The sequence below is a fragment of the Alligator mississippiensis genome, chromosome 3, assembly GCF_030867095.1.
Source record: "Alligator mississippiensis isolate rAllMis1 chromosome 3, rAllMis1, whole genome shotgun sequence".
Taxonomy (NCBI): Eukaryota; Metazoa; Chordata; order Crocodylia; family Alligatoridae; genus Alligator; species Alligator mississippiensis.
Genome location: NC_081826.1, coordinates 217,860,156 through 218,004,334, shown reverse-complemented (window position 1 = coordinate 218,004,334; position 144,179 = coordinate 217,860,156). Strand labels below are relative to the sequence as shown.

At 42.1% G+C, this 144,179-nt stretch overlaps 3 long non-coding RNA genes across 3 annotated transcripts; 1 reads left to right on the top strand and 2 right to left on the bottom strand.

The window, feature by feature from the left end:
• Positions 1-25,586: 25,586 nt before the first annotated feature.
• Positions 25,587-35,339, bottom strand: LOC109280797 (uncharacterized). The gene is made up of 4 exons (XR_002087215.2): positions 34,916-35,339; positions 32,389-32,412; positions 30,429-30,562; positions 25,587-25,676 (listed from the first exon to the last, which is right to left on the bottom strand). It is a non-coding gene; the product is annotated as an uncharacterized LOC109280797 (long non-coding RNA).
• On the top strand, positions 25,668-66,815 carry LOC109280795 (uncharacterized). The gene is made up of 3 exons (XR_002087213.2): positions 25,668-25,963; positions 50,506-50,642; positions 66,644-66,815. It is a non-coding gene; the product is annotated as an uncharacterized LOC109280795 (long non-coding RNA).
• On the bottom strand, positions 46,042-58,390 carry LOC109280796 (uncharacterized). The gene is made up of 2 exons (XR_002087214.2): positions 58,077-58,390; positions 46,042-46,982 (listed from the first exon to the last, which is right to left on the bottom strand). It is a non-coding gene; the product is annotated as an uncharacterized LOC109280796 (long non-coding RNA).
• Positions 66,816-144,179: the final 77,364 nt, after the last annotated feature.

Sequence of the window (144,179 nt, the reverse complement as noted above, 5' to 3'; positions counted from 1 at the left end):
ATTAATAACATGGAAGGTGAACCATTACCTCAGGTACAGGTAATCTGAATCTGCTTCCTTCTGTATGGAAGAGAAATTCACTTGCTTCAGTGACTCTATCCATAGACATGCATTAAGGAAGTGCGCAGCATAAAGTCAACGGAATTGTTTCCACAGAAAATATGCAAATCTTTAGGCTTTTGTGTGAAACCCCTCTGTGCCGTGGATCTTAGGACACCTGCCTGTGTTTCCCAGCAGCTGCCAGGACACAGGAAAGGGGCTGGATCAACACAACTGGTGCATAGGCACATCATCTGTACAAATATTTCTGTGCCTCCTGACAGCCTTTTAGAACTTGGAACAATCCATCACATACAGAAACAAGAGAACCTGGTTCTTCGGCCATCCTCCTATAGAAATACCATCCCTTGAAAAGAAACACTTGGAAGAAATTCCACAGTGATCATTCTTATCGTGCCCTTACTGCTCGACTACAGGACAGCCTGGCCCTTATTTGCCAAGAGTGCTTAAACAGCTGATTCTCAAACGCTAATTAAATGACACAGACATTTTATGCCTTAATGAAAAAGGGGCCCAGTCCAGATGATAAAATAGGATTCTGCAAAATCTATTTCTAATATGCTGTTTCTCCTCCACATTTGAGAGACAGGAATACATTCATAAACAGATAGGTTTCTTATTCTACACTCTTATAATTTTAAAGGTTCCAGTTTTGGAGGGGAGAAAGGACTCTGTTTAAAAGAGTGAAAAGTGATCCTGTGAATTAAATCTCGCATAGCATTTTTGCCCAAAGTTTTATAACCTTTGATGTTGTTGGTTTTTATTTTTAATGGTGATATAAGAGACACCTTTAACTACAGCAGTATTAACTAAGTAACAATAAACTGTTTCCAGTTCAAGAAATGATTAAATACAATCCTGTGTGAAATATGTCTGGCTATAAATCTGATGTCCTTGCTTAATCTGTCCTTTTTCATCAACCATTTTACCAAACCATTAATTTTGCTTTATTTTGATGGTTAAAAAAAGTCCTAGGAGGTTAAAAGCCAGTTTGTAATCAATGCAGGTTGATATTTTCTTGTATTCCTGTTCAAAATAGTATGTTTTAACTATTTAAGGCAATGGCATTTTATTAATATAAATCAGGCATGTATTTGTATGTATGAGATAGAACAATTAGAGGGGAAAAGTGCTTTCTCAAGCGCTTTCAGAACTGATTTCTGTATTCACTATTCTTTCATTTCCTTTTTATTAAACCTAGATTGCAGGTCATCTCGTTTGAGATGACCTCTCTACCTATTGGTTTATAGGAATGCACTACAAGTCACTACACAGTGTAAATAAATGAATAGTGACCTTCTCAGTAAAGACTAGATTTTGATAGCTGTGCTCCTGTAGTGTAGTACCTTAGCTCTATCAGGAGCGAAAGTACTATGCCACAATTCCATTGATTTAGTGTGGCGGGGGACAGTAAAAGAATCTGGCCTTGTGGAAGAAAATAAAAGGAGCCAGATATTTTTTGCAGAATATTTACACATGTTCACACATTTCAGAGCAATTGCAACACTTCAAAGAAATATTATATATGAAAGCAAAATAATCGCACATTACATAAAAACAACCAGGACTGCAGAGAATTATTTCTAATTTTCATTTTCTAAAAGGCATTTATAAAAAGAGCTGGGAGGAAAACGTGATTGTATTCCTTTTATTTCTCCCTGTTTTAGCCTTATTAAAAGGAGAAACTATGCATCTGAAAAGAAAAACACGAAGAGGAGACCCCAGTGCCATTACTTTGGAGTGCTGAGAGGTGGAGAATGAAAAAGCCATTGGTTTCAGTTTTACTACCACAATGGCCTTTTATGAGAGGGATTAGATACGCCTAGAACTGGTGCAGCATTCATCGCTGCCCTGGACAACACTGGAAAAAAAGACAATAAAAATCAGTTTGTCATAAGGTTAAATCACCACAGACTTGCTAGATTGGCTTTTCAGATTGTTTTTTGTTTGAGAAGGGGGAAAAAAAGAAAGAAGGAAAGAAAGAAATATGGCTTAAAAGATGATCTCTCCCTCGTCTTCCCCCCTCCCACACCTTTTTTTTCCTGCAAGACGTAGCATTCAGAAAACATGTTGAGCGAGTTGAGGCATTAAAAAGATCAGTCTTTGGCTGCTGAATGAAAGACTGTTGTGTGTGTGACTCACATACTAAATGGAAATCTGCCTTCAAAGCCTATTTTACTGCCTAATTATATATACACAAAATGTAGCTGTCTGTTTCAATCAAATCATAGGAAAAGGAATAAAACTCCTCTTAAGATGCAATTTTCATGGTTTGTCATAACCTCAGAACACACACTGCTAACGAAAAAGGAGGAAGTACAGCTGCAAGGTCCAGATAAGGCTCCAGTAATTGTTTTTCTTTTAATTATTACTTTATAAAGACATTATACCTCCTGCTCAGAATATGGAAAATCAGTGTCCTTTCCAGGATGGTATGTTTGTTTGGGGGGGGGGAGGGGAGTTCAATTTTTTTACTTTTTCAGAGTAAGCTCAATATGCATTTTCAGGCATAGACAGCAGATAATCTAACTACTTTTAAGTAACCTCTGTAATAACAAGATTTCACCAGATCTCTGGGGATTCATGGTCTTCATACATCTATGTACTGAATTGAACAATCTTAGGCCTGGTACCAAACAGAGAAAGGAAAAATATATCTTCAAGTGTAAAGTAATTGTTTGCAATCATCTTGGGAACTTTTGAGCTGGACAACACATGGAAGCCTTTTCTTTAAACAGTGACAAAAAACATATTGCTAAATTTCCAGATTATTTCTTGGTTTCTACTTCATGTTTGAATGGGATGTGGTAGTATATTAAAAAAAAAGCCAATTATTTTTTTCAACTTTTAATATTCACAGATCTTTTTAGAATAACTTAAACTGTAAAGTTTAATAGGCCATTACTAATTTACATCCTCTTGCAGATACAAATCATTAAAATTAAATGATGTTTTAATAGCTTACTCAATGTACATCTAATTGCTTCTTAAAAGTTTCAGACTCAGGATGGCATTGGGTGTCTCACTGAACTTGCATACACTGGTGGAATAGTAGTGGAATTACTCATGGCAATCACAGGGGGGAATAGGATCAAACTTAGGCCCCAAGTTTTAGTTTTTTTAAAAAGTGCACTTCTATCCCCTGGCATTATTTATGTACAGAAGGAGCAATGTCCACTAATGCAGAATTAATGAAATAATGGGTCTGATATGTTATACCAGGTAATGTATGTACATTCATCTGGAAATAATCTCTTTGGCAAACCCTTCTTTCATACAGTAAGTGTAGCTTTGACTACAACATAATGCAGGGATTTGGGGAATATCTCCATGTCCAATTTATTAATTCTAATTTAGTAATTCATCCTTGATGTTACCCTTCCAAGGATCACAACCATGATGTGGTACTGTCAATGACCTTGAGAGTGATGCCGCCTGGAATTTTGTACCCCCACTAGGGTCTTTCACAGTGGAAGAGTTGAGAACGAGGTTTCCAAACTAATAGTGACCCAATATATACAAATAAAAATCCTCAATGACAGAGCAGACTGATGAAGAGAGAATACTTCACAAGGGGCATGTCTACAAATGGATTTATGGCGGCTTAAATTTACTGTGCAGTAAGTAGGAATAGGCCATCATCCTAATGTGCAGGCAATTTGGGACTAAATTTAGTCCCAGGTCAGAGCAGCCTGCCATGTGTCCCTGTGGTCACCTGGGGAGTTCCAGCCTCTGGCCCAAATGGCTGCCATCCCTTGGGACTAACTTTAGACTGAAATTGAAGAAAGAGCTGGATGCCAGCACCTGGGACTAACTTTATTCCCAAACTGAAGCCAGGAGAGGCAGCCAACCAGGAGCCCTGGGGCTGGGCTCAGGCCAGCCCCCTAGTAGCTGGGCAAACTCATCTACACATGCGTTATTGTGCAGTAACTAATTGGGTGTAAATTTGATACCTGCATGATACCAGGCTCCAATTTATAGGTATCAAATTTACATTCAAGTCGGCCTATGTCACCATAATTACAGTGCAGTACAGGCATGCATATGTAATCACGTGTCTGTACTGTGCAGTAATTTTGGTTACTGTGCAGTAAATGTGCATCTGTAGACATGCCCAATGGCTGCAAAGGTGGATGAAAGCTACAATGGAATAGAAACCTATTTTTCTTGCCATTGAATAAAGGCTTCCTTCCTGTGACGTATTCTGTGGTTGCTGATGTGCAATGGCAACCTCACGTTAAGGTTATGGAGTTATAGAGTTAAGAGAATTGGCATATTCTATTAATATGTACCACACTTTGCTGACCGAGGCTGTGGCATCTTTCCTTCAGACTCCATTAAGGATTTTTGAAAAAAATGACTATAGTCTAAGTAGACAAGAGTAGACAAGTATCCACTTCTGGATAAGCATGCATGTGTGGTTTGCGGTGCTGCAGACCCATCTGCAGTGTCACAGACCTCACGTGATACACATACAGGCATTCACTGCATTGCTAATTAGCAGCATGGCAGGTTTTTTTGACACTGGGAGATCCTGGTGTCAAAAAATCCTGCAACAGAGAAAAGGCGGGCAGAGCATGTGGTGGTAGTATGCACTGCCTGAAATTGGAGCCTGTCTGGCTAGAGCGACACTCTAGCTGTCAGCCAGGCTCCATGCACCCAGATCATCACTGCTGGAACCCCGGCAAGACCCCAGGATTCAAGGTTAAGCTGCTGAGGCCAGCCCAGGTGTGGCCCCCAGCCTCCCCTTTCCACATGCCATAGTACATGTGCAGGGGTGTTTCCCAGGGACAAGTAGCAGTAGCACAAATCCGTGCCACTGATATTTGTCCCCAGGGAAACACACGTGCAAGCTCGTTTGGATGTGTTTGAGGCACGCTTAGGAGGTTAGGTGAAACTATTTTCCCTAACTTTCTTTAGAAAGAAAGCCTGGAGAGTGGGGAGTTAGAAACAAAAATGGTTTGTCAATGTCTACCTAGAAGTACCATATACTAGATTTATCCACATTAGGAATTAGTACAGAGTAGCTAGTACACTGTAAATTCACACCCTAGATTACTTTGCAGTAACTTATTTCGTAGACATCCTGAAGAGGGCAAGATATGTGTGTGTGTGTGTGTGTGTGTGTGTGTGTGTGTGTGTGTGTGTGTGTGCGCGCACTTGTGCACATGCATGCAAAGGGACAGGTTTAGAGAGCTTCATAGAAACACAGAGGAAGTTTTGGGTAGAAAGAGGAAATAAATAATCACATCTCAAAGCAGAGGTAGGGTTGTTTAAACTGCAGGACCAGCAAGGGTTAGGGAAAATGAGCTGAAAGGAAGGATGAACTGGAAAGAACCATCCGTTTAGAGGGCAAACCATGAGTTGTAAAGAAGCATTTGGGGCCACCCTAGAAGAACTGGGTAATGTAGTGAGAAACCAGGCAAACTAGTGCAAGGTTTATTACTTTTGTCTTGATCAATTGTTGTTTCAGAAACTATGTGCAAAATGTATGTGTGCACGTGTCTGTGGGTCCCTTTAGACCAGGGGTGGGCAATTATTTGGGCCTTAAGGTCACATGGGGAGTTTTGATGAGCTGTCATGAGCTGGGTCAGCACTCCCCCCGCCCCTTCTGGCTGCAACAACTCACTAAAACTCCCTATGGGACTCTAGGTGGGCAGGGAGCAGTGTTCAGGACTGGGAGGGGTGGGTGAGGCTGTGATCGTGAGGCCAGGTTGCAGAGTGGTGACAGCTCTGGGCCAGGCCCTGAGGCCTGCTTCTTACACACATCTGCCCTCTGGGGCGGGTGGGGTGCATATGTGAGTGGGGGGGGTTGCTGTGGGTGAGGGGAGGGAGGTGGGGTGTGGGCTACATTACCATAGCTCACCAGGGCAGTACAGTCTGTGCTACCCCCATGGTGCTCCACATGGGGCTGAGTCCTATCCACTCAAACCAGGGTACCCTGCACTGCTTTCCCACCTGCAGCCCAGCCCGGTGCTATTCTGCTCCTCCTGCCTCCAGTGGCAGCTTCTAATCCTGTCTCTGCCATGCTGTGCCAAGCAGCTTCTGGAGGGGCTGGTGCAACTGCAGCCAGCTGGATCCTGCTCTGCTTCCCCCGCTTCCATTGGTGGCTCCTGCTCCCGATCTTGTCTTTGCTATGCTGTGCTGTGCTGATCTGGGTGGGCAGCCATGGGCCAGATCCAGTCACCTGGTGGACCAGGTCCAGCCTGCAGCCCATATTTTGCCCACCTCTGCTCTAGATGTGCAGGTAAACTTGCAAAAGTATCTGAAATGCAATCCACACAGTAATGCTTCGTGTCATGCCACATGTGCATGGCAGAAAGCATGACTGTGGAATCACAGATCCCATCATACCTTATTGTCGGTGCAGGGGGAGCCTGGGATCACAATTCTCAGCTTCCCCTGCACCAGCAAATAGAACCTCCTGTGGCTGAGAGCCCCTTCAGCTGTTTAAACGTGTGGCCAGGTGATCACTTAAGACACAATTAACTGGTTGTGGGCATGTCATGGGTAGGTGCCGGGGCCTGGATACTACCGCAACTAGGATTGCCCTGTAGGTGCCTGTCACCTCTTGCCTTTCTTGCCTGCCACAACTTGCTGTTGGGGTAAATTAATGCAACAGGAGGCAGTTCACCTTAATGCCATACCAAGTCCATTGCATAAAAGGCTTATCGTTTGGCAGCATCAGTCCGCTCTTTGGTTTCACCTTTAGGCTTTACAAGCCACTCAAGGAAATAGCTTGTCCCGTTGCAATCTCAGTCCATTTGTAAGGGCCTTCCTCTTTAAGGGCTGGAAATGCCCAACAAGCTCAGTTGCCCTGGGCATGTGAAGCCTGGCACCATTGGCTGGGAACTCCAACACCCCTACACTCCCTCCACATCCACCAGGGATTAACAGAAATATATAATAACAGAACATGCTGGGGCCATTTGCCGCTCTCTCCCGCATCTGGGAGCTCTGCAGATGGGAGCCTCCACTCGCTCTTACTTCCTTCTTCCGGCTGGCAAAAACTGCCTTTAATTCTCTGTCTGGATGTTAGACGACCACTCTACTTGCCTCTCAGCCCATAGGTGCTTCGTTGCACCCTCAGGTGGATTAATTGGTGAGAGGTTTTCCTGGGCCTCCTGCTCCTACTCAGGGCTGGGTTTTCTTCCCAACTGGCAACTGACAGTTGCCATATTCCCCACTGTGCCTTGGGGTGTGGACGAGGCTGAGGAGGGAGTGCAGAGTCCTACCCATTGCTCTGCTACACTGGTTAATCATGCCTTAAAAGCAATGTGTAGATGAGGCCTATAAATTACCAGCTTCCACTATCACACACCCCTGAAAAAGTTAAATTAGGGCCCCAGAATGTCCACATGGCTTGAGTTCTGGGAGAGGATTTTTTAAACTACAAAGAAGACTGAAGGTCAGTAATAGGTCTAGGGCCAGAGATCCCAGATTTCATGAGAAGCTACTTCCCAGAGCATCTGAGTGTCCCTAGAGACCCTCAACTCTCTAGAGAACCTCAAATCCCTAGAGTCCAGGCAGTTCCTGGACTGTGTTCATACTCCAGAAGCTTAAGATATATTAGGCCCAGTAGTTAAAGAACCATCAAAGGTGACTTGGAAGTGTCCTTACAGGGTGATCAATGAGATCCATGACACATACCAACTGGAAAATGACTGGGATTTTCAAATGACCTCCAATGGATCTTTATTTTTTGTTTCTTTCCACTCTTATTTCGCCTTCCCTAGCCATTCCTTTCCCTCCTCTTTATGGATTTTCTTTTTTTCTTTGTATCTTTCTCTAGAAATCTTAGGCTTAAAATGTTTTGCTAGCATAGTTAAGTTAGAGTTTATTTTAGCGGTATAGTCATGGAAAACAATATTGTTTAAATAGAGGAAAAATGACTGATTCTAGTAAGCAGCCACATTAGGATAATGTAATCATGCCTCAAGCTCCTTTGGCTCCTTACCCATTTCCTAAATAATGGGACAGAGCGTGATAGAAAAAAGCAGGTGGCTGCAACTCTCATTGATGTCAACATGATAAAAGGGGTTCCTGAGCAGAACTGGTCAGAGAAAATGAAAGGATGTTGTCAGAATTTTCTTATTTGTTCAAACAGAAATGTTCTGTGGAAACTACTTCAGTTTTGACAAAAAATATTCTGGAAATAAGGTTAGGTTCTGATTTCCAGCCAAATCACTACCCTAGGACGGCTGGCCCAGCCTTTCAGGATATAGTACTCTGGGGAACGGATGCTGGGCTTCCAGCATCCACAGCTCTGGGACCCCTATGCCTTACAAGTTGTCTAAGTGACACCCCCCCAACACACACACACACTCTCTCTCTCCCTCTCTCTCTCTCTCTCTCTGTCTTATAAGGCTTCAAGGCTCTATGGCAGTAGACTGCCTTGAAGCATGGGTTCCTTCCATTCCCTGTCAGGGAGAATTAAAATTTTTGTGGGTTTCATCCAGAATTGGAACAAAATCAAATTTCATAATAGCCAACTGAAATTCATTTTTTCCATTCAGGTCTATTGTTGAGCATCAAGAAATGCTGATAATAATAGAAAGTCCATTTCGGAGGACTGGTGTACAGTTAATATTGACTAATGTAGTGCCAGGATATTGTTGTCAGTCCAGGCAGTAACTTGTGTTTATCATGAAAATAAATGCAAGAAACAAATGTCAGCTTGCTACAATAATTCATCCAGTCCAATTCACCAAGGCCAGGGTTCTTACCTATCAATTTAATTCCTCAAAGTGCTGTATTTCCTTGGAGAAACAGGTCCAAAGAAAAATGACAAACCTTTAAAAAATGTTAATCACTTAACCATTTAATAAAAAACAAACCTGTCATTGCAACCCTCAGGTGACATTACCCACATCAAAGAATGCTGCAGAAATATCAAACAGAACCCAAAATACAATAAATATTTTAAAATAATGATCTAATAAAAACATATATATGTATTTACCCTTGTTAAATAGAAATAGCCTTTTCACCCTTGTTAAATAGAAATTCTGTCATTTTTTTGAAGTGTAGTGGCACTAACAACCCACCATAATATTGCTGTCCCACATTAGGCTCAGATTAGAGTTAGTACAGTAGCATAATATAGTTTAGTGTGGTTTCATTCAGCATGATGGTTTTCATGTAACAATTCTCCCATGCTCAGTAATAAAGCATGAGAGAAGAGAACTGAAAAAAAACTAATATGTGCTATGCATACAGAATTATTCTAATTTAAAACTACTGAAGTAATTGTGAAACATACCAGATTGGAAGCCTTGGAAATGGAAACATTTGAGTACTTTGTATTTATATTACTCTTTCCAGGAAGAGTCCAAACAATTAATTAGTCTTCCAAACACCCCTGTGAAGTACTCAGACTCCAAAGATGCCACAGGAATTGGTGTCTTTGAAGCTCCTTGAAGCTATTTCCAATTCACAAGTCATTTAGTATGGGGAATACTGGGAAAAACAAGTCACTGGATAGTGTTCTGGGGGCATGAACATATGGTGAGAAAATTTCTCTACCAAGCAAATTTCTTTACCTTACACACGTGAAGATCATAAGAATAAGAGGAATCCATATGCAGAGAAGCTACTCAGAAGCAGTTTAAAGAAAGAATTAGCACTTTTCTGCCTTCTCCAACACTGCTGTAGTTTACAGTAACAGGACTTCTCTCTGGTGAACTGTAGGAGGAATATTAGCTGCAAAAGCCAGGGAAGCAGGAGCCTCTTCCTTCTCCTGAGGCACTGAATTGTTCTTCACCTCTCCTAGTCACCAACCTCTTTACTCTTAAGTGTGACCTATCGAAAGCTCAGTGCACCCAAAAGTCCTTAATGGGCTCGTCTACATATTTCTGCATGGCAATGTTGCTAGAGAGCCATGTTTCCAAAAGAAAGTACTAAAGCACAGCACAGTATGGGCAGTTACTGCACTGTGCACATGGTGCATAGTTAGATTTCACTGCTATGTCACTGTAGCAGCCTGCTATACCAAGGGAGCATGCTGCTATGGCAACATAGCTGGCAATCATGTGTAGACCTGTGTGATCACTACGTTAATGTAGCACGTCACAATATCACCGCAGGGCGACACATAGATGCTAACTAATATAGTGGTGAATAGGACTTACAGTTGAGGGGGTTTCAAGTACAAGGGTCACTGAGCACTGGAGTAGTCTGTCATCGTGCCTTGAGTAGAAGTCATAGGTGGGGATGCTGACAACATGGGTGGATCTAGGATTTTGAAAAGGTGGGATGCAGATGGTGTGGTGCATTACTACATATAATGCAACACATTTTTCTCCCATTAAAAATAAATTAGAAGCTTTACTAATATGTTAGGGGTCTAGGGCTATATTATTCAGTTTCAGATCAAAGCAAAAACAAGTATATCCTTATTGGAATGTGAATTAATGTACTATATCATGTATAAAAACAACAAAATAGGCAAAAATAATCAAAAGATGCTGTCTCATTAGTCTTATAGTCATTATAATTACATGTACATCTCTTTTTCAGATTCATAAAACAAATTCTAGCCTTCTTGAGCATTTTGACACCACATCCAATGCTTCACTGAAAATTATATCCATATCTAAGTTAATGTTTTTAGCTAGAGTTAAAAACAGTCTGCAGGGCTATGAAATTGGAGCTACATTACCAGGAGCCCCTAACATTCAGCAGGATTGGAGACAACAGGCTAGCTTGATTAATGGAACATCAAGGCCATTAAAAAGTAAACGGGGAATTAGCACGTGTGGAATGAACAGTTTAGAAGGAATCAGGTAGATTATAATAAACTGTCAAGTCAATTGACTCCCTTACTGCTGCCTGAATAAAAAATGCTGCTGCCACTGCCAGGCAGCTGGTTTTAAACTTTGGGTGGACCAGGAATCAAATGGGGGGAAGGAGGGAGGTGCTGCTGCACAACTGCAGCCTCCCTGGTTCTGCCCCTGCCTGCCAAGGACTAGAAAGTTCATCAGGAGTCATTACAATTACCCAAAGACATGTGCTTCTTTCCTAAGTCCTTTTAGGAGGTGTTCGTTCATAATGAAGTTCCCTCTGCTATGCCTCAGAAAATGGACAATGTTTCACTCAGCATTTGAGTGCCCTTAATGAGGAATGACTCCAGTACTCTGTCTAGCTCATCAGGGATTTGTAAAGTTCTGATATATACTGCATGTTACAATATTGAGTGCACTGTAGTGATGGCACAGCAGGCCATAAAGCAGGGTAAACACTACACAGTTAAGATTAAAACAATAATATATGTTGAGGTTATTGATAAAGTGGAACAATTTCTAATTGGTGCAGAAGAGGATATGAGTAGCGGATTTTCTCAGGGCATTGCAAAGAGGCAGAATTAAACTAGTCTGACTACTTTAGTTACATTTCCATAATTTCAAACGTTCCATTTTCTTTTAATATTGTTCTGAATTTCTCATTTTTTTACATGTACTCTAGTGTTCTTTAAATTGTAATATATTCTCAAAGAAAAGATATGTACCTGTAAACTTAATGTCAGCTTAACAAAAATGTTCTGCATTTTTATGGGAATTATTTGTGATTCAATTACCTTTTTATGGTAACATAACACACTAAAAATATACAAACCTCTAATAGAAGTTTATGAGACTGGACACAAGAATAGTTACATTCTACCATGTACAACATAAATACATAGATTAAGTTGTATATTTTATACTTTAAGCATGTACCCACTCTGAATTATATCTGTTTGAAATGTGAAACGTTGCACTATATATATATATCTATATATATATATATAGATATGTAGAAAAAGAGTGTATAAGCAATAACTGATTTAAAATGTCTGTTGGATATGATCAGTTCTGATAGGTTTTAACATTTCATGGGATAGGTATCTAAAAATGCAGTAAAAGCAAGCAAAAGGAAGGAAAAAGATCCCCTACAACCTAACACTTTGTATACCCAGAAAGAATTGTTTTGGTTTTATTAAAGCCTCACAAAATGAGTTAAAATAAGAGAAACACTAACAAACCCTTAAATATAGATGAGCTGACACCAACACAGCAGAAAAATCCCAAATCACGTCAAATGCTTGCTGCAGCAGTCCTAGCATATTTTGTTACAGTGCCTGCTCAGTCTTTTACCAAATGTCTAATTTCAGATCCGTTTCACGTGCTTTCCTTGCAGGGTTTAATGTATGTGATTAATCTTGACTTGGCTTAATACTGGTAGGAATGTGGCAATGACCTCAGCTGAACACTGGCAAAGTGATTAATGTTACATGAACTGGGATATTTTTTACTCTGGATCCTGAATAAACACAGACATGCAGTATTCAGTTACAGACCTTTGCTCAATTGAAAATGTACCATGGTTTCAAAGAGTAATGTTTCAGATGCAATAAACAACGTTAGAGGAAACATGGCTCCTGTTAAAGAAAATGCTGTTTCAGGTTAAAGTCCCAGTGATCATAAAAGATATATGATGCAATAAACAAAATGAACCACAGGCAAGACAGGTCCATTCGATGACTAACCACTGATTGAATTTTCCAATACTCCTGGACATTCTGTGAGATAAACTATTCACAAAAGGTCCCTGTTAAATATAAGGTTGTCATTTCTATTTTATTTTTATAGTGAGGTCCAAGACTGTATGATTTTCTGTTATTGGCTGTTTGTGTTTTTGAATTTTTTATGATGTGGGAAGACAGGCAAACAGTTGCTATGAGTGTCAAATGTCTTAAATCAAGTAGAGAAAATGCAATAAAACACAGTTTCCATGGCAACGCATTGTAACCTAGTACCTCTGGATTATGAGCCAGCTCACATCTATGATCATTATTTGTTGACAGGCATAAATTGAGCCTAAAAGCATTAATTTCAGAGATAAAACTGGAATGTTGAGCTAAGTTATAATAATCTTTAAATATTTCTAAGGTAGCAGCAGCAAATCAATGCCAGTTATGCTGCCATTTAAATAATGTTAATAAACTAAATAAAAACACTATTTTATTTGCAAGCCTTTCAGGGAAGATGGTGTAACAAATATATACATCTCCCAGACTTCAAACAGTAATTGACATGTATTCTTTGTTGCTAAAAGAAATACAATAGGAGCAATTATACAGCATGATATATAAGACATTTTAATCAAATAATGCAATTCTGATTTGTGACTGTTTGACAAAAACCTAGAAGGAAGAACAGATATAAAGAACCCATTCACCAAGTGCACCTTCCTGTTTTGTGTTACATTCTTCACCATGCTTTTTGGACAAGAGCAATAAAAGAAAAAAAAAGGGTGATCTATTTCAACTTTGTTGAAATAGATCCTGTAGTACAGAAAACACACATGCACTGATGTCATCATTATATAAATTACAATGATAAAAGTGACTGATTTTGACAACTTGTTAAGCATTAAAGCAGTCAGCAGTGATAAGTATAGTTGTTCCTCATTACTACTACCACCACCACTACTACTACTGCTATAGATTCTAAGGACGTCTCTGGTGGAATCTTTTTATTTAAGCTTGGATCTGTCAACAATTCTAAGAGTCGTTTAGGGGGTTGTTTGTGGCTGATATTCATAAATACATATTAATCTTAGGCCATCCCAAATAAAAATCCACACAGAGAACAGCTTTACAGTTCTCAATGTTACCTGTTCCAATTCTGTAAATCTTGAGTATTGCCTTCACATTTCTGCCAGTTTACACAGGTTCAATGAATGGGAGTGTTAAGGTGACTTTTAAATAGAGGTCTCTCTATTCACAAGAACGTTTGGCCACACAGCTCCGGGGACTATTTTAAGGAAGTCAGATTGTTAGCTGTTTAGTTACGAAGAGTTAAGTTTGACCAGCTCCAACCACTGCAAAGACTCAATTTGATAAACAAATATAGCAGGCTCCTGCACCATGGAAGCTCACACAAAGCTTTTTAAAGTTTCAGCAGCTAGTGTGTGAATGGTAAACACTTCTTAAAACACAGATACAGTTTCTGGTTGGATAGCAATAGTTCTGCAGTAGTTCCTGCAATATATTATGAAAGAAACTTGTCTCACAGAAACACAGCATATGGACTATCCTGACCTTCACAAGATAGGAAAGACCTACTCAAAATCTTTTAAAACATGGGGTTTTTGTGTGTGTGTGTGTGTGTATATATATATATATATATATATATATATAATTTGGATTGTTAAAAAAGAAAGAAAAGAGGATTACTGATGTGATAGACTTTGTTGGCAGTAAATAAGGTATTAGGCGTTCTAGTTCTCATCACTGTTGCCCTGCGTATATACTGACTTTTCACATACATGGTGGGAGGAGACATGCAAGACTGTCTTTGTTCAAATGAGATGACATTGGAATTCAACTATGTGAAGTTCAGGCACATTTCCGGACATTTTCTGAGTGCTGGAAGGGAAGTATCTTTTACCTAAATAGTTTGGGGAAAGCTCAAATAAATGAGCAAGTGATTTACACCAGTTTCTGAGATTATGGAAAACTGCGTACTGGCTAAGGATATTCACTAATCCTTTCAATGATTCACTGAAGGATGTATTGTACTTGAACAATACTTCCAAAGAAATAGGTATACAATGGCATTTAATCATCAGTGGGTGCATCCACGTGTTCATTAATGTGCTTTTGCTAATGCGTATTAAATTTAATACCTCTAATGTGAGGTTTGAATTTAGTTTGAAACTGAACTCTTTTCTGAAACCATGTCTGAGGAACCCAGAATATGGGATGAAGACAGACACCATTATCATTTTCAAGACAATATGTGATTCTCAAACACTAAAATGATGGATAAAATATAAAAAACTAGATAGCTAGCTAGTTTGATAAACCTTTTAAATAAAGGGAGGTTAGAAATATGTTAGCATCGAACTCAGGCTTTTTTAAAATTGGAAAATACTGTAATCTTTTGGGTGACTTCTTTTGAAGCAGGCATTAGGGGAGGCAAGTTTTTTCTTTTTTGTTTTTTTTGGCCTTGATCAGTTATGATAGTCAGGATTCAGTTTCATCTGTAATAGGTGGGACCTTCCTACATGTCTTACTGCTTTTTTGGGAAGTGTTTCACCCAAATTTTGCCAAGACCAACAGATTGGACACTTCTCCTGGTTCAGGAAACCTGCCAGGAAGGCTCCTTTGGATTCTTCTGACTTTTGTCTAGAAAGAAGACACAGTCCTGATTCACCACTATTTTAGTTGTTTTTCAAAGTTCAGTTATATCAAAATCACTGGAGTTACACAGGTGTAAAACTGGAAGAACACAATCATGAATCAGGTAAACAGAAGAATGTTTCCTGCTCTTATTTGAAATGATCCCTAGGACTGCGCACACATGAGTGGAAATGTGTGGTCTGTGGTGCCTCAAAGCTTTTTGAGGTGCTGTGAAACACACATGATGCATGTGGATCCATTTGCCATGCTGCATATCTGGTGGCAAAATTAGATACCAGGAAATCCCAGTATCTAAAAAAAAAAGCGACAAAAAAGAAGCAGGGCGGCGCATGTGGCTGGAGCATGCACCACCAGAAACTGGAGCCTGACTAGCCAGAGCTATGTTCCAGCTCCCAACCAGGCTCTGAGTGCCTGGATTGCTGCCATGACAGCCCCGGGAGGCCCTTAGGACCACAAGTAAGGCTGATGGGGCCAGCCCTGGTGCTGGCTCCAGCCTTCCCTATCTGACCTGGGGCAATTTGCTGCGTACCAGAGCATGCATAAAGGGATGTGCCTGGGGACAAGTAGCAGAGGCACAAATATGTGCCACTGCTATTTGTCCTTAGGGAAATACTCATTCCTGCTTGTGGGACACACCCCAGGACAATGTCCAGACGAGCGTGGCTGTGCAGTATGTTGCACCGCAGACCCATCCGCAATACCACACACTGAACATTCAGGGATTCCCTGCACTGCAAGGTAGCAGCGCAGGAGGGGGCATGGGGTTTGACCCCAGGAAATCCTGGGGTCAAAAAAACCCATGAGAAGAAAAAGCAGAGTGGCACATGTGGGGGCAGCGCACACCACCCAAAACTGGGGCCTGGCTGGCAGAAGCCATGGTCCAGCTGCTAGTGAGACTCTGAGCAGCAGGATTGCCATGGCTGCAGCTCCCTGAGGCTCCCAGGACCCCAGGTAAGGCTGTTGGGACCAGCACAGTTGCTAGCCCCAGTCCCCCCTACCCCACTTGGGGTAACCTGCCACATGCCAGAAGGCACATGGCACAGGAGTTCCCCAATGACATCTAGTAGCAGCACAAGGTGTACTTCTGCTTCTTGTCCCCAGGGAAACAAACATCCATGCTTGTGTGGACGTGGCCCAGAAGTGCAAATCATTTACAGAAGCGAATGAAGGGCTATTATGAAAAAGGAGGAAAACACCTTTTTTCTCTTGCTGAAGAGAGTAGGACATGGACCAATGGACTGAAGTTGCAGCAAAGTATATTTAGATTAGATATCACGAAATATTTCTTCACTGTTAGAACATGAGGCAATGGAATAGACTGCCTAAGGAAGTTGTGGAATTTCCATCACTGGAGATGTTTAAGAAGAGGTTGGATAAGCATTGGTCAGGGATGACCTAGGTATTCTCTATGCTCTGCTATGGGTATTTCTGGGCTTTTCCGGTTGCCACATGGTACAGGGAAGGACTTTCCCTGCCATCCTGTTGCTAGATATGGAGACAAGGCTGGGGATTTTGACTGGGGTGTGCCAGTGTTCATGTTGGGACTTAAACTCAAAGGTTCCCGGCTACCAGGTCTTCTCCCTCCACTCAGGCTCAGACCACTTGCCATATTTGGGATTAGGAAGGAATTTTCCCTATGGTCAGATTGCCATGGATTGTGGTGTGGGGGTTGCCTTTCTCTGCAGCTGGGAGCATGGCCCCTTCCTTGGATCTCTCAAAGGTATTTTAACAAACCTTTGTAACAGCAGGACTTTGGCCACCATTGTCCCACTGCTGTGCCTATGGCAGGTTAGGGTATTAGGTGGGTATGTCAGAGTTGACTGTGTAGTTTTACCAACAGATTAGATAGTGGATTTTGTATTGGATAGTTTGTGTAGGGATATTTTAGCCTCTGGCGGGAGGTTTGGACTGGATGACCTCTGAAGGATCCTTCCAGCCCTACATATGCAAGTTGCATAGTTCATGTTAATTAAGGAGTATACTATACAGCTAACCTATTTGTCCTTTTGGGCAGATTATTTGCAGAAAGAAAATGTGTGCACACAACTTAAAAAAAGAGCAAATCCTGAGTAGAAGTGCTTTACAGTGAAGTGTTAAAATTTACCATTTCAATTATGTATTTATATGTTTGAATGTTGATTACAGACGCAAAATCTGTAACAGATCTATTAGTCTATCATGTAGATCATTCTTTTCCTGCAAATTATTTACACACTAGTAGAGATGTCAGTGTCTCTAACTGTTTTTTTAACATGACTCTGGAAATAGGCTCAAATGCTAAGCCCCTTTGCAAAATCTCATAGAATCATAGAATTGTAGAACCGGAAGGGACCTGTAAGATCATCAAGTCTAGTCCCCTGCCAGAAAGTTATTGGGCTCAGACGAGCTCAACAAGGTGCCTATCCAGCCTCTGCTTGAACACCTCCAAGGATGGTGACTGCACCACCTCTGCTGAGAGTGTGTTCCAGATTCTGGCAACCCTTACAGAGAAGAAATTCTTATAGCTAGCCTGAATTTATGCTCTATAAGTCCATTGGTCCTCATTCTCCCTTAAGGTGCCTTCCTGAAGAGTTGCCCACCTAGATCTTGGCGTTCATCCTTGATGTACTTGTAGGCAGCTATCAAGTCACCTCAGCCTTCCCTTACTCAGACTAAACAGGCCAAATTCTTGGAGTCTCTCCTCATAGGGCCTATTCTCCATGCCCTTGACCATGTGGGTGGCCCTTCTTTGTACCCCCTCGAGCTTATCCATGTCCTTGAAGTGCGGTGCCTAGAACTGGACCCAGTACTCCAGCTGAGGCTTTACCAGTGCTGACTAGAGAAAGAGGAGCACCTCCCTGGACCTATGGGACACACATCAACTGATGCAGGCCAGAGTTCTATTTGCTTTCCTAGCGACCTCATTCCACTGCTGGCTCATATCCATCTTCCGGTCAATTGTAACCCCCAGGTCTCATTCAGATGCTGTGCCAGCCAGTGGACCACCACCCATCGTGTAGTTGTGATGAGGGTTCTTCCTACCCAAATGAAGGACTTTGCACTTATCCCTGTTAAACCTCATCTGATTCTGTTTCGCCCATGAATCCAGTCTGTCAAGGTCATCCTGGATCCTGACCCCATAATTCCAGTGTGCCCGCTTTTCCCCACAGCTTGGTATCATCCACGAACTTAATAATTGAGCTTTCCACCCCCTCATCCAAGCCATTAATGAATATCTTAAAAAGCACAGGTCCAAGCACCGATCCCTGGGGGACACCACTGAAGATGGTCCTTCAGGATGAGGCCATCCCAACAATTACCACCCTGTGGGAATGGCCTCTAAGCCAATTGTCCACCCACTTCACTGTAGACTGGTCAAGTCCAGCACCCTTGAGTTTGTTTGAGAGAATCTCGTGGGAAACAGAATCAAAGGCTTTACTGAACTCTAAGTAAATCACATCTACCTCATGTCCCTTGTCCAGATGGCTAGTTACGTGGTCGTAGAAGGACACAAGGTTTGTCAGGCATGTTCTACTCTTGACAAAGCCATGCTGATTGCTTCTTAACACCCCGTCCATTTCCAGCTTGCAAATGATGGCCTCCTTAATAAATTTTTCAGAGATTTTACCCAGGACTGAGGTCAGACTGCGTAAAAGTCTATTTATGTCCTTAAATAGAAAATTTCTATTAGTACACATAAGAAATAACCACATTTCTAAACACATAACTTTGTTTAGTGTATCATTAGCCCCCCATTTATAGTGCTACTATCCGAGATGACTTTGTGCAGTAGCATAAAAGGTCCATCCAGGGTAGTAGCTCTGGACATTTTCTTTTGGGGGAGGCAGCGGGGGCGGTAACAAAAGCAGTGGGGGGAGGATACAAAAGCAGCTGTTGTACATTGCATTTGGCATGGCAGGAGCTGGCAATATACTAGGTACTATGTGGCTGCCACAGGCATGGAGCTGCTCTGCAACACCTCTGACTTTGTGCTCATGCAGGGCCAAATGAAAAACATATTGAAGTAATTGGTCATTAAGATTTTTCCTCTAATTAAAAAATGGCCTCATCTACTTCATGAGAAACTTCAGATTAAAGGGGTAATCTATGTGGAGTCACAGAAATAGAACCAGAATATATCAGCATTAAAGTTGTAGGGAGTTGATGTTTTTGGAATTATTTAAGATAACGCATAGAAGAAGCTAATGGATTGAAACATTTATTTGTTGTGTGACTTTCTAAACACGTTCATAATTTAGATGGCACTTATTTGCTCTTTATTATTTCCCCTGAGCTTGTGTTATAGTTGGTTGGTAGGGTTGGAAGGGACCTGAGCACATCATCAAGTCCGGCCCCCTGCCATGGGCAGGAAAGGATGCTAGGGGTCAAACGGCCCCGTCTTGGTGGTTGTCTAGCCTCCTTTTGAAGACCCCCAGCGTAGGGGCGAGCACCACTTCCCTTGAAAGTTGGTTCCAGCTCCTAGCTGCCCTGACTGTGAAGTAGAGCCTCCTGTAAGAACAGTAGGGGCTTTGTTAAACTGTTTTAGCATTGTCCCAAGTTGCCACTTACCTCTTGAAGTGGTGCTGTAACCTCAAAAAGAAAGTCAAGGCCCTACATTCTAAAGCCCAAGAAGTGCTGGAGCATGATTCAAGAACTGCTGCCTGCTACCAGTATCCAGAAGGCACACAATACCAACTGATAGTTATTAAGGACAGCGCAGATCTGCCTCATAAAAGGGTACAATGACTACTGTATTGCTATTATGACTACCAGCTATGCCACCTTGCCCTGCCTTCTTCCTAACAATATGTTATACTGTGAGTCAGAGGTATAGGTTGTAGCCATGTTGGTGTAAGGACAGGCAGATAAGGTTCTTTGGGTAAATCTGATATCTTTTATTAGACCAACTCAAATGGTCGGAAAAATTCTTCCAAATAAAAACTGAGTCATGTTTTTGATGTTTTTCTCAATACCTTGTGTAAAATGCTTTTCAATCTGATATAATTAATTGGATCTAGGTTTCAGTATATAAAGTGGTTACAGAACAGAATAGGTACAGAACAAAACTTGGTATAACCGTCAGATAGGGGATACAGCCCATCTGCCCAACTGTAAGGGAGTGCACTTTGTTCTTTAAATACAGCTTTGGATTAGTTAGTCCACGGTATTTAAAACTCCAGAATCAATTATGGAAAAAATACCCCTCCCACCACCTTGAAAAAGAACACAAGATGGTTGAAATGAAGATCTATTCAGATTCAGGTGGGAGAAGGAAAGCCTGCTTTACTGGCATGCCCTTGTTCCACCTCCTCTTATCATTAGTAATTCTATTCCATTCTTATCTGATTATGCAGGGACACATTAACTCACTGGCAAATGAATACACTATGGAAAAAACTCGCTCAAATGCAAATGGAGCAGGAGTTGCTGATATTGAACACAAGGAAGCTTCTTATACTCCTACCCCTCTACTGACAGGGAACGGCCCACTACAGTGACAAAGTCTGCACTTCCCACTAAAATAAGAGCCCTAATCCAACAAATATTAAGAAAACTGTGACTTTCTGTAAAAAAGACATCTGATATTCAGTAACCTCTTAACATTCAAATATATTACTCACCTGACATTACATTTTTAAATGCCACATTTCAACCTTTAAAATGAAGCAAAGAGCAAACCTAAATAGCACGTGCATTTGGGGCCCAATCCTTGGGCGTATGAATATGTTGGTCCCGATCCCATGAGATGAGAGATTAAATTCAGTGAGAGCAGCAAGGTCTCATCGTCCTTCAGAATTAGGTCCAATAAGAATCGAAGGCACTCAGCACCTCACAGGATCAGGCTGCACCTTAACAAAAACAAAGACTGCAGCATCTCTTAACATGGCTTTCTTAGAGCTTATTTTGTGATGATCTTTCATATACTAGCTATACAAAAAGATAAAAGCACTTTAAAGGTTTAAAGTACAGCTCGTGCTTAGCATGTGTGAATAAAGCTAATCAAAATGCAAAGAAAAAGAAAAAGGATTAAAGGAAAGGCTACAGATGATACGCCAAAATGTGTACATTGGAAAACTAGCTCACATTTTTTTCAATGTTTCCTTTATTCTAATCTGGTCTTTAAACTAAGCCGAAGTCCTGACAAAGGCTTAATAGACAGCAACTGCAATGCTGCATTCAGAATGAAGTTGAATCATTTCTGAGTAGCACTTTGTTTAACATACCACAGCTTTCCTGGAGATCTTTTTCATACTTTAGAAAGATGACCTTGAGTGGCACTTTTCAAAACAGAATAAAGGCCCTAAATGCACAGTAAAGCATAAAGCTAAGTATAATTTTTTTTAAAGTGAACATGCACTTTTACACACCCCCTACTTGTACCCTTATAAGCTGTGATTCATATGCTTGTAAATCAAGAATCAATCCTTTATGTACCTAAATCATTGCTCTCTGGGAAAACCTATATGCAGTGTTCATAAAAAGGTACAATGTTTGGGTTTGTATAGGCATATGCCTATTTGTGCACATAGCCCTTTTGTATGGTTTGGACACTTGTACTTTTTAAAATGTGCATGTCCATTTTCTGCACAGATACCATATGGGGAGAAAAAAAGTCTATATACAGCAGGAAGTATGCAAACACAATCCCACCCTATCACTTGACAACATAAGATTTAAAACAATAGGGTATAACAGAGATCAGGGAAGAAAAATCTCAGAGTGCAAATTGTACCCCTTTTCAAATATTTGCAGAATAAAACCTGTTTTATTGGTTTCCACCTACACAGCTTTCTTACAGAAAATGATTATTTGCTATTTTATATATGTTGTATCATATTTTTCATAAGGTTTTCTTTATCTGACAATGATTTAATTTACATCATCTTTTAGGTTAAGACAATTAAAACTAAGAACCCACACCATATGATCTTACAATTTATTTAATACTCTGACTTCAGAGAGCTCAAATACCTTTGATCTATTTGTTTCATGGTGTTAGTTGGCTTAACCTTTTTAGATTTCTCCAAACAAAATAACTTGAGCTGCAGCAAGCTGTTTGCCAGAGATCTGAACTCTGGAAAGAAAGAAAGAAAGAAAAATAAACCTCTGGGCTCCTTAGGTATATAGGAGAAAATGTATTTACTCTTCTGTTTGCTTGTTGGGCTCATGTTCTTGCTTTCTTTCTTATTGTGCCACTGTGCTGCGGCAATTCTACCCTTAGATTATGCTCCTATACCAATGCTACAGCTTTATTTATGGGGATATGGGGAAATAAAAATACTATTTTTAAATTAAAATATGTAAAAGGTTGGTTTCAGATCTAAATAGAGATTCCTGCCCATGCTTTGCATTTCATCTGTGGAGAAATTCCAACTGAAGTTAATAGTAGTTGTACAAAAGGATTTCCTGTATGCAGAACAACATGACTCTTTAGCCCAATCACCTTAAAATATTGCCTTTTCCACTTTGACACATCATTGATACTTACAAAATAGCAAGAAATGGAAAACCATCAGCCATTCTCTAGGTGATACATCTAGGGACAAAGAATATGTACCATACTTACAGGATAGAGGACTCCAGCCTTAGGAGCAGTGACGCGGGAAGGGACTTGGGGTCATGGTGAATAATCAATGAACATGAGCTCCCAGTATAATGCTGTGGCCAAAAAGGCTAATGTAATCTTTGGATGTATAAACAAGTGACTCTTCAGAAGCAGTTGAGAGGTTATATTCTTCTGTATTTGTCTCTGGTTCAACTCCTGCTAGGATATAATGTTCCAGCAAAGATACTGATAAATTGGAGAAGGTTTAGAGAGAAGAGCCACAAGAATGATTAAAAGATTGGAAAACAGGCTTTATAATGAGAGAAATAAGGGGCTCAATCAGTTTAGTTTAAGAATGGGAAGATTTGGGGAGAGGGGAAATTAATCAGGGTCTGTAAGTTGTAACATAAGGGGCATGTCTACAGGTATTATTAATGCAGGGAGCCCAGGGGGGTCAGCCTGCCAGGCCAGGGCTGCTCCAACCTGGCTCAACATGCTGAGGAGGGGCTGGCTGAGACACAAGAGTGCTCCAGTGTAGGTCTAGCTGGCAGGTAGGCAGGCCCTGCACTGAAGCACCCTTGTGCCCTAGCCAGATCTGTCTACATATCTACATGTGCGTTGCAATGCAATAAATAATGCCACTGCGGGATAGTATTTGTGTTTACAAGTACTAAACTGCGGTAGAGTTAATTAGTTTACCATGGCCTAATAGGGTCTCATGTGTAGATACTGAGACTTTACCGCAGAGCTGATTAGGTAACTCCGCAGTAAACATCCTGTGCAGATGCACCCAAGAAGTAGAAATCTGGTAACAGACATCCCTTCAAAAAATGATCCAATGGTTTTAAGTGGGAACTAGAGAATTTCAGGCTCTAAACAGTGTACATGCTTTTTAGCAGTGAGGGTAGTAAGCATTGTTACAATTTACCAAGGATTCTGATAGATTTTTCTTCACTTGACATTTTAAAAGTTTTTTGCTGAAAGATGTTCTCTAGTTCAAAGAAGAGTTAATTCAGGAAGATCCTATGGCCTGCAGTGTGCAGGAGGTCAGGCTGGATGATCACAATGTCCACTTTTTGCTTTATAGTCTATAAAGTGATAGGTCTAATTTCTCACTTCTCCCTGAAAAATGAATTTAGTGCCTGTGAAATCTAGCTGGTTGTCACCTTTGACTTAAGTACTGTATTTGTCTCTAGGTTGAACAAGTCCAGCATGACATAATTCCCTGCATAGTTGCCAAGTTTTATGCAGCTCCAGATGTCACATCTATACAAATTATGTGACAAACTCATTTGGAAATAGTTTACATATAACCAAATACTTTAGCTTTTGGTTCCATGCAGCGAGGGGGACAGAATGTGGAGCTACCCAAACCAGGCAGTTTTACTAGGAAGGGTAAGGGGAAAGGACTGTTCCATGGTAGGTGGTTGGATCTCTGTGCATAGCTGATTCTGGCTGAGGGATCCGGGGTCCATTTTAAGTACTCTCTTCTGACCCTGCCAGCCACTTACACTGCTGAGAACATGACTCCTTCCTTTCTAAGCCTGAGCAAATGAACCACCAAGAAGAAATGCAGTGGAGCTGCCTGCTTACTACTGCAGGCCATGACATTTGGGAAGAAAAACTACAAAACCTGCCTGCTGGCTAGCAAGAAATGTGAGTATCCGGTTGGGCTTGGGAATGCGTGAAAGAGCTACCAGATATGTGAGACACAATATGCGCAACACTTGTTGGCCTCATCCATGCCAATGTATGTTATGCTTGCCACTGTGTTAGGAGGTGTTCATCTTTAGGGGTGAGAAAGTAGTTTATTTTCCATGGGCCATACAGTCCTGGCTCTATTTGAGGACATTTATGACTGCTTATTTGGGCAAATTCTACTGATGGTTTTACTGGTGGATACTTGCCCAGTAAGAACTGGGTAAGGATCAATAACTCATTCCGCATGAATCACTAGATAGCCTTCAAAGTATAATGATATTCAGGCATTAGTGACCTGCATAAGAGAGGCTAAATTTCTAAACAAAATTTCTGTGTAATTTATATCTTTAATTTGATGGGTGAGTTTAAAAATGGAGGCATTTTGTACAATGAATGCCCTTCAATAAATTCTTCCAAGTCTCCATACTATCCTCAGGTCAAATAAGAAACCTCATTGGACTAGTCATTTTGGCTGGAAAAGAGCAAAAATGTTATAGTCCAAATAATAATAAATCACTTTCAATAGTATCTTCAATAGTATCTTCTGATGTCTGTGAATTCTGAGTCTCACACACACACACACACACACACACACACACACACACACACCCCCCTCACAGCTCCAGAAATGTTCTAACAAGATTCTGTCGTATGTTTCCAATTTAGCACAAATTATATATTACTGAATATTTGACCCATTTTCTCTTGGAAAAAAGTATATTCAATTGATAGTTATATCAGAGCACTTTCTCCATTATTTTGAAAACATCTTTTCCCCCTATTTTAATTACTGCACATTCCATTGCAAATTGGTTACTGTACTCTTCTTCCTCATGTGCTTCCCAGTTATTTTTCATTTCAGGTGTAAGATACAAAGCCTTATTAATGAAGCAGCAATCTGTGATCAGCATTTGAAAGCTCTTTATATTCTGTGCTAACAATGTTTTGATATACTTTTCCCCACGCCCCCCGCCCGCGTTTCCTTAGCTGCCTTAGCTGTTTGGCCATGTCTGACTTGCTGATGATGAAGCCTTTGCTGGCAGGTTGCCCAGATAGCAGCTCTCCTGTAGATTCCAGTCTCTCTCCAGGAGTTGCCTGCCTTCAGCATAATGGGCAACATTGAAAGCAGCAAGGCGTTTGGTCGACAAGGTCAGAGTGCCTTTCATTCCTGCAATAATCAACCAGTGTAGCTCTTCCTCAGACCTGGGGAGAGAGAAGATAGAGGTCAAAAGAGCAATTACATTTCACATTGACTCCAGGAAAGGCTTGGAACACAAAACTGAAAAGAAAAACAGCATAGAGCTTCACTCTTTCACATTCCTTTTCTGGTCATTATTATTAAAACAGTGCAGCAACCATGTCCATTATAAGCATTATAACATGAAGAACCATTTTCCTCCACTGGATGAGATCTTTCTTCCCAGACATTTAGCACTGTCAGCATATTCCAAAGGAATGTAAATGAGATACACCACATATAACCAGACACAGTAAGTAAAGGCTATTAATTATGTTAAAAAATGTTAACCCTAGCAGACTGTGGAACAAGCAATTGTGTTAATTTCATTCTGTAATCAGTCCCTGAATTAGCATAACTTTATTTATTTAGCATTAAGACAACAATTTAGAAAATATAATTTAGTTGGAAATGTCAGTAATTTTCTGCTGGTATATTGTTGTTACAAAGTTACCTTTATTTGACCTTACAGCTGCCAGGCCTAATTACTTTAATGGTATTAATTGTACTGACCAGTCTGGTGGTGTAGCTTGTAACTCCTATTACTCCCTAGTTGGTATCATTGCAAAATGTGTCATGTGTGTTTTGCAGTCATGTTCCATTGTTTACTGGTACATTTTAAAGCAGAGTCTCCCAATGTTTTATCAAAAGAAAAAAGAAAAGAAAAGAAAACAACTCCATGAAGCATACATCTGAATCAGCCCTTTAAGCAGGGCAATCTACAAAGTCTAATGTTAATACAGTAAGATATTAGAAGAATGTAACTGATCCCATTTATTCAATGCCCTTCCCTTCAGCTGTATGAAAGCTGAATTAGTTCAGTGTTGACAAAGGATTAAGAAACTTGGTAGTGACATTCTTCACAGTAAACAAAACCTCCCTCATTCCACATTTCACACTGAAGGCAGCCACTTGAAGAATATTCATTTCTTTGTTTCCGGCTATAGAATGCAAACATGGCTCTATTCCATGGTTTCCTATGAAACAAAATGTGAATACAATGTCTCTATCCCACAGAACACCTGGTATTATTCACTACCCTGTTGAAAACACTTGAACACTGAAGAACTGAAAAACATACTTATTTTATCAATCATGACAAGCAACAGGATATTTTTCTCCTTGCAGTGTTACTTCTTAAAGACAAGAGGAAAAAAATATATGGAATTTGGCTCACGCTCTTTTTTTTAGAAACTACCTAGGAACTCTGCAAATGCAGTAAGATTAATCACAAGTAAGCATGATACTACTCAAGGCCAAATACTAAATCATGTATTCCTTATGAAGGCAAAACCAAATGAAATTAAGGCTTCAGTAAGGACTGAGTCAAAACAGAGTAAGAAATTCAGGATTTGGCATAGAGGCCATATATACACTTGTACAATTTACCCCCATATTACTATCAGTTCTAACACTGATTTAGCCAGGTTAGCATTTACATTGGCAGAGGCTGTACTGAAGACTCAACTGTGGTCTGGCACCGTCTTCTCCACCAATTTAGTAAAGACTGCTGAGGAGAGATTGTAAGCAAATTGGTAGTACAGTGAATTTCTAGCCACTAGGGGTGTTCTTACACATGCTCCAGGGGTGGAGGGCGCACTTTAATTAGAGCGGCTCTCAGGAGCTGTTCTAATTAAAGTGCCCACAGTGTCTTGTGTATTCAGTGTCCTGTGCTTCAAAGTGGTGGCGGGGGCACTTTTACTAAAGCTTGTTCAATGAGCTTTAGTTAAAGAGCCCCTGCCACCATTTTGAAGTGTGGGGACACTGAATACACAAGATGCTAAGGCTGCTGGAATGTACTAATTACATGGTAATTACAGTGTGTTGGAGCAGGCATCCCACACATATACAGGCACCCTAGGGCTTTCTCACTGTGTTTATTGCTGATTCTAAGACCATCTGTTTGAATGGGTAAGACTTTTAAAGTATATTTTACTAGTGAAGGGACAGATTTAGTGCAATTGTTTGTTTTACAATGAAACTTTGATTCTTCTCACTATTTCTTTAAATAAAGGTGGACTTTACTGATATAAAGATAGCTAGATCACATGAAAGAAGACATGCAACAAAAATAGACCACAGGGAATAATCCTGCACTAACAGGCAGCTCAACGATATGACTCAAAGGCTAGGGACAGAAGTTACGCATAAACTGGTTTAAGTGATCAGAAACTGGTTTAAACCTATAACAAAACAGGTTCAAAATGGCTGAAACTGGTTTAAGATAAACGTGGTTGAATGTAGTATCAGACTTAACTGATTTGCGTCAAACTGGTTTATGAAACTGCTATCCCAGACCCCTTCCTGGTTCAAGTTAAATCAGAGTCCCCCAACATCCCAGCATACTTTCCAGTCCTGGGCTGGGCTGTGCTGCCTGCTTCAAGTAAATGACTTTACTTTTAGGTAAATGACTTTATCATATGCAAGGAGATAGGTAAATAATAGATAAAGGGATATATATTTAACTGGAGTAAATTAGTCTCAAGTCAGTATTACCTAGGCTTTTCCTCACCTTCTCTACTTTACACTTCTTTGCCAATAGCTGACAGAATTTGTATGTTATGCTAAATTAATATGATAAAAGAATGTACAGAGCCTAATCATATCAAACAAGAAAACTATGACAGGGTGCAGACAGAGGTGCAGCTCCCAGCTGTAACTCAGAACATTTTCTACAAAGTATTCTGAGTTACAACATTCCCCAGACCAAACAGAAGTTCACTGTTGGTTCCAGGGCAGAGGGGAATCTAGCTGTGGGCTGGGAGCCTGCAGCCAGGTTCCCACAGCAATGACCAGGGCTCTCTGCCAGTGTTTGCTGTTTTCAGAATGGGAGGGGAGAAAGGCAATGGAGGGAGCTCATTCTTGGGGCTCCCCAGCTGGTGCTGAAGGATATAATGAGTGAATTGGAGCCCCCACCCACGCAACCCTCTAGGAGGGGCTGAGAAAACCCCAAACTGCTCCTTTTCTTCTTCCTATTCTGAAAGGCATACCATGCTAACTGGTATGCATTGGAGCAGGCTTGATTAATCTGGTCCAGTCTCACTGCCATTTTGAAGCACAGGACGCTGAATACATGAGACACTGTGGGTGCTTTAATTAGAGTGGCTCCCGAGAGCAGCTCTAATGAAAGTGCCCCTCCCACCCTGAAGCCTGTGTAAAGAAGCCCATAAAGAGAAAGTTGCATATGTCTGATGCTGGAGAAGGACGGCCCTCCTACCTTTTAGCCCTAGAATACAAGTGTCAAACATCTGGTCAGTGGGCCAGATGCAGCTTGCAGAGGTAGGTCATCTGGCCAGCAGGCTTTGTTGTCACAGCTGCCAGAGTTGCCTCATTGGTTCAACTCCAGAACCCAGAGGGTTAATGCTGTGGCTGCTCACCTCTACCCCTTTATATGTCACTGAAATTTGGGTTTTCAGTTGCCATTGGTGAATAAAATTGGCAGCATGGGAAAAGGCCCCCTCCTCACTCCTCCTTCCCCTGGATTAGCAGTAATAGTGTTAACCCCCTTGGTTCTCTAGCTCTGATTACACAATGGCTCTGGCTGCTCTGGCACCAGGGGTAGCTCATCCCCATGGTCTAGATCTGCCCTGTGGGGACAAATTAATTTGATGTTCCTGCTTTACAACCTAGTGACTAGGGCATCCTCCTAGGAACAAGAAGATTATGGCCTGGTGGTAAGAGCATGCCGCTGCAAAATGGGAGATGAGTGAGGGGAGAGGCTAGAATCTAATGGTGCCTGTAGACATGCCAGGAGGCTGCTCTGATGTGCTGTAATTATAGCGCACTCCAGTCAGCCTCGATGTCTCTTGTATCAGCATCCCCATACTTCAAAACAGTGGCAGGGTACTTTAACTAAAGCTTGTTGAGCAAGCTTTAGTTAAAGTATCCCTGCCACCATTCTGAAGTGTGGGGATGCTGATACACAAGACTGTGGGCACTTTAATTAGTGTGGCTTTCAGAGCAAAGCTAATTAAAGTAGTCTGCCTATCCCCGGAACATGTTAAAATGCCCTAACTCTCCAGCTCCCTGGGCAAATGTCCTAACTACAAGGCAGTGGAGTTGAAATGTTGGAGGCTCTGCCATTTTACTTCTATCTGGCACTATGAGAAAGTGCCACTATTTGCCATCATGTGGGTATCTAAATTTAGGTGTATAAAGGCAAAATAGGATTTGGTCCATAGAGACCAACCAGAATTTTCTTTTATGAAAGAAAGAAATTTAATATTAATCTATGTAAAATAAGAATATTGAAGGGGTGTGATAAAGCTTTTGTAATTGTTACATAGATGTATTTACACCAAAATTTCAAAGGTGACTAGCAGTTGTGGATTTTTTTTAATATTTAAGTAGAGACACTTTAAAAAGTCTTGATTTTAAGAAAGGGCTGAATATGCAGTCTGTGAAAATCAGGCCTCTCTACAATGTCTGAAATGGGGTCCTAAAATATGAGATAGTCAAAATTGTTAATTAATTTTTAAAACCTTGACCTTGATGTATAAACAGTAATTAATGGCTACTAGAACAAGGTTCTAATGTAGAACAAATTCAGTGATCATTCTTCACAAAAGCAGTTCAAGAAGTTAAGCATTGTGAAGATTATACTGGGACACTATTTACAAATGACATCAGTAGACCGCAAGTGCTTTGCAAAGGAGGTCAGTGTCATTAATCCTATTTTACAAATTGGGTAAATGAAAAAAATAAGTGAAGTGACTTACCCACTGTCATCTAGCAGCCCAATGGGAAGAGCTGGAAAAAGAAGCTATGTCTTCCAAATTCTATCCAGTGCTCTAGCCGGACCACATTTCTGAACATTTCAGGAGCGTGGAGATATTGCCAGTGCAATAGATATCTGTAGTACAGGGATCACACAGGAAAAGTAGTTTCAGATAGGAAAATGTATCTCATGCATTAATTTCTATAGTATCTACACAATTAAATCTGTTGAAATGAACATCTTAGAAATTTATATACGTCCCAAACTGTACAGTTTATAGTAAGCCCTGTAAAAATAAAGGACCTGGTCCCACTGAAATCAAGGAGTAAACACCCATGAATTTAATTTACAGGCAGACCAAGATCAAGACTAATATATATATTACTATAAACTGTATTGTTTGGAATACACACACAGTAAAATCTTTGTTATCCGGCATTTAAGTAACCAGAAATTCTATTAACCAGAATTTCCAGCCGGACACAGAGAGGGAAAGGATGAAGCTTGCATGTGGTGATGTCCACCGCCACCCACCACCCTGTGCTGCCACCGCTCTGCGTACAACCACTGCCACCCTTCCTCCCCTCTCCCTCTCTCTCTCTCTCTTCCTCCCCCTCTCCTTGCTATCTGAAAACTCCCGCTGGGTTATTTCAGATAACTGGAATTTTTACATAACTGGCAACCCCCTTATACCAGGGATGCCAGATAACAAAGATTTTACTGTGTGTGTGTGTATATATCTATAGCTATATACTCTGTGTGTGTGTATATATATATACTCTGTGTGTGTATATGTGTGTGTGTGTGTGTGTGTGTGTGTGTGTGTATATATATTTATTTATTTATTCATAAGAAGTATATGGAAATGCTACGTAGAAATATTTCATGAGGGACTAAGTCTGGGAAGGAATGAGATGCTGATGGAATTCTTTAAAAAATGCTAACCATGTCAGCCTAAACATGCATTCATTTTGCAATTTCAGTTTTTATTGGGGAGTATTATCTGCTTCTTTCCTTTCTATTCCTTCTGGTACCTATTCAGAGTTCTGGGGATAATCAAAAATTCAAATCATACTATTAGGAAACCTAAGATTTTTAAAATTAAAATACCATTGAAATGCCATGATTCATTACATTATAAATTATACATTTTACCAGTTAGCAGACCCCACCCCCCAAAAACTCCAGGCTCACTGCTCAACAATACTATAAAATAAACCCTACCTAAGTCATAATTCAATCTCCAGCTCCTTTACAGATAAACCTCCAAACTCCCTAAATGCCTCCAAGATAAAAAGGACTTTGCAGCATGCCCAGAAGAATAATGAATATTATACAGAGGACCTAGTAAGAAGAAGGAGACTAAATTACACACAAACTGGCTGTTTTACTATGCAAAACTACTATTTAAGCCAAACCAAATTCCTTCGTGGCTGATTTTTATCAAGCTTCAACTAGCTATAGAATAGCTACCAAAAGAAATCCCCATTGAGAATAACTCCACAAATAGGGTCTAAAATCTCCATGTTAGTGATCCCTAAATTTCTACAGATATCTTTCCAAGAACCTCTTAATCTCTGCAAATTGCCAATAAGATCTGCTTTAAAACAGCTTGTCGTCAATCCCAGTTCCCACTGTTGTAATTCAAAGAAATTCACTACCTCTGATCACTTAGAAGGGGCTCTAACTTCTAAGAGCACACCTCAGGAAGCTTTATATTAAACAACATAATCTCACACTGATCTATCTCTGTCATCTTTAGCATACAGTATCAGTAGCCTGACTGCTATTAACAACATGCAGACTGAAGTAAAAATGAGTGGCTCAGAACCATGAATACTTCAAAAATTGCCAGACTATTATTACTAGGAAGTGCATCAGGACTGTTATTTCAGTGCCTCAGCTCACAGCTTCTCATCATCTCAGGAATCAAGAGGCAGGGATGGCAAAAGTCACTTTACCTTTTTGCACTTCAGTTCCTCCACCTGCAAGACAGATATAAAGATGCTTACCTTCATTGCAAAGTATTTTGAGATCTATTGATGAAAAGCACTGTATAAAATCTAGGTATTGCTAGTGGTACAAGAAGTTCTAGTAATAGCATGGGAGGAAATTTTCATGATATTCTCCACTGCAAATTTAGACTAGCATGTAGATAGATGAATCTACAAATCTTTATTAATATTAAAATTGCTAATATCATGAACGTTGTGGTTGTTAATGCTAATATAAAGGTTCTCCTACATACTATTACATTATAACACAGACATACCAAGGAATAGTAGAAATGCAAAAGCTTTAGCGTTGCTTAATTATATTAATAGATAGTAGCAAAGTTCTTTGATAGTGAATAAATAGCCATATTTTTTGTTTAAAAAAACAAACAGCATGTAGTTTCCTAAGCATTGTGTGATATTGTCTGACAAACCTACTAAATCAAAGGATATCCACCAGAGTAATGCTCCAATTCTTATATCATCAAGTATACATAGTGCAAGTAGCAAGACTTCAAAAAGTCCAAAAATACTGTTTTTTTCCAGCAGAATTTAAACTCTCCCTTTCTTAGCCATATTTATCAAAATCCTTTTAGCATGCATGAAAATGCTGAATAATGTATAAGCAATGATAAAGCTTGGGAATTCTAGGAAAAATGTTCCAATGCCTACTTTTGGAACAGTGCATTGGGAGCGCTGTTCCTGTAAAACTCCTGCCACAATAGTTCCTGAAAAATTAAAAGGGCCCACACTCCTTGGAAGTTAGGGAGCTAGGATCCTTCCTGTTCCTAATTAACAGTGCCCTACTGTGCTTAACAGGGAGATTTTCACAGGCCCAGTGGAAGTCAGGCACACAAATCCCATTGAAAGTCAGAAGAAAGTAAGATAATTCTGCTTTTCTGCATTTGTGAAAGCCCTTTTTGCCTTTGTAAAACCTCCCTCTGAAAGATAGGTAAGATCCTAGGCTCCTTGCCTTCCGTTGATTCTTCAGTGATATCTCTTAAGACTTCACCTCACAAAATGTGTTTTTTTCTTCTGGTTACATCTCACAGAGGGAAATATATACAATATTTTGCATTCAGGATTGCATATGAAGCTGTCTATGCACTGTGCCTGCAATAGTGAATAAATTTATCCACAACCTCCAACCCTCCTTTTCGTGCGTGAACCTAGCTATATTAGCCAATGGTATGCAAGTTTCTGCATCAGCCTCAGCCTGCTCATCTGGGGTAAGTGCAGGCAGTCAAAAAGCCTAAGACTGAATCAATTCAATCTTCGCAGGTTAATCGAAGCTCCATAGACTGAACTGATAAGCAGGAGAACAGACATTCACTTTTGATTCCGGAAATGCAGCCACATGCCTGCAGTGTCCAGGCCAGAAGCCAGAGGGTGCTAGAGCATGCTTCCCTGCTCTGCTGGAGCAGACCGCTTGGGCCAAGGCTAGCCTGCCCACCCTGTGAGTGGGGCTTGCTGGGCAGGTATCATACATCCTGGGATGGTGGCGAACTGTGAGTTAACTTGAATCAGGAAGGGATCTGGGACAGAAGTTCCATAAATCAAAGTAACTTAAATCAGTTAAGTCTGATACTGCATCCATCCAGGTTTATCTCTAAACTGGTTTTTAGCCATTTTGGAAGTGGTTTATGTGCACTGAACTTCTGTTGTGTTACAGATTTGAACCGGTTTTTGATCCCTTATACCAGTTGATGTCTAATTTCTGTCCCTAGCCCAGGTGCATATGCATGGAGATGGTTGCTGCTAAAATAATATCCAGTAGCATGACTCTATCACCACTAACACTGACTTCAATTACAGGTTTTTGTGCATTAGTTACTTAAGAATTATACTAATTTATATTTACTTTCCTACTTGAGAAGTCACCCAAAAGCCCAGAATGAAAACCTGTAGACATATTCTCATTTTTCAATTGAATACCTTCAGTATTTGGGGAATGTAAAGAAATATTAAGAAACTTAAAAGGCATTCGTTCAAATTTAAATAATTAAAAAAAATCTCCAATTTGAAATATATTTGTTCAATATCTTTCAAGGATTCAAACCTCATTTAAACTGTCACCACAGCTTCAACTGTGCAGTCACTACAGCACTAATGACTATCATTTTACATAAATCTTTTGCCTTTCACTGCTATTCTGTTCCCTTCAGCTGCTCTCTGGCTCTTTTTAGCCTCATGGACTTATTAGGCATTAATGACCTTTTTTTGGATCCCCTTAAGTTTTCTGCCTTGTCCCATTAGTCCTTTCTTCCTGAGAAAAATGTCTTTGGATGCTATCCTTGGCACTCTTGTGAGTTTACAATTAACTTTGATCCCTCACATTAATATCCTGTCAGTGCTTCCCTGTTTGTTAGTATTCTCACAATCTTCTAGTGTTCTTCCTACAGATGAATGTGACATACATTCAGATTACTGAGATTCACCCAATGTTTTGTCCCATTACGTTTTCATGTCATAAACAGATCAGAACCCAGCTCACCTTCCTTCCAGGTGACTACCTTAATCAGAGTCATACTCCTTCTTGTATTTTCCTTCTGGCTCCAATCATTAATTATTTCCTGCAGGGGCACAGATTTTGCAAGTGAGATTGAAAATGTCCACCCATCTCAGTACACTCTAATGGTTAGGGCCGTCTGAGGTGGGAGAAGTGGGTTTGAAGCCCTTCAGTCATAGGGCCTTTGCCTATCGCTGCCTGGATGAGCACTCTGACCTCTTGGTCTACTGTATAAAAGAAGGTAGCTCCTTCACTGGTTACCTTTTAAAAGAAAAAAAGTGACTTTTATTTAGTTCTTCAAAGAAAGGTTGTAAAAGCTTAACTTGAGGAGAGTACTTGGTAGCTGTGTTGGTCTGAGACAAAAAGACACAGAAAAAACTAGAACTCTTGGTTCCTTTTTGTCTTTTTGTCTCAGACCAACACGGCTACCAAGTACACCCCTGAAACATGGAAGATGATGAATTTTAGCCGATTTTGGATTTTAAACTTCATTGCAGAACAACAAGGAAGTTTTTTTACCTCCCTGCCTCCCATCTGACACCTTCAGGGAAGGAATTCTACCTGATCAACACATCAAAGAGCTACTCAACACAGCTCATAAAGACACTGTCATGGACCCAGAGGGACACCCTTCCATCTTCAGCTCCCTCTGTGCAAAAATGAAGTTTATTTCCTACCTATGGGGACTTTTTACCATCTTGTACCATCTACACTTTTCCCAGAGCCTGATGAAGGGACTTTGATCCTGAAAGCTTGCAGAAAAGGACAATTTTCTTGCCATTTTCCAGTTGGTCTAATAAAAGGTATAATTTTGGAACCAAGAGTTCAATTTTTTTATATGTCTAACTTGAGAGGGGTTTTGGTGGAAGGAAAACCCCCATGCACTTTTGTGTGAAAGAGTTTAAGACTCACTTCTATCTTCAGCATTTTCCTCTGGTCTAGCTGTAGGGGTACGTTGAGGTCGCTGTCTCTAAGCAGCTCTTTGATCAGCATACTGTCTGTTTTGGGTCTCATTCTGGGCCCTCTAAGGTATTTCTATACAGTAGAAGGTAGCACTACGTAGACTACCCTGACCTAACTCTGAATGAATTAGCTCCAGAACTGGAAGCAGCGTAGCTCTGTTGGCTTGGTGCTGCCAATAGACTAATTAGCCCTACAAAAAAAAACGGGTTTATTAGCCAGGTATAGTTCCTTGCTAATACAACTATATTGCTGGGAGTTCCAGAGCCTAGTATGCAGTGTCTGCTTTGGGGTATCTCTGCAGGGTGCTTTCTTGTACTTTAAAGGCAGACCCTAAATATCTGTATTCACTTTCCCCTTGCACAGGGATCTGAAGTACCTCGCTCAGTGTTTTTGAACTCCCTGTGGTGGCCAAGCTACTAAAAATTATGTGATAGAGCCTACATCATTTTTTGGATATGGGCCTTATGTGACATAAGAACGTATGTCCCATATTGTCTTAGATTGTTAGGACACTTCATATCATGGTCTTTTAATGAACTACTTTGCTGTTTTGAAATTTTACCCTTTGATTACAACTCCCTCCTACCCCCAAAAAACCCAACAAACAAACAAACAGACAAAAGCCAATTATCATAATTTATCAAAAAACAATTATCATCATAATTTATCAGCTTAGGACAACTGTGATAAATCCTACATCATTGCAGGATGTTACCTTCCTGAACTGACAGCAGCATCACTCTGCAAGTACAGAAAGAAGAGTCAATTTTCAGTGTAAACAAGCTTTCTCAATAATCAAAGTTGTGGGAAAAGAGACTGTCCCAGGGGAGCCAGGGTTACAGGAGGATCCCAGGCCAAAACTAAAGAAAGCCCCACTTACCTCCTGCAGGGGCCGAAAGGCGTGGGGAAATGCACGTGGCAAAACCGCCTGCGCAGTTCATCAGCCGCGCCCATATCCAGCTGGGGCCAGGTGACGTCAATGGGAGATGCCACCCGGCGGAGATAAAAGGCTGCCCTGAGGGCACAGGTAAGGAGCAGGGAAACGGAGGCTCCGCAGGGAAGCCCACGACCCGAAGGGCGCAACTGCAGCGTCCGGCCGGCCGAGAAGGTGGGGGCGGAGCCAGCACCAACAGAGAAGCCGGCACCAGCGCAGGAGCCAGCAGCGGAGCCGGTGAAGGCTCCAGCAGAGAAGCTGGCAGTGAGGCCGGCGAAGACTCTGGCAGAGGCACCATCAGGAGAGCCGGCGAAGGCACTGGCAGAGAGGCCGGCAGAGAGGCCGGCAGAAGAGCCAGCGAAGGCACCGGCAGAGAGGCCGGCAGAAGAGCCGGTGAAGGCACTGGTAGAGGCACCGACAGGGAAGCCAGCAACGGAGCCGGCATCAGCAGAGGAGCCGACAGCAGGATCAATTGGCAAGCCAGCAGAGAAGTTGGCAGGGAAGTCGACTGGCTAGCCAGCTAGGTGGCTGATAGGGAAAAAAGCTGTGAAGCTACCGTAGGGAGTAGCCCCAAGTGGGACCAGCCACTAGGTTCAGGGGAACTCCAGGTCCGCTGGTTCCCACTTTGCTCCAGCAGTCACGGTGGTGGGGAGTGCACAGTGAGTCATGGTGTGGGTAAGATAGGGAACTGGGCCAAGGGATAGACAAGGCTAGGACAGAGGGCCTCGGTGCCTACATACTTGAGCCGAGACCCAGGGCCACTGGATGCCCATGGCTGGGGTAGAGTCTGAGAAGAACCAGGGGCGCTAGAGGGCCAGAAGACCCACGATCAAAGGTGGTGAATTGCCAGGGTGTAGGGGAGGTCGGAGCCCCGTGAGTGCCTGCCACACAGCGTGACGGCCTTGAAGGCTACCTCAAGGGGGAACCCCTCCACTGAGGTTACATTCAAAGCCATGGCAGGCGAGATAAGGGGAACCCCAGACATCAGCCAGGGTAGCCTTTGGGGTCCACCCCCAGGCCTTGGACAGAAAAGATCACTGGTTCGGGCCAAGGCTGCAAGAGAGCATCTAATAGAACAGAGGCAGGCACAGAGACAAAAGTCTCTTTTGGTTCTTACTGAACTTTTCTGTCAGTTTACATCTAGACACTGTACATGTAATAGGTCCCAAATGCCAGGCAAGTTATTTCATTGATCAAATAGAAATATCAAGAACAATTTTCAGGAGTCAGCTCATTAGAGTGAATATAATGACAGAGGCATAGAATGACAATGGTCATATTATTTATGGACATTCATCTACTCTAGTTATGATTACCATGATTATAAGTGTAAATTGGGTCTTTATGTGCACAGTTGGCCAAGTAGATGCAGACTTCACCATTTGAATCTACTATATGTATTTTACATGCACAGTGCTTTTACTAGCATAGATACGTTTGTACTGGCAATTCTACAGAGCTAGAGAGGGCCTTTAAACACTAGTTGAGGTCCTGGCTTAGAGTATGGTAAAATAATAATTTTATACCTTTTGTACCCATTACAAAAATTTCAAATGTAAGTAGTAAAAACTGACAAAAGTTTTAGTCAGAAGGTAAGACCTTGTCTTTTTGAACTTGGAAACCAACAAGAAAAGCTTAAAGTAATTTTGAAGAAACTGAAATCTAGTACTTATTATCCAGAATCAATGAAGTTAGCTGTAGCCTTTCTGCATACCTTTTCTGTCTTTCCAGCTCATTATTAATCCAACCGTTTGTATGGTAAGCAAACAACAGCATTGTCCAGATGCCGTAGTGTTAAAGGCAAAAACAAGAAAGGATGATTCTTCTTGCATATACAAGCAGAGACGGAAAACTGCTGAAGAGATGGAGAGAGTAGCAAGAAAACAAATTAAAAGTCCTCCACAATGCAGAGCCTGGCCTAGGTTTCAAGAATTGTTCTAAAAATATTTTAAAGGAAATCTCTTTTATATAATATTTTTCTCCTAGCTATCTTGGGAGAAAATACTAGTCTTGAGTTATAGACTCCTTCTGAACTGTTGTCCTATTGCAATGGACTCATTGCATCTAATTTTGAGTTATGCAAAACCAAAAATGTGCAGGCTAAGCAAAACTAGGATGTGATACTGCAGCCAGCAGTTCCTTTGGAGTCTTGGGGTTAGCCACAGTGTAGTATAATAAAAACACAGAGTACTAGTAAAAACAGTTACAAAGCCAGAGCTGTATAACAAACAAAAAATGGTGTTCACTGACATTTCAGGCTTGAGTTTGAAAAGGTCAGATGTGCAATGGTGCATAAAAAATGTGCATGCAATTGCTTGCCTAATTTATTTCCCCAATTACTATGATTGTATGTGTAAATCAGGTTTTCTGTATGCATGTATTCAGCTAAATGCATACTTCACCATTTGCACCTGCAGATACCTAGCTGACATGCAGTCACTTTAACTGAATACATGGGTTTACAATGGTGTGCCTGACTCAAAAAAATCAGGGGCCTGAGAGCACTGGCATTAGACCTGTTCACACCAGCTGAGGATATGGCATATGTCAAAAAGAATAATAATGGGGTAATAATTGTTATTGGTTTACAAAGTGAAATGGTTTTGGAGCCTAGACTATGAAGAAGAGGCAGCAAGGGAGAAGTATGAACTGGAAAAAGTGATATTGCAGGAACTAGGGGCCAGAGACTCAACATGTTTTCCAATAACTGGTATGCAACATTCCACTGAAGTGGCTGTTTCATTAGTGCTGGAGTCTGGGTCTTCTCTCTCCTCACTTGTTACACCTTAGAACTCAAGTGCTACAAATATCAACGCACCTGGTAGTCAAAGATTACACACACTTGACAGTAAAATACCTTTACACACATAACAAAATGAGTTCTGCAGTTGTCTCAGCTCTTCTGCTCGAAGGATAATACTGCCTGAAACTACTGGCTGTGATGTATGGAAATAGTCTAATAAAATCTTAAAAGTAGCTTCTGCAAATAGAAGAAAAATCGTATTTTTCTCTAGCCACTCTTTGCAATTGAGGTTTCCCCACAGGTTTTGAAAGGAGAAAAAAACCCAGCTGTTTTAGTCTGGGAAAAAATATGGCTACTCTTTCTAAGCCCAAGCTGTGTTTAAACTTGAGATGTGTTTTGCATATGCCAAATATAGTTGCCTTCTCAGTTACAACTCCCAAACTTGCATTTGTGCACCTAGTTACACTGTCTCCAAATCCCTGTTTGCACAGGCACCTGTGAGCATTCACACATCATGAACATGCAGGTGTACTACTGAAGGCCTACAGAAAGTTTAGAGCCAAAGGCTAGGTTCTTCACAAGGCTAAGACTGCATTCTATACTGCAGGTAGTACAATGTGCATTCAATTGCTAAACTCACTGAGTAGCTAATAGCCTAAAGCTATTATCTGTGTCTGGTTGCATGCCACTTATACCAGCCCAGTCTCTTGTAATGCGGACATATTGGAGGCACGCTTGCAATTATAAAGGTCAAAACAAGACCATTTTCTGGTTCCAAGGAATTATTAATTATTTTCTGCAAAGGTACAGGTTTTGTAGGTGGATAGAAAATGTCCACCCATCTTGGTACACGCTAATAGTTAGGGCTCTCTGAGGTGGGAGATGTGGGTTTGAAGCCCTTTGGTCATAGGGCCTGTGTGATCACTGCCAACATGACAACTCAGCCAACCTGAGCTTCTGACAACCTCAAGGATCATGGTGAAGGGGAGGAAGGTTTAAACATGGCTCACAGCTACCTTTCTCTTCCTGTGGAGCTTATCTGGCCCCTAATGTCTAATAAAAAAGGAGCTATTTCCTTATTAATTTTTGAACCTCTTAAGTATTATTTTGATGTTATGCAAAATACTGTGTAAAACCCACAAAATCAGCTCTGGACTTGGGATTTTAATTCTGCTTTTGTAAAGTGAGTCTCACATGACATTCTGTAAGAAAGAGCTCAGTTCACAGCCATGTGATTAAAACAGCTTCCCACCCCCCCTAACAAAACATTGTATGGAGCTCAGTTTACAAAAGCAACATTAAAATCCTGGGTTTTGCTACAGTAGGTAAAAATCACTTAGTGTGATTAACCACTTACTGGATGACCAGCCAGAGCAGGAGAGTTGAGTAAATTAGAGGAAATCACTACAGTTATTTCCTTCCTAAATCGGAGGCCTGGTGTGGAAGTATTGAGGGAGCAGTTGCAGGTGGATCTAAGCCATAAAAATACAGTGCAGAACTCAGGAGACACTAGAAGAATGGGACAATAAGGCAAATTGGAAGCGTGTGCAAGAGAATAAACAGCTGTTCAAGAATTAATTTAATGTCTTTATAGCGATCTGCAGCATGGTGAAAATGGTCTCTCTGCTGGATTTGTGCAAACAGTTCAGTTTTTCTCTCTTTTATCAGTCATGAAGCACTCTCCGAATTTCACAGAGAAGGCCCAACGTTCAAGTACCCTTGCCACAATTTTAAGAACTCTGCAAGGAAGTTTATTCTTACCCTAAAACTGTGGTTTTCAGTCTGTGGTCTATGGACCCCTGGGGGTCTCCAGACTATATCTAAGGGGTCCACGAAAGATGACTATGATGAATCAAAAGTATGTGAATACTCACACTTACAATTCAAAGGTGTCTGCACATCCATTCAAAATTGTCAAAGGGGTCCACATCTCCATTCACATTTTTTAGGGGTCTGCAAATGAGAAAAGGTTGCAAACCACTGGCCTAGAACATTATGTCATTAGTGGCCTTCTTTGTAGTGCTGAGAGTACTCTCAGGGCTAATGAAAGCGCTGAACAGCAACTAGAACTGGATGAGCAGGGAAGTTTAAAAAATGCTTACTTAAAAATAGATATTGAACCAAAAAAGAGAAAAAAACCTGTAATGTATTTGCCAAATTAGAGCACATATGTGCAGGTTAGCCACTTTATCTTAGGCTTTAGCTTCCCTTTCATGTCATGACTGACTCCAAACTGTGCTTGGGTAGATTTGCCCACCACAGCACAGCCTGCTTCAGAGAACTAGAAGCCATTCTTTCACCCCAGCTTCATCTTTTACCATGCTGTGCCACTGTAAGTCATCAAGAGGTAACGATCCAATAAAGGCCATATTGCTAAAGGGAAAAAAAAGCTTAGTCTGAAAAACTGCATTTTAAACTTGCGGAGTTTCTCCCCAACCTTTCAAACTCTGCCTAGGCAGGATATTCCAGCTTTTCCTGTTCACTGAAGCCTCAGATGGGGTTTTTGGCACAGATATTAAGGATATAAGATGAAATGTCATCATTTAATAATTAATGCCATTCTAATCCCCATCCCCTAACTTCAGTGCAGAGAATATGACATAAACAACATGGAAGTCCTTAAAATGCAGTGCTTGCCATGGCACTGTATCATGGGATGAGAAAGGGTTCTGAATACCCCATATCAACTAATGAGGTATGGAAGCTCTTTTATAGCAAATAAACCAAACACAAATCACTTTAATCATTCTGTGCTTCCTGTTCAGTCCTTTCCTTCTAACCAAAATGTACTACCTGGCATAAACTGAGGTAATGTCATTAAACTCAATAAAGATATGCTGATTTACACCAGCTGAGGATATGGTCCATCTTTTGAAATGATAATAAATATGAGCCCCTTGATTTGGGTAGGTCCCTACTTATAGGTGAGCGAATGGTCTAATGTGACTTCTTGTTAAGTTGGGGTATGTTCATAGCAAAATGTGTGGTTGCCTACTTTGATATTCAGCATGTTTTTGGCTTGATGATTGTTCTCATGGAAGACCGATGATCGTGATTTATTGATGCTCCTCCCTGAACTCATGCATTTCAAACAACCTCCTCTCCAACCCCCATGCCACTGACCTGGAATGGAGCAGAGGGACTAGGGCTGGTACTCCCTACTGTTTTGGGGGGCTTACCAGTCTGTGTTACATTGAGTAGGGTCATAAATCTGGGTAATTGTCAACAGACTGGCCCATCCTTCAAGATCACATTGCTTTCCTGAGACAGGTCATCATGTTTACCTGGATCCACTCGATACAAACCCTAACCTAACCTGACCCCGATATACATGGAAAGGTTTTTTTGAGCCCCACAGCCAACATTTGTTGGTAACCAACCAACACATCTCCACATCTTTGCTGGTGATCTTCTTGGTACTGTTTGGCAGAGCATCTATGAATGAGCACCACTGCAGGTAAGGTGCAGAGAGAAATGGGCCATGACACTTAGGGTTCCCAGGCTTCCCAGGTGCCAGAGCAGGGGGACCTAGGCATCTGGGTTTTTTCCATTTGGGAGGCAGAACATTGACATTCTTTGCCATGGTCATTGCTAGGCTGTAAGCAGATGCGTAGGTTCTGACCCTGGGCAGAGGAAGGAGTCCAGGCAGGGGACATACCAGAGTTCCCTTGGTACCTCTCTTGTCTGTGGACTTCACTTTTCCAGGGCCAGGAACATGCTGTGAAGGTCCAAGAATGAGGTCTATGAATGGTCAACTACTCTTTGAGGGAGGTTGCATGTGCCACTACGGAGCTGAGAGAGACACCCCTGAATGACATCAGGTCCACCTGTCACAGGGAGACCAGCGTCCTCCCAGGTTGGAGTGGTGGGGCAGGCTGCTGCCCGCACCCTCGCACCATGGAGAGCCCCTCTCCAGGGACTCTTCCCTAAGGTGACACACCCAAGAGTCCCGTGGGGCAGGGGAGAGGGCCCTGGATAGTGGCCATGGAGGAATGCATCATACCACACATTGATTGGGGGTTGCTGGGGGTCAGGGAGGGGCCCAGAACAGGAGATTTGGCACATGGGAGCTGCCAACATGAGGCCTGAAGAGCCAGGAAAGCCTTTGGCAGGGTCCACTCTGGGGAGCAGCAATACAGAAGGGACAGGATACCAGGCTGCCCAAGACTTGATGACAGGGCTGGCATTGACTCAGCCCACCTTCCAAGGCTAACTTGTCACACCCAGTCACTGGAAGTTGCCATCACAGATGCAGGGCCCTGAAGAGAACAGGGGATAGGGAGAGCATCCCACCGGGCCAGGCCACTGTGGGCCCAGGTCCCACTGTGGGGAATGGCAGCCCCCTGGGTTCTGGTCCAAGTTCAGGAGTGGGCAATGTTTTACAGTTTTTCTTGATTATAACCCCAAAAAGTTTGGCAACTGCAACATTTAATTAAACCGAGGGGCATTAGTTTACCTCATGGCCATAAATAACTGGTGCCTCCCGAGACTGGGGCGGGGGGTACCATTTGTAGGTGGCAGTGTCGGCGGTGAGCAGAGACTGCCTGCAGACACCAGTGATGGCGTCGGCAGCTGGGGGGGAGTAGTAAGCAATGAGTGGGGACCGCTTGCAGATGCCAGCAGCAGCAAGCAGCAACTGTTCACAGATGCTGGTGGCGGTGGGGGGGGGGGGGGGGTGAGTGGGGACTGCCTGCAGATGCCAGCAGCAGTGGCAAGTGGCAACCGCCTGCAGATGCTGGCATTGACAGCGAGTGGCAGGGAGGACAGGTGACTGCCCACAGACACTGGCATCAGCAGCATCAGTGGCCAATCTCAGGGGGGCGCAAGTGCCTCCCATGCCCCCCATGCATCACCTATGTACATGGCATTCCCCTTGCTGGCTGAAGGTTTTGTGTTTGTTAAATTGAACCTCCCATGGCTGCCTATCCTCCTCCCCACTCAACGGCATAACCACCTGATGCAGGCAGAGGCGTTCCTCACTCTCTCCATGTTAACGGAAAAGAAGGTTCCAAGTTCGAGTGTGGGAAACATTGCACACTTTTTATTTAATAAATACACTAACAGTTTGGCAGCTTGAACATTTGATTAAAACAAGGCACATCTCTTCCTTGTGCCACATTCCTGAACACCCCAGTGTGTACCCCTTGGCAGTGTGTGCATGGAAAGGGGAAGAGGGATGGTGCTAGGACAGCCTACATTGTGGGCAGTGGTGCCTATAATGCAGGGCAAGAGGAGCCTGGGGCAGCAGACTAATGGCCTGGTGCTAGGGTGTCAGCTTGAAGCCCTCAGGCCCTACTCATCTGAGGAGGGCTCCTAGTTTATGTGAGGGAGAAAGCATCTGGCCAGGACTCTGGGCAGCCTGCTGTGGTGCAGGGCTGGGACCACACACATCGGTGCGGGACTTGCCTTCTCCCCTATCCCTGCACCACATGGGCTTACTGTGCCAGGCCCAGCCTGTAGTTGAAGTGCTCCTTTTGGCAGTCCAGCTATCCCCATAGGGCCTCATAAGCTTTCTCAGGACGGGGTAGGCCAGGCCCTGAACAAGGATTGTGGGGGACAATGATGAAATTGAGGACCCTGGGAGTATGCCTGCTCTCCATCATCCTAGGGACGGGAGTTGTGCAGGATGTGGACATCATCCTCATCAGCCGTGTAAAAGTTGGTGGCTCAGTCATGCCCTGGATGCCTGGGTTCTGTGTGCGTGTCCCCCAGACACCTGGAGTGTGTGTGTGTGTGTGTGTGTGTGAACACCTGTACCTAGCCCATGCATTTTCCTGTTCCATAGGACAGTATTTCAGTTTTGAGCATGACAATCATAATTGCTCCTCATCTTCCTGGGATCTTCTCTTTTTTTCTTATTCTACTACAGTCACAATGCACTACTCATCATGCTCCTTAGCCTCCCAGCCAGCTGAATTTCCTAACTTACCTATAAAATTTGTAACTATAACAAATCCATGGAGTTGTTCTCAGCAGGCCAGTTAGATTAAACATACTACGTATAAACATAAAATAGCAGAAATGTTTGTTGTGTAAGTAACAAGGTCACTGACCGTTCAGCTGTAGGAGCAAATACGATTAAGACTGGTGATAATCTTTAGAAAGATAGTAATTTATCTCCATTTGTAGAGTATTATCTTTGTTCTACAGCTATCATAGAGAGCAAGGTTAACAAATACTCAGCGATGAATTTTTGAAAGCTTTAGTCAGATCTCGGTTTCTTAAACTCTTCCAAAGGGCTGTCAAAGGCTGCGAAATAAAGTGTCAAATACGTACACAGACTTACTTAATGGCCTTTATCTGAGAAAGTGGTCTATGATTCATACAGTCACTACCTTTACTTAAGCAATTTCTCTTTGCTCCATAGTGAAGACAATCTTGTAGCATTGCACATGTGGGAGAGATTAGCCCCAAAGACTGATCTTACTGAAACAAGAAGTTATGAGATTCAAAACATTCAGAGAGATGATGTACAGCACACCGTGATTGTCTTTTATTACTAATTACCTGTGAATTTCCAATACATCATGTGTGTGTATAATTATAAAATCATGCTATGAAGAAAGGAATCCTGCTTACAAAACATATTTACAGTCATTACATTTTAAATAAATGGCCACCTTATAGGATCATTCATAAATTTAGTAAGAGTGTGTGTTTGCTGTTCAAAGATTGTTTGCACAGTGACTGCATGACAGCAAGTTCTCCACACAACATAATAATAATACACATGCTCATGAAGCTCAGAGTCCACAAAATCTATGGAAAGATTTTAAATCTTCTAAAGTATGTAGTCTGCTTTTCTGGAAGACTGATGCACCCAAAGCTTGTTTTAGGACATTATCATAGCCTTCTTATTTTTCTTATTTTTTGACGACATCACCCTAATTTAAGAAAAGCCCTAGCATGAAAAGAAGAACCAACTCACAAATACTGCACATTTCTTCAATCACATGCACATTACAGTGTCTACTTAACTGCCCTGTGATCAAATGTTCTTGAATCATATTAGAAGTATATCATGGATTTGGAGGAATGCAGTAAAAGTGGGTCAAAGCTTACTATGTAAAGAAACAATTTCACATGAAAAACCATGAAATTAAGCAGAAAGATTTAATTTGAAGCTGAACACAATTCCTCCTATCTCACTGCTACTTGCCTTTCGCATTTTGTTCCTCTTCCTTTACTTTCTTGAGGATCCAGATATCAGCCTATGGATGGCATTTTACTAGTGATGGCAACTGATCCATTGGCAGGCTTTGGATCCAGCTGCTGCAGCAGCTTTGCAGATGCCACTGGGTCCGAGGATTACAGTGTTGAGAGTCTGCCCAAGCCATTTTATACTCTGAGACAGCATTTTCCTCCAGCTCATTTTTGATTGACAATTCCATTACAGATATCTTGTGGAATTACTGGGAAAGGATTACAGACAGAAGGAAAAAAAAAAGGTTAACACACATGGTACATGTACACCCACACAGCAAGGATCAAGCCTGTGAAATGAAAGGTAGATGTAATAACACTGTATTTAATTTACATTGCCTGCAAGTCAGGGATCTAAGTCTGTAGAGAAGCTCAAAATAAAAAAAAGGCTCGCACTATGATAAAAATTACACACATATACACATATACATGCAGAGCGTACATATTGATAAATGCAGAAGAAATACATGTTACACATACCTACTGTATGTGTTGGCAAATGCAGAAATAAAGAGAAAAAAGAAGCTGTTAGGGCTAGACTTTCCATACTGGGTTTTTTTTGGGGTGGGGAGGGGGCTGGTTTTTGTTTTGTTTTGTTTTTTGTCTGTTACTGCTATGGTTTTTGGCAGGAAGAATGTGATTCCTTTCAAATATTTTGACCCAAGCCATAATAATAACAGCTAACAAATGAGACAACAGGAACAGAGGAAGATTACATTAGTGTTGTGCTTGACCTTACCTCCACCCTATTAGCTTTCCAAAATCCTGTTGACTGAAGTTCACGTTTAATACAAGGGAAGTCTTAAAATTATTGCAGCATGAGTTATCTCAGGCACTTTAGCCTTCCATGCGTAACAGCCATTTTTCTTTAAAAAGTAATAATATCACAAACAAAGCCATAAAACATTTTAATGCTATTTAAAACAACAGAGGAAAGGGGAGTGAGAGATAAGTACTAGGAGATAGAGTAACACACTTTCTTGTATACAACATGCCCTGAAAATAATATACACCTTATTTTTGAATGACAGAATGAAGAAAAAAAATCTCTTCTTGTAGTAAGCAACTAGCAGGGAGGTGAGCCTGTTCATTGTTCTGCTCCCTGTGGATCCCTGCAGATTTTACTTTTGGTTTCACCCAGTGAATGGCAGATGCTCTTACCATATTTCTTGCATAATAATTCACACTCCAATTTCTAGCAGCTGGTCATGGGGGAAAAGGTGGTTGTTATATGTGAGAAAATATGGTATTTCCCCTGAAGAGCAGGTTTCCAGTTCAAATCTAACTTCCATGAACAGTGACCAAAAGTTGCTACTATTTAAGAGCTCTTCATTCACCTATATGAAATGAACTGGTGGGTGTCACTCCAGTACTTATGGACACATTTGCACACAGTACAAAAACATTATTACATTGGCTTTGTCCAGCAGAGAGGACACAGGTTATAGAGGAATGCAAATTACTCTGTCCTTTAGGGCAGGGGTGTCAAACATATAGAGCACAGAGTCTCTCTACCTGGCGTACTGGGGTATTGGTGGGCATTGGAAACTGCGGGCATGGTCTGCCACAGACTCTAGGGCTCTTTAGCCCATCTGTGAATGGCCATCAGTGACTAGTCTGGATCACCACTACTGCCCCTGGAATACCCGAGACCTGTTGCAATTACCTCACCACAGCCAGACCCCTCACCACTGCCACTAGTGTTCATTGTGGCCACTGTGGCAGCCCTCATGCCTTGGCTGAATCTGGCCTACAAGAAGCCCTGTGGTCCAGATTTGGCTCGGGGGTCCAGGTGAGTTTGACACCCGCCTGCTTGAGTACTCCCAGACCAGGACCAGCTGAGAAAAGATGGGAAAGTTTGTATTTCCAAATACCGCATTATTCTAATTTCTTTAAACAGCTGATTAATTCTCTTGGAATGTCCTTGCACAAATGTTTGCAAATTAGGTTACTTAAAAGATGGATATTTGCAGTAAGATGTACTTGTAAATTGTGTGCAGATGTGCAAACATACATTTACTTTGACATGCAAATCTGAAAACTGCACATTCACAAGGGCGTCTTGCCTGTTCACACTGCCCATTTCTTTGCACAGTTAGTTGCACTTGTGAATGTGTAGTTAAAGATGTACAGTAACGTGTAAAAGATTTGCTAGTTAGCTTAGGTGCTGGTACCTTTAAAACTTGTCCAGGTGTTAATCCTGCTGGGCACTGAGACCTCAGTCATCAAAAAAGGAGGAATGGTTTCTACACTAGTACAGAATATGCTCTGAAAGCTGAAACATTTGCTTCTGACATTTTTTGCTGCTGAAAAGGGGCAAGTATAATTTTGGAGTCAGAGATAACAGATAACTCTCTGTTGTCCCTGTCTCTAAGCCACCTTGTCATCCAGCCAGTTCCAACCAATGCAGTCTTCCCTAAAGGAGAACAGAAAGTGGTACAGATCATACTGTGTGCTTTACAACTTATGCACTGTTCTAGACCCTGGAAGTTTTGCTTGCCCTTGTGGGAGAAGATTTATAGCCCAGCCCATGAGCCTTACTTTAATGCTGATGATGCAGCTCAAGTGGAGTTTCTCCTGTGGAATGCCAGTGTCCTTCTGACCCTAAGTGCCCATAAGGTTGGGAATAGACATCACCTTTATACCTCCATAAAAACATTTTTGGTGGCCCAAAGGCCAAGCAAACAGATGTCCAAACCACTTGTCGCACCACAAATAGTCACCACAACTAAGTCAGTATCATTTTGTGCCATTCTTAATGATGGACTTCTGTTTATGTTGTGGTGCAAGAGCAAAGGCCGCTCAGAGCTGCTTGCACTCTCCAGCTGCCCTGGGCAGGTGCTCTGTGGGCTTGGGAGACCCAATCTTGTGCATCCAGGGAATTCTTGGTGTGTGCCTCCAGAAGCAGGGGAAGTTGGGGTTTCCTTGCATACTGACATGAATCCCTAAGATCTATGGGGTGCATCTTGGTAAGCAGGGAAAGTCAAACAGGTACTCCAAGGGCTTGAGGATCCCAATACCACACAGGAATTCCCAGGGTGCACAGGACCAGTTCCCTCAAGCCCTGGGAGAACACGTTGCCCATGTTTCTCAGCATCAAAGGGTGTGACAATGGGCAATGTATGTTTTGCCCAATGAAGCAAATCAGCTGTGCCAGGACACATCCTTGCACAGCTGATCTGCTCCATTTGCCAACATCTATTTCTACCCCAAGCGACCCAACTGATCTGCATCTATGAGTACCTTGGGAGAGTGTCTTGCATATATTATCTGTTTAGTTTGCTAGATTTAGGGAGAGCTAAGGGAAGGATAATCTGCCTATTGGAGCATGTATAAAACTTAAACAGTTCAAGAGTTGGATAGTGCATTTCTTTATAAGAAGTATTCAATTTACTTTTAACCTTTGTTTTGAGACTCCTTATGCTGTTTATGACTATACTTTCCAATAATGCTCATCTGTCACCCTGGAGCCTTAAGAAAAGTTAAACTCTCTGAACTGCTGGCTGTGCATGCCCATTCTGGTAAGACCATCAGGGTGATATTTTGAGACTTCAGCAGCTGGGGAAAGGCCATCTGGAAACGTGAAAGTTATTGATTAGTTAGCTGATTTTCTCCCTGGCTTACAAATTATCACCGTAATTTATCTTTTGTCTCTTTTCCAACAACAACAAAAAATATCCCCTCTAATGTCATCCATTTAGAGTTCTAATGTTTGTATCCTTGCTTCCTTAGAGCACTGTGTGCAATTGTACTCAAGGACAGAATGCAGCCCTTTTGTGCACGTTCTTAGGAAATTGCAAAGCACCACTAATTGATCCAGTTTCCACTAAATTGACAATACAACAAGCCTGGACAATACTACAAATCAGGTCAGTGCTACTCCAAGCTAAAAACCTAGGCTGCTCAAAAACCTTGTGTAATGTTGCCTAGTGGAACAGACTTTGTAAGTTTGCAAGTTCTCCTCAGCTTCTTGAGTGCAGTAATTGCAAGATAAGCAAGGATCATTTGATAACCTCTCCTTCTCTTTTAAATAATATTATTATTGTTAGAGGGAAAGAAAGAGATGCTTTAGAGTATCAGATAGGGTTGAGTCCATCTCCCTTCATATATGCTTTCATTATATTTATTAGGTCTGTGCGAGTAGGCAGCTATTCGGTCTGGCTTCAGATCCAGCCACTTCAGATGTCAGCGATCTGATCCAGAGCTTTGGATCAGTTTCCCGCTTCGATCTGGCTGAAGCAGGTCTGAAGCTTTGGAGCCACCTTGGAGATCCGTCCATAGGGTATACTAGGGTATCAATGAACTATCTATAACTTTGTTGTTTTTACTGCAACATTGGAACTGCACCCCAAATTCTTGAAAGCAAAACTCATGTCATGTGTATGTGTTACACCACAGGGGGGTGAAAACTGCAGGGGTGGTAGCCCCTGCTGAGGCCGTGAAGCTTTCCAAGTTTCAAGAACATAGGTGGAGGGGTTTGGGGGAAACTGTACCTCAAGCTGCGGACAAGGAAAACTTGTGACATGGGTGACACTGTGTGTTAAGGTGCAGCAGGGTGAAAGCTGCAGGCCTGCTAGCCCCTGCTGAGGCCACGGGGCTTGCCAGCTTTCAAGGAGATAGGTGCAGGGTCTTCTGGGTTCTGGGGCCCTGCACCTCTAGCTGCTGACAGGCAAAACTTGTGACATGGGTGCTTGTGGGACTGACTGTGTCTGTCTTGGGGCACTTGATGGTCTGTATTGATTATTTCCTCTCTTTATTCTGTGGTTTTGTAGGTGTTAATCCTTTCTTGTTAACTGGTTACATTAGCTAGCTACTGTGTATTGAGCCGGTCCCTGAGTGAATCATCACTAATCACTTTTGATTAGTGACTGGTAACACAGTAAGTTAGCAGCCAGGCCTGCAGTAGTTCCCACCCCTGCCCACGCCCCAAGACAGAGACAGTCAGTTGCACTAGCACCCATGTCACAAGTTTTGCCTGTCAGCAGCTAGAGGTGCAGGGCCCCGGAACCCCTGTACCTATCTCCTTGACAGCTGGCAAGCTTCATGGTCTCAGCAGTGGCTACCATCCCTGCAGCTTTCACCCTGCTGCGCCTTAACACACACAGTGTCACCCATGTCACGAGTTTTCTTGTCCGCAGCTTGAGGTGCAGTTCCCCCCAAACCCCTGCACCTATCTTCTTGAAACTTGGCAGGCTTTGTGGCCCCAGCAGAGGCCACCATCCCGACAGTTTTTACCCCGTCGTGTAACATATACATGTGACATGAGTGACATGAGTTTTGCTTTCAAGAATTTGGGGTGCAGTTCCTCCCAAACCCCTGCATCTATCTTCTTGAAACATGGCAGGGTTCATGCTGTCAGCAGAGGCTACCACCCCTGCAAGTTTCATCCAAATCAGACAAAAAAACAACAAAGTTATAGATTTTTCATTGATTCCCCATTATACCCTATGGCCGGATCTCCAAAGTGGCTCCAAAGCTTTTCCAAAGCAGTTTGGAAGCTCTGAACCTCTTTGGGAAGCCTAAAGAAGCCAGCAGTTCAATCTGGACATGCTGCTTTGGACTCCAAAGCACCTGAATCTTCTCTGGATCCAAAGCATGGTCTGAAGCCTCGCACAGCCCTAGTATTTATGTGTTTTTCTATTGAACTCAGGTGCATGAGATTGTATTTTGGAGGCAGGGAGGATTACCTCCACTTTACAGGTAAGAAAACTAAGACCCAGAATGGGTTAGTGACTTTCTCAAGATCATGTAAGTAGCCTTGACAATAGGAACTGGACTCCAGATTTCTCACGTGCTAGTCTAATGTCCTCTATATAAACTACCTTTACTATGTACAAAGGAAGATGTTATTATTACATCTACCACCACTATGACCAACACCACCAGATGGGTCTATGTATTTGATGCATTTAATATTATCTGTGTAATAATAATATTGAATAGCAAAAAAGCAAAGCCTATATTAACAGAAAAGGAAAAAATAGAATGAAAACCAATGTAACTATGTGCTTTAAAACTTGTTCTAAAAGATAAGTGATCTTTTATCTCAAATGTCCAGAATTTCTCTCTCTACAGCTGGGGTATATTTTATTCAATATTTCTTCAATGTACTTTTGTTGTGCTTTCTTCCCATGGTGAGAAGAGAAAAATAATTTAAAACTGGGATGGACCCCGATTCAGTAGCCCCTATTCAGACAACATTACTTCTAGCTTATAAGATCTGTAGTTCCCCAACTATGGGAATAAAACTTACTGCAATTTTGCTGCATATTTACTACAAGATACAAGGGGAGAAAAAGAAAAAAAAGTTATACTGTTGTGTTAACAGTTTTGTTTGGGAAATGGAACTTTATACCTTCTCCTCTAACAAATACAGTAATTAGAGCAATTTTTTTATTAAGAATGAATCAATGCCATTGTTGAGTGGAAAGGTTTTAATGGGCATTTGGTTTAAAGAATCTCTGAAAAGAATTGGTCAACTGCCAGAAGCTGTTTGCAATGACAAATAGCTCACAATGAGTTGTTTAGAAAGAAAGCACCACTTTTTGTTTAGAAAACAAATCTGCATGCCTGCCAGACTAACTTGACTACTAAAAATGTTGTGATCTGAGATCATTAATACAATGTTAGTTTGTCTTCCTGAGTTTGCATCTTTCAGGTCTTGAAATAGTAGCCAAAGGCAATCTGAATGAAACTCCCCTAACTGGGTCCCATTTGTAGAGGAGCAAGCTATTTTGCCAAGTCTTTCATGTGTATTTCTTACTGTCATTATTTTCCCTCTACCTTTATTCAGGCTATAACCTGAAAGTATCTCTTTGTAATGATTTGCAGATGTTTTTGAGAACTGTAATGCATGTGCTTGATCATCTAAATTTGGAAAGCTATTGTTTGGAGCTGCAAAGCATCTTTATTGAATGTCTCTTTCAAACCATTCATGAACAAAAGAAACAGTCTGGTGGTCTCTATCCAGTCTCAACTGTTAGGAAACAACGGTTTAAAACATTATTTCAGTATTTCACACTGCACAGTCATTTAATGAGAAATACTATAAATGGGGATGGCTTCTAACTACCAGAGCTGGTTTGCGCAATGTTTGGTGAGTCCAATCAAACTGGTCTGGCACTTACAAAGGATTACAATCAACTTTCTCCACAGAGTAGAATAGGAGTCTCTGTCCAGTTATGTAACACTATGCAACACTTTTCGCATGTCTGAACAGGAACGATTTCCGAGAGGTCACGTTCCACGTTTAGTGCGTTTATCATTGGTCAGTCTAAAAATAACATATGTTTACTTATTCTTTAAAGACCAAATGCTTTCATACACATAATTGCTTCACTTCAACAAAGCTGCTGTTGAAATCAAAAGTTATATGTTGTTCACTGATGTGCATGTGTTGTGAGGAATTCCCTCTGATTCATTCTTTGTTATTTTAGGCTGCATTTCATGCAACAACTGCATAAATTGTGGCATTACACATTGAAGATTATGAAACACCAGGGATGTCAAATATATGGCCCCATGGAGCCTCTGTATCCAGCCCAACTGAGCTATTGATGTGCAATGGAAGTTGGGCCACTACCCCTGGACTCACTGTCTTGGACCCCTTGTAATTGCTGCTGGGCCTATTGCCACCACAGCTGCTAGGACCAAGCTAAGTTTGACACTGCTGTGATGGGGATGAGAAAATGAGGATGTTTTATATATATAATCATATTAATATCTCATTTTCATCACAGGGGAAAATGCTATTTTAACCAAATATCATTTTAACTTTTAAATAAATACCTTATTTCAAAGTCCTACACATCATGGTAAACATTAGACAACAGATTCACTGCTACAACTTGTTAGACAACCTATCCAGTAAAAGAAGAGAAAATTTGCTCATTCAGGCTGAAATGATTGCCATGTGAATCCGTCAGCTTTTGCTTTATGGGAGATGTAACGGGATAAGACAATAAAGCATCAAAATCCCTGCTTTTTTCTGGGTAGAAATGTGAATTTGATATTAGTTTCCAGACAGTAAATCTGTTTAAGGATAATAAAAGGGAAAAAAAATAGGGAACCAATGAGTATGATTAATTTGCCACAAAAGGAGGCCAGATGAGTCAGCCCTTAATTCATTGTTATCAGCAAATCAATGGCCTCAGTTATCATTTGCCCTTTAAATGTTTTCTTTGGGGTTTTTTAAATCTTCCTATTTAATTTTTTTATGTGCAACTCTACAGACAGTGGAATGTGTGTAACACATAGGCCAGTGAAATTCCCAAGCCAATGCAGGTCTAATTCTGCAGGTATTATAGTTCCTGGGGGGGCTTTGTCTGTGTGCCAAATACGGGACAATGACCTATTTTATTTCTTTTGTTCTCTCTTGCTCTTTTTAAACTTAAGACAGGAACACACATCAGATGGGACACATTTAAGTAACCATGTCAAGACTCTCCTCCCCTTTGTAGTGTTATGCTACATACAGCAGGCCCACTATGCTAGATATACTATTCCAATATGCAGTCTCCCTTTTTTTTCAAAGAAGTAGTACCAATAATTTGGGTACAGACTCGATTGTTTTCTTTATAGCGAATTTTTGTCTTTGGAAAGCCAAATGGGTCCCCATTTTTTTACCTTTCCTTTCCCAGCAGAAAATAAGTGCTTGTTTCCTATTTGCTCTGATATATTAGTTTCACTGATGATGAAGTTTATACTCTGAATGAGATTTAGACTGAATGAGATTTAGACCTGAACCTGTTCAGCCTCAGCAAGTAGAGGTTGAGGGGGGATTTGGTGACTGCCTACAAACTTGTTAGGGGAGATCAGCAGCAAATAGGAAGGGCCCTATTCCCCCCAGCACCACCTGGGGTGACGAGGAACAATGGCCAGAAGCTGCTGGAGAATAGGTTCAGGTTAAGAGATTAGGAGGCACTATTTCACTGTTAGGGTGGCTAGGATCTGGAACCAACTTCCTAGGGAAGTGGTCCTCACTCCCACCTTGGGTAAATTCAAAAAGAAGTTGGACGAACACCTGTCTGGGGTCGTGTGATCCCAGGGTGTGGCTCCTGCCAGTGGTGGGGGGTCAGACTAGATGATCTGTTCAGGTCCCTCCTGACCCCAAACTACTATGAAACTGAAGATGGTTTATTTTCCATTGAACTGTTACTTTTTCATGCTAGTATCCTTCTCTCTCTCTCTCTCTCTCTCTCTCTCCCCTCCCCCGCCAACATGCTTCATCTAGGAACACTTGCAACACATACAAAAGAAGTGGGAAGGGTTTCTTTTTCCTAGTCTTCTAATTAGTATAATGTTTCCTGAGCGATTTAGTTATCCAACTGACCACCCACAAATGGTGAAACTGTGGCCCGTGGGGCTGGTGTAGCTACTGGAGTTGCTTTGTCGTCATGGCTCCAGAACTGAAAGGATGAAACACCACCCCTGCACTTCCATTTCCACTGCTGAATTTGGCATGGTGGGTCACTGTTGGGTACTCAGATTGACAGAAGCAGCAGCATTTACCTCCTGGATTGCAAAGCCCTGCCAATACACTGACTCTGGAAGCCAAGCTGACAAGTCACTGCCCTGCCACTTTAAGGGCAGAAAACAGGCAGCAGCCAGGTGCCTGATTAGGACAGCTGTTTTGGCCCAGTGATATAAGCTAGGCTGCAGTTTGCAGCAGGAAGAAAGGAGATAACATAAGGCTGAGAGGAGGTAAGGGCAGGGGCCATGGGGTGGAGGTGACCCCTCTGTCCTGGGTAAGACATAAGACATAAAACTGCAGCCTGCCAGGGTAGGGTGATCTGGTGGGGCTCCTAGTGGCATGGGAGCCCCCAGGAAATGCCAGGCCAGTTACCTCCCTGGTGAAAGGCGGGTTGGGGTGCCTTGTAATCCCAGTCCAAGATCCCTGGTGACGTCTTAATGAGCAAGGAGAGCCCAGGGCTCATTAGGAGCCCTGAGGCAGACCCCAGGCCAAAGGAGGGACCTGGGGTCATTGTCAGGTGGCAGGTTAAACCTGGTGATGAGTAATGAGACCCTGAGAGAGAAGAGTGATGATTAGAGCAGCCCTGTGAATATGGGCAAGTGAGGAGGCCCAGTGGAGGCATGGTGGCCTGGCAAGGGGCCAGTAGCAAAATAGGCCTATCATTGTAGAATTGCTCAGTCAATGCTGAGGTGAGGGTAGCGGGAGACACCTAACAGACTGCACTGGGGCTGACTGAGGTGAGGAGAGGTAAGCCCGAAACCAGGTGAGACCAGGCGGGATGAGTGTGGCCCTGAGAGAGGGCAGTATGAAAGGCTGCATGAGAGCCAGTGGAGTAAATGGGATCCTGGTAAGAGAGGAGTGGCTTGTGTGTGGCCCTCCAGGGCTGTTGTGAAGAGCTACAACTGTATGACCAGTTTGCTTCAGCCATAGGCTGGAAAAGTAACACCAGAGTAACATCTGTGAGGCATGAGACCCGTGGAGGGGAGGTCGGAGCGAGTATTAGGCCCTTGTCAGCAGGGCAAATAATGGGTAGCCTCCCACCTTAGTAACAACTCTCATATTTTTCCATCAAGGTGTGGAGGGAAGCAAAGCGGGCAGTTACCCCAGGAACAGGATGGCTGGTGGACACCTGATGATGAGGCCACCCAGTTACACACCAGAGATGGGTTGTCTGGCCTGTGGGACCAAATGAGCTTTATATCTCTGATTTGGCATATTTATTCCTAGAGGTTCTGAAATATTGAAAATAAAAGAAAAAGTGAAAATGCATGACCTCTATTCAAAAAAACCCAAAAATGAACAAACCCAAGACAATTTCTGGACATGCATGCAGTGTTTAATTGATAGGACATACCAGTGAACGTACAAAGTGACTCTGCTACAAACTGAGACCAGAGCTGGCTCTATTTTATAACGTCAAAGAATGAATGTGTCACAAGACATGTAACTTTTATTTAGGATTTTTCTGTGTAGTAAAAGCAATTAAAATTAATATTTTTAGCAACAAGGAGATGCAGACTGACATGGATAGGCTATATATAAAGAACAGGTTCATATGGAAACCAGATATAGCAGAACTTATTGTGTTATAAGATGTATTAGTTATCATGATTTTTATATCTGAGTAAAATTTAGATTTTTCAGCAGAAATTACCCTTGTGGGGTAAAATCTACTTCCTTTATGGCTTTCACAGCCTTTGTCAGCCTGACAAAGAACCTGTGATTTCTTTGCTGGGGGAAAGGGCTTGGAGAATTGGAAAAGCATGAACATTCCTCAAAAAATGGGCAAGAATTCAGAAAGAAACCCATGAGTACATGAAACTTAACTTACCACCTTTTCTTGTCCGATGGAAGTATTAAGTTGACGAGAGAGGCAATTTAGGCCAGCTTCTTCTACTGCATTTTCCTCTCCTTTCTTTGAGTAATAATCTCCTTTCCTGCAGCTGAATATTGGCAAGGAGGTAGCAACAGTAAAACAGAGGGCTCTGGTCTATGTAAATATTATTTCCCTGCCTATTTTTTTTTTTACTAGCACTGACAGACACAGCTATAAACAGTTTTGTGCAAGCTTTCTAATTTGGTCCATCACAACTTCACAGCAAGTTAAACAGGTCTTTGTGACTAGGGTAGATAAGCATGACAGAGAAAGAGACTCTATAAACAGAGACAGAAAAAAAATACAAGTTCATATCTGGGTCAGTGAACAATTGCTGGTGTCTGGGAAACAATGTCAATGAACAGCCACGCTTAATGTTGCTTAAAAAAAAATAAAGTGCTAAAGGCCTGATCTAGCTCACACCGAAAGCAGGAGGAGTCATTTAAAGGGACTTGGATAGGACCCTACTCCAAATGATGACCTTCTAAATATATTCTGTAAATCTAGTTATTTATTAGTATGTTGGAACACTAGATAAATCATCATAACAAAGTATATTTGGAATAAAACTATAAAGAAATTAATTGACAGGGAAGTTAAGTGAACTTGCTATTTTCCCTGTTACTAGAGGCAGAATTTTTCTGTAGTGTATGCTGCTTATTCATTCTTAGCCTTCCATTGAAACAATTAGATGCAGAGAAAAAATAGAATATGTAGAGCTATGTTTTCAAAGCCCAGCAGGTGTTTCTGGAAAAAAAACCCAATGACAACATATGCATACTGTCACATACCAAAGCATTGAACTAGCAAATATAACATGTGAACATCTGAAAATTGCTCATACAAAATTTTGAACTTTTGTAGGTGGCTATGGATGCAGTATTTTTAGGATGCTGGACATTATATACATGGACTTAATCCAAACCCTTCTTCCTCAATCTTTCTCCAAGATGCATATAATCAGAAAGGTACTGCAAAAGTTGTGGTTCTACTGACCAAGGAAAGTAGACTGAGATCCTTTCCAGTGCTAAGACTGTGCTGCACAGTGGCTAAGAGAACATTTATACCAGGAGAGGGGCTTGTGGCTCAGCTGAGGACAGCAAGAAATTCAAATTCTCAGAAGCTACTGCAATTAGTGAAGGCAGATGCAATTAAGTAGGTTTGCTGGTGTTCCATGGCTTTTGTTTTGCCAATACAGAACTCCTAGCTACACTTTGTGATAAGATGGAGTACTTGTCCCTTAGTATCATTAATTGTTAAATATGATTCAGCACATAAAATGTTTATTAATGTCAACCCAGCACACACTATTTCCCTTAGATTTTCCAGAGTGTAAAGCTTCGTATTAAGGAAGACACAGTTCTAAAAATTGTATCTAAATAAATGTCTTGTGAACTGCCTGGGTATCCCTGACAACTCATTTACCTCCTTTGGTCCTGCATACACGGATTCACTCTTTGGATGCCTACACCAATAACTGTATTTTCTTCAGTGTTGTTTTCCTGACAAAGGCCAAAATAACATTACCAGTGAAAGTGTCATCAATACTATCACCAATGATCCATGTACTGCTGGTAAAACTTCAGCTGTTATGCCATTTATAACTCTATACTCTCCTTGTATATTTAGTACACTAATAACAATGAAACTAGTTATTATGCATTGATACTTCTGAAGTTTGATTACACTGAAGGAAAGATAAAAAATCACTATCTGGAAGAAAGTCAGTGATGGACATTGGCTCTTGCTCATTATTCTGATAAATACTTGGGATATTGGCCAATAAAAAACACGTTGTTCATGTCAATGCATAGCACCGTATTGATTGACATGTAAATTATTTGTCAGAATAGCAAACTAGAGCTGTCAATCAGCCTTAGATTTGTGTCTCCTCGTACTGCTTTCATGTGTCCCCATAGTCTATTGAGCAACATGGCAGATTACTAGAAGTTTATTGACAAACTGGAACATACTCTCAATTTCAAAATATATGCAAACACCCTTTCAGGAGCAGAAGTTTAAAATGGGTGATTGAGTTTGTTCTTATCTTATCGTTTGCAGAAAACCCTGCTCATATACCATTATGCAAATAGAATTGATGATTGTTGAGGTTTTTAACATGGTACAATTAAGGATAAGTCTATACAGCACAGTGCATATAGCTTGTTTAAAATTGGTTTGGATATTAGAAACAGCATAGTTGAATTAACATGGTGCCTTATCCGGCTAATTAACTCTGCTGAAAAGCAAGGTAAGTTAGACCAGGTGAAGTGCCACATTAACATGGCTAGATTTGCAATACTGAAGTTAGCTTTTTCAAAGAGCATTTTGGCAGTCTTATAAGAAAAAAGACAAAGGTCATTTATACACATGCTGGGCCGGGGGTCGGGGGGGTGGGAAGTACAGCTGCTCTAATTTAAGTGTCCAAAGCATCACATGTATCAGTATCCCTGCACTGAAAAATGGTGGCAGGGGTGCTTTAACTAAAGCTCATCCAATGAGCTTTAGTTAAAGCACCCCTGCCACCATTTTTCAGTGCAGGGATACTGATATACATGATGCTGGAGTCTACTGGAGCATGGTAATTACTACACTCCAGCAGACTTAATTAATTGAGTCTATAACTACAGAGTGTCAAAGTAGCCTCACTGCACATGTATAGGCGCCCAATGAGACTAAATTATCCTGCTGGTGATAGAGGTAGGCTGTCAATAATAGGACTGAGACACAGTAGAATGAGCTGCCCAGGCAGTAACCATCCCACCCTGGAGCCTCATTCACTCCAGCCTCTGCCCCTGCCTCTGCCACACTCCTTCCCAGGGGGCCTCAATCTGCCCCCTACCCCCCCATGCCCCTTCCCCTTCACAGATGTGCCTGCTGTGGTGGGCAGTGTTTCACATGCCACTGGGTTGTGATCTTGGCTGCTTGCAGGCTGTGGCAGCATGCCTGTGTCTGTTCACATCCCCTGCTGCACCTGCCAGAGCCTGTGCCTAGGCTTCCCTGTGGCCCTCTGTGCTGCCACCACTGTCTTTTGTTTGAGGGTGCTAAGGCCCATTAGCCCCAGCTTTCTGCCACCTATGGCTTCAGCCCCAGAAGTCCCCAAAGACCCCAGGTAAGTCTGTTGTGACCAGCCCAGGTTCTGACCCCAGCCTCCCTTACCCCACCTTGGGAAATTTGCTGTGCACCAGAGTACCTGTGTAGGACAGTTCCCTGCGGGCAAGCAGCAGCAGCACAACTATGTGCCCCTGCTCTTTGTCCCTGGAGAAATGCTTGTGTATGCTTGTCTGGACATGCCTTCTGTGTCTAGGCTCAAGGGCCTTCTCTTGGCTTTTGTGTGTTCCCAGAACCAATCCAGTTTTATTACCTAACTCCTGCCTAAGCTCTGTTGCAATATACTTGGTGCTTGAGAGATCCTTGAGAGACTCTTTCAAAGTTTAAATTTATTCTGTAATCAGATAATTGGAATTTGGGTGGAATTTAGTAACCTAAGTCCAAAAGATTGATTCAAATTTGCCCTGCACAGGCAGATACAGAATGCATTTGGTGCCTAAAATTATTAGGCACTCCAACTTCATACTGCAAAGTTCCCTAGGCATCTACCCAAGTCTTTTGGACATGATCAGAGAGAAAAAGTTACAACAAGAAGGTACCTGAAGGTTAAGCTTGCTTTTTGCTCAATATCCTAGTAGCTATAGCACTCATCCAGGAAGACAGAGGCCAGGCTTCTAGACAGAGACTAGGCTCACTCCGAAGAGATACGATGCCACTTCTTCTAGTTCCCAGGAGATTGCTTTTACTGGCTGTCATAACCCAATGATTTTAGTGCCTCGGCACAGTGGAATTTTCCTGCCACACTAGAGTTTCTTTGCACGGTGGAATTTTCTGCTGCAGAGAGGAAACCCTGGTGCAAAAAGGTTCCCGCCATTTGTATGTAAATTTGCACCTCATTATTGGCTGATTCTAAATTATTCCTACTTGACGGCTAGTAATTGGCTCGCTAGCCGTATAAAAATCCGCGCGACTTCCGCCCAAGTCGGAGAACTTTGAGCACGCTGCAGAGTGACTTAAAAGAATTCCTGACTTGTGGCAGAGCGAATCGATAGCCTGATCAACTATCGATTTTTCTCCCCATCGCCGAACGCTTATCCCCAATGTACCCTTTCCCTGCATGCCTGGTTTGTTTGTGGACTCACTGGCTCGGGTTTTTGCCAGTTGGAGCAACTCGTTGCAACTACGCAAGCAGCCTTTACAGCCTGCGTCGCGGCCACCAGCGGCGTAAGTAAAAGCTATTTTTCCAACCAATACGCTGTCTCGCCTCTCCATCCACCAGCCCGCCTGACGTTCGCTTAATTAACCAGCGTTTCCCTTGTTCGGTTCTTCCCGGTCGAGACACTGGCTACTAAATAATATGTTAGGGAAGGACACTTTCCATCCCTCTTGTTGAAGATGGGCACATTAGCAACCAAGAATGTGTCATGGGGAAGTAGAACAAAAAAAAAGGGAATATGTTTCTGTAGCTTAGTGGGTGTTGATCTCTTGGGAAGGTAGATTCCTGGATTCCATTCTTGGATCCTTTATGCATTTTACAGTAGATACTAGGAAGTGTGCTGTGCACGCTTGAATCCTTTTGGGCTAAGGAGAGTTTAGGACACTAGTCTTAGATTTCTGAGAAGAGCCATTACCACTAGCCTTTTGGGCAGATGCTAAGCACCACCATTAGTTCAATACCTCAGAAACAGGACTGCAAATGGAAAGGTACCCAAGCTAAGACACACCCCTATGCTCAGTGCTGTTACTTCTCGAAGCACTTCCTGACCTTCTCAATTTTCCATTGCAGTTGTCTGTCTTTCTCCATTCCCTGAATTAACCATTTACATACTTAAATCTCATTGCTCTTTGGGGCAGCCTAAGTTTCCCTTTGACCATAAAAATCCTAGGTCCCTAAATCCAGTTAAACTGGCTCACCCCCTAGAGATAAGACATATTGGCCCTTTATACACACCACAAAATTGGCCTTTAAAGTGACTTAATGCCCTTTTGCACCACTTTAATGGTGCAGCTGTTTATACATGTCGGTGGTGTAATATGTGTTAAATGACTTTGGGACACCACAAAATAAAACATGTCTGAGGTGTTTTAGTTTGCTACCTTACAGCCTCAGAGTGAAGCACCGGGCCCCGTGCAGCTTGGGCTGTGCAGGCAGCCTGGCAGCAGGCCATGCAGGCAGGCACCACCAAAGGAAAAAAAAAAAGCAGTGAGCATGATTTCCCCACCCCCAGACCTCCCCAGAGCCTGCCTGCCTGTCTGAGCTGCATAGGGGCCCAGTGCTTCCCTCTGCGGCTGCAGTGCCTCCCATGGCCACCTGGGCTGGGTGCCTGATGATGGCAGCCACCTGAGTGGTGCCATCACTGCCACAGAGATGCACCAGCACCCTGCCCCTCCTCAACTCAGGGACCACTCAGCCCGCTGGCAGCTTGCCTTCCCCTCCCTGTCTCTGGAGAGGCAGGTAATGATTGGGCCTGACCCCTGGGCACATGCCATGGGGGTTTACTTCACCCTAAATTGAAGCGGTGTTTTTAAAAACCCATCGCTTCAATTTAGGAAGAATTGAACTGAAGTAAACCCCCATGGTGTATACAAATGGCCTTAGATAATAGGTTTTGGGACTGAAATACAGGTACCTCTGGGACTAAACTGAAACTGATCCTTACTGGATTTTAAATATTAAAATACAAATGTTTTCAAAAGACTTACTTCCCAGGACCATTACTAGATCAATATCTTAGATTTAGTAAAATGCCTCAATGACTCTTTGCCCCCAACCAGTGGGACTTTTCCAAAATTTTTCAGGTATACTGAAACACAGAGAAACACAAGTCTTTATGAGTAGTCCATCATGAGTAAGAAATGAACTTAAATGATATTTGAATGCAAGTATCAATAATACATATTAATAATATAAAAATAATTGCCTAATATAATTTCCTTTCTTACACTGTATCAGGTGGTCTTTGTAGCACAGTTAGGACACTTCAAAACTATATTTTTCATTAAAGCTTCTTGGTGTAGTTAAAACTTAATTAAATTTTTGTGAAGTTGTAACATTCATGAGATCTTACAGGAGTGGAAGAACAGTGTATAAATAACATCTATCCTGCAATATACTATTAGGTATTTATTTTTCTGTGTAATGAACAGAGGGATAAAACCTCATAGAGACCTTTTTCATATACTGCATAGTAACATATTTCAGAGGTTTGTCAAAAATCAATCACAGTACTACCTTGCTAATTATATTACTGTTGAGAAATCAGCACTGTTGTACTACTAGGTTTTTTAAAGGTGAATTATAAAGCTAAAATTAAAATGTATATCTTCTCAGAATGATATGCCAAGTATGCGTGGGGGTTATTCACAACATGACTAATATTAAATTTGTCTTTATTTAAAATTATTTTCTCCTCCCTTTTAAACCAAGTCATAGTGATTTGCCAATGTTGTCCAAGAATTCATCATTTTTTGAGATTACTGATGCTACAGGTGATTTGACATCAATGGGAGTTTTGACATCAACTTTAGTGAAGTCTGTATTTTAATGTAACTCCTAATAATAGCAGAGGACTCTATCCTGCAAGGTTCTGACCCCCTCCAACTGACTTAGAAGTTTGTAATGATTCATTTGGGGACATTTTAGCTAAAAGGATAGTGCTGAGAGAGAAGGAAAATCTTTGGAGGGATACTTGTATATGCACGGAGCTAATTTATGCCGGGGAATTCACTTACTTCATTCATCCTCATATTGTGCTTTTCAAAAGTAAACCTTACTGAGCCTGTTATTCTCTTCATTATGAAAGCACTTAAACCTCAAGCAACATCAAGGTTTCTATAGGTTCTGTACAAACCTATAAGATTATAAGAGACAATCATTTTCTCATGGAACTTACCATCTATTTGATAAGAGAAAGAAACTAGGTAGGTCTGATATTTTTTGAAATGTTCCATTTTAATTACTTTTAGGTTGAAAAAAAATATTTGATTTGCATACTTTTTGGGGCAAACATTTTCATGAAGTTTTGTCATTTAAAAAAATCAACTATTCAAAATATGATATTTTCACAAATAATCATTTTTAACAGATTTTAATCAGTATTATTGCATAGATGATACACCAACATTCAGTAAAGATGAACAGCTTCCCAAGGTCAGCAGGAAATCTGCGCAGAGCAAGGAACAGAATCAAGAATACAGACATATGCTTCAACTGCAAGAACATCCATTTATAAATTATATTTTAAAATGTAACTACTAATACTTTGATACAAAAGGAGTTTGGGACCATTGCAAATTTTCCTTTGACTTTACTGCAAACTGTAGCTGTTCATGACTTACCAAGATCGCACTGTATTATGAAAACAAAAAAAAGCAGACAAAAATATAGTGATCTCACTAGTCAATCCATTTTCTCTTATTTTTTTTGAGAACAGTATTTTTATAAGGTAAAAATGAAATCAAGTGCTCGCAGCCTCTCAGCCTGCCTTTTGAATTTACCATTTCAAACTTCAAAACTAAATAGCCATTTTATGGCCAGGAAATAATAGCAGCTGGGTAAACTTTTAATGTTGATTATTCTATTTTACTAGTTTTTCCAAATCTTGGCTCATAGCTGACTGAATGTTATTGTGCAGTAATATTTAAAGCCACCTAGTTATGGAATAATCTTTGTAGCCCACAACATGTTGAGTTTCTACTATTGTTTGAAACAAGCAACTTGAGTTCAAGTAGGGCTTTGCAACCAGATGAAAATCTCAGAGCTAAAATGAACTCCGTCTAACCCAGGATACTTTTGCCTCTTTCTTTCTTGGTCTTTCTTTTTCTATCCACCAAATCCACAGCCAGATAACACTTTCCTGCTGTGAAATTTTTAAAATCACCGACAGCTCTGGCAAATGAGAGCTGTCATAGTTTTGGAATGAGAAAATCAACTGCAGCTCACACAGATCTATGAGCTGATAGGAGTTAATTGACAGCTTGCAGGATTTGGTCTCCAGGCAGAGTAAGAGGGAATGGGAGCCCTGTGGGTTTCATTTGGGCAGAGATAAAGCAGGTTTTTATTCAGTGCTCATGGAGAGAGCATAATTAACCTTTTAGAAGTTTAAGAATGATCAAATTGTTATTCATTTTTGCAAATGAGAAAAGAGAGCTTCCCTTTCTGCCAAGAAAATGCCAGTGCAGATTTCAAGGTCACTTGATGATCCTCTTTGACTAAAAAGATGGAAATAAAAAAAAAAAAAAAAAGAGGAAGATTGAGAAATGTCACCACAAAAACATTCATTCGTCAGGATATAAAATGAACAAATGCCCTTTTCTAACATAATATACTTAGTGAATGTTTAGAATACAGTCGCATTTGCCTGGTGGATTCTAAAGGTGATTATGGTTTTTCATTGTATTGTAAATATGAAATTTGTTGCCAGCTGCTGTCTTTTGTGTGCCTGATATCATGTTTTTTACTTTTTTTAAAGGATATAATGGACCATTATATAAGACAGATGAGGTTCTTCAAAGATGTGCAATATACATGAACACAAATGGATGAATGGTAACCATTTTGTTCAGTAATTTGAAAAAAAATGTATTTTAAGTACATTCCTTTTATTAACAGCGACCTAATAAAAATGCATTCTTAGTAAGTAACATCTGTAATAGTCTCTATGTTTTTGAGAGAAAAATAAAATCTCTCATTGTTCTCTCCACTTACTGGGTCTGACCAAAATTCCCGCTGACATCAGTAAGACATAGGCCAAAGTTGCTCTTCTCCTTTTCCTTCTTCCAAAACACTTGAGGAGAAGTGTTTCTTCCAAAACACTTCTCCTCAACAAGGAGAAATGCAATCAACAAGGAGAAATGCAATTCAACAAGGAGAAATGCAAAGTGCTGCACCTAGGGAGGAAAAATGTCCAGCATACCTACAGCCTAGGGAATGACCTGCTGGGTGGCACAGAGGTGGAAAGGGATCTTGGAGTCCTAGTGGACTCCAAGATGAACATGAGCCGGCAGTGTGACGAAGCCATCGGAAAAGCCAATGGCACTTTATCGTGCATCAGCAGATGCATGACGAATAGGTCCAGGGAGGTGATACTTCCCCTCTATAGGGCGCTGGTCAGACCGCAGTTGGAGTACTGCGTGCAGTTCTGGGCGCCACACTTCAAGAAGGATGCGGATAACCTGGAGAGGGTCCAGAGAAGGGCAACTCGTATGGCCAAGGGCCTGCAGATCAAGCCCTATGAGGAGAGACTAGAGAAACTGGACCTTTTCAGCCTCCGCAAGAGAAGGTTGAGAGGCGACCTTGTGGCTGCCTATAAGTTCATCACGAGGCACAGAAGGAAATTGGTGAGTATTTATTCACCAAGGCGACCCCGGGGGTCACAAGAAACAATGGCCACAAGCTAGCAGAGAGCAGATTTAGATTGGACATTAGGAAGAACTTCTTCACAGTTCGAGTGACCAAGGTCTGGAACGGGCTCCCAAGGGAGGTGGTGCTCTCCCCTACCCTGGGGGTCTTCAAGAGGAGGTTAGATGAGTATCTAGCTGGGATCATCTAGACCCAGCACTCTTTCCTGCTTATGCAGGGGGTCGGACTCGATGATCTATTGAGGTCCCTTCCGACCCTAACATCTATGAATCTATAAACCAAGCTCTTAATTTTCTGTTTTTAGCATGGTGATCATCCCTGGGTTTGTTTTGTTTGGGATTTTTTTTGTCCTGCTGTCAACAGGAAAACAGGGTATTTTATATTTGCTGTGTTTACTCTACTTGCCCTGGACATGATGAAGCAAAACTAATAATTCCCTTTCCTCTTGGGGTAATTCTTTCCCTATTTCTAGGATAAGGAAAGGAATAAAATGAAAAGTATCCAGCTCAACATATACCATTTACATGCTGCATAGAAGAATACAGTCTACTAGACACTCGAATTGCCAAAATAAACATAAAAGTAATTTGGCATTTAACACTGGAAAACTGAAAAGAGGAGTATGCAAAAAATTAACCCCCCTCCCATCCAAGGCCTATGCCCCTTTGGTACTTTCCTGTCACAACCCTCACTCCCGCATCTTCCCACTCAGTGAGGCAGAGCACTCTTGAAACCCTCAGAAACCACATTTCCCATGTTTCTTCAGATGGGATTACAACAGTACATCCATTTCATCACATTTTGACATCAGAGAAAAATTCACCCTCTCTTCTATGAAAGAATGGTTCTAAATGACCTCTTACAACTCAAAGGGCATGTCTACATGTGCATTAATGCGCCTTTTCTAATGCGCATTACATTTATTACTCAGAGTGCCTATACATGAGTTCCAATGTGCTGGAATTCCAGCAGCTTGGAGCAGACTCACACTCCAGCAGCCTCCTGAGTCTCATGTATCAACATCCCCACGCATAAAATTGGTGCTGGGGGCAGTTAAATTAAAGCTTATTGAATAAGCTTTAGTTCAAGTGCCCCTGCTGCCATTTTTAAGTACAGAGATGCTGATACAGGAGACTTGGTAGCACTTTAATTAGAGCAGCTCTAATTAAAGGGATTCCCTCCCACCCCTGCAGCACATGTAAAAGTGCCCTCCAATGTGAGGTTCTAAATCAATACGCGTTAGGCTGTGCTAATGTGCAGTAGCACATTTGCACACCTTTTTTAGTATGCTTAATGTGTAGTAAATTATTTTACTGCACATTAGTGTAATGTCATGGGTTTTTATGTAATACTTTAATACACAGTAAAATAGTCTACTGCGCATTAAAGTGCATGTGTAGATGCATCCAAACAGCAGCAGTTTTTCTAGTACAATAAACAGCTGAATTACAGAGTCCAAAAGCCTTCACATAGGTGCATGTCATCTGGGCTAGGTGCAGTGGATGGCTGTTGTACAAAGTAATTTTTGCCCTCTCTTCTATTCTACTATTTTGTTCTGAAAATAGATATTACAAATGTCAAAGCACTTTTCTGTCTGCTGCAGACAAGCCCTTTAACATGAACCTGGTAAAGAAATTCATTTGTTAAAGAAAGTTATTTTGGGAATGAGAAATATTTGCAGTGTGACTATTTCCCTTTCGTACACAAACATTTTCTTATCATGTTTTGCTTGAAGTAAATCTTTATTATTACAGTACCCGAGGGAAAAATTGTTCTGGCTTCCTGAAACCTACATGTACAGACTAGGCATTCTTGGCATGATTATTATTTAAGTTACCTGCTTTTTTTAAAACATATTTTTGCTCTGATAAACATCCTAGCCTCTTTGATTTAGGCAAGCATGATGATAAACTGATACCTTGCTAACTGTTAATAAAATGAAACTGCAGTCCGCTAAAACTTTTATCCCTAAATTATATTTAATAATGGTAGAATAAAGGATCATATGAAACATGAACACAGTTTTGCTGATACCCTCATTGGGTAATAGTCATTATTGTTCTATTTGTTCTTTTAATGGGTTGTTTTTAGGAGACAGTCTATCAAAAGCTGCTGCTTTAAAACTGAGATAATCCAGAATTCATGGTTCCATTCTTCAGGTAATGGGCATGCTACATCACCATACAGTGTGCTACAGTGACGTAGCAATCACGTGGGTCTACATGTGATCAGCAGCTATGTTGCTGCAGTGCCACGCTCCCTTAGCATAGTGTGCTTCTACGGCAACATAGCGGCAAAATCTAACCAGGTGCTACATGTATAGAGCAACGACATATAGACACGCCCAATGTGCACAAATGCAAGAGATCTCTGCATTAGAGCTGAAGGTATCTGCTGTCTTAATTTCAGAGAAGTATTAAAAAATAATTCAAGTCCTTGTGTTTGCATATTGACATAGTTCTTCAGCCACTTGTTAGTTATGGAAAGAAAACACAGTCAACCCTGAGAAAGCATGAGTAGCTTTTCAGTCTGAGTGCCAGTGGAACCAGGAATGAAGTATACCTGTGATGAGAGAGATGATGAGAGTCTGGAAGTCTCATTAGGTGCCTGCTTTTGTGGTGAATTATTCATTCTCAAATCATATGTGTGTAAATAGGAAGAATCTGCCTGACTACAATTGCCATCCAGTTAAATGTTCAATTGTAAATTTTGCAAAACAAGCCTAAAACATGCAAAGTTTTATAAAATGTATCTGTCATATCTGTTTCCAAAAAAGGTGATAATGAGCTAGCTTATATCTTCAGACTTGCAGCAGGCCTTTAGGTTTTTCATTCTAGAAAACTTATTTAGTTTTTACAATATGAAAATTATAGACACAATGACATTTAAACTTTTGCTTTTCATAGCATTTCACACTTACACTGTTTTAAAAGACAGCTATTAACATTTACAAAAATCTTTCAGAAACCAAATGTTCTAACATGCAGAATTCCAATTATGCTGTGTAAGAGGGTTATCAACCATTCTTCTACAAGAATACTTTGAAGTGCTTGGTATTAAACCAAGAGCTAAAATGTCAGTTGCACATAGACAATAAATTAGGGTTTATAAAACCATGTAAGATTTATTTAATATTACAATTTTGACCTTTACACTGCCTTAACTATAACTTGTTTAAGTTTTTCTCCCTCGTGCCTTCTTTCTTTATCTGGCTAATTTTACTTGAATGTTAAACAAAGGTTGTGTTGCATCTTATGCAAAGTAATATCAAGCCTTCATCATGTTAGTGCTAGCTTCCAATTGCATGAAGATAATACAGTAAGGTAAAACATTTTACATTTTCAGAAGAGATATATTCTGAATTGACTGACTGCACAGTTCGGTGGGTGGCGAATTGGCTAGAGGGTCGCACCCAAAGAGTCGTGGTAGATGGGTCGGTCTCGACCTGGAAGGGTGTGGGTAGTGGGGTCCCGCAGGGTTCGGTCCTTGGACCGATACTCTTTAATGTCTTCATCAGCGACTTGGACGTGGGAGTGAAATGTACTCTGTCCAAGTTTGCAGATGACACAAAGCTATGGGGAGAAGTGGACACGCCGGAGGGCAGGGAACAGCTGCAGGCAGACCTGGATAGGCTGGACAAGTGGGCAGAAAACAACAGGATGCAGTTCAACAAGGAGAAATGCAAAGTGCTGCACCTAGGGAGGAAAAATGTCCAGCACACCTACAGCCTAGGGAATGACCTGCTGGGTGGCACGGAGGTGGAAAGGGATCTTGGAGTCCTAGTGGACTCCAAGTTGAACATGAGCCGGCAGTGTGACGAAGCCATCAGAAAAGCCAATGGCACTTTATCGTGCATCAGCAGATGCATGACAAATAGGTCCAGGGAGGTGATACTTCCCCTCTATAGGGCGTTGGTCAGACCGCAGTTGGAGTACTGCGTGCAATTCTGGGCGCCGCACTTCAAGAAGGATGCGGATAACCTGGAGAGGGTACAGCGAAGGGCAACTCGTATGGTCAAGGGCCTGCAGACCAAGCCCTACGAGGAGAGACTAGTGAAACTGGACCTTTTCAGCCTCCGCAAGAGAAGGTTGAGAGGCGACCTTGTGGCTGCCTATAAGTTCATCACGGGGGCACAGAAGGGAATTGGTGAGGATTTATTCACCAAGGCGCCCCCGGGGGTTACAAGAAACAATGGCCACAAGCTAGCAGAGAGCAGATTTAGACTGGACATTAGGAAGAACTTCTTCACAGTTCAAGTGGCCAAGGTCTGGAACGGGCTCCCAAGGGAGGTGGTGCTCTCCCCTACCCTGGGGGTCTTCAAGAGGAGGTTAGACGAGTATCTAGCTGGGGTCATTTAGACCCAGCACTCTTTCCTGCTTATGCAGGGGGTCGGACTTGATGATCTATTGAGGTCCCTTCCGACCCTAACATCTATGAATCTATGAATCTATGATGAGCTCAACATTCTGGGGAATATGCTTCCAAAGTCCCCGAGCCACTGCAGTTTACTTCTTAATCTCTTTTTTTATTATAAACCTACAAAAAATAACTGTCCTTAGGCTTTTAATGAAGTGTGCAGCTCAAAGATGTGCAGGAACTCCTACTCTCCTTGCAGGTAAGTATAAGAGGATGTTATGGCCAAGATTTTCAAAATATGAGTGCCTGAAGTCAGGCTAATTCCATCCTTAGTTATCTAAATAAATGGTCTGATTTTCAAAATTGCTGAGGATCCAGGCTAGAATTGGCCTGAAGACATGCAGAATGATATTTATTGATTTTGATTTATAGAAGATCATATCTTAAAATGGCAATAGGTAACGCAAGTAGCTATAATGTGATGAAAAGATGAAAGGCTACTCATTTTTTCTTGACACACAAATAAATATTCCTCAACAAATACATTGGTGATAATAAACTCCTCAAACTTTCAGTTCACTCTTTTGCAAGTTTACTCTTTTTGCCTCATTCCTAGAAGTTTGAGAAATACAGGCTCTGACAAACAAAGATGGGAAGAAGTTTCCATTGACCAACAGTCAATATAGAGCTGGTGAAAGAACAGCTAGAGAGGCTGGATATCTCTATAAGTCAGTAGGACCAGATGAACTCCATCTAAGAGTGCTGAACGAACTAGCCAAAGTCATCACAGGACCACTGGTGAACTTCTTTGAGAATCTGTGGCACTCAGGAGAGGTCCCGGAAGACTGGAAGAGGGCCAATGTTGTGCCCATTTTCAAGAAGGGATGAGAAAGGACCCAGGGAACTACAGGTCGATCAGCTTGACCTCAATCCTAGGAAAAATCCTCAAAAAATTTCACAAAGAGTCCATATGGAATAAGCTAGTAGAAGGCAAAATTCTGAATGACAGCCAGCACAGTTTTGTCATGGGTAGGTCATGTCCGACTAACCTCATCTCCATCTATGACTGGGTTACTCACCACCTAGATAAGGGAGATGAGGTTGACATCATTTACTTGGACTTTAGATAGGCCTTTGAATTGGTGTCCCATGAGGCTGTCCAGGTAAAATGAGGGGACTATGGACTCAACAATACAATGGTCAGATGGGTGGGAAACTGGCTGCGGGGTTGGACCCAGAGAGTACTGATAGATGGATATGTGTTGACCTGGTGGAAGGTAGCCAGTGGGGTCCCCCAGGGTTCAGTACTTGGATCAGTACTTTTCAACATCTTCATCAGTGATTTGGATGTGGGGGTGAAGAGCATACTGGCAAAGTTTGCTGATGACACTAAGCTCTGGGGAAGTGCGGCCATGAATCAGGGCAGGCTGACGTTCCAGGTGGACCTAGACAGATTAATTAGATGGATGGACCAGAACCAGACACTGTTCAACACTGAGAAGTGTGAAGTGCTGTATCTGGGGAGGAAAAATCTGCAACAAACTTACAGGCTCAGTGGTGCTATGCTAGCTCTGCCACTACAGTTAGCAAAGCAAACAATATGCTGGCATGCATCAACTGATGCATCTCAAACAAAACTATGGAAGTTAGTTATTCCCTTGCTCTACCCGGCATTGGTGAGGCTGCACTTCAGTACTGTGTCCAGTTCTGGGCATCGCACTTCAAGCAGGTTGTAGAGAAGCTTGAGAGTGTCCAGAGAAGAGCCACTCATATGATTAGAGGCCTGAAGAGCAAGCCATGTGATGAAAGGCTGATAGATATGGGACTGTTCAGCCTAGAAAAAAGAAGACTTTGGGGGGATTTGGTGGCAGCTTACAAATATATCAAGGGTTAGCATCAGGGGTTAGATGAACAACTATTCATCAAAGCACCCCAGGGGAAAACCAGGAGCAATGGTCATAAACTCCTAGAAGAAGGTTTCAGACTGGATAAGGAAAAGCTTCTTCATGGTTCATGTGACCAGACTCTGGAATATACTCCCAGCAGGGCTGCTGCAGACACCTACCCTAGAGTTCTTCAAAAAGAGACTGGATGCACACCTTGCTGCAGTTATTTGACCCCATCTGTCTTTCCTGCCCAGAGCAGGGAGGCTGGACCTGATGATCTCACGAGGTCCCTTCCAGCCCTAAACTTCTATGAATCTGTGTGAATTATGCTGTCCTTGAGGACATCCTATCTGCATCTCCATGCCTTTTATAAAGAAGGCGCTCTACCTTAGATGATTCCATTGATCTTAATCATGGCATTGCATAGGGAAAGAGGTGATCTCTCACATCATTGGCTCCCAAGCTATTTACGACTTCATAGGCTAACATAAAAACCTTCATTTCCATCCTGAAGCTTATTGATAACCAGTGTTGATCCCTGACAGCTGATATAATAGCCCCTGTGGCATTGGACAAAACTTTTGTAGACTTCAATAAAAATGTCATCTGAATCTTGTAATGAATATATAGTGAACAAATAGTGAATGTGCTAAGACAGGGGTTGTCAGCTGGGGGTACACGTATCCCTGGGGGTACTTGGACCGGTGCTAGGGGGTACATGTGGGCAGGCAGGGATGGAATGCCGCTGCCTCCCAGGAGCCGGTCCGGGGTGAGTTGAGGGCAGCAGTGCCCCTCTGCAGGGTGGGGCTACCACCACCACACATCAGCCCAGTGAGCTTCCCTGCCCCATTCCTGGGAGGCGGCAGTGCTCCGTCTGCTTACCCACATGCCATCTCTGCCTCCCTGCTCCGTGTCTGGAAACAAGCTACCTCCCCCCCACCTCCCTAGTCAGCGTTTGGCCGTGTGCTACATCCCCCGCTCCTGCTCAGCGTCTGGCTGCTGGGGGTACTTAGACTAAAAAAAAGGTTGAAAACCCCTGTGCTAAGACAACTGCCTGTTCAACATGTAAACTTTGCAGAACACCTTTCTGAGCACAGGTGAGTAAACTTTTTGCAGGTTTAAGAGTTTTCTTCTACATCTTTTGTAGTTATTTCTAGGCAGAGAAGAAGGGACCATTTATTTATATCCGGACTAAAAATGGTTGCAGTAAGAAAGGAGGATGAGCAATGGTGGCATTCATTCCTGGGTTCCACAGCTATGCCAATGCAATGACTCTAGCAACCAAGCCATTAATCCTACCAGAGGAGGTGGGTCATCCAACCCTCAAGAAACCTCACAGGCCAGACCCGGCTCATCTCTTCAGCCTGGATCTCTTCGGCCTTCACAAGAGACATATGAGGGGAGACCTTGTAGCTGCCTATAAGTTTATCAAGGGAGGACAACAGGGAATTGGTGATACGCTATTTACCGGACCGCCCCAGGGAGTAACTAGGAATAATGGGTGCAAACTAGTGGAGAGCAGATTTAGGTTAGACATTAGGAAGAATTTTTTTACAGTAAGGGTGGCCAGAACCTGGAATGGGCTTCCAAGAGAAGTGGTCCTATCACCTAACTTGGAGGTCTTCAAGAGGAGGCTTGATAGTCACCTGACTGGGGTCGTCTGACCTCAGTCCTCTTTCCTGCCAGGGGCAGGGAGTCAGACACGATGATCCATTGTGGTCCCTTCTGACTCTACAAGCTATGAATCTATGAATCAATGGGGTCATATGAATTTGGCCACCCCTAACTTGTATTATCCCAATTGTTTATTAACCTGAGTTGTCACTTACACCATTGCCTCATAAAGTCTTCTCTTCAGCTGAGGTCCACTCATGAGTGAATGTCACAAGTGATGCCTGAACATTTCCCCACATCTTAAAATTAATCTTTAGAGAAACAGGAAAAAAACCCAATAACCAGAAAAGCAAAACCCCAGAAATCCTGATGAAAAAAAAAAGAAAAAAAATAATTTCATACCAGATAAGTAAGCAATAATTTGCTCCCTGGTGTCTCCAGCACAAAGGAATCAGGATTACTGATTATTACAGGAAGTCATAGGCTGCACTAGATGATGATCCATATTAAGTGATTTTTCTAAATGAGAAGCTTGAAGATGCACTGCCACCTTTCTTCTTTATTTTTGGGGTAGCACACGGAAGCTTCCATCAGGTCAGTGCCACATTCTTCCAGGCATTGTACTAACAAAATACAGCAGACTGACCCAACATGCCAAATCTAAATGACCAGATTAAACAGGAAGGAGAAACAAATGAGTAGGCAGGGTGGAAGCATGGGTGGCAGAAAGCAGGAGAGAGGAAGGGCTTAATCATTTCAAGTAGGAGAGGAAATCAGGAAAGACTATTCAGAATCTGATTCTCATTTACACTACAGGTCCCTTCACTGCTTTTAGAGTGTAAAGGTGCTGTATAATAGATAAAATGCACTGACCTCTGTGCATCTAATTCACCACAAGTTCTCATTTACTTTACTGCTAGAGTGGTTTAAATGGGCCTCATTGCAAATACATGGGATTTATTGCCTGGAAAGTAAGAAAGGGGCAATAAGGCTTTAGGAAGGAGTCAGATAGAAGTTGCTTGTCCAAAACTTGAGGGCACATGAATGAATTTTTAGTAAAGGGAATCAACATGGTGGCAACACTTGCAGCACAGCAGCAAGAATGTGCAAAGGGTCAGCCCGGGCAAACTGGGAGGCTTTGGCCAATGCTGAATCACAAGCAAAGACAGGAGCAACAGCCGAACAGGATTCAATGGGCCACATTAGTCCCTCATGGGCTGCACGTGGCCTGTGGCCTCCCAGTTGGACTGCCCTGGCATAAGATAAAGAACTGTAGATAATAATGGGTAACAATCTTTTACTAGATTCAGATTTAGCAGATGAAACATAAAATAAAAGACATTTCTGTTGGAATCCGATGCTAAAAGACCTAACTTACCTCTGGCTGAACTTCGAAGTTTCTGTGAAAACTCCCCAATCTAATAAGTAATTAGGGAAGGAAATTAGGAAAAGTCAAGTAATTAGGGAAGGAAATAAATGTTAAAAAAAACTAGAAACAATACATGAATCTATCTACCAATGCTGATGCAAGCTGTAATGTGTGATAAGCCTAGAAGGAATGAGATGTGCTTGGGACTTACACGGAGGTTAAACCTGTTCCAAGATATTGTGTCTTTTCAGAACAAGGTGGATGATCCTGAGAATAGTTTCCAATAAAAAATATGTTAAGATTGGAGACCTGCTTGGGAACGGAAGGAGCAGATGCAGAAAACGACATTGAAGTTCTACTCCAAATATTCTGCAGGGAGCTGAGCAGTTAAGACCCTGATGACTGAAAGGGCACACTGAATGCCAGCACAGAGTCATCACCTGGGAGCTTTCCCTAGACACTTTCCTTCAGATGTCTCAACTACAGAGCTAAGGTTAAAATGTTGAGATTTGCTGGACAAAGATCAGAAATTAAATTCAACTTCATGTTCATTTCATTTTACTCAGTCTGCAGTTTAGAGATCCAGGGAGGTCACTGTTATTTTCTGGAAGTGAAGAAAGTCCTGAGAGATCAAAATATTCACTGTGTCACAGCATGCTTCTTTCTGTGAAGTTGAGAGGTGAGACATATTAAATAGAAGCTCTCCGTTTTTCGTCCACCCAAGAGTAGCCTTAAATTTCAGCAACTAGCACCATACCCATAACAACATTTCTCCAAATGCACCATTACACAAAGACAGAGTGAACTTGAAAACAGAAAAACTGGGAATTGTAGCTATAGCCAAAGATGCTTATAATTTGAATGACTCCAGAGAGCAAGGCAATAGGCTTTCTCTCTGACCCAGGCAGCAACTTTAAAATGTAAACTTTTTTTTCCTTATAAGAATGATATGCTAAGTAATGCAGAATTAGATCCCTTCTTTTCCATCTCTCCACTCCATGCAGGGGAAGCAAAATTTGTAATATTTATCATTTGTTATTAACATGGTCTTGTTAATGTACTTGCAGAATAATTTAATGCATTGTCTGTAGGGCCTTGGTTTAAAATGAAAAATAAGAGGCAGATGCTGATAATACTCACTAAATGGACATAGCACATTTTACCATAAGTCATTTCATAAAGGGTAGCAAGATGCATAGTAGTAAATGTTTGCAGGACTGGCCACTCAGTGAGCATTTAGGCATAAAAATTTAAATGGGGGGTGGGAGCATGGTTTCCAGAGTTGTTAATGTAAGGAGAGGTAGTATTACAGGAGTGTGAAAGGAACATGAGAAAATGAAAAGCTTATATTACTCACTAAAGAAAAAGAAAAAGACAATGAGAAGCTTCTGTTAGATATCAATCACTTTGTTTTACTTAGAATATTAATCAACTGTTATATTTACCAACTCCTTTAATTGGTCAACGTCTGGCTGTAGTAAATTTAGCCTTTCAGTCATATCAAGAATTTCCACAAGATAGAATTCAGAAGCCCGACTTGCATCTTTATTATCTTTTATTATTAGTTTTTATGTTTCCTCTATCCCTCTCCTTTTTTTTCTTTCCCAACCGACACTATATGAAGGGGCTAGGGCACTCAATCAACTTTATTGAACCACAGCCATTTCCATACCTCTCAAGAGTCTGGGCTTTATTGAAAAGTCCTACACTTACACACATTTGAATTATGGGTTAACCATTTTTTTTTCATGTTTGGCGCTGCTTTTTACATGGTGGCTATTAAATTTGTAAGCAAATAATATTAAGTGTAAGAGAACCAATCAGATTTCAATACTTGTTACATTTTTGCGCTGACTCAATATCGTGCATTTTCCTCCCCTAATCTAGAACAATTACCAATAAAAAGCATGATTTTGCTTTAATTTGCAGGTTTGATGTTGTCAGTCCAGTGACAAGATTTTCTTTATATTGGGTTTGTAAGGATTTTCCAGTATACATTGAGAAAATAAAAAGTACAGTACTGTATCTAGTTCACCAGAGTCTGTTCACTTTATAAGACTCAGTTACTTTCTTAGTTTTTTTTCCAGTGCCTTTGGGAAATTGATTAAAGCTGGTGAGGGCTATGGGGCATGCGAATCTGAGGTTCTTAATGTCAATCTGGATTAACTGATTGCTAAAGATCTTTTTAAAAAGACCTAAGTAAAAAGAAAAAGTAATAATTTTGACTTCAAACTTAATATAGTTTCCGTTTAATATGTTGGAAATTATTATACTCTAAGGATACCATTGTTTCCTGGATGCCAGTTGTAATAGTCTTTGGTTCAAATGGTAAAATAACCAGGTACCCTTTCAGTTGTCATATGTCTAATATTTTCCTCAAATAATCACTGAAACTGGAGATCATGAAAACCAGCAGGTTGCTGTTCCTCTGTCTTTTCAGCCAAACAAAATTTGCATTGCTGTTGATTGGATATTGAGTCATACTTCAGAACCATAAATTACTCACACCATTTAATAATCGGGACTTTCATGCATTAAAAAAAAGAAAACTGGTAATGATTATAAGCTATTTTTTCAAATACTGTAATCCAGGTAAGTACCTTTTAATATATACTTTTCATGCTTTCCTGATGAAAATTAAGTTGTTCATTTTGTTTTATAGCTATACAGAGGGATTAGAACAAAAGGTTTAATAATTGGTTCAGTAAAAAGAAACAGAAAGTGGTATAAAAGAGAGAAATTAGTTCCTATCCATAGGCAAGTTTTTTATGTCTTGGTTGATCTTCATTAGCCTGGTACACAGATAAGCTAAATCTAAGCAACTGATTTTCACTTCGGTTGTTAGACATCTCACTAGTCAAACTATGTGAATAAATTAAGTACACAGTGGTACTCAGACTTGTGATACAGTCATTGGCTTCATATATTTTCAAAACCACAAGTGAAAACTACATATGCAAATTGTTTCACCCAGCCACTATGTATAGGGTAAAATGATGCATAACCATCTGGGGCCTAAACCTCAAAGGATTTATGAATATACCTAGGTCTCTGACTATTACATTTGGGGTCTTAGAACAGAAGACGAAGGACACTGATGAAGAAATGTTTGCATTTGAAAGCGTGCCTAACTTTATTCCAGCCATGTAGTTGGTCCAATAAAGGATATCACCCCTACAAAAAGATCCTTGTCTCTCACATAATTGCTGGACCATCATGACTACAACATTGCTCTAACACTAATACACACTCTCACACTAACATTAAAGAAATAATGGTGCATTTTGGTAGAGAATGTCTACACATGAATTTACATGTGCCTAAACTTAATGCACCTTAGCTTAAGGTGCACTAAGGTGATTTAGCTTGTGCGCGTCTACATATGCATACCTTAAGAGGCCTTAATATGGCTGTCACGGCGGGGTCCTCGCGGAGGGCCATGATCTCCTTGAGGCCCTCTCACCGCGCTACTCCGGCCCGAGGGCACCCTCCATTCTCGCCCGCCACGTCTTGATGTAATATGTAATAGGGAGGCTGCCTTGTGTTTCCTCGGGCCTGTCAGCTCCTGGACCCCTCGTGGGTCTCCCCGTACAATGGGCGCTACCCAAGCGCCCTAGCCTTATGGGCTATGCGTGGCTCCTACCAGCCCCTAATACCATGCCCCAAGCCTCGCAGATGTAAAGGACGTTGTTCGGTCTATACGCCCACTTCCCGGGCCTCCTCTCTAATGTGGCCCACTCTGGGCTCCCTGTCTCGTGCCCAGCCTCTTGCTGGGACTCCTGTCTAGCCCACTCTGGGCCTCCCCTGCCGGTGTGGTTCCGCTTCGAGACTTTCTAGTGGGCCTCCGGTCCTATGGGCCAACCGCACGGACACCCTTCCTGACTCTGGCTCCCTGCGCTGCTACTCCCTGTCCTCTCAGGGGCAACCGCAGCACACTGCCTTGGTCTGAGAGGTATTGCCGCACTAGCCTGCGGCCGGGCTCGCTATGCCCGTGCGCCCACACTGGGCTACTCAATAAAACCCAATGGCGTTCCCCCTCTCTGGGGCTCGCCGCGCCCGCACTGGGCTACTCAATAACGTACAAGGACGTTCCCCCTCTTTCTGGGGCTCGCCGCGCCCACACTGGGCTACTCAATAATGTACAAGGGCGTTCCCCCTCTCTGGGGCTCGCCGTGCCCACACTGGGCTACTCAATAATACACAAGGGCGTTCCCCCTCTCTGGGGGCTCGCCGCACCCCCACTGGGCTACTCAATAAAATACAATGGCGTTCCCCCTCTCTGGGGCTCGCCGCGCCCACACTGGGCTCCTCAGTAATACTGCCCCTTTCCTGGGGCCGGGGGCTATGTTCCCCCACACGCAATCCGGGGTCTCGGTCCCCGTCCGCAACCTACGGGTTGCGCCCGCGACCCACTGGCCGCGCTCCTCGCCACCAGCTGCTCGCGCAGTGGCGTGCGAGCTGCGCCTTCCCTGGTGCTATACAGGGGCTATGTCCCCCACACGCAATCCGGGGTCTAGGTCCCCGTCTGCAACCTACAGGTTGCGCCCGCGACCTACTGGCCGCGCTCCTCGCTGCCAGTTGCTCACGCACTGGCGTGCGAGTAATTGAGGCCTCCTCCAACCCCTACAGCCTCGCCCAAGCCTCTGGGTGTAATAACACAACGCAAAACCACAAGCCCCTAGGCTGTAACACAAATGCAAGCCGCCTGGCCATAACTCCTCATCATAGCTCAAGCCTCCAGGGCTATCATGAGCTGTACTTGCGACTTAGGCTCCTTCCCATATCTCGGCTGAGGGGGCTCCTGCCTCTCTGGCTGCTGGCAGCGAACTGCCAGCCTGGCCTCAGCCCTGAGCTTTATAAGGGCCAGGCCCTGCCCCCTACAGGCAGCTGGCTCTGCTTGGTTGCTCCGGCAACCCGCAGCTGTGCTCATTACCTGAGCAAGCCTCAGCTGGGCTCGTTATGTCAGGCCAGGGCGTGCTCACTCGCACCCTGGCAGTTTCTCCTCTATAGGAGCAGGGGCACCGAGGTGCCCTGCGACAATGGCACACTGGGCAAACGCATTTGCAATCTGCCCTGGGCAGTACCTTGGACACCCCCCTGAAGCCCATGGCTGCATAGCCAGGAGGTGCAGCCCAATGTTGGCTGAAGGGGTGGGTGTCTCCAGTCCCCCCTAGATGTGATCATCCCAGTCCCATCCCCGACCCTGGCTCTGGCTCTGGCTCTGGCCCCAGCCCCAGCCCCAGCTCTAACCCTCTCCTTCCTGGCCTCCTCTTGCCTCCCTGGCATTGGTCAAGAAAGGGCCGTAGTTGAGCCCATGGAGCCCTGCACTGCTGCTGAGTGCCACCAAGAAGAAGCAGTGGTGGGTGCTGTTCTCTAAGGTAGAGATACTGGAGTTGGAGCAGCAGTTCCAAGTGACAAATGTGCATAGGGGTGCACATCTGCCTCTGCCAGCATGGTATGGCATGGTTCCTCTGCTCACTGCACAACACAGGGAGCACATGAAGCTGCTGCTTCTCCCTGACCTGCTCTTGTGCGTACTGAGGCTTGGGTTGTGTTGGGTTTTTTTTGTGCCCTTGAGTTGTCAGTCGGCACACCAACAAGTACTGCTGCTGCCGGAATCACCACTCCAAATCCAGGGTCTGCACCTTGGAAAACAGCACCCATTGCTTCCTCTTGGCAGTGCCCAAAAGCAATGTGGGGCCCTGCAGGCTTGACTTCAGTCCACTTACACAATCAACATACACAGCATTAAGGTGCCTTAAGGCATCTACATATCCCTTTAGGTGCCTTAACTATTCATGCCTAAATTTGCTACCTGCTTTATGCAGGCATCAAATTTAGGTGGGATTAGCCTAAAATCACCATTTTAAGGGTGAATTAAGGGTGTGCACATGCAGACCTGTGCCCTTAGATGCACCCAAAATGTCATTACCCATTGTGACAGGCTCAGGTATTCACCCTCCTTGGAGTCCAGTGCCCCAGACTGGCCTGTTGTAACAGGTCGCCCTTCCCAGCGCCATCTTCCTAATACTCTGCGCCTTGCGTGGGGCACCCTTGGATCCTGCTTTAGGGTTCTTGTGTCCCCGCCCTGTACTCACCTGCCATGTCTTGATGGAAATTATGATGATGTTCTTGTGAGCGGGAGGCTGCCTATTGTACTGTCCTGGTGCCAGGGGGTGCTATCTGCGGCTTTGCTTCCTCCCCTACACCGCAGTCCATGCCTCACCGATGGAATAGACGTTGTCTGGTCTGGGTCTACACCCTCTCTGGCTTTTAGGCTCTCCGTGGCCCTGTCTCTCTCCGTGCCTTCTCTCTGACACTTCTCAAAGCACTGCCTTCTCACCAATGCCGCCCTCCTCTGGGGCCTTCTCACCAATGCTGCCCTCCTCTGGGGCCTTCTCAGTAAAGCCACCCTCCCTCAGGGCTCTTCTGTCCCCTCTCTGGGGCTCACTGCACCAACACTGGAGCTTCTCAGCAATGTCCCCTCTCTAGGGCTTCTCAACTGCCCCTCTCTGGGGCTGGGGTCTATGCACCCCCAATGTTGCGCCCTTGCTGGTGCTGGGGCTTCCACACTACTGTGGGTCCCCTATGAGGCCTCCTCCATCCCCTGATAGCCTCACCCAAACCACCGGTAACAAACAGTAAAACAAACACAAGCCCATAGGCTATAACATAAACAGAAGCCGCCCGGCTGTAATCACGTTCAGGCCTACCGGAGATTCCTCATCTCGTAGCCATGTCAGGCGTTGCTTCTTCATCAGGCTTCTCTTCTCTTCCACAGCAGAGAGCTCCTTCCTCCTGGGCTGCTGGCAGGGAACTGCCTCTGGTCTCAGCTCCTCGGGTTTATAAGGGAGTCAGGCCCTGCCCCTTTCAATTAGCTGACTGCCTGCAGGTGCGATCTCTTGCTGGCTCCAGTTGCCCTGGCAACCCACAGCTGGACTCCTTACTCGCTGCTAGGGCTCTTTCCCCAGCAGTCTCCCCTCTTTAGGAGCAGAACACTCCCGTGCTTTGCGACACCTGTCCATGTTCCCTGACCTCTTCTTCTTCCTATCTCTTTTATGCCATGACTTGCTGTTAAATATATAAATGGGAGTTTGCCTACAAAAGCCAGAGTTTGCCTACAAAAGCCACTACTTGGTGCCTTTTACTTTATCCCATAGGTGTACTCCCTCTTTAAGAGGACTTTAGTCACCTTAGGGTCTAGAATCATAACCTGCAGATGCCCCCATAGTCACACCCATATGTGACAGATAACTCTGAGTGGTCCTTTTATTGCAGTTCAAATCAATCCCGGGGCTCTTGGGCCTAAAACCCTTGTCTAGGCTTCCACCTACCTGGCTTCATCTCTTTTTATCTGACTGAGACCTGTCAGCCCAGGTCTACCACCTTGGACTCTAGCATTGTGGGTCATAGCCCCAGTGTTGGAGAATGTCTCTCAGTTATCCCTACCTGTGGCCTCCTCTACCCCTGCATCCACAATTCAGTCCTTCAGTTTTGAGCATGGTGAAAACAAACATAAGCAAACTATTTTCTAACTAAAAGTCACCCTACTTTGGCTCCTTGCCCCACTGAATGCCCTAAGCTCCTTGGCTTTCTCCATGAACTGCAATGTGCATTAATGTGCTATATTATATATCATGTATAAAATACACAACAAAATAGGCAAAAAAACCCCCAAAATATGTTCTTTCATTTAGTTAAATATACATATTTTATTCTGATTCATAAAAAAAAGTATAGTCTTTTTGAGCATCTTGATATTGTACCCAGAACTTCATTAACTGTTATTTCTACAACTGAGTTAATGTTCACTTAAGTTAATTTTCTACACCGGAGTTAATATTTAGTAAAAACAGTTTGCAGGCCTGTGAAATAAGAGCTACATTAACAGAGGCAGCTAACAGACAGCAGAATTCCAGAAAAAAGTATATCTTGATTAGTGGAACATCAAGACCATTAAAAAGGAGAGTGGGCAGTGGTGGAAGGCCAGGGCTAATGGGGCTTAGCACCAAAGTGTGAGAGGGAGTGGGGCAGTGGCAGGGGCAGGGGCTGGAGTGAATGGGGCCTGGGGCCCTGGGGCAGGTCATGAGACTATTGGAGTCCTGGGTACCTTGACCAGGGGCATGGGCAGGCTCCTGCCACTGTGTGTACCCCAGCTAAGGCCCGAGGGTCAAGTGCCCCCCTGATCTCTGTGTGGGATGGAAATGGGCTGCCACTGCAGGTTGGTGCTCTGCGCCCTGCTACCTTTGCCCTGAGAGCTGCATGATGCCATGTGCTGGCCACTGCCAGGTGGGCAGGGGATGAGGTGCAGCCAAGTGGCAGCAGGCATATCGCGTCATGCTGCTCCCGGGCAGCAGCAGTGGGGCACAGAGCCCCATCCTGCATCAGCAGCCTGCCCTCACTCTGCACACAGATTGGGGGGGCACAAGCCTCCTGGACCTCCTCTGGGGTGCACACAGTGGCAGCAGCCCCCCAGGCCCTTGGACAAGCCACCTAGGGCTCCAATAGTCCCACAACCTACCCTGGGGCCCCATTCATCACAGCCCCCACCCCTGCCTCTGCCCCACTTCCTCCCACATTGTGGGGGCCTCAATCTGCACCCCCATGCCCCTTTTTCATGAAAGACTTACCTGCTGGGGTGTGTATGCACTTAGACCCCCAAATAATATTTTCAACCTTCACCTATGAGAGTGGGTTATTAACAACTATGGAGTGAAGAGAGATAAGCAAGGGTCAAGTAGATTATAATGAGCCATGAAGTTAATTGACTCCCTCAGTGCTGCCTGAATAGAAACGCCACTGCTGTTGCTGGGCAATTGATTTTAAACTTTGGGTGTTGCAGGAATCAAAGGGGGAGGGGCATGACTGCACTACTGCATTTCACATAGATCCACCCTTTTGTGCATGCATATGTGTGCATATGAAGCTGCATTTTGAACCCAAAATAATGACACATATCTGGAGGATGGAGAAAGGACTTTCTCCAGAAAAGTCAACAATTAGATAACATATTTTTAAAAAAGAATAAACTTTTTTTTTATCATGATTTCAGAGACTTGACTGATTAATTTTAGAAATATAAATGTCAAAAAATAATTTTCAAACAAAGGGTCACAGTTGCCATACACAATCGTCTAGACCAGGAGTTGCCAACATAAGACTTGTGCAACTCTTGGATCCATTCCACAGAGCTAGAGGGCATTGCTGATGTTTGGTGGTAGAGAGCTTCAACCCTGGCATGGTTAGCTGGAGGGGAGAACAAATCGTAGCAGCCAGGTTCTAGACCCAGTCCACTTTGGACCTGAGCTGGGTCATTCTGCTCACCAATGGAAAACATTGCCAATTGCTGATCTAGACAGATTGAATTTGTTATGCTATACAGTCAATGCATAAAAATAGGGGTTGTTTTTAAATAACAAAGGAAAAGTGAAATGTACACTGAGCGGCCACTTGTTAGAACAGCTAAAATAGGAGCAGTCTTTCATGGCTATTAACAGTTTTCACTATACCTGACTTGGAATAAGGCCAGAACACTGAGGTTACCAGCTCTTATTTTCTGTGGGATTTTAATGGCCACAAATGGTCAGAACTTCAATTTTATATCTAATGTGAATGATGGTAGAGCACTTGGACTAGCAGGTAGAGGTGGGTGACAGACATGTGATAAATAAAACTTGACGTTAGATTTTTAATACAGTTTTGAAATACATTAACTGGTGATAATTGGAAGTAAAACCACTGTGAAACCTCCTCCTCATCTGACTTAATTCTGAAGTCCTTTATCTAAAAACATACCACTGTAAATACACGGAAGCTGCCATTGGTTTAGTTTAGTGTTTTATGAATAAATTGTAGTTGTATAGTGCTGTGCTGGAAAAGGCCAACAGAAAATAGGACACAGTGCAAAAATTAGATATTTTTTTTAAGGACTGAAAATCGTGTAAACAAGATGGAGTGAAATGGAGATTACAGTCTTGTGCTTTTTTGCTTTAGAAACAGTGCTTTCAGCTTATGTTTGTATTTATAGAATCACCAGTAGACCAATTCTTTTAATGAGCTGTAACTGAGAGCAGATTCACAGGGAACATCAATAACTTTTTAAGAATTCAGCCTAGTAACCAACAGCATTTGATCTTTTATTGGCAGGGTATGGTGGTTGTAAAAAGAAATGAAATGCACTGAGTATTCAGTGTTGAATAACTCTAGATGGCTTCAGCCTAAGTGATGTGCAAATATTCTTAGAGATGGTTCTGCATAATAATCAACTTCAGGTCAGACAGACACGTGTGTATGTGTGTTTGTGTTCATGATATTTTGCATTCTTCGTGGCTTTTCCTCTTAACAGGATCATTTTCATTTTTAACAGGAACACTGCAGATTAATGATCTCTTGTGCTGAAATAATCTTTTTCACAAACAGGTTATTTTTGGAGGATTCTTCAATTTTATATGCATGCAAACAAATAGTATGCAAATAATATACACAGATGTTTTCTGTCTGAAATGGAAGAATATATTTTCTTCTAAACCTGATTTAGTTTGATAAATGTAAAGATATGCTGGAACAAGATACTTTAGGCTATGCAAAATACAGTAGTGGAGCTATGTTTAGTCATGGCATGGCAAATCCACTTATGAGTCCCCTGAGACAACCCCATTGGGCTGGAATAACAGCTCCATTATTCCACATTCCTTGTCTATCACCCCACTTATTAGCATAGTTTTGAGGTTAAACAATGGTGTTAGTTTTCTCTGTGCATCCTTCTACTTATTCATTATCAAATTACTTTACAATGTTTATTTATACTACTATCACTTTTATCAAGCATACAGAGTTCTAAAAAAGCATAACTCTCAGAAACAATATTACCTTCACTAGACTGCTTTCAAATCTAACTTTAATGCTGAATTTAAATGGATTTAAAAAGGTGTTCAAAGTACTTAGCAGAAAGAAAATGTAGGGGCTCATCCAAAGCCTACAGAAGTCAATAGAAAGACACCATTTCAGTAGGTTTTGGACTAGAAATATAGGCATCTTTTAGAAAGCACTTAACGATGTGCAAGGGTTTACTTCTAGCAGTGGAAAAGTTCTAATGCTATAAATAATTCTGGGAGAAGGAATAGTGCAAACTTTCAGCCTGCAACTGCCCTTTCCCCCCTGCTCTTTATATCTTTCTGAGACTGAAGTGATTCTGGTTTGGGGAAAGCATGAGCTGCCCCAGTCCTCCCATTCTCATGAAGGAATTAAGCTGCAAGAAGTGTACAAAGGTCCATTCTACTTGGAGGAACTCCCATGATCATCTTCTATTCAGTTGGAGGCAGGTTATTTTTCTCCCAAAATGTCCATTTTGGCTTCAGGAGAAAGAACTGGAACACCTATATACTAGCAATTTCTACTGGGAGAGATGTAGTTCTTGCAGTAGAAACAGAACCCCCATACATGGCCTATGTCTGTCTCCAGTCAGGAAAGCATGTAACACATGTAAATTTTAAGCACATGTTAAGTGCCACTGAAGTCAATGGGACTTTGATACACACTATCTTGTGGTAGATATGTACATGCTTTTCTAAATAGAATACTATATACTACTTTGAACAAGTTAGTTTCTAATGCTAAGTATAGACAGTCAAACAGCCTGAAGCTGAATCGATTCAGTCTTTTCAGGTTAGTCAAACCTGCAGAGATTAAACTGAGAAACAACTGGACACATGTTTAGCAGTCCAGAATCACAGCAGCAGGACTCTGCAGGGTTGCTCATCACTTCCTGTTTCCAGGTACCTTTAGGATTTGTAGTCCACAGTCACACCCAGCAGTAAATTTCAGTAAGCTTAGCAGGGCAGGGCAGCTCTGTACTTGGGGGAAGGGGGTTTAACCAGTGGAAGTGGGGTTTAACCCCCCCCCCTCCCTGGCCCCAGACCCCAGTCAGGGTGTGCCTCTGTTTCTTGAACAGGGACCGGGATATCCTATCTACCAGAGGTAGGGACAATCTTGGGGATAATTCTGTCAGGCCTTCAGTCACTGCAGATGTAGTTAGGGATCTTCTGGAAGGGCTAGACATTTTAAAATCTGCAGGTCCAGATGTCCTCCACCCAAGGGTGTTGAGGGAACTGGCAGGGGTCATCGCGGAGCACTTGGCCCGGCTGTATGAGCATTCGTGGTCATCTGGCTAGGTGCCGGGGGATTGGAAACTGGCTAATGTGGTCCCAATTTTCAAGAAAAGGAGGAAAGAGGACCCAAGTAACTATAAGCCTGTAAGCCTCACCTCGGTGCTCGGGAAGATCTTGGAGAGAATCATCAAGGAGCACATCTGTGGGGGGCCTGCAGGGGAGATCATGCTCAGGGGCAATCAGCATGGGTTCATCAAAGGCAGGTCCTGCCTGACCAACCTGATTGCCTTTTATGACCAAGTGACTAAATCCTTGGATGATGGTGTCGCTGTGGATGTAGTCTTTCTAGACTTTAAAAAGTCCTTTGACACCATCTCTCACCCCATCCTTATCAATAAATTAAGCGACTACAGCATTGAGGCCTGCACAGTTGGATGGGTAAAAAATTGGCTGATGGGGCACACCCAGAGAGTAGTGGTGGATGGGTTGTACTCAGCTTGGTGAGATGTGAGCAGTGGGGTATCCCAGGGCTTGGTCCTCGGGCCTGGACTGTTTAACATCTTCATCAGTGACTTGGATGAGAAGGTGGAAAGCACGCTGTCCAAGTTTGCTGATGACACTAAGATGTGGGGCGAGGTGGACACACTTGAAGGGAGAGAGAGGCTGCAAATAGATTTAGACAGACTACAAAAGTAGGCAGATGAGAATAGGATGGGGTTCAACGTAGACAAATGTAGGGTGCTGCACCTTGGGAGAAGGAATCCACAGCATACATACAGGCTGAGGAGTTCCCTTCTTGAAAGCACAGAGGCGGAAAAGGATCTTGGAGTCATTATTGACTCCAAGATGAACATGAGCTGCCAATGCCAGATCACAGCCAGCAAGGCCAGCCATACCTTGTCATGCATCTAAAGGTGCATCTCAAGTTGGTCCAGAGAGGTGATACTCCCCCTCTATGCGACTTTGGTCAGGCCGCAGTTGGAGTACTGCGTCCAGTACTGGGCGCCACAATTCAAAAGCGATGTGGCCAGAGGGTTCAGAGGAGGGCCACCCGCTTGGTGAGAGGGCAGCAGGACAGGTCCTATGAGGAGAGACTGAGGGACCTGAACCTGTTCAGCCTCAGCAAGAGGAGGCTGAGGGAGGAACCTGGTGGCTGCCTACAAACTCATCAGGGGAGATCAACAGCAAATAGGTAGAGCCAAAATCTGGAACCAACTTCCCAGGGAAGTGGTCCTCGCCCCTACCTTGGGCCAATTCAAGAGGAGGTTGGATGATCACCTGTCTGGGGTCTTGTGAACCCAGCATTCATTCCTGCCTGTGGCAGGGGGTCAGGCTAGATGATCTGTTCAGGTCCCTCCTGACCCTAGCTACTATGAAACTATGAAACTATGAGTAGTCCCTGCCTCCCCCACCCAACCTTTCTCTGTTGGAACAAACAGCACAGCCCGGTCCAGCCCTGGAAAGCATGCTGGAATGCTGGGGGATTGTGATTTAACTTGAACAAGGAAGGGGTCTAGGACAGAAGTTTCATGAACTGGTTTGACTGAAATCAGTTAAATCTGACTCTACATTCAACCAGGTTTATCTTAAACCAGTTTCAGCCTTTTTGAAACTGGTTTATGTGCACTGAACTTCTGTTCTGTTACAGGTTTAAACCAGTTTCTGATGACTTAAACAGTTTTATATGTAATTTCTGTCCCTAGCCTAAGGGTGACTATACTCGTGCTCTGACGTGTTCTGATTAGAATGCCCCTACCCCACACCCTGAGCATGTATATTGGCACCCTAAAGTGCCACCCACTTTAAAGTGCCTCAAGATAGTCTCTGAAATACAGCTGGATACTTCCTTTTGTCAAGGTATCAGTGTTCCTTCATGTTTCTTTTTAGGAGTCCTTACCTATGTCCGACCACAAATATAAAATAAGGCTTAAAAAGATTCAGAGGCAATGCAATTTTATTCTTTCCTGTTTTCAGCTGAGCATTATCACAAACATCATTTGATGATACTCCAAAGCTCATGTGCAAAACTGCAGAAGGGGAAATTGCAGATCAGGATAAAACTACCATCAGTTGTCATTTTATACTGACATATTTTACTATAATTATTACTTTTTGAAAACTGGCATACATTGTAAATTGCAAGGTTATTTCAATTTCCAAAGGTATACCATATTCTAACTCTGAAGATTTGGAAACAAATATTTCTGTTTATGTGTGTACTCTAAAAATTAAATCTGCCAGGAAAAAAAACCAAACAAACTATACAATATTTTAAAGTGACTTTGGACTTAAATAAATCTATGTAATGCATTTAAATTTTTAACTTCTGGCATCCCTGCACATCTATTTGGAAGCTATATAGATATCTATATCTATATATATATCTATATATAGATATAGATATATATATATATATATATATAAACAGGATCTGTTTAGCACCAATATAATATTTTGGTAAGATAGATCACATCCCGAGCCACGCGGCGCTAACAGAGCGCGCAAACAGGCGCGCTCTGTAAGAACACGCCGGCGTTTGCGCAGGCGTTCGCACCGGAGGGCGGGCCGGGAGGGCCAGGAGTGGGACTCCTGTAGGGGTAGGGCGTAGACACCGCGCAGGGCTACAACCAGCAGCTTGCAGAATGGTGTCTACGAGGAGTACTGCTAGGTCCTCTGCCCAGGGGGACAAGGCTACCCGGGGCAGGTCTGAGGCCTCCACCCAGACCGAGCCCATGGGGGAGCCGGTGTCCCCCTACCTCCTGGCCTGTGGGGTATCCCCAGCAGGGCCGGGGAGGCAGAGTTTGGGGGCCCCCACACCTGTCCGGCAGGTGCCCGTCTTAGGGCTCTGGAGGCGCAGGTGAGGGAGCTCCGGGAGGAGGTTAGCAGGCTGAGGGGGATCAGGGAGGCGGAGGATGAAATTGATAGTTATTTCCTTTCCCTGCAGGCCCAGGCACCAAAGGAAGAAGCACCCCGGGGAACACCCTCCACAGCAGAGTGGCAGACGGTCACAGCCAGGACCGGAGCGGCACACAGCGAACTGGTACCAGCTTCTCCAGTCCGACTGGTGAACAGGTAAGAGGCCCTGGCGACCCTGCAGGAGATGGAAGGGGAGGAGGAAACACTTGGGCAAGAAGAAACACCACGTTCTTCACACTCCAAACAGATCAAGAGATCCACGATGACCCAGAGGAGGAGGCGACGAGTGCTTCTCATAGGAGACTCCATCCTGAGAGGTACGGAAGGACCCATCTGTCGCCAGGACCCCTCGGCACGAGAGGTATGCTGCCTCCCTGGAGCAAAGATTCAGGATGTGACGGAGGTCATCCAGGCCAGGATCAAGCCCACCGATTATTACCCCATGGTCCTAGTCCATGTGGGTACTAATGATGCGGCCAGGAGAACCCCCGATCACCTGATGGCGGACTACTGTGCTCTGGGTGGCGTGCTGAAGGAGTTCGGTGCCCAGGTGGTTTTCTCTTCCATCCTACCAGTGACCGGACGAGGAAGACGGCAGGAGAACTGCATCAGAGAGACCAACTGGCGGCTTCGGCAGTGGTGTCTCGAGGCAGGCTTCGGCTTCCTGGACAATGACCCGCACATCACGACGAGGGACATGCTCAGCTGGGATGGGCTTCACCTGTCCCCCAAAGGTAAGCGTGTGTTTTCTTCTAGGTTGGCGGATCTCCTCCGGCGGGCTTTAAACTAGGCTCGTCGGGGGGAGGGGAGTACGAGGGCAGGGGAAGCTGTGGACCACCAAACCATGTGGCACCCACAAGGACAGCCCAGCCTGAAGAAGGAGAACATTGGGAACCTGAAAGCCATGGGGAGGCCAGCACTACAGAACAGGTAAGAAACAAGAAGGTAAGAAACAATGGGCCCCATGGGACTTGGAGCGGGGGGGCAGCAAAGGCACCAGTCGCAGGGCTCAAGTGCCTATATACTAATGCTAGGAGCATGTGGAACAAGCAGGATGAACTAGCGCTCCTGCTTGCACTAAACACCTATGACTTAGTGGGGCTAACAGAGACCTGGTGGGATTCATCCCATGACTGGGCGGTACATATTGAGGGCTATAGATTGTATAGAAAGGACAGGTCGGGGAAGAAAGGGGGGGGGTTGCACTTTATGTCAGTGAGCAATACACATCAACCCTCATCAAGACAGAATCCGAGGTTGAGGAAGTAGAAGGATTGTAGGTTAGGCTACATGGGGGGCAAGGAGAAAGGAATTTGGTGGTAGGGGTCTGTTACAGACCCCCACACCAAGGGGAAGAAATAGATGCGGGGCTCCTGAGGCAACTCTCGGAGACCATAAAAGCTAAAGAGGCGGTAGTCATGGGGGACCTAAACTACCTGGACATCTGCTGGGAGACGCAGACAGCAAGGTCCCATTGCTCACGCAGGTTTCTAACATGTGTACAGGACCTCCACCTGACACAGGAGGTGCATGGTCCCACTAGGGGGAATGCCATACTGGATCTGGTATTGGCAACGGGAGATGACATGATAGGGGACCTCCAGATCGGTAGCTATCTGGGAGACAGTGATCACCTTATAATAGAATTCAACATAAGATGGCAAGTGGGTAAGGTAACTAGTAGGGTGAAAGTGCTAGACTTTAGGAAAGCTGATCTCAATGCACTCAGGCGCTTAGTCAAGGAAGCACTGCAGAGTAGGAGTTTTGATGGGATGGGTGCCCAAGAAGGGTGGCTGTGCCTAAAGGAAACGATCCTTCGGGCACAAAGCAAGACGATCCCCGAGCGAGGCAAAAGAGGGAAAGGGGCCAGGAGGCTTCCATGGCTGACCAGAGAAATCCAGGGCAGCCTAAGGGCCAAAAGAGGAGCACATAAAAAGTGGAAACAGGGTGAGATCACTAAAGATGAATATACCTCCTCTGCTTGTGCTTGTAGGGAGGCAGTTAGGTGGGCCAAAGCTACCATGGAGCTGAGGATGGCAACCCAAGTAAAGGACAACAAGAAATTGTTTTTTAGATATATTGGGAGTAAAAGGAAGGCCCAGGGAGGAATAGGACCGCTGCTAAATGGGCAGAAACAATTGGTGACAGATAGGGGGGACAAGGCTGAACTCCTCAACGAGTTCTTTGCCTCAGTGTTCCTAAGTGAGGGGCACGACAAGTCTCTCATTGGGGTTGTAGAGAGGCAGCAGCAAGGCGCCAGACTTCCATACGTAGATCCTGAGGTGGTGCAGACTCACTTGGAAGAACTGGATGCCTTTAAGTCGGCAGGCCCGGATGGGCTCCATCCGAGGGTGCTGAAGGCACTGGCCGACATCATTGCAGAGCCACTGGCGGGAATATTCGAATGCTCGTGGCGCACGGGCCAAGTCCCGGAGGACTGGAAAAGGGCTAACGTGGTCCCCATTTTCAGAAAGGGGAGGAAGGAGGACCCGGGCAACTATAGGCCGGTCAGTCTCACCTCCATCCTTGGTAAAGTATTTGAAAAAATTATCAAGGCTCACATTTGTGAGAGCCCAGCAGGGAAAATTATGCTGAGGGGAAACCAGCACGGGTTTGTGGCGGGCAGATCGTGCCTGACCAACCTAGTCTCCTTCTATGACCAGGTTACGAAACGCCTGGACACAGGAGGAGGGGTGGATGTCGTATACTTAGACTTCAGGAAGGCCTTCGATACGGTATCCCACCCCATACTGGTGAACAAGTTAAGAGGCTGTAATGTGGATGACTGCACAGTCCGGTGGGTGGCGAATTGGCTAGAGGGTCGCACCCGAAGAGTCGTGATAGATGGGTTGGTCTCGACCTGGAAGGGTGTGGGCAGTGGGGTCCCGCAGGGCTCGGTCCTTGGACCGATACTCTTTAATGTCTTCATCAGCGACTTGGACGTGGGAGTGAAATGTACTCTGTCCAAGTTTGCAGATGACACAAAGCTATGGAGAGAAGTGGACACGCCGGAGGGCAGGGAACAGCTGCAGGCAGACCTGGATAGGTTGCACAAGTGGGCAGAAAACAATAGGATGCAGTTCAACAAGGAGAAATGCAAAGTGCTGCACCTAGGGAGGAAAAATGTCCAGCACACCTACAGCCTAGGGAATGACCTGCTGGGTGGCACAGAGGTGGAAAGGGATCTTGGAGTCCTAGTGGACTCCAAGATGAACATGAGCCGGCAGTGTGACGAAGCCATCAGAAAAGCCAATGGCACTTTATCGTGCATCAGCAGATGCATGACAAATAGGTCCAGGGAGGTGATACTTCCCCTCTATAGGGCGTCGGTCAGACCGCAGTTGGAGTACTGCGTGCAATTCTGGGCGCCACACTTCAAGAAGGATGCGGATAAGCTGGAGAGGGTACAGCAAAGGGCAACTTGTATGGTCAAGGGCCTGCAGACCAAGTCCTACGAGGAGAGACTAGAGAAACTGGACCTTTTCAGCCTCCGCAAGAGAAGGTTGAGAGGCGACCTTGTAGCTGCCTATAAGTTCATCATGGGGGCACAGAAGGGAATTGGTGAGGATTTATTCACCAAGGCGCCCCCGGGGGTTTCAAGAAACAATGGCCACAAGCTAGTAGAGAGCAGATTTAGACTGGACATAAGGAAGAACTTCTTCACAGTTCGAGTGGCCAAGGTCTGGAACGGGCTCCCAAGAGAGGTGGTGCTCTCCCCTACCCTGGGGGTCTTCAAGAGGAGGTTAGACGAGTATCTAGCTGGGGTCATCTAGACCCAGGACTCTTTCCTGCTTATGCAGGGGGTCAGACTTGATGATCTATTGAGGTCCCTTCCGACCCTAACATCTATGAATCTATGAATCATACCCAGAATATATTATTGCATTTCTGCTTAACATGCGGCCTTAGCAGAAGTATAAATTTGGTACAATATACTTTTATAACTTTATGTTTACAGTACAGTACTATGCCTTCTTAGTACTGACTAGGAAATCAGATTGGATAAGTCTGGGAATACAGTTTCACATTGTGCATAATCCTGGTTCTGCAACTGAAGAAAATCAATGAGGGTGAAGCATTGATCTCCTTGCAGAGTGCAAATGGAGTTAGCTCTGAAACACTCTACTGGGAATTTTGTTATTCAAGTCATTCGATTGCACAACATGTTTACTAACCAAGTTCTTATCATGCAGCACCTCAGTAGCCTAAGCTTAGCTTCAGTTATGTATATATAGAAAAAGGTCCCTTTTGGAAGAAGAAAAAGGCTTTGCATATGCACAGTTCTTCTACTGCTTGTATGTTTGCTCAAGGCTAAAGCGAATTTTCTTTTCTTCAATGACATTTCACAATGTCACCAAATATATGAAAGTCTCACAGAGGGAAGTGTGAATATGAATCACTCCAGGAAAATATTAACTTCTGCTATGATGGATTTTATGTTATTCTGTGTTGGTTAGTCAATTTGTTTTCCTTTTTTATTAAAGAAGTAAATGTGGCCAAGTATTACCTGAAGGGCCCACTATATTTAGAGATGCACACGCGCACACACACACACACACACACACACACACGAGCTATATTTCATTCTTGTCAGTGAAAATATTTTTATAACATACAGCCTCCCAACTGCAGGAAATAAATCAAGTATTTTAAAAGTGATTGCAGATGATTCATTTAGTGCTGTCATAATATAGTGTTTTCTTTAATGAAAATTTATATCATTTCCCCTGGACTGAAACTCAGTGGAATAAATTTATATTGAAAGATGGAAGTGGACTGATACATTCTGACTGGTACTTGACAATAAACAGGACCCTGACCTAGTAAAGGAAAGTCTGACATCATTTAATCCATTCACTCTGAGTTAAGATTTTCCATGTTAAAACCATCATGTAAATATAGTGTAATTGAAGCAGGTGGCATTTGTATTAGAACATTACACTTTCATATGAACATTATGCTGAAACTGTATTAAGCTGTTTCTCAATATATTAATGTGGTTAATATAATGGTTTTGTTTTTAAAATGTTCTAAGAATAGGCAAAAGCTGTGGCAAAAAGAGGGAAAAATATTATTTGTAATTGTATTCATGGTTGAGGATGCAAAATTTAGAAGTGGTAAGGGCAATATTTCTGGACGTATGTAAGAAATGTATTAGATGGACAGAAAAAAAGCAATAAAAAGTGTTATTTGACACACTGATAAATACACATCATTATGTTTATTACCACCATAATTTTGTAGACTTGAAACACTATAGAGAAAAATCAAACAAAAGTGTTTCAGATGAAACACTTCCTCTGGGCAGTCAATGTTACCCCAAGGGAGGTAAGGTTCAGATGGCAGCAAGCCTTGTATATTCCAGCACAAGACTGCTCTGTATCAGATGCAATTATAATAAATCATCAATACAATCATGCAGGGCTTAACTGTTACAAACTCAGAAATAATACATCCAATGCCAGTTAGTTGGCAGTAAAAAAAGTAACAGCCCAGTTTTTTTAGCTTTCTTTTATATTAGTTGATTAAGCCCATGAAGCTGAAGAAGTGATTAAGACTAATTTTGGAACTTTTGTTTTGTTGTTAAAAAAGAAAGCAATTAACTAGGTTTTTGCAGAATGGAAATGTAAATATAATAAGTAATCTCTCCAAAAATAATGTCTTCTATTATACTAAATTGTTGGTATAATAAAGTGAATAACAAATACTGTTAATATTTAATAATAATGATGTTACTTTTATTCCTTTTTGGTATTTCTATAACATAGAAAATAAATGGTAAGAGGGACAATTTTTTAAAAGCATGTTTCCTTTTGAAATGAAAATACAGTTTTTCCTTTGTTTATATGTATCCAGTTTTTCAGTGTCTGAGTTTTCAGACCTTACAGTGACAGGGTACACACAAGTAAACTGAGGAACAGATAATACAGAATCACTTTCAGAGCTTTTCTCATTTAATACATTTGAAGAAATGTAACACGAGGCACCTATACTCTGGTCGATGAAATCCAGCCACATTGCTACCACCTCACAACCTCTTCAAATATCTCCACAACATCCTTGTCCCTACACTAAGTAAAACTTTCTCTTCATTCTTCTTTCTCTCTCCTTACTTCCAGTAGTTTGGCCATTCTCTATTATCCTCAAACAAGCTATATATTCTAAGTTTTTCTAAATACTGAACACAACAGCTTTTCTTCCATAGTTCCCTTTGGTCCACTCTAAAACCAAAAACACAAAGGGACACACTTTTTAAAATTATTTAATTTTCAAACCTAAGTGAGATTTTTGTTTTGTTCTCATTTAAATTTTTGTTAAAGTTCCTCAACATTATTATCACCTCTATGTCCATGTATGTATTTTATCTCTACCATCGTATGCTTTTCTCAAAATTAAAAGGACAGCATGCTTTTTTTTAAATGAGCAAAACAAAAAGCATACCACAATATCAACACTTAACACCATCCCTGCTAGAATTGGTTTAATTATTAATTGTGAATAAATTATCTGATGACTGTAGCTCTGTTTGTGAATCATTTGAAAACCAATCCTCATTTCTACAAAATGTTCTTTATGAATCTATGCTGAATAGTTTATGCAAACAAATATTAGCCCATGGCTTGTTTTCAAACTGTTCACTTAAATAATTCGCTGTTCATGTCATGTGACTGGTCATGAAGTTAACCCTCTATTAATTCAGTCTCTTGATAGTTTATGAACTGGAAATCACTACTATAATAAATGATTAATAATGAAAACCACATTTCCTGTACATATTTTCAGATGAGTACTCTTGTGCAGTGAAAATCATGAAGTTTCTGAAATTAAGGAATATTAATAAACTGGTGGCAAGCCAGATGGTCAAAAAAATGATTAATATGATGCTATAAATAACAATTGAGTTAGTTTACTTTGTAACCTTAACTGTGGATATATTCTCAAATTTATTTCATTCCATTTTCTGACCAGATTTATGATGTACCAATTTACTTTCAAGTTGGGGAGAAAAAGCTGTGAATCAGCCCTCCAAACCTTTATTCACTCATATAGCAATGGGAGAAACTGTGCATAAAAGTTTGCAGGCTCTGGCTCTCAATAATGAAACAAATGTTAGAAGGGATATTTAAAGAACACTAAGAAAAAATAATTAAATATTATGAAAGATGCCAGGAAGGTTTACTAATAGCAATAGAAAATAGCAATTTATTTTGAGCTGAAATTTCAAAATATTTTACAAGAGACACCAGGAAGAAAAAGTCACCTCTGAGTACTTTACTTCATTGCTAATGAAAACATAGAAAGGAAATTCAGAAATTAAATGGATTTTGCACAGTAATGATAACTTGGCATCCCTTTTTCCTTCTTTTGGTGGTAGACAGAACTGCAATTCCAGTTTTAACTTACTGTCATGTTACATTACAAGATCTTAGACAAAAACATCTCAGAACCTGGTCATATAGGGCACCTATACATATACACTGAGGCTGCCTCGATGTGCTGTAATTAATCGAGTCTGTTCGAGTGTGGTAATTTAACTAAAGCTTTAACTAAAGCTCGTTCAATGAGCTTTTGTTAAATTGCCCATGCCGCCATTTTTCAGCACAGGGATGCTAATACATGTGATGCTCCGGGCACTTTAATTAAAGTGCCTGCCCCGCAGAGCATGTGTATAAATGCCCATAGGGTGACACTTCTACATGTACTCCAGTGTCTTCCAGTTAGAATGAATTGGAACAGTCTCAATTGAATCTGCTGGAGCGTTCTAATAATGGTTGTGTCTCATGCATGCTGCAGTGTCTCATGTATTCAGCATTTCAAATGGTGACGGAAGTGCTTTAAGTAAAGCTTGCCAAATGAGCTTTAGTCAAAGTGCCCTGGCTGCCATTTTGAAATGTGGGACGCTGAATACAAGAGGTGCTGTGGGTGTTTTAATTAGTATGGCAGCCGAGAGTCACTCTAATTAAAATGTCCCATCCCCATCCACCCCCACCACCCCAGAGCACATGTATAGGTGCCCTTAGACTTTGTTATGTCTCAGCTCTGTGTTCTTGGGCAACCCTGGCACAGGATGCAGTCTGTCTGACTCACAAAGGACTCACCCCTTCCCTCCCTCCCCTCCTCTACCTAAATGAAACTGATTAAGATGCAGTGAGAGACGCACCTAAGACCCTCACCAGATAAGGGTGACAAGAGTGAATCAACTGCCCTAGGTCTCATTTACATCCGAGATGGAACCAGATGACCATTCATTTACATGAGAGATGGAAAACAGAAAGCCTGAAGCAGAGACTGCAGTGAATTCTGGGACCAGAGAAGCAGGAGAGCGCAGCATGATGGGGAATCTGTGCTTCCAATGTTAATCAACCCATGTTCACACACACCCAGCTCAGCATTTATCAGACCAGTTCTAATCTGGATTTGCTAAGGACTCCCCCCCCCCCCCCCAGACACACACACACAGCTCTAAGTTTAATAGGCATCTTGGGCCATACATTCCCCAGTCCCACTATGGGAGGCCTATTTAAACTCGATTGACTAAAACTCGGTTGCCGGGTTAGGGAATGCTGAGGCAAGAGACCGAGTCAGAGGGGGTATGGGCAACATTGGAACAATGGTTAAGGGTTCATCACAGCATCCAGCCTGCTGGAGCCCTAATCCCAGGTGTTGTCATATCTTTCCCGAGACGACTGGTGGAAGTCCTCTCCACAAAAGGTTATGAGCACCCCAATAATTTTCTTAAGTCTGTTAAAAGACTATAGTAAGATCTGGAAAAGTCATGCTAAGCTGGCTTGTGCACAACAAGTAAAAATCCAAAATCCTGATGCTGCAAGCTATCTATTGTTCCTGAAGAAACCATGAGATATCCCATCAGTATATCTGCCATCCATAGGAATTTCAAGCTGGCTCCCAAGTATTTGGGTTACTCCCTAATCTTAAGTGTTTCCTGATTATCAATCAGTTTCCTGAGATGGTCCAAACCAGATAACCCCTTGTCAATAGAAAAGACAATGATTTACACTACTGAGGGTGCTTCGAAGCAGCTGAACTGAGGGTATAAAAATCTGTAAGTGTGTGCGCTGCAAAAAGAGAAAAAGAAGAAGAAGCAGGAGGAAAGAAGGAGAAGAAGAAAGAAGAAGAAAACTCCTGTGCTGACACCATCCCCTGTCGTTCTTGGGACGCTGGAAGAACAGATCATCTCTCTCTTCAAGGATTGTGCTACAGACTGTGCCTGTCAGCTTTGCAGCCTGAGTACCTTGGACTAGGTGAGATCCCAGCGTTCTCTCTTCTTTCTAGGCATAAACTTCTGAACCTGAACTGTATCAGTTAAGCTTGAGCTAAGTTTCCCCAAATACTTAGTGAAACCAGGGTAGTATTGTCATTGTTTGTGTTTGTTTTTCTTTTGCATGTCTATTACTACTAGTACCATTATATATTTCATATGCTTAGCAATAAATAACTTTTATAGGCAAACTGGTAGTAATTGGGTATATTTTTCCTTCTCTGCTTCTCTTTCCTCCCGTGCTCTGCAGCAATGCTTCTTTTACCTATGCTAAAGATCCCTGTGAAGCCCAAAATTATTGTGGGGTCTGCTCATCAAGAGGCCAAAGATTGGGAAGTGCTGAGTTTGAAACACATAAGGGGATCAGCTTGTACAGGCTGATTGACCCAGTTTGACTCAGACGTGCCCTTATGAACTGAATGCTGGCCCATGAGGGTGTCAGCTGGACACCCAGCCGGATTCAGAGGGATTCTGTTTACCTGTGTGCTTGTGTCTGACTGCATTTTAGTGTGGCTCTTATGAACTGATTCTTGGCATATGAGGGTGTCAGCCTGTCCATACTGATCAGCCCGGCCAGGTCAGGCGTGTCACGTTAATTTGTGTGTGTTTGTGTGTATGACTGATTTGGTGACTGGAGGAACCCAGTCCCATTGAGATTGAGTCCTGCAAGATAGCTCCACTGGGGGTGAGGGCTTGCAGAAGGGAGAAATACAGCTCCGTATAGTAACACAAGCAGCACATGGACAGAATCACCAAGACCCTAGAAACTATCCTTTAATAAATGAGCACACCCCAAAGTAATGGGCAAATTTGGTAACAACTTTTCTGATGTAACAAGCAAGGACAACAAACTTGTATACGCAACATATTAATTAGATCCTTTTTTATACATATACAGTAGTGATACTCTCTTTACACATCCTTATTTCTTTTTGTTTGTCTGGTAGGTAATACCATAATGGAAACTTAACAGAAATCCTAGTTCTACCAACTTCTGTGTAGGAAACTCCCAAATGAAAGTAAATTGTGTGTGGAGTTCCAATCAGGCTGCAGTCCAACAAAGGCTAAACTTCCTATCATGCAAAGCACCATCATCAAAGCCAGAATTGTAACAGCTTACGTACAAGGGGTAAGGAGAACTACCGCACACACTCTAAGCTTGTGATGATGTCAAAGTATATGAGGTACAACATGTTTACAGACTACTAGTTCAATTTTAAATATTTATGTTACTCACTTAGGCTAGGTATAGACATTCAAAAAGCCTGAAGTGGAATTGATCAAAGCTACGCAGGTTTCTCTGAAGTGCATGGACTAGAATGGGAGCAAACAGAATACATGTTGGCCCTTTGATTGGGGGTGGGGAGCACAGAAATGCCTGCACTGGCTGAGGCCAGAAGGTAAAGGGCGCTCCTGCACACCTCCCAGTATGGCCTCTCTCCCCAGGCCTGCTGCCCATACAGCAGCTGGCTGTTGGTAGCAGTAGTGGGGGCAGGAAGATCGGTCCCCCAGCTGTGGTTGCTTGGATCTTGAATGGCCGGGGCCAGAACCATGCAGCCAGGGCCTCTGTTTCTCCCACCCCCACCACTTCCTGGCTCAGGTGACACAGGCAGGCAGGAGCCGGGACTGAGAGCCACATGGGGATATCAACCAGGCTGGGAAGCATGGGGACGGATGGGAATGAGGAGGCCCCCTGCTGCATAGCTTTCTCTCCAGCTGTGCCCGCTTGGGTCTGGAGAGGCTGGGGCTGGACCTCTACTCCCCCACCCTCCTGTCCTGCACTGCCTGGCTCAGCTGATAGCTCCATACAGGTATCAGCCCCAGCTCCTTCCTGCCCATGTCAGCTGAGCCAGGAAGTGGCATGGGGGAGCAGAGGACCTTACCCCATGGGCCCAGCCCCAGATTTCCCACACCTGAGCTCCCCACCCTGGTTGTGTCTGGCTTGGGTGACAGCCCCGCACAGCTCTCAGTCCCAGGTCTTGCCATCTCTGTGACAGCTGAGCCAGGTAGCAGAGGGGGAGGGAGAGAGCAGATGCCCCCACCCCATGACCTGGCCCCAAAGCTAGGGGTCTTGCAGGACAGAGGCCTCCACTCCCTGCATCATCGGTGCTTGGCTGGAGCAGATGAGCATAAGCAAGGCTAGTGTTCCACCCTGTGAGGGGAGAGAGGGGGGGGGGGGCACAAAAACACCTGGGATGTCAGCAGACCATGACCTAAGTTGAGTCTGAAGGGGATCTAGTACAGAAATTCAATGGACCGGTCTAACCTAAACCTATTAAATATGATACTACATCCATCTATCTTAGACTGGGTTCCACCATTTTTAAACCACTCTGTGTCTGCTAAACTTGTGTTCTGTTACAGGTTTAGACTGATTTCTGATCACTTATACTGTTTTTTGTGTCATGTTTGTACCTAGCCACAGTGTATATGCCATGCTAACTTATGGCCTGCATTTCTATTAGCCAAAAATATTTGTAGTATTTCTTTTTTTAGAGATCTTTGTGGTAAAGCACAGGTCGTCCTTGCTAGAAATCAGCCAATGTCATATACTTAATCTAAACTTGAACTTCATGACTGCGCAGTCACCTGGAGTAGATGTTTAAAGACATAACAGGATTATAGGTCTAAATCCTATATAGAGTAGTTTTTGTACCATCAAGGTGTTACAGAAATATAAATATGCTTCTTTGGATGAACTCTGCTGCAGCAGTCTCCCTCAGAACACAGAGTTTTGATCTGAGCCTGTGGTTCTTGCTGAGATATGCATTACATCATTGTCTATTTTCAGCTTGTTACATTAATCAAAACCTATCCCATTTATTAAACTGCTTCCTGCAGCTCAGGCATTTGAAATGCAGAGTGCCAGCAAGCAGCTGCTAGGCACCGTGAAGGAAAGAGGTGGGGTAGACTTGAGTAATGTACAAATTGAATTTCAAGTGACTGAGCAGCCTCTTTATCTCTTGGTGACACAACCAGTGATTGTGGCAGTATTCTTAAAGGAAATGAAACCCAGAGCCATGGTTCAATCACTGGGTAGTTACTATAGCCCTTCTCAGCAGTTTTTCTGGAACTGCTGATGAGTGTGACCTTTGCAAAAATGCACAAAGCCTTGATTTCTGCACAGTTAACCTTTACAAGCTGGAACCCTCCTGTGGAACCTAACCACAACAGAGGGATGCTTCAGAATAAACACACACACATGCGCACTCACACATACACACACACACCTTTTATGAAAGATCAAATTAAAAAAAAGACTTTGGATAAAGACATTTAACAGTTTCCAATTATTCCATTGCCTGTTTCTGTTTCAGGCACTATTTTGCATTCTTCTCCTTTTTTGCAGGTAACAATCAGTCCAGAAATCCAATATCAAAAAATAAAATTCCCAGAAACACCTCCCATATATTGGAAGCCATTCAATCAAGAAGTCAGCAAAAGAGAAGTTAAAATTTATCTAAAGATTGGGTCTTATCCTGACTCTGAGATCACAGTGAAGGTAATGACAGTATGTTAATAGCCTTGCCTATGCCAGAAGGCATTCTTCATGGCAGTGTCTCCCCACCCCTGTACCTGGACCTCCATGAATGGCTCTGCATGAATTCATGGAGAGCCATTCATGGAGGTTCAGGAACAAGGGTGGGGAGACACTTGGAGGATGAACCTGCTGTTTTATTTACCCACCTCTTTGTGCCATGATATTAAGTCTTCCAAATGGAAGATCCCCTTTTACTGAGAAATCTTGTGGGCAGAGGGTAATTTTTTCCCAAAAGTCCCTTCTCAGCTCAGTATGTTTTCTCCTTCCCTGTTGCAGATTTTGCAGAGAGGCTGACCAACAAATCCTCCAAATAGCCTTGAATCTGGCATGCATCATATGGCTCATCAGCAGCTTTGGGTCTCTCCTCCAGTTTTCCAGCATTTCCCCACCCCTGTACCTGAACCTAGGAAAGAGAGCCAGTTCATGGCGGTTCAGGTACAGGGGTGGGGAGACAGTGGAAAAGTGGATCTGGGAAGAAACTCAATACAGCCAGTGACTTAATTATACTTCCAATATGTTACCTGTGGTGGGCATCCAGGAAATTATGATACTTGGGAGCAGGAGACTGGAGAAATGTGGGAGACTCAAAGCTGCTGATGAGCCATATGATGCATGCCAGATTCCAGGCTATTTGGAGGATTTGTTGGTCAGTCTCTCTGCAAAATCCACAACAGGGAAAGAGAGAAAATATACTAATCTGAGACTTTTGGGAAAAATTTACCCGCTGCTCACAAGATTTCTCAGTAAAAGGGGGGGGTCTTCCATTTGGAAGGCTTAATATCATGGCACAAAAGAGGTGGGTGAATAAAATCCTTTTCATTTTTACTATACTCAATTTAATACTCTTTGAATAAGTTTGCTACTAGAAGTGGCCTCAGTCTTTCTTCCATAATTTGAAACTTTCGAAGAAAGTTATTAACTGGTGACGGAAGTTCCAATGTGCAGATATACCAAATACCACGATAGAACAGAAGACCACTTTCTATTAGTCTGAATCATGATTGGGAAATTCAGGTGTTGTTTTGGATGTGAAACACCATAAAGTTTGGGGGGAGTTTTGTATCAAATCTCTTTTCTATACCTTACAGTATTTTGCAGACTTTTAGTTTTCCTCTTACGCCTCAAAATGACCTTGGCAGAGATCCAACACCTCACACTTTCGTATTTGAAATTGTGTACATATAGGAATCAGAAAATAAAGCATTTTCCTAAAACATTAAAAATACCTGTTCTAAAAAAAAATACATTTTATAGTGAATCCTATCATTCATCAATCCCAGAATCTTGTAACCTATGAAATAAAAATATTGCTAGTGATTATATGCATCTTTTATCATCCTAGGGCATCTATTAAAGTAACTAAGCAGGATTTACTTTTTACTATCCCTCCTACTTAAAACAAAAGCTACTGCCAAAATATTTCTCTCTTCCAGTTCATTACATGCCTTTTTTCTCCTATACAGCCCTTCTCCCTCATATTCATGAGTGATCATCATAAGGCACACAGGGGTCATCCCAATAGCTATGAATTTGGGTTGTAAATTCAGTAGTGCCAGATTTCACCCAAGTTCCTTAACACAGGAAGAAAATGTAAACCTGAAAAACCTGCAAGTTCAACAAGGGCTGAATGATACTAGACTGTGACCTTAAGAGCATGGAAGGGCTAAATTGCTACCTTGTCATAGTTCTCATTTGCATTGAGTTTTCATTTGTGTTCATTGGCTATTTCAGAAGCTTACATTTAAGAATTCACATATTACATTGGTCTAGTTTTAGTTTCCCTAGGCACATTGAACGTGAGCCACTGCTTTTTCACAGTGATCAGGTAACTCACAAGTGCTTTCTTTAAAACTTCATCCCTAAGATACATTGGTAAGAGCAACTTTATTTTAGCCTTCAAAGTGAAGCCACATGCTTGGACCCCAGCAGGAAAGTGACTTTAATTCATTCTGGATGACCTTTTCATTGAAAAGCAAAACACTGCCCTCAGGCTATTTAGAAAGGTTAGGTGTACCTTTTTCCTGTTACTGTTACGAGGCATATATTTATTAGTGCTCTCTAGTGTTTTTATCACACCCACAGCAGTTCAGTCTTAAAAAAACCAAACAAAAAACCCCCAAACAAACCTTCTTTGCTCATTAACTGGTTCCAGGCTCTACCTTGTAAGATTTAAGTGTAAAAATTTAATTTATACCAAAATAGGATAAACAAAATCATTGGTATGATTCAGTAAACAAATAGTCATTAAAGACTCAACACTCTTATACTTTGGAACTTGTTTTGGTTGATTTAACTAGCTGATTTAAAAATCTCTAGTGAAATGGTATTATATTCACTGCTTGCCTTATCTGCCAGTCTGGAACCTTGACCTGGATATGTGGGAGTTGGCACCCAAGGGACAATGTTGATTGCAAACCAAGGAAATCATGTTCCGCATGCAGATTGGTGAAAAGTCTTTATTAACTGCTTGGAAACAGTTAATTCATCATTAGTCAGAACACTGAACCAGAGGCTGCTGCCCATGAACCATTGATTAGAGTTTATGGTAGCAATAACCTCTCTGAAAAACATTTGTTACCATACTTAATGACCAGATTTTAAACCATTAACCTTCCTAGAGAGGTCAACCAACAAAATATATGTTAACTGCTTGTAACAACCAATCTCTGATATTAATATGAAGATGCCTTTAGCATGAGCTAAACTTTTTAAACCTATAGCATAGACTGACTTGTACATAGTAGCACTAAATTTAAGTGGGGGAAAGGTCTCCCATCCTAAAAAAGATGCAGCCTACTCTTTACAATGAAAAGATAATACTTGGTTTCTTTTCCTTTGTTTTATGTGTTTTCATTTGAAGGTCTTGAAGTGCAGTACAAAAATAGATGGAGGATGAACCTGACTTAACTTAAGGTAAAGTTATTTTTCAGGGTCATGCTGCTAGTCCAGAACAAGAGCAAAGATTAGAAACTGGAAGTGCAATTGTGTCCCTCATTAAAGTAAAGGGGAGCTTTGCCACTGATTTTGATGGAATAAGGTTGACCCTAGGTCTTCTGTCAGGGTGGCCATCATAGAGGACATTCCAGTTTTCTGCTACTCTGTCCTCTATTGATATGATACGAAACCCTATACCTTTATGCCGTCCATTTTTCTCCTGAAGTGAGAAATAGAGGACATAAAGGCATTGGGTTTCATATCAATAGAGGACAGAGGACAACTGGACCGTCCCCTGTGACGGCCATTAGCTACCCTATCTTCTGTTTTCCACATTAGTGCCTACTTCCTAGGTGACATAACTGCTACTGGCTGTGGGTGGAGGCAAACTTTTGACACTTTGCATGTGGCACAGTTAATATTTGCCTATATAATGGATTTATCTGACTTTCAGTAATCTGTAGCCAGTAAACACCTGGTTTACATGAAGAAAACTGCAACTTGTACCAGTTGGTTTCAAAGTGGTGCAAGCTCAACAAAATGTAAACACATTTTAAACCATTAAAGAATCTTCAGTCCTAGCCCTCAAACAGTTGAATTGCGTGTTGTTCACTCACTGATAAAGTCAAAGCTCATCTCTGGTATAAATAAGTCTGATGTACAGAGCAAAATTCTTGTGTCAGTAGCTCCTGAACTGGGATTTCCATATTGGCCCTTCCATATGAAGACAAACATTACTTATTTTGAAAGCAGTGCTGAAATATTTCCTTTAGGAGCAATTCCAGAATGTGATCGTGTACAAAAATGCTGCCTCTGTCCTCTAGAAATGTTATGATTCAGTTACTGTATTGTATGCTTCACTCTGGATTTTGTAATCTTTGGACAAGGGCCAAAATTGTGAAGCAATGCTATTATTAGAAATACCATTCAAAGGTTACAAAACATTACATGGCTCTATTTTAGTACTGAACTCCTTTGTGCTCTAATCTATTGCAACCCAAACTGAAGTGCTTGCAGGGGCCAAATGATGTTTTATAGATACGATTTTTTCAATTTTAGACCCCACTACAGTGCTACTAAATTATATGCACAATGGTATGTGCTTGAAATCTTGTTAGTGGCAGTATTTTTAGGTTTGAGATAAAATACAGCTAGCCTTACTTGTGTATGTCTGTTAGCTTCCACAGAAACTTAACTAATGGCTTCATACCATGCACAGTACCTCTGGGATCTCAATAATGAGCTATCCATGTTTAATAATTCTCCCAAATCACAGTAATACAATAACATTTGTGACCTAATCACTTAAAATAGCTCTTCTTCAGGAGCAAAATAATAGCCAATAACACAAAGGGTTGTTAGATCAATAACACCAGTAATGATGCAAAATGTATCAACTAAAGAGCTCTATTATGGTGGCAATATCAATTTACAGTGAAGCATACAAGTTACATCCATTTCAGTCATTCTAAATCATTCCCCTTTCTGATAGCTATTTTTGTATTGTGGAAAATTTTGTGTACATGTTAATTCTTTGAATGTCCTTGGCCAGCTTCCATCCTGTAAACAAGCTTTGTTATCTGAATATTTAACTCAGCCAAGCTCTGTACAATAATAATTTAATGACTAGGTTCTGTGTTGCTTTGGGAATACTTGTTAATTGAAAAGCCACAATATTGTAGCATTAAAATATTTCCTCTTTATTCTTAAAGTATCTTACTTTTTCCCCTCAATATTAAACTTCAAAAAAAGTGGCAGTTTACAAAATAACAATACACCACAATCTTTAAACCTACTGGATCTGATGGATTAGGTACTGGAACTTCAAAGAGAAACTTTGGAGATAAACCCCACCAAACAGAACCTGCCCATGTCTACACAAGATGTTTTACTATGCAGTATGGTAGTTTACTGCACAGTAAGCATCCTCATCTATATGTGGGCACGCTTACTGTGCAGTAAATGTCACTACTCATGAGTAAATTTGCTACCTGCAAATGCAAGTAGCAAATTTACTCATGAATACTTATGGCACAGTAATGCTTGTGTAGATGCCACCTAGGAGCAGATTTGATCCCAGTCAGCCCTGCTACTGGGAGGCTAGCCTGAGCTCAGCCCTAGGGCTCTGGGCTGGGAACCTCGCCTGCCCCAGGGTTGGGTTGCCTCTGTGCCTGCCCTAGCTTAAGGCCCTTAAAAGCATGCAGGCAGCCTGACTCCGGGCCCCTTTGTCCCCCTGTGCAGGCTGCAGACCTGCTGCACCAGCCTGCCTATACCCCAGCACTGCTGTCTGGCACTGCAGTGCCACATAGCTGCCAAGTCAATGCTGTTTAGGCCTTCAAGCTGCTCCAGTCTCCTGCCAGGCTTGCCAGCTCCTGTCAGCTGGGGCCAGCTCCAGACAGCTGCAGCCCATCCCAAGCAGCCTGCCTGGGATCTGCAGGTGCTGTGTGGCATCCCCTCGCCACACAGCTGCTAGTCCCACACCATGCTGCAAGAAGCTGCCCAAGCCTGGAAACACATGGACAGCCACGTGGAAGCCCAGAGAGCCAGCACAGGAGTCCTGATGGCCTCATCATTGGTGATGCCAGTGCCCACCACCAGGGGCTCCAACTGGTCTATGGAAGAGACTGGTGACCTTGTGGCACTGTGGGGTGAAGTGGAGGTAGAGCACCAGTTTGTATGGGGTGGGCGTTCCAATGCCTATGTCTATGAGGGGCTGTCAGGCTGGATGTAGGAGCATGGACATGATTGGTCAGTGTAGCAGTGCTGCATAAAGGTCAAGGCCTTGCATGCACAGTGGGTTTCCATCTCCAACCACGACCTCCAAACATCGGTCATGGAGTACCTGCAAGACTGTGCCCTTTATGCGGCAACTGAGATCCTTACACCCTGGGACCCAGGCTGCAACTGTGCTGTGTACAGCAGCATGGGGACCTGCCTGAGCCCCGGCCCTGGCTTGGCACCCATGGTGATGTGTCACTGGGGGAGAGCCCTTTGGGGTACCAGCAGCCCATCCTGCTGAGCTACCTGCTCACAGCCTCCACCAGCAGCTCAGGGAGCCCAGGCCAGTGCCTGCCGTGACAGCTGTGCAGCCATGCAGGGGGTGCCCCTTCCCCGGGGCACCCCCTGCATGGTGGGGTGCACATGCTGCACCCCACCATCTAAAGAGTCCACCTGGAGCCACATGCCATCACTGCCAGCTGAGACAGACCAGAGCTGCCGGCCACACCAGCCCTGGCCTCATGGTAAGCCCTGCACTGCAGGGGAGGGCCCTCCCTGCCCTGGCCCCTGCCCCTGGTCTCTGGCCCTCCCTGCCCTGGCCCCCCCGCGCTCAGCCCAGCTGCACTCCCCTGACCCCCCAGGTTCCCTCCCCCCCATAGCATGCAGGGAGGTGGAAGACAGTGTAAAACTTTATTGAGCACTCCATGCCCCTGCAGCTAAGAGGGCATGGGCCTCTCACATGCCAAGGAATGTACTGATGCCAGCAGCAATGTCCTCCTCAGTTGCAGGGGGCAGGGATATGTAGTGCAGCCACAGGTAGCCCTCCAGATGGCAGCAGAAGTTGCGGGTCAACCCAAGCTTGCTCCCTGCACTGTTGAAGTTCAAGGTCCCATGCCATGTGGGCAGGTTCACCTGGGGTACCACAGTGATCAGTATCAGGAGGCTGTGGTGGGTCAGGCACCACTTAGTCCACACAAATAGCTCCTTGTGCAGTGCCCACTACATGCACAGCAGGGGCAGGCTTAGGGTGCAACACTGGCATAGGAGGGGCTGGCCCCAGGGTGCCTCCCCAGAGAGGTCTCCTGTGGGGAGGGTGCAGGCACAGGCAGCTCCTTGTCCCACTCATCTGAGAGTCCTGTGCTCCCTGAACCCAAGTGCTGTGGGCTGGGTGGCAGCACAGGTGATTGGCAGGCCTTGTCTGGAATTCTGCAGAATTCTGGTCACTGTTCCAGTAGGTCTGGAACCATGGCAGCAGATGCTGCCAGAAGCCTGGCCTGTTCCACTCTGGGAACAGGGAGCAGGAGGCAGGCTGCCTGTGGCCAGCACCCAGCGGCCCACCTGCTCCAGCAGGGCTTAGCCAGCAGCTACCTGGGCCTGAGTCTGCCCAGCCAACTTGCCATGGTTCCTAGGTACCCATGCATGCCTGACCCCTGATTTGAGTCTGGGCACTGCAGAACCCCCGGTACAGAGCATTTTATCTCAGAAATGTCGCAAACTCTCACAAACAGCTTCTTTCTCATGGCTCTGCAGGCCCTGCAGTTGCACACAGGGGAGAGGTCACAGTTGGCAGCTCAGATGCAGACTCAGGGTTGCTACCACCCCTGGCCAGGGCCCTGGGGATGTTCCAGCTCTGCCAGATGAGGACAGGACCCTCCTCCTGGAGCAGCTGGTACATGAAGAACCATCGTATGGACCCAAGGGCCTGGAGGGTGGAGGACATGATCTGCTAGGACAAGTGGTGTGTGGAGGACATGGTTTTCAAAGACACGTGGAACCAGTGCAAGGAGGCGGGGGACCAGGGGGTCCAGGAGTTCTGGATGCAGCTCCTGGCCCTGGAGCATGAGTAGGTAGAGGCCCCATGGGAGCAGAATATGGTCTTGGGCAGGGCAGTGCAGGCCACAGATAACAACTGCTGAGTGCTGGACACCATCCTGGCCCTGATGGTCACCTTTGTGCTGCCCGCTGCCCGGCCCCTGACCCTAGCCCAACCTTATCCATGATTGACTAGAAGTCTAGCCAATAAGTAAAATGTGGATTGCATGTCCATAAGTATGCACTTGCTGGTGCATACTAGAGCTTTAGATCAGAAATATCTGTACAAAGACTTTTCTATATGCAAAAGTTGTACCACTTTAACCATACATAATTTAAGCAGCACTACCCCATTAACATGTGCTTAGACCAGCAAAAGACAGTGCTAAGGACTGCCATAATGAAGCACAACAGTTGTGCACCATGTGCACACTACTCACAAATAGACAGAAAGTGGCTACTCATAGTGCAGTGATGGGACTGTGCCAATAAGTATATCTAATGCAGAAAATGTATGGTGCGTACTCAGCACTGCACTAAAGGTGGCTATGAAACACCATCTCAAAATGTGGGGCTCGTAGAGCAGGTACACCATGTTTTGCTGTGGTGCTCCCTAGTACCGTACCGTCCTTTGAAAGTATAGACATTCCTTCAGCGTGTGACATAGTGATACCAGTATAAAGGGACGTTACAACAGTGAAATGTATATCTGTAGAGGGTGGGGAATACCATCCTGGCAAAAGCACCTTTATACTGAGATAACTGCATCCACACTAGTGCTTATGCTGATGTTATTACTATATTGGTAAAGTATCATAGTTCTAACTGATGTCATTAGACCAGTATAAAAGCTATGTGTGGACCAGGCCTCAATATTCAATTCTTAATGAACTTTTATGCATTGCTTTTTGAAAACCTTTCTATGGTTTCTGTTGGCTCCATATGGCACTCTGATGAGCTTACACTTCTTCTTAAGTACTTCTGTATCAGAAAACAAGAGCAAAGCTGAAACAAAGTGAGTCATCTGTTTTTGTCTTTGCTTTCACTGCATGAGATAATGTGGAGGTGTTAATTACAAGACTTCACTGAGTCTTGACTAATAACAGTGTGCAAACAAATGTATGTCAGACTCAGCTACAGAAAAGCTTCCACTAATAAGGTAAAACTAGCAATTAGAGCTGACAATGAAGTAATACTTTTCCTTGAATATTCATTTATGAAGTTCTTGTTTGGTAGAAGGGCTGCTTCTGCTTTTCCATAAGGGAACTAAGAATAGGAACCCACAGTCATTCATTTAAAATGAATTAAATATCATTTGGTGAGCCAGCACATTGGATTAATTCCCTTTTGTACTAATGCAGTGACCCTTTGCATCAAAGGCAAAGATGTAATGTTCACTAAGATTCCCCCAATCTGTGACCTTGGCATAATAGGAACAAATTGAATTCCCAGAAGAAGAAAAATGACAGTGACCATACAAAATCACTAATCATGCGTCTGAACCACCATTTATTTTATTTAAATTTTATACTGGAGCTTCTTGGGTAGAAGAAGAACGAATATGATTAGTGCACTAAGCCTAGTCTTGTCAGTTAGTCTAGAGTTTTTTTCCCCCCTTACAAAGAAGTTTTGACATGCTTCTTTAAGCGTACAAGCTTCATGTTCACATGCTGGATGAATGCATGCCAGGAGGAAACAGACTGCACATTCAAATCTCTTTCATATGCTTGAATCCAAAAATAAAAACAACTGCAAGTTCAAACTCAGCCCATACCACCTGATCTATATTAATGGATTTGTCATTCTTGTGGAATTGATGCAAAAGATAGTTCTCTATATATGTTTGATTTGATTTAATTTTTAAAGCATTTCTTAATGAAAATGCCACACTGGAAAAACAATAGGTAGAAATAATTTCATATGTAGTTGATAGATCTGGGACATTATTTAATTAAGAAATCTTAGGGAGGAGAATAAAAACTAATTGTTTGGAAAGGTCCCTTCCTTGGCCATCTCTTCCCTTGGCCCCTGTACATGTCTTTTGCTTCTCAGACTTCTTTACTGAACTGTCCCTGATAACAGATGTCAGCAATAGGTGCAGCAGAAGTGGTGCTGAATGCCGTAGGTTATTCTTGAAACTGCTGAGTACAGTTTTATCCTGCTTTATGCTTTTGTTAAAGTGGATATAGCACTGCCACAACTTCACCCTTTGCTGACTTCTCAGCAATAGTTTGGTTTTTTAGTGTCTGGTATCTTCTTTTCCAAGCCATTCTATACTTTTCTGCTACTTTGACCTTGCCAGTCCCTATTCATATCTGTTCCCTTATCTCCAGCTGTTTTTCCACAAGTTCAAGGCCTTGATGTGAGCAAGGTTAGGAGAGAGGGAGAATAAAATGGCAGCATACAATTGTTTCTGCTAATGCTTCCATTGGTAGACAACACCAATAGCTGTAATGGTGAGGAATGTTAAATGCCAAATTGCCAAGCACTGCAAAAATCAAGCAGTATTTCTGAGCAATTTCTGGGCAGTCATTTGGGAGGCTGTATAAATAGAAACCTGAATTTTTGCTAGGTATGTGTTCTACTTTAACCAACACGCACACACAAAGAGCAAGCTAAGTATTATTATAACAGTTCTAATATCTTCAGAGCCTGAAAATAGTTTGCTGTTATGACACACTGTAGGCATCCTCCATTCTCTTATTTGTTAATTTGGACAAACCAACAACATAACTAAGGAGAGGCGACCAGGACACAGGACCTCTGATACAGACTTGGTGGGGGATGGGGATGCAAAATAGCAGCCACCACACTGCTAGACCACTGCCCAAGGTGAAAAAACTGCCCACTTATGTTTCTGCCACAAACATAAGCTCCAGAATTTGTGAATGTGACCAGAATTCTGCAGTTTTCAGTTCTATCTGGTAGTGACAATAACTGAGTTTTTCAAGCAATTATTAACATTTTCAGATAGTATTCAAAGGGCAAATTATGCAATGATACTTTTAATAAAGAGGGCTGACTTAAGTGGAGTGTGTTATGTATGCATATTTTATTTGCAGGTTTATGACTAAATACTGGCACTTCATATGCCCTGATCTCATCAGCCTTAGCAATGAAGACTCTGCAATGCATCTGCAATGCAAAGTAGCTAAAAGTGAACAGTTTAAGATGAACAAAATCAACAGAACTTTTGTTAAGTGAAGACAGAGTTTTATAAAAAGCACTTCTGTTAATTATTTCTTACAGCAGGTATTGGCTGTCAAGGTAATACATTACTACACTATTTGGAAAAAACTACAGTTCTAATTAGATGAGCAAATAAATGTTCATTTCAATTTATTAATATAGCTGTAGGCCTTGTTGCAATTTATCTCTCATTTCTGAGACCAATCCATCTCAGGCTGGAAATCATTGTGGTGAAGTAACTGGCTTTAATAATGGATACAGTCAGTGAATTATTCATGCAGAGGGGAGCAAGCCTTGATGCTTTCCACTCGCTCCTTTAATTAACTGTGAGATGCTGACGAGTTCTAAAGTGTATCTAAGCTTTCTAAGTTTATCTCCCCTGGAAATGTGAATTCTCTTGTAACCACAAAAATATTCTGTTTATCAACAGCTTAATCCTGAAAATGCAATCCTGGTGAAGTAGATGCCCAGCAGCTGTTCTGTCCTGTACCTCCAATTTGTGTCTCTCTCATAATGATACCATTTCAAAACTTAGTTTTTCAATTTTATTTCCAAATCAAACTCAAAATAAAAGTCATGTAGAGTTAACTTTGATGATTTTTTTTTGTCTTTGGAGGCCTTGAGTACAGAGTTTTGCTCCAGTTACACCAATTGAAAGATAGTTACCAACATGGGTAGATCCAGGAGGTGAATGAGAGGATGGCCATACCCACTCTTTTGCTGTGTTGCACAACTGCAGAGAGCTGCCTGAGCTCGCTGATTTGTCAGTGCAGCTCTGGGATCTAGGGGGTGAATACCACTGATGCCACTCATCCCCCAGCCTCCATCCAGTGCCATATTTGGTGGCAGGGGAAGAGGGGGTGAACACCAGCAGTATTCAGCCCCTGGGTACCAGAGCCATACTGACAAGCCAGTGAGCTCAGGAAGCTCACTGCATTTAACATTGGAAGTGTGTGAACTGCACTTCCCATGTGCTCCTGGATCCAATGTAACTCCTCTAGCAGAAAACCCTTCTGCAGGCAGGTAAAGTCTCCTCATTCCACTGCTGCCAATACTCACTTTGGAGTAATCTTCCAGTGCAAAATATTGCCCTTTTTATTTGAAGAATTGCAATAATGTAACTATAGGCAACCTGAAGGCAAATACCCACTGTAGACAAGACCTAAGTAAATGGCCATGGGATGAATCCCGTGACTATTTATATACCATGTAACTTTGATTATGTTTATAGTTTCATGCAGTGCAACTACTTGTGTGAGCAAAGTTACTTGCACTCATGACTATTGGTAGGCTCTGGCTCTAAGCCAGGACAACTCAAAAAGAACAGAGTTAAGAAAAACCTTACTAAGTTGTTTGACGTAAATTTTTCTCATTGTGCATTTAACTACAGTTTTGGTTAAATCCATTAGTTTTTAGCTGCTTAGGGTTAATGAGCTACAAAACATGTTTTCAAGCCTGTATTTGATGTAACATCAAACAAAAATTCTAAACTCATACCAAATGTGACTGCTGCAATTATTTGTATGGGACTTGGTATGCTATTTATGTGGGTTTACCAATGGGCTTAAGTGTTTCCTGTAAAGAATCACTCATCTTTGCTTCTTAATGAAAAAAATGAATTTTAAATACTTCATATTTTTTTACTATGTTTTTCTTACAAATTTGTTACTGAAGGGTGAGAGTGAGAAAGAAAAATGCGTTTCACTAACACTTTCTGCTGTGATATAAATCAGTGGTTTTGCTGTGAACACATTAGCGACATGCTTAGATAATTGATTGTCCCTTATCTGGCAGATCTACATTGCTATTACCTGTTACGATGAGAGTGAAAAATGTAGTACATATGAGCATTTATTGAGCAATTTATTTGCATCATGACAACAGATTTCCTCCCTCAGTTTTGGCATTTCAGAGCTAAAGTAGGAGTCTGGGGGAGGTCTTAGCCTACCACTTCTTTGCCGAAATTGAATCACTATTTCTATAAATCAAATACCATGTTAAAAGCTCTGTGAAGTAAACAATGATATATGTGAATTAGCAGCCCAACCTTAGTCAATACAAATCAAGTGGCTTTATGAATGTATTGATGTTTTCAGCTCTTATTAAGGTTGAATACATTTAAGCATTTGCCCCTGGGGGGACTGTTGATCCAAATTAATCTATTCATTTTGAAACCAGATCATGGTCATGGCAGCAAACAAGCTTACATACACCAAACTAAATATGGCACTTATATTAACTGTAGTGACTTTAAGCTTCTTCCAAAAGAACCTGAATGCTAATCTTAACATAACGAAATGAGCCTGAAAAAGATGACTTGATTGAAGTATATGGGGTATATTTTAAATCAATTTTCCAGTTATTATTCTAATTTCAGGTATAGCGAATTATGATAAAATGCAAATATGGTAATGACTTCACATGTTCCACATGAAAAAGAAGCAGGCTGATTGTGATAATAAATCTGTTATTTTCTCATTTTCCTTACTAAATTAAAATAATATCCTCTTTAAAAAAAGAATTTGTATTTGGGTTTATGCAAATGCAACACATCGTGTGCCAAATGTACTTGCAGTTACATCTGTGTAAACCTCGGCTAACTCCAATGAAGTCTTTATGGGTTAGTTCCTTTGATTTCCACAGAGTTCGTCTAGTTTTGCACTGGTATAACTGAGACAGGCTGCCAACCCCATATGTCTATTACTGATAACATGCAAGTATCATAGAGTGAATACCATTCGGCCACTTAATAGTACTGAATGCATATTATAGAAAAATGACAAAGGTTTTATTTATTTCTGCAAAAATAATGATGGTGTGGAAAATATCAAATTTCTGTTCAAATAAGATAATGAAAACTGTCACGCTTTACAAGATTAGCCCCAAAACACAGAACATTAGCACTCTAATCATATGACTGGAGGGAAATAATATGAAATGCCTCATTCAATAAAGAAAACTACACCCTTTGGTTCAAATACAAAATACATGCCATAGCCACCATCCTGCAATGTAAAACTTCTTCACTCTTTATAGCAGAAGTTGACCAGTGCCCATGGGTTTAAAGTGCAACATTTGCCTATACTCTGATGTATAAAAGGGAAAGCCTTCTCTGAATCTCTGCCTTTTCCTCTAAGAAAATAAGAACATATAAATGTCTCTTCAAAGCCATCATGCTTAATAAATGTCAGCTTGCTTGAGGGTGCTTGTGAGAGACAAACATATATTAGAGGAAACTAAGGAAAATAAAAAACAGAACTGGTGTGTGGTTCTAAGTAATAGATTTTCTTAAGCACATACCAAAAAAAAGAACTGTAAATTAAAATGTCCTCCACAATATTTTTTTTCTGTCTCCCTACTTCTGCAAAGAATAGTGCAGCATTCAAGTGTGGGAATGTTTCTCTTAAACATGTGTAAATCAGACATTTAGTCATACAGGATGCTGTAGCACCAGAGCAGTGGGGGAGGGGAACGTTAAATACTGGTCAAGCCATGTGTTAATGAAACATTTACACAAGCAGTTTATCTGGTAGTAATAAAAAAGGCCTCTTTCATCCCATCTCTTTCATTACTTAGCACAACCTTTAAAAGGATTAACTTAAAAAAAAAAAGAAAAGAAAAAAAGAATGTGTTTATCAGTGGATTCTCAGGATCTGTAATGGCTGGGTTCTGAATAGATTGCTCTGGATTTAGGATTACTGCAGTGCAAGTTCTTTCAGGCATTGCTACAGAAGAGAAAGCAGTTTGTTTTTGCAGCATTTCCCTTCCCCTTGTATGAAGAGAGCTATTGACTTTGTGATGGAATGACCCAGGCTTCTGAGTTTATGTATACTGATTCCTTTTGCTGCTGCTGTTTGACTTTAAACAGTGAGATATATATCTATATTTATTTTTGTGGCTTCTGGTGATGGCACTGAAACATGCACTAATTCCTCAGCTAATATGATTAAAAGCTGCTGACAGTGGGGATTGAGTAGCAGTAAGAAGCTGACTCTCCTGGAATACATATCAAAGATGTACATGGGTGATTTACATTGGCATAAACCTGGTGGCACTCAGGTAAAAAACTGCTGCATGATGCAAGCCTATGCTTCTAAGTAAATCCAGACATTTTGCTCCTTTTCTGATCAAGAGTAATTTTTGATCAGTGTAGGTTACATCAAAGTAGTGGCTGGGGGGGGGGGGGAGGGAGGTCTATGGGCGTGTTTCTCTGCTCTGAATTATTTTGGTGGTTCCTCCAGTTGCCTTCTCGCTTTGTTGTGTACCCTATCCCTAATGACTGCTCTGTTTGCCTGTGAGGCCTTTACTAATCCAAGTCATGGTGAGCAAATGTTACCTCCTTGTTTCAATCAGGTTCTGCCAGTAGTGTAACTGGGGGTGGGCCACCGAGACATGGGAATGGCAAGCCCCTGGGAACCATTTGCCTTGCAGCAGCTGTAAGGGTCTTTAAGTCTCAAGGGCAGAAAGGACTGTCTCTTCCCCTCCCCCCATACTTTGCAGCAAGGGTTTGGCCAAGGCATAAAACTCATTAGTTACATCTCTGGGTTCGGCCTCTTTTGTGACACACAGGTATCAATCACTTCACCATTTACCTGATATCTCTCTGCAATGTCTGTGCATCTCACTGACAGATGGACTTATACAGAGATTCTGGATCTTCTCACTCTCTGGGAAGAGGCAAACATGAAAGAACGCCTTGCTATATTATGAAAATCAAATAAACACGAAGAAAAACAAGATAATTTATCTGTTAGGTAAATATATCTAGAGCCATTTTAGAATCATAGAAAATTAGGCTTGAAAGGGACCTCAGGAGGTCATGTAGTCCAACCCCTGCTCAAAGCAGGACCATTCCCAACTAGATCATCCCAGCCAAAGCTCTGTCTAGCCAGGTCTTGAAAACTTCAAAGGATGGAGATTCCACCACCTCTCTGGGTAACCTGTTCCAGTGTTTACTACCCTCCTAGTGAGAAAAGTTTTCCTGGTATCTAGCCTAAACTTCCCTTGCTGCAACTTGGACCATTGCTCCTAGTCCTGCCATCTGCCACCACTAAGAACAGATGAGCTCCATCCTCTTTGGAACCACCCTTCAGGTAGTTAAAGGCTGCTATTAATTCCCCTTCAGTCTTCTCTTCTCCAGACTAAATAAGTCCAGTTCCCTCAGCCTCTTCCCATACATCATGTGCCCCAGCTCCATAACCATTTTCATTCCCTTCTTTTGGATTCTCTCTAATTTTTCTGCATCCTTTCTGTAGTGGGGGGCCCAAAACTGGACACAGTACTCCAGATGTGGCCTCCCCAGTGCTGAATAGAGGGTAATAGTACTGCAAGGTAAAGTTACATCATTATATATCAGGTAAGTACACAGCTCATGTTTGGTAAACAACAAACCTATTTTACATAGGTTTGATTAAAAACTTCTTGTTTGCCAGCTACTGCCAGATTCATCTAGGGCCAGTGTTGAGTGGGATAGAACAGGATCTGACCCCTAGTCCGCATTATTGCTCTATTCCTATTAATTTCAACCAAGGCACCTTTGAAGGGCACCGCACAATATTAACACCATTAGTTGTATAGACACCTACATGTGATTCACAAGATAAGCTCAGAGATTTCAAATAAGAATCCCTAGTGTCAAAACCATTTACAACCTGTTGTAGTCTTTCTGCATTCTTTGCAACAGAAAATATTCTTTACTATTTTTCTGTAGTCAAAAGGATGAGTGAAAAGTAACAGCTGACATTTTCTGAGGGTGCCTTGAGTCTAATGAGGGGGACCTTAGTCTAAAAAGGTTGAGCACAACTGAGCTATTCTATACTTTTTCTTTCATATTAGCTGAATGAAGTATTATAGTCACAAGTGGGATTTTCAATTATAATAGAATTCATACCAAATTTTATTTTACTTTTCATTTCAATGTGCTTTTGCTTTTCACTGCTGAAGAAAGGCTTTAATTCTTCTTGAGGTACGGTGACCAGCGAATAGAGGAGAATAATGCAAATATTCACTTTCAATTGTCTGACCCTGTCTCACTTGTGGTCTTCTAATTTGGGTGAAATTGTCTTTTACTACAAGACAACTATCATCACTCTTCCATATTAGAAATGAAATAACCTCTGTAACAATCAGGTATCTTTATAAATACCTCCCCACCTGCAAGTAAGGAATCAATGGAGTTATTTTGTATATAGCTCTTGATGATGGCACCCAAAAATACTTTACAATACCAGTAAAAGAGGTAGCAATTACTGATCTAGTTAAAAGTCTAATTATATAAGTTTTTAACCGGGTTTCAAAAACTGCAAGGCACGCTGCATTTTAAAGGCTCAAATGGGGGAAAAGTATTTCATTATTCATGTACTATCAGGCCATAGCCAATAGATTTGGTAGTAGTTTCAACTTCTCATCTCAAGAAGGCCTGAAGCACTTCAGCATGAAAAGAAGCACTCTCTTGCCTGTAAATCATCCTTTATTTTAAGTGTTTTCAATTCCTTTGTTTCTGGACAGAGGAAGAATGAAGATGGGCAAAATATTCTTGCCTTGAGAGGAAGAGAGAAGAAAACAGTATTGAAGTCTTACATCTTTCATTTTTCTGTTTTGTTTTGATTTTGATCTGGAGATCTTTGCTTATCGGACTTTTCAAGCAATGCATTGACCAAACAAAGTTTTAAACTAAATGTATACATGTTATAGTTGATAGCAGTCTACCAAACTAATCATTTTGCAGTGCTACAAATTTTGTTTAAATTCCATATAAAATTACATTATAGATAATTAAAAATATTAAAGTTTCATATTATGCAGTCAGTGTCAAGAGGTACAACCGTAACTTTGTGTTTGGTGCATAACCTGTATTTACTTAAATAGAAGATGACTCCCTAATTATTAGATTCTACATATGGGAAATTTATAAATTTAGTATAATTTTCCAGGTATAGAATCTAATTATTGGAGATTCCCCTTGACTTTGTCCCTTTCCCACTGCTACAGCAAAGAAAATAAATCGGGGGTGGGGGGGTGGGGGGAGGGGTCCAATGAACACAAACAATTACATCATGAAGTATATAGGTAAGTATTGATATATATAGGACTTCTGGGCTAAGTACAGACAATCAAAAAGCCTGAGGCTGAATCAATTCAATCTTTGCAAATTAGTCTAATCTGCATAGATTGAACTGATAAACAAGTGAACTGGCATTCACTTTTTATTCCGGAAATGCAGCCACATGTCTGCAGTGATCCAGGCAAGAAGCCAGGGGGGAGTGATGGGGGGTAGTGGGGGGGCAAGAGCATGCCTCCCTGCTCTGCTGGAGCAGACAACTTGGGCCAAGTCTAGCCTGCCAACCCTGGAGGGAGGGGGGGGTTGCAGGGGAGGTGCAAAGCATCCTGGGATGTTGGGGGACTGTGAGTTAACTTGAATCTGGAGTGGATCTGGGACAGAAGTTCAGTAAACTGATGTAATTTAAATCAGTAAGTCTGATACTACTTCCATCCAGGTTTCTCTTAAATTGGTTTTGGCCATTTTGAAAGTGGTTTATGTGCACTGAATTTCTGTTGTATTACACATTTGAACTGGTTTCCGATCAGTTAAACTGGTTTATGTGTAATTTCTGTCCCTAGGTCTGATGAGTGATTGGTATTTCATAGATTTCACAGACATTAGGGCTGGAAGGGCCCTCAGAAGATCATCCAGTCCAGCCCCCTGCCCAAAGGGCAGGAAGTCAGCTGGGGTCATAGGATCCCAGCAAGATAAGCATCCAGTTTCATGTTGAAGGTGTTCAATGAAGGCGCTTGAACAACCTCCGGTGGCAGGCTGTTCCAGACCTTGGGGGCTTGGACAGTAAAGAAATTCTTCCTTATGTCCAGCCTGAAATGATCTTGTAGTAGTTTGTGACCATTCGACCTCGTCATCCCTTGGGGCGCTCTGGTGAACAAATGTTCCCCCAGATACTGGTGGTCACCCCTGATAAACTTGTAGGTAGCCATCAGATCACCTCTGAGCCTGCGCTTTTCCAGGCTAAAGAGCCCCAGGGCTCCCAGCCTGTCATCGTAGGGTCTGCTTCCCTGACCTCTGATCATGCGCATGGCTCTTCTCTGGACTCTCTCAAGCTTCTCCACATCCTTTTTGAATTGTGGAGCCCAAAACTGGACGCAGTACTCCAGCTGTAGCCTCACTAAGGCCGAGTACAGGGGGCGAATGATGTCCCGGGATTTGCTTGAGAAGCATCTATGGATGCAAGCCAGAGTTTTGGTCGCTTTACTAGCTGCAGCATTGCATTGCAGGCTCATGTTCATCTTGTGGTCAATGATGACCCCCAAGTCTCTTTCTTCCATAGTGCTAGCCAACATAGCACTGCCAAGCCTATAAGGATGCTGCAGGGTTTTTTTCCCAAGGTGGAGAACCTTGCATTTATCGTCGTTGAACACCATCAGATTCTCGTCCGCCCACTTGCTGAGCCTGTCCAGGTCAGCCTGGATCATCCGCCTGTCTTCTGGTGTGGATGCTTTGCCCCAAAGTTTGGTGTCATCTGCGAACTTGGCCAGTCCGCTTCTGACTCCAGTGTCCACATCATTAATGAAGATGTTGAACAGTATGGGTCCAAGGACAGAGCCCTGGGGGACCCCTCTGGTCACAGGGCACCACGATGAGTGACTTCCATCAATTACTACCCTCTGGGTCTGAACCCGGAGCCAATTTTCCAGCCAGTGGATCATGGAGGACCCAAGGCGACAATTGGCCAGTTTCTCCAAGAGACGATCATGGGACACCAGATTGAAGGCTTTTTTGAAGTCAAGATTTATGACATCAATCTCATCTCCCTTGTCCAGGTGATAGGTCACCTGGTCGTAGAAGGAAATGAGATTGGTCAAGCAAGACCTACCCGCAACAAACCCGTGCTGGCTATCCCTTAAGATGTTGGCGTCGTCCAGTCCATTAAGGATGGCCTCCTTAATAAACTTTTCTAAGATCTTCCCTGGGATAGACGTCAGGCTGATGGGCCTATAGTTAGCCGGATCCACTTTCCTCCCTTTCTTGAAGATAGGCACCACATTGGCCTTCTTCCAGTCTTCGGGCACTACACCAGAGCACCAAGAGTTTTCAAAGATCCGCGCTAGAGGCTGGGCTATGATGCTTGCCAGCTCCTTGAGTACCCTGGGGTGAAGATTGTCAGGGCCGGCTGACTTGAAGGTATCCAGCTTCTCAAGATGTTCCTTCACGAAGTCAGCATTAATGGAGGGCAGGGGATCACCCTCACCCGGACTTCCCGGCCCTGTAGCGGGCATGGGGGTCCCATGGGGCTGATGAAAGACTGACGCAAAGTACCTATTTAATAGGTTGGCTTTTTCCTGGGTGTCAGTTGTCAGTTGCCCCATCTGGTTCAGCAGGAGTCCAATGTTGCCCCTGCTTTTCCTCCGGCTCCCCACATATCTGAAAAAGGACTTTTTATTGTCCTTGATGCTCACAGCTAGCTGGAGTTCAGTTGCAGCCTTGGCTTTCCTGGTCAGCTCCCTACAGGACCGGACCAGTGCAGAATAATCCTCCTTGGAGGTCACTCCCATCCTCCATCCTTTGTAGGCCTTTCTTTTTAGCCTCAGGAGGTCTGCTAGGTCCCTGGAGAGCCAGGGGGGCTGCTGTGCCCTCTTGCTGCCTTTCCTTCGAGATGGAATAGACTTAGTTTGTGCATTGAGGATAGCTCCCTTGAGGAGCAACCACTCTTCTTGAACTCCCCTCTCCCTGTGGTCACAGTCCCTTAGGGCCTCACTGACAAGCCTCCTGAGCTTGTCAAAGTCGGCTTTCCTGAAGTCAAGGACTTCCGTGTTGCCTACTGACTTGCCAGCTTTTCGGCGGATGGTGAAGGTGATCAGCTCGTGGTCGCTGTCACCCAGCTTCCCATCGATCACTAGGTTGCCGACTAGGTCATCCCCCGTAGCCAGTACCAGGTCGAGCAGCGCTTTGCCTCTCATTGGCCCATAGACTTCTTGAGTCAGGTAGAGGTCATCCACACATGAGAGGAAGCTCTGCGACCGCTCAGATTTTGCTGAGCGATCCTCCCACGAGATGTCCGGGTAATTGAAGTCACCCATGACAACCATGGTCCTGGAGCAAGCTGCCTCAGCCAGTTCCTGGGCAAACTCCTGGTCAAGCTCAGGACTTTGGGTGGGAGGTCTGTAATAGACTCCCACCATTGTGTCCCCTGTGCCGTGTTCCCCACGGATTTTAACCCAGAGGGTCTCCAGCCATCCACCCTGGTCGCCAATATCGGCTTGCAGGGACGCGTAGCTTTCCTTAACATAGAGAGCTACACCCCTTTTCTCTACACGATCCCTCCTGTACAGGGTATAGCCATCTATCCACGTGGTCCAGTCATGGGTGGAGTCCCACCAGGTCTCCGTTATCCCTATGACATCGTAATTGTTTGCACTGAGCAGGAGGAAGGCGGTATATTAAGCAGCACACAGATACTGCATGTGTACTGGGGTAACTGGAGTCTAAGTCTGCAGTAAAAACTGTAGGGTAGCTTGACTCAGAAATAATCTGTTATAATCATTGTGGCTGCTTGCAAACATGGATAAAAACAAATGAATTGCACTTTACTTTAAAGCCCAGTGCATGCCCAAAAGAAGCAGCTCATTACTTTGACCTGGCTCACCCAACTTCTATATAGATCAGGCACTTTAATGGGTCTTTTTTTGGCAATTTTTACTAATAGCTGATTGAATCAGCTATTAGATAAAAGCACCAAAAAGCCACACTGAAGTGCCTCATCTATACAGATGGTACAGAGCTGGGTCAAAGTAACGTGCTGCTTCTTTCAGTAAAGCGTGCCTCCCTCTTCCCCCCCAACACACACATCTGCAAGAAGTCTGTATTATTATGAATGGAGGTGACTAATGGTTAGTTTGAATCATATGCCTAAGTTCCCAGGAGGTTCTGGAGTTTCGATAGCTCCCAATGATTTAGCATTTTCCAATAGCTACTTCTAAGTATTGCTAAGCCTCCTGAATTGCCCTTTGAAGATGCTTAATGCTTGCCATTCTCTGTTTAGAGCTCTTAGCCCCCTAACAATGACTCAGTCTTAGCCATCTGCATTGATGGTTTAGGAACCCTAGATGCCTCACCAAGTCATTTTGAATTGTCTTCCTGGGGTAGGCACTCAAACATTAGAAAGCCTACATACCTAAATCAAGGTATATACTGAGACAATTGAAGCTTGGCCTAGGTAGTCAAACAGGATCTTTCTGAGATTCTCCAGAAGCCCAAGGGAAGACAACTAAGGACTTTTGTAGTCCCATATGGAGGTGTTTCCTCGTGAAACACTACCACAAGACAACTTGTGGAGCAGGGCTAATCACATTTTGAAATGTACATGTGTAAATTCCAGCCAAATCCCCATTCATGAAATTCCTTCCATCCACTTCTCTACTTGATTACTGTTGTGATAAAAGTGCTGTACTTCTTCAGTATTCATAGTAAGTCATAAAATCTAATGATAGTATCTTCTTGAACAAAATAAATTAATCAAAATATTATAAAGCAAATAGGTACTTTTATTATCCTTCCTTGCCTAAGATCACCTCTGAGGCCTTAAAACATCTGGGTTGATGTGTAGACAGAGTGAAGGGGAGGCAGGAGCCTCACAAAGAGCATACATCTTCACACACACAGAGCCCCATTACCACTGGGAGCATTCTGTTTACTTAGTAAAATCAAGATGTGGCAGGTGAGAACAAAAGGGCAGCTCACAGGCATGTGTGCATGCTAAAGCCAAGCTATCATCCTGTAAGTCCAGGTCTGTAAAGGGCTTGGGCTCTTGAGCCTGGCAATACCAGACCTAGCTCCAGTGTTGGGTACAGTATGCTACTGCATTGCTTCTGGAACAGACCAGAAGACACTTGGTGACCATGCTAGAAAACATCTACTTCCTGGGTTCCATTGCTCTGTGTTGGAAATACTCTCCCATAAGGCCTAGATGCAGCTCAGCATACTTCCCTCAGCATTCAGGCAAAAGTATTTTACTGCTGACCTAACACTTGCTTGAATGTTGCCCATAACACTCTTCCTTTCACACAGAAAAACCTGTCAGCCAAGTTGAGCTGTGTTTTCAACCCAAATGGTCTGCATATTGGTATGGTAGGATGTATGCAACTGTCTATCTTCTGGATCATGGTGTACACATAAAGAGGTCTAGTCAGATGCCTGATGAATCTATTTGTGGCTGACAAGCCCAATTCGAGAGCAACACAGCTTGTTAAAATTTCACAGATCCATATGTTGTTTGAGTTGGAGTCCAAGTTTACAGCATGTTGGTAGGGTATAGATTCCTAAATCTGCTTTTATATGGGCTATTAATCCATTTTAACACATTCATTTTGAAGTAAGGATGCAGATGGAATCATATGAATGCAGATAGTGCCACAGTGCTCTCCCACAACTGTGCTGCATGCCCAGAAGAATTGCAAAGTTCTCCCATAATCCACTGGGAAAGAATCAGAGAGCAAAACTCCGAATCACAGAATAGATCAGCTTAGAATAGGACAAAATAACCACTTACACACTCCCTGAAGTCATAGTGAAGGAGCAGACTCTTCAGCTCATGCCTGGACTAGAATAATCTAATTGGTAATCACTTGCTCATACATTGTATGCATTTGTTTTATAAGACCCAATACTCCACCTTTTGCCATTGTAACTACTTTCACTGAGACAATGGGAGAATTTAACACTACCATTAGAATTTTCTTACTCCTGTTATATCACCTGAGAAAGCAAGAGGATGGAGCAAAGGGACAATTTTTATTCACCCTTATGTCCTACACCAGCATGCAAACAGACCTACCAACACACAGAAATAGGCACACATTAGTAAAAAATGTCTTCTATATGTTATTATAATTAAAGATGGGCCTGAAAAACAACCCACCAAACAAACTTAACTAAACTCTAGGAAAATTTGTGTCTGGATCCAAATTTCACAGATATTCTTTGTTTTTATAATGGACAGAACTAAAAGTCTCCAAGTTTGGTTCCAATTTGAATGTGGCTGTTCAGGCCCATCACTTCTCTATTAAAAACTGCACTGTATTGAGTATCATTAATGAACAGAACAAGAAGAACCAAGAAAAATTGTTACCTTTTTGTTGTTGTTTTATTCCCCAATACATTTAGTTTAAGGACAGTGATTAACTATTTGACCTTTCACATCATTAAGAGGTTCAAATTAAAACAAAAATTGGTAAAAAAATACAAGGAAAATCAATATTTTGACCCTAAGCATTTTTTTTAAACCGGGGATAAATGAATTCCTAAAAAAAATCACTGTCAGAACATCTTTGTTAACTTTATTTTCTGCTCCCAGAACAAATATATAATGATTCTTTTGTTCTGTGGGCATTCCCATCACGAGGCAACAGTCCTTTTCCCTTTTGTTCCTACAACACAATTATTCATCAGTAATGGGTAACAATAGCCTTGTTATGTTTGGTAAGAACAGGGATTCAGTGGAGCTGACTTGATTTATGTGGACATGGGCAGGATTGTTAATCTCTCTGAAGCAAATTTCCCCTTTTGTAATATAGTAACACAAAAATATTTTGAGGATTTATTAATTTTTACACAGTATTTTGGGATCTTTGGATGGATGCTATTGTATACATTATAAATAAATTATTATTTGAATTTGGTATTGTTTTAAATATTGTACCTACCACAGTTTTTCTGAGCAGCAGTGACTGGAATATTTGAAGAACCAACCAATGGTCATACTGTAGAATAGACCACCCCTCCAGATACCCTAAAGCAAGGTGTCAGAATGTTTATAAGTTATATTTCTTCAGAAATCAGTGTAGCATTTTTGTTACCAGATGTGGACAGGATGTAGGGATGGTGAAATGTCTGAATTAGAAAAACACTTTTATTTGACTTCCGAGGCTGGACTGCTCCAGAGTATTGCTCCATAAATGGCCCTTTTGCAGTAGAACTCTTATAGATTTTCAGCATTCAAGGTTTTATGCAGTGTATTCCTCTAAGTCTTTTGTGACATAGAGGAATACATTTCATTGTCATGCTGGACACTGGATTTCATTATAGACCATTAAAAAATTCTACTCTTTTGAGAGCAGAAATGAAGGGTTGAGTTTTCCCTAACCTTATGTCAATGATGCCATTTCATCCCACACAAGGCCAATCCTCTAGGCCAAACTTGCCTACCTTCTGCATTAAAAACCCTGTGATTCATGTGATAGTCTGCTCTCCCTTGGAAGTTCTGTTGAGCATCAGGGACTGAGGTTAAACCTCCTCATGTGTTCAGGACTCACCTCAGGAAATTCTTCAACAGTGGTGGCTAATAGAGATAAAAAGCAGGTTTCTAATGATATTAATTTTATTCATTACTACACTACTCTCATTCACTAGCTATTATTAGGGGACTATAAGTCCTCTAATACATGCTTGTTCTTTATGCCATCATGCCAAAACAAGCAGCAGTTGAAAAAATGTGGGATATGGAAATATCTGAATGCTGTTTTCACCACACACCTATATATTTCTTTTTCTGAGAGTGCAAAGATGAAACACAAAAAGAATGCATTCATTTCAGAGCTTGTCTAAGTCTATCCCAACCATGCCATTGGTCCAATAAGACCCACCACCCACGATAAACTTTTCCTCTAAAGTAAGAGTTTTCTTCTCCAGCATGGGCTGGACTTGATGGTCCTCTGGGGTCCCTTCCAGCCCAAATGTCTATGAAATGTCTATGAAATGAGTAGCTGTTCTAAGACAAATGACACTGCGTGAAATGGTAACTATGAAAGGTAAGTAAACTAGGAATCATCCTGCTCCCCAGGATTTTAATGGAACTGAACAGCAGATAAGTAAATTTTGTTGTTGCTATTGTTGAGCATCTAGTGTAATTTCCAGCAAATCAATGTACAGCAATCATAGCTATATAAAGAAACCAAGTGGGGCAACTTTCATATCACATTGCATTACATGTGTTACAGAAAAATGACCAATTATACAGTTCCCTTGTTCTCTCTAGCTTTGTTTTACTACATGGTGTTCAATCCACTATGCTTGAGGGTCAATTCAAAGTCCACTGAAGTCAATGAAACAAAGGACACTGCCTTCTGTGTGATTTTGATCTAGCCCTCAAAACAGAATCAAGTTTTAATCAGTTATGGAATGCAGTGTTCAGTTTTGAGGTCTGAATAACTGTTAACAAATTGTATTGATAACCTAGACTACATATGGAAAATACAGGGCTTAGATAATACAGACCATGTTTTGCAAATCCTTTCAATATGGAGTGACTTTCTTTATAATAAATATGTTGCTGAGAATATTTTGGGATTGCATCTGGGATCAATACTTAGCTCATAAAAGGAGAAAAAAATAAATGAATGGATTAATATTTCAGAAATGAAGTTTTTATTAATATCTGTTGACATCTATATTTTCCCTGTACATGTATGTACAAACACACAAACTGGTTGTACAATTACACCAAACAGGTTAACTGGTATGCAACTGAATTCTCCTTTCTACCTTACTATTATGAGTATAACCACTCTTATTGTTTTCCTTACTAGCTTCTTTTTTGTTTATCTAGTGCTGTACCCTTTAAAATAGTTTTTGGGGAGAATGTCAAAGAACACACATTGCTCAGCATTAGTGGGTTTCACCTGTATGCAAAGAGCGCACCTGAGACCTTTACATCACTCAAGTACCAATTAGATCCTTAAAACAGGACAGAAGTGCTATTAAACAGCAGCAGGGGCCTGTACAGAACCTTTGTATGGGTTTGCATTTCAATCTATATGAACATCTCAATCAGTAGCATAAGGAAATGCATCTAATAATCATGTCTTTGGCATACATATTTATACATGCATGTTCATGCCCATGCACACGTGGAAAAGTCATGCCTATGAAGATGACAGTGTGGTAACCACAGTAGCTATTCTGAGGAAAAATTAGAAATATAACTTAAATAAACTTATTTTTTGTTTTAAATTGAGGTTAATGTTTTACATAATAAAATAAAATATATGTAAAAATATCCTAGCGCTCCTCCTCCCCCCCAGAATTATCTTAAGTAATACAGAGAGAGAACGAAATGATACATGAGGACATCATATTCCAAATACAGTATCTAAATCAGAATATATGAAAGACTTTAGATGTGCTGTAATCTAATATAATCAGAAGTAGTATGATCTTTTTTTCCTTCTGATGAAGAATCTCATGAAAAAAAGCTATGCTGGGAAAGCACCAGTGAAGAACAAGTTGCTCTATGTGACATTTCATTTCTTAGCAGCTTGAGAGATTAATGTTCTCTTTTTCAGCTCATGCATTACTATTCCTAGCTATCCAGAAATGAAAAATCATGTACTCAGCTCATCCTTTATTGCATAAATGTTATACAAAGAGAATGTAAATTTGCATTTAGGTCTTCTTTCTTGTTAAAATATTACAGACTTGATAACATTAGGGTAAAAAATACTTTAGTGCCAGTACACTTTCATATTCAGTATCTGTGAAACAGCTTAATGTATTATAATTATAAGGTGGGAAATGAGAGACTTAAATAATGCTAAATTATGTGGGGGCTACATGGATTTGAAAAGTCTTGTCATATCTACATTACATAGAAAACCTAATCATAGATCTTTCTTTTATCCAAAATCACTGAAGATAGAGCTACCCAACTTATCAGCAATACACCATCACATTGACAGTTCAGGAACCAAATAATGTTGCCAGCAGCTTTCAATAGCAACTGAACATTTGAAACAGAGGATATTGCAAGGACATTTCAGTGCAAAGAACTGCTCAAGCACATGCAGCAAAACACTCACCATGGTAAATGCAGATTGAACTTCCACCTCTTGCTGAGGCAGAATGGTTTGTTAGATGGATTTCAGTTATGTCTTCCTTTCAACCAGACAACTTCGTCCTGCCAGTGAAACCAGAAAAGGCTTTGCTTGGCAGGGTAAGCACTTGTAAAGATGAAACTGATTTGTTACTGCAATCAACAAGCAAAAGCTGAATTTACTTGCTGAGTTGTGGGGTTAGCATAATGAAGTGGATTCATCCACAATAATGGGAAGAAACAGACCCAAGTTTCAATGGTTGAGCTCAGAGATATTCTTCTCCTTCTAGACAGAGATGTTTATACCCTTATAAGAGTAGAGATGTCCCAAGAGTAAGTTTTCTTGGGAAGTCAGTGCCATGTTCCATAGGAAGGTAATAAAACAAGGACAAGGAGAGAAGTGATTGAATGTATTTTCCTTGTCTTGGAACTAAATCCATGTTGCCTTAGCCAGATTTAGACATTCTGGGGCACATGCTGATCTGGTATGAATGGTAATATTGCCAATGATTTTAATAAAACTCTGACAAAGTCCACACACTTAATATGTGCATCTTTCCCTGGAAGATGCACAAAAATGTCTTCTCTAAGTTTCGGCCAGGCTAGATAGCTACCATTCTAATTATACCATTCTAGCAACCTGGATGGTTAAAGCTAGTTGGAATTTGTGGAGACTGGCTAGGCCTTCTTTTATTAAGGCATCATTCAAACAGATAGTCATTTGATCTTTGTCTGTGAAACCTCTTAATGCTGATTATGTTGTCAGCTATCACTCTGCTTCTAATGGTATGTATGAAATGTAACGTGTACTCACATCCTAGATCATTGAGCAATGTGTTTACTATGCCTGCCTCTTAAGTTCTTCAAGGCAGCACCACATACACCCAATACGCATTGCACTGGTACCATAGTTGCACAGGTTTGGCCTTCAGATTTTTGGGGAAGATTACAATAGCAGTGGGAAGCAGTGGATGCAGGAATGGGACAAAGGAGTTGCAGCCCTGTCACTTTGTCTGGGCTGCACATGCACAGTGTGCTCTGAGTTCACCGCCTGGTCAGTGCAGGTTTCTTCTGGAGCTCCATGTGAGCAGTGAGCTCTGAGTTCACCAGCTGATGGGGCTGCGGTCTGGCTGGAGCACCTGCTTTCATGTGGCTCTGGAGTGCAGAGGGTGAATACTGATGCTGTTCACCCTTCCTCTCTCTTCCCCTTCCCTACTGCATTCAACAGGGGAAAGGAGGGGATGAGTAGCAGTAGCACTGCTCACCCCCTGGTCTCTGGAGCTGAATGGAACAGGGGCTCCAGGCAGACACTGCCAGGAGCCAAGGGAGGGTTGCGGGGGAAGAGGCATTTGCAATATTGCACCCTCTCTGGATCTGCCCCTGATAGTGAGTTTTCAGAGATAGGGGCACCCAAACTGCTTTGGAGTCATCTGTCTTAGTTTGCTTTCCAAAAGGAATGAATATATCTACCTCTTATTCTACTACTCCATCATTTCACAGGCCTTGTTTGATCACAGAGGCAGGAAAGATGCATATAGTACTAGGAACCTTATTTCCAATCACAATAGGGTTTCTGTGCCCATGTATTAAAATGGACCCCACCCGCTCATGCATTAACAGCCAGTCTATGAAAATGAACATCTAAGGTTCTGGCAAAAGAAAGATAAATTAGAGGCATAGTGGTTCTTTCTCTTTACCCACCATCCATTATTTTTACATTTTACTCTGTAGCAAAATGGAAAAAATGGAAGAAAAGAGGGGAGAAAGGAGACAAAAGAAAAAAGAAAAACACTTAATGTTAAGACTAAAGCTACCCAATTTTACTTTCCAAGATGCACTATGAACAAAGAAATGATCAATTCTTTTTGAAAACTTGAATGAAAAATAATTAAAAAAAAATCACACATTTTTTGTTTCCTTTTTTTGACCAGCTATATGTGGAAGAAACTGGTAAACTAAGCAATTAAGACTGTAAAGAGGAAATATGAAAATGTTTCTTGTAAAGGCAAGCAAACAGTAATTTTTTAGGTTGAAATTTGTGCTCATTTGATTCTTATGTATTTGTAATATCTTCATTTTATGCTTTTTATAGACATTTCCAACAGAGGCATAGCCATGGATGGAACTAGTGAGCCACAGCCAGTTAGCACCCACTTCCCATCAAATCTGAGCCAATATTAAGGACACCTTCAAGTAAATCTGGTAACAGGGGCTGCCTATACACATACTCAGGGGTGAGGGTTCCTGCATAGCTGCTCTAATTACAACTGCTCACCATTACATATATTAAGCACCTGCACATTTCAAAGTGGCCACAGGATGCTTTATCTAAAGCTCATTCAATGAGGTTTAGCTAAAGCACCCCTGAAGCCATTTTGAAACACATAGGAGTTCGATACATGTGATGGTGAGGTGAGGGTGGAGCGTTCTAACTAGAAGGCAGAGCAGTCTCAATTAACTGAGTCTGCTTCAATGAGTTCTAATTAGAATGTGAATAAGCATGTCTATAGGCACCCAGGGTTTTTCTGTTGTTTTTTTTTTAAACATTGTTTCTGGAGGCAGGATGTGCTGATGCAATACGTAATATAATTATAATTTTAATTGTTTTAAATCATTTGTGTGTAAATGATTTGCTGTAATATCAAAACTTTTGCCATTGCCCATTCTCCATTCATTGGGATCCACCCAAATTTTCATTCCCAACTATGTCACCATTACAAACACCGTGAAAAGCTAAATTTAAGCTTGAGCATCTGACAAAAGCAATTTCTAATTACATATTTAAGAGGTTCTATAATCAGCATCACAACATGTGTTAATTAAATAAACAAGCCAATGGAGCAACAGAAAGAGTACCACATGATGGCATAACCGTAAACAGAGCAAGTTGCAAAGTTCAAGTGTAAGTAGTGAGCTATTCAGAATTATTCATATAGAAAACATTTCTGTGCATACGTCTGAATAACGAATACGTCTGAGAATTTTGTGACCTGTTTGTGAACATTTTATAAATAGAAAAAGAAACAAAACTGTTCAGTAAATTATTCAGTGCATATTTTTCTTTCACTCTATATATTACACATATACACAAATCCAACTAGAGAGAGAGAAAGCGAGAGAGAGAGAGAGAGAGAGAGAGAGAGAGATGGCAAGAAAGTAAAAGCAGGGATAAAAATAGAAAATAGATTTACTGTGGAATAAATACCAAGGCAAAACCATGTTTTATTTCTCTGGGCAAGTTACTGCCAAGAGACGACTGCCATTTTTGAGAATACAATGTTCCTATTTCCTTTGGGAAAGTGGTGAATCTCCCATGAACTTCAATGGTGTTTCCTGACAAGATTCTCCATGATTTTACTGAACATCTGGCTTTTGTGGCATACAGTTATGTTGTTCTTTTTCCTTCATGCTGACCTCCAAGTTCAACTGCCTCTGACATGAGCAGCAGGAGAGAAAGAACAGCTCAGTACTGTGTGAAAAGAAAGGCATGAATCTGGAAGTTGAATGTAAAGTAATTACCAGGGCAAATGGAAAAAAATGCTGTGCAGCTCATCATACAGCATAGGATAAATCTAGGGAAAAATGTTAATAGAAAAAGACAGCCTTAGTAATAGCAATAGTTTCAGAACATGCAAATGGCAAAACAACTTTATTAAGCCTTGTTCCCTGAATTTTCCCATGGTTTTAAATAATAGTATGTTGCAAAACAAAGCTAAGTAGCTAGGGTCTTTGGATCAGATTGAAGAATATATAAAGATAGTTGAAAGCTGATTGACTGCTGGTAGCTCTTGACCCTAAAGAATGATAGCGAGGAAGAGCAGTTCATTTGCTTTGGCTCAAAAAGACATGCCAGAGGCCTCAAACCTGTCAAGGACATACACTCCTAAAATGTTCCATGCGATTAGGAGATTAACCCATATAACATAACACCAGCAAGTATATGACTATCCAACCCCCCCCCACAAGATAAATTACATCCACACCATGTTAATCTTCCTCAGTGGGGAAGGAAGGGAATGTGGACCTTTGCTAAGACTCATAGGATAAGGAATGATGCATTTGATATGCATGACATCAGGTGCATGGAAAGGCCACATCTTTGTAATACTGCCCCAAGGGTGAAAATTGGTCAACCAGTGTCATCATTAATCTTGCAGCACTGTCTAAAATGGTGCAGTCATTTAGTCCAACAAAACCCTTCTTAACAGCCAGGATACATATTTGATTTTGATCCAGTGACAAATGTCTTTTGAAGGTTTTTTGGCAGGCCAGTGACATGCTGGATCAAGTGTGAGCAGCAAGGCTGAATACTAGACTAGACAACATGGAGTGTTCAGAGTTTGGAGCTCTTGTTGCTGAGGATGGCAACCTCTTATAGAGTTTATCAGCTATAAAAACCAGGTGACAAAAGCTATTGTGAGACATGTAGGAAACAAATCCTTATCAATACTAGAGTAATGTCACCAAGATGTTCAAAATACTTACTCACTTCAGGTTCTTGTATGTGATAATTAAACCCACACTAATTTATAAAAAATAGTATAACATTCAGACATCAGTATAATATTTTATTTTACATGGTATATTAAGAACCAAAAAGCAAGTTGTTATGACAAATTCTCTGTCTCCTGAATATCAAAACAATATTAGAGAAAAAGTAGCCCTTTTTTCCACTAAACCATTCTTTGAACAGCTAGAACCCATTCACAAGAATTGAATGGGTCTGCAAATGCCTTGAATCTTGAAAAAAAATTTGGAATATGCATTTTTCTGCATGTACATTTATTTTTAGTTCATCACATTAGCTGCAGAACTGTACGTTATAGCTCTTTATTTTGCCTACAATGAAATGTTCAGTTTTAAGCAGAAGCACAGTTAGTGAAAGCAGAGGGCTTAATTTCAGCAAAGAAAAATAAAAAATAATTTAGAAAGCTTTGCAGATGTTTTATTAATTACAGCTCTCTGGAAGTGGTGACTCAGAGAACATGCAGCAAGTAGCATGTATTACATGCCTATTTACTCAAGACTTTGATTAGGAATAAATACTTACATTGTATAACACAGAGACAGAGAGAACTTTCTTAAAGACACAGATGCTTCACATAACATATGTGGCTTGTGAAATTTTCACACTGCCTTATTCATGAACAGTGAGAGTGACACCACCTAAACCTCAGCCAGCAATGTCTCAATGTCTTAAAAGTCACACTTTTGGAAAAAACTATAATTTACATTATATATGAATAAGTGCAGTTTCTGCATTTAAAATATGAATGCTTTCTTTTGCTTGTACACTCACATAGCAAAATCATTAGTCCCTCGTTTGCCAGGGAGAGGGGGTTGGACTTGTGACTCAAAATGTGGGACAGTCTTGTGAGCATCACAAATGATACTTTTATTCATTTTTTCCAAATGAATGGAGAACATATAAAGTCAGTACATGTCAAGCATGTAGACAGCTTTCATGAATCCACACACATTTCTAAATAGAGTGAAAAAACTGGAAACAGATGATTAGGTGCTTATGTGCTTTACAACTTCATAGTGGGCGAACTATTTTAAGTAGAGACTAACCCTTACACAAAAAAATGAACGTTTTGGATAATATTTGTTCACGTAGTTTTTGCAACTGCAATTCAGGTGGTTGCATGAATAAATGGGTTGTTATGCACTTCCACATATTCACTTGGGCCCACTCTCACCAAGCCTGAGTTTCTGATACAATACATTCCAAAAGCCTGAGGGGAAGATGCTCATATATATGGAAATGTCTGACTCACCTCATCTTCCTTCTGCCAGACAGCTGCATCACTATCCCCTCCAAGACCTATCCAATTTCTTCAGAGGGTCCTCAGACCTTCCATCTTTGCTGACTAAAAAGCTAATGACTGTATCTTATTCCTGTCTCACTATATGGTTGACCATATGGTTGCTTTATCCTCCAGGTTCTGACAGCTACAGGCTGTTTCCCAAGGCATCTTCTAAGCGAGGGACAGAAATTACACATAAACCATAAGTGAGATCAGAAGCCAGTTAAAATCTGCAACACAAAAGAAGTTCAGTGCACATAAACCACTTTCAAAATGACCAAAACCAGTTTAAGATAAACCTGAATGGTTGTAGTATCAGGCATCACTGGCTTAGGTTAAATCAGTTTATTGAACTTCTGTCTCAGATCCCAGAGAACTCCACCCAGGTGAAATACTAACCCTTATACTTTCCACTATAGGGACTCTATATGCAAGTCTGGGGACATAACCTTTACTTAAGTAATTAGATGAGTGTTAAGGAGTCCCATACATGCTAATGTTTATAAAAACCTGTCCAAATGCAGGGTTGCTGAAGAATACTTGAGAACTCCATAGTAACCACATGAGGCTTCTCACAATATTATTTGTGGTTTAAGGGTTTGTTTGTCCAGCTGATCCTAATAAATCCTATCTACTCTTACATGAGAAGAACTCACAAAGTAGGGATAGGATGGGTGGGCAGAGGTAGAAGAAAATAAAAAAACCTATGAATACCCCACTGAGATCTACCTCTGAAGACCTAATGAAAGTGGCTCCTCATTCCCTACAGAGCAGAGTGGGAATAGGATATGCTCTAAAAGACTTGAAAGGTAGAATGCTGCAGCTAGCCCAACATGGTCCCACAGGGAGGATGAGGCTAATGCCACCTTCCAGGACGATTCAGAGAATGGATTAAACAAATACACTGAAGGGCCATATCTGTTTTCAAAAATCCCTGAGGCTGGATATCAGTCAACTTGTACATATGGATAATTTTTTATTGTGCATATTGGTTTGAGTAGATCAGAATTGATATTCATAGTTTCATAGTTGGTAGGGTCAAAAGGGACCTGAGCAGATCATCAAGCCTGCCTCCCTGCCATGGCATGAAAGGATGTTGGGGTCAAACGACCCCAGCTAGGTGATTGTCTAGCCTCCTTTTGAAGACCCCCAGAGTAGGAGTGAGCACCACTTCCCTTGGAAGTTGGTTCCAGATCCTAGCCGCCCTGACTGTGAAGTACTGCTTCCTGATGTCTAGCCTGAGCCTACTCTTAGTCAACCTGTGGCCATTATTCCTAATTACTCCTGGTAGTGCTCAGGGGAACAGGGACTCACTCACTGATACTGAATCACTTAAAACACAAACTCTTTGACGCAGGGCTCATCTACTTGTTCTGTGTATTTTGTCCTTTGCCCTGAATTGTTCTTTCACCAGTAACTTGCACAATGGGGTCTTAGTCCATGAGCAGGGTCTTGCAGGTGTGTCTATAATACAAATAATTAGTAATAGTTACAGAAATCCAAAAGATGCTCAGTGGCCACAGCTACATGAGATGTTGACTGTGCAGTAGCCCAAGACTACTGAGCAGTAGTGTTCTGTGGCAGAAACTGTGATACAACACTACTGCACAGAAGTCTCGGGCTACTGCACAGTCAGCATCTCAAAAAGGCTGTTTGTCAGTGCTACTGCACAGTAACACAGTCAGCATCTTGTGCAGATGCGGACAGTGTTATACATTTGACTAGTATGTAGATTCCTGTCTTGTTTATATACAAACCATTTGTTGCACATTTCTTAAAGTGGAAAATTAAAGACCACAAATGTAGGTATAGGTGTCCCCCTCTTTCTCCCACATATATCATTACTTTCAGTTCAGCATATTGCTAAATTAATTTAGTTTTCACCAAATTAGCAGTTTTAATCCTTCTTCCTTATCAGGAAATGACCCATATTAGAAATGTAATACCTTCTGGAACTGAGCACCCCAGACAAAGGGGTTATTCTTTTTCTGTTTTGTTTAGGTAATATAGGATATTGTACTAAACCAACTGGGTCTTAATACAGTCCCAATAGAAATCCAGGCAGAGGGTGTTAGGTTGAGGGGGTGTAGGAGTGGGGAGAGAGTGTTCGTGTGCATTTGCATGCCTGCCTTTCAGGTTCCCTGGATTGTTTGTTTAGCAAAGCAGTGGGGATTATCAGATAAACTATTGTAAACCTTTGTCATGTTTATAATGTAAATGAAACCACTGGTAGAGTGGAATGCCTACATGCTTTCAAGGGTCTTGGTTGTAGGGTGTTGGTCTACGGACATAGGCAGACAAGGGTCTTTGGGTAAATGTAATATCTTTTATTAGACCAACTAAATAGTTGGAAAAATTGTTCCTTGCAACAATATTCTGCTTTGTTTAGGTAATATAGGATATTATGCTAAACCAATGGGGTCTGAATACAGTCCCAGTGGAAATCCAGGCAGAGGATGTCAAGTTGCAATGGGGTAGGGGTGAGGAGAGAGAGTTCATGCGTGTGCATGCCTGTCTTTCAGGCTCCCTAGATTGTTTGTTTAGCACATTTACCCAAAGAACCGTGTCTGCCTATATCCTTAGACCAACATGGCTACAACTAATACTCCTGAAAGCATGTAGGCATTTTTTATTTACACAAAACACCAGCAGACTCTCCCTATGCCTGAAGAAGGGTGCTTGTGTCTGAAAGTTTGCAAAGAACAATTTTCCCAGCTATTTACATGCTTTCAAAAACACATCATGCTAAATAATTATTTAGCAGATTCATTTGCACATGAAAACAAAACAACTCTGCTACTACTTGCTAAGACATAACAGCTAGGACAGGATAACAGAGTATGTGGTGTGGGGAGAGGGAGGCACATGAGAGAGAAATGGAGGAATAATGAGGAAGAGAAATAAGCTTGAGAGTTTTATTATTGGTACAGTATTTGGCTAAGTTTGGGAAATGACAGGGTGAACAAACACACACAAACTCCAAAATTAAGAGCTTGTTGGTCCTCCAGAAGCTATGCTAACTGTCCCATGCCAGACCCTGCTGGAATCAAACCGCAACGCTATTAACACCTCCAGTTAACAGAAAAATCCTGCTCCAAATAATATTTTCATTTTCATTTTTCAACATGTCTATAAGATGCTTAAAAATCCCAAAAATAGGTGTGTGACTGATGCAGTATATTAGATACCAAAGGAAAAAATATCAAGACCAAAGATGGATACATCAGTTTCTATACAACCACATTTCTAAAAAGTATATATATCACATTTTTATTAAGAAATTACCTATTTCCTCCCTATGTCTCATCTTTTTCATTGTACTAGCAGTGGTTGACCAGTCCCACATACGTAAGGATTAATACCAGTCAAGGGAACATGTAAACTAAATACTTCTTTTAAAAAAAAACTACCCTTTAAATCCCATTAGTTCAATCTGATGGTGAAAGGGACCTGATTTAGCAATGATTTACACTGCACAGATTGTTTGTCCAGATTTAGAGCTCTTTTATGAAATGAAAAGCATGAAGATGAATTTAATATTTCTCAAATGAATAGGCATAAGGCTTGAAATCCTGCTTTGACAGAGATAACTGCATTTTGTTTTATTGTTAATAAATTCACTTTTGTAAGATTGTTTTTTGTTACTAGATTCATTCATAGTTACCACATATCAGTCTCTGTGTGTAAAACTATCACCTCCATCTGAGAAAGCAACATAACCAGCCAGAGAACAAATATATAGGATTAGCACATTATGAAGAATAAAGAGCAGCTTTCAGCTCTCTGTCATGGATGGTATTTATCACATTTTTCTCTACCCTGTTCTAACAACATTGGAGAGATAAAATATACTAGATGCATTTTTTTCTCTATAGAGTGTTTTACAACAACAACAACAACAGGAAGAAGCCCAAGAGCTGAAGCATGTATTTTCTCTTTCTTTGCATTTTTTATTTTTCTTAAAAAGAAAACAAAAACTATCTCTGCAAAAGTGGGCTTGGACTTTTCTGTCTGTTATGCTAATATATTCATAGAAAAAGCTGGTGCTAAGGGCGGTTCACCAATTAAGACAAATGAGGCACATTGAATTTCTCCCCCAGGGCACAGCAGGGGTGCTGGCAAAATCTACTTTATTCTTTTCTGTCAGGGCTGAACTGGAAACAAAAGCATGAAAATTCAACACATCCACTTACAGAATAATAAAAGCTGTTGTTTAAAGCGTGAAGAGTTTTGGCACCCTTCTGGGGCCTTATGCAAATCATTCTTCCTCTCAACTGCTACCAAACCATCGGTCTTGGAAATTAAAGATGTACTTGGTCGGTTAACAGCTGAAAAGAGAAGTGCTGCCTGAAAGTCAATTAGATTTGTATTAAGCAAATAAATCAGGTCTGACTGATATTGGCTAAACTAAAACGCATTATTATGGTCTGACAGTAATTCTAATTTGATTGACAAATGTATGTGCTGTATTATTAAGCTAAATGAAAGATGAGAATAATCCTATTATTTTTAGAATTGCATTCAAGCAAATAAACCCCCCTCTCCTAAAACACAATAAATAAAGACCACCAATGTTGTGGTGTTATTGACATCTCATGGGTAAAGAAAAAGGAAATGTATTTTATGATCTATTCAAACAATTAAGACAGAATGCATTTTTAGAACCATCTTTTTGCAGATAATTTAATGACTGATTCCAAGTAATAGAGGTATAAAATTTAAGGTAACCTTTATCCATTATATGCACATGCTCTAAAGGAGCCTTATCTTAGGAGGTGGTGAATTCAGGTGTATATCCCATGGTGGTAAAAATGCTGGCATTGCTGCATTAGAGATATTGCCAACAAAATAGCACTACTTGAAGCAATATTGGGACATAGTAGGGGAGGGGGGATGCTACCATAGACAATGATAATTAGAATGACGCAGCTAGCATTCAGATTCTGCATTATATTATATATCAATAACACTCCAAAATGTTCTATTAATAAAACAAGCACCTTATTTAATAATAGGACCTTTTGAGTACCTGTATATACAGGCAACAATTCCCAAGTTTTGTCTTGCAGAATTGTATATGCAGCAGATATTGCACACTGATCAGTTCAGCAGAAATGGAGTGCACATAGCCACTTAGGTGATCAAGCCTATGTACAAATACCCAATCTGTATTATCAATTAATTCCTTTCATATGAAGCATATGCACATATATTTGTACACTTGGAGCCAACATATTAGACATGTAAGTGGCCTTATGAATCTAAATGCAGTCTTAAGCCACCGTGTTCAAGTCCCTGAAAAATTCTTAAACTTGGTGGGTCCTCCTCCTCTGCCTTGTTGCTTTTTTTTGTGACTCAGTCTTATGGGTAAAATGGTGTGTTACAAAAGTAGATGCATTAACAAATTTTCAGGGACGAGAACAAGATGGAACACAATTCTACTTTGTCATCTAAGTCTACTTACACACCCAATAGGTGGAAGAGAGTCTGGACTTTGGAAACCTGGCATTAATGCTTTACAATTTAATTCTTCTAATGAAATAAATATGCTTTCTATTTCTGCAGAAGTAAAGAAAAAATATTAAATACCGTTAAATACCACAATACTGGGTTTGCTGCCATTGTATAGTCAAAACCGAGAAACCAAGACCTCTCTGTAGGAAACCCAAATAGATTTTAAGGCTTTAACCTAAATAGATATGGCAACTATGAAAGAGATGGTAGAGCCATTTGGGATGTAATTGGAACACTGATGTGTGTACAGTCTTATACATACTTTTCCTGGCTTGGATTTTTATATATTTAAAGGATATCGCAAGGCTGTAATAAGGAAAAGCTTTCCTGCATGCTTATTGTTGTAGAAGTCTGCTTGTTAGAGATAACGTATGGAAAACAGAAAATCAGGGTGAGTGATTGAGAGTGTGGTTGTGAAGGGGGAGGAAAATTTTATAGATGCTCTTCAAACTTTGAATTCAAGGCTAGAGCTGGCAGACTACTACATTAAAGTATTCACAAACATTTGTTGGAATAAAAATAATGTATTCACTTTGATGCCATTCACAGCTGTTTTTGTTTGTTTTCCAGAAACATTTGTACAAGTGATTTTTTGCTTTCAAGAATGTTAATGGAAAGAAAAGATCTCTGTAATAGCCACATGAAGTGCTAAGGTTAATGTTTGCTCTGGAGGCATCCAAACAGCCTTTTTGCATGGAAAATTATGAGGAAAAAGTGGCATGTATTTGC